Source organism: Crinia signifera, chromosome 6 (assembly GCF_055691185.1).
Source record: "Crinia signifera chromosome 6, ASM5569118v1, whole genome shotgun sequence".
Lineage (NCBI taxonomy): Eukaryota > Metazoa > Chordata > Amphibia > Anura > Myobatrachidae > Crinia > Crinia signifera.
The window spans coordinates 168,632,583-168,736,741 of record NC_139222.1 but is presented as its reverse complement, the minus strand read 5'-3'; the positions used below and the strand labels follow the sequence as shown (position 1 = coordinate 168,736,741).

The following is a 104,159-nucleotide window of genomic DNA, read 5'->3' as shown; positions in this document are numbered from 1 at the left end:
AACATTCCAAAACGCTATTTTCATGTCGCAGTTGCAATATCTTCTGACCTTGGTAACATCTCTTGAAATCACCTCAAACTTTTCCATCTTATGCTGAAATAAAAATCGGTACTTGTGTATTTTGGCGGCGCCCATCGCATCGCATACCATAACACATACGATGGTATGCGATGCGACGCGATATCGTACGATAGTGCACGATGGCATACAATTTTGAAATTGTATGCCATTGTACATGGCATACGATGCCATACGATGCGATGCGATGCGATTAAACATTGTATAAGCACCCTAATGGGTGCTTATACAATGTTAAGCACCCAAATGGGTGCTTACAATGTTAAATGCACCCCCACGCCACCCCCCACTATAAACGTGAACCCGAAGCGTGGCGAGCGCAGCGAGCCCGCGAGGGGCGGCGGTACGCGTCCTACGACCTTTTCATACCCCCACTATCCACGTCGGCGTGGAGTTGAGAATAGAATAGTGTGGCGAGCGCAGCGAGCCACCGAGCCCGAAGCGTGGCGAGCGCAGCGAGCCCCGCGAGGGGACGCGGATACCTTCACAGGTAAACGCGTCCCCTCGCGGGCTTCACAGGTGTCCGTGGATAGTGGGGGTATGAAAAGGTCGTAGGAAGCGTACCGCCGCCCCTCGCGGGCTCGCTGCGCTCACCACGCTTCGGGTTCACGTTTATAGTGGGGGGTGGCGTGGGGGTGCATTTAACATTGTAAGCACCCATTTGGGTGCTCAAAAGCACCCTTTAGGGTGCTTATACGATTTTTGGTCGTATAGGGGGTCAAAATCGCATCGCATCGCATGCCATCGGGTGCATGGCATGCGATGCGATGCGATCTGTTCGTCGTACGACGGACATCGGGGGCGCCGCCAAAATACACAAGTACCTAAAAATCTGTTCTGCTAGAAGCATTTTAAGGAAAAGACATCTTAAAGGGACAGTGATAGTTCTGAATAACATATATAAAACTTAAACCTTATATGTATATAAAAGGTGAGAATCATATCTATACTCTATCAAATGCTATTCACTGTTGGTTTACTCCCACATAGAGGCGTTTCTAGCTAATTGAATGATTATCTTTTAATTATCAATTTCAGCTGTGCTGTTAGATTGGCCAGATTTGGACCATATAGTTGTATATATTCCAACAATAATAGTTTGATTAATAATGTTCATTATCACAAATAGGGATTTCAATATCGTAGTGTTGCATGAGATTTAGGAAGATCAAAAGGAAAAGGAACCTTCATAATGTTCACCATTACTACATAATGATAGATTAGTTTGACTTGTTAATTGATATCATCACAGGAACATTTGGAACAAATCAATGATATAGTACAATTAGGGATATTCCAAAGTAACTTTTTCTACATGTTGCATAGCAATAGTATTAAATTGAGCAAACTGCATATATATTTGCACAGAAAAAAAGTTATGCGAAAGTAGCTGCGCCAAACCTGGCTGCTGCACCTTGTACCACCCTGGGTTACCACCCCAGATCCAAACAAGCACAGAAAATACAGATGGTGGACAATAGTGCGCTGTCAGGGAACAACTTAGTACTCAGTTTCCTCGCCCCTTTTGGTCCAGGCCTCAATCCAATATTTGATACCGAAAACAATAGGGACAAAAACACAGGTTTTAAACACTTCAAATGAACAGTTCTGTCTTCAAGGTAACACGTGGCTGTCCTCTACTGACCTGAATGACAGGCCCTATGTTCATATAAAGGTTTCTTTCCTTTCAATAAACATCAGACATTCCCATGGAGTACAAGCTCACCTTGGCACTGGGCCCTATTTTCATATAAAGGTTTCTTTTTATCTCCCAGGGGTTTCTGGATAGCCAAAATGGAATTCCACACCAGCAATACAGGTGAAAAAACAGGGTTCTTTTATTCCAAAGTCCAATGAATACAGGTTAAAAAATTAAAAAATGGAGGTTTCCACGTGCCACTTTTCCCCTACTCCTTCACCAAACCAATCTCTCCCGGGTATGGGGTAGGTACTTGCCCAATGATGGTATGAGGCTCTAGGTTCAGAAGATAGGGTTGGCAGCACTGGAACCATCCACAAACTCCACAGCACCGACGCGTTTCGGACCTACAAGGTCCTTTTTCAAGGTGTGGAGTGACATAGTGACTGCACAGGTATTTATACCTCTGCAGGCTGACTTAATTGAATTTAACAATTAAAAAACATGGAACCGGATCACACCGGCAAACACACTGCATTTTAACACAATGATAAAAAACACAATAATAATGCTGCAAACAAAATATATATAAATATAATGTTACATGGTGATTACTAACAAATGAGAAATCTATATGTCAATAAGAGGAAAACAATAGGAAAACAATATACAAGATTCAGTCCGGAGCCACAAATTAGTATAAGCCGGTTCATACGGCGCCAAACATCCTGTAGTGCGATCTTCCGCATTCCTGCCGGAAGTGACGTCCGTATCCGGTCTTTGGAACGCATCGTCTATGACGTTTGCGGTTCAGCGCCGTCTCCAATAGATCTATGTTGGACGGAAAGCGGGCATCTGGTCTTTGACACGCAAATACTGCTTCCTGTGGTTACCATGATGTTTTTTCATCACATGCAGCTTTGTGAATCACATCTTTGGAACGCAAATCAGGAAGTAGATAGTAACTCTCTGTATTCGCTCGCGTGACATGTAAGAAAAATACCAAATATTAACAGTGGGAATAATTAAAACATACACCGGCTAAAATACATTTTAAAACATATCATAAAAAACATTTAAGCTCGAAATCCAAATTGAGCCCCAAGGGTGATAACGTTTTTAAAGTATAGATAGTCTCCATCTCAGTGCGTGCTAATTTTACATCACCGTCATTTACCCTCCAGTGTGATTTTATCACCTTGATTCCACAAAATGATACAAGATGTTTTATGTCACATTGGTGTGTTTTTTTGAAATGCTCGGCTACATTATTCGAATCTACGCCTTTTTTTGATATTGCGGACATGCTCCGCCCATCTAATTTTGAGAGCTCTGGAGGTTCTCCCAACATACTGCTTCTTACAAATACATTCAAGTACATATATGCAGTTTTTCGTATCACACGTTATGAAGTCATCAATTGCAAAAACTTTCCCAGTATGAGCAGATTTGTACTCCTGTACACATTTTACAGAGCCTTTGCAGGAGCGGCACATACTGCACATCCCGCACCTGTAAAACCCTTTAGATTTTATTCGTAACAAAGGTGATGGTACATTTATAGCACTGTTGACAACAGTGTCTTTGATGTTCCGGGCTCTTCTGTACACAAACTTGGGGTCAGAACTGATATGGCCCGTCAATAACGGGTCATTTGTCAGGACCCCCCAATGCTTTTTAATAATTTGCTCTAATTGTTTGTGCTGACTGGTGTATTTAGTAACAAACATTACCTCAGGCATTATGGATTTCGGCTTAACAATCATATTCAGATCATTAGTACCCCTGTTCAAAATAATTTTTCTACCTTTTTCTTTGGCATCCTCTAGAGTATTTTTTTGATAACCCTTACTAAGAAATTGTTTCTCCAAATTTATTGCCTGTGTTTCGTATGTATCCAGGTCTGAACAATTCCTGCCAACCCGTTGGAATTGGCTGCCTGGTACGCCTCTCAACCAACACCGATGGTGATTACTCTCTGCACCGATGAAGGAATTGCAATCAGTTTTTTTATATAATTTCTGGTTTTTAACGAACCATTCTCGATATATATAGTTAAGTCGAGGAAATTAACTGATTCAACACTTTTATCAAACGTTAGCTTTATGTTTAGGCTGTTAGAATTCAAATGTTCACAGAAAGAAGTAAGGTCTCTCTCTTCTCCCTTCCAAATACACACAATATCATCGATATATCGACGCCATAGCACCAGGCTGGCACCAAAGGGATGGCCCCCCCAAACAGCTTGGGCCTCCCACCACGCCATGAACAAATTGGCGTAGCTTGGTGCCAGCCTAGTGCCCATTGCCGTACCAGTCAGTTGTAGGTAGTATTCCCCTTTAAACCAAAAATAATTATTGGTAAGTATGAGGAGAACACCTTCCAAAATAAAGTTCTTTCTATCCTCATCCATTACTTCTTGATCAAGAAAGAATTTTATGGCCTGTAAACCTTTATTATGCTCAATGATTGTGTAGAGGGATGTCACATCTGATGTTATTAGTGTGCATCCCTCCTCCCATGTGATAGTTTCCAGGATGTTTAAAGTGGCAATAGTGTCTTTTAAATAGGACCTACTTTTTTGTACAAGAGGCTGCAGCAAACTATCTAGGAAATGAGATAGATTAGAGAGAATAGAATTTGTCCCCGCCACTATAGGGCGTCCGGGCGGTTTACTTTCATTCTTATGAATTTTAGGCAGTATATATACTACCGGAATGGAGGGTCTCTCTATCATAATATATTCACTTTCTGAGGATGAAATGACGCCTTTTTTGGTGTACAGTTTAAGAAAAGTGGACAGTTTGTTACTTATATTTTCAGTTGGATTACTCCTAAGTTTTTTATATGTGGTGGAATCAGACAACTGTCTGATAATCTCACCATTGTAGTCTTCCACATCTAAGATAACAATACTACCGCCTTTGTCCGCGGGTTTTATAACGATCTGATCGTTATCTCGCAGGCTCTTTATTGCCTCGCGTTCTTTTTTAGTAATGTTAACATTTTTGTCTGGTTTGAACTTGAACCTATCTAGGTCATTACATACTAAATGTTCGAAACTTTCAATGAAGCAACCCTTCTTGTGTTTAGGGTAAAAACTAGATTTTTTCTTAAATACAGAGAAACTTGCGGACTCCGTTTCCACATTGGCACTAGTATTGCTTTTATTCTCTTCAAAGAAGCGTTTTAACGTGAGCTTCCTAATAAACTTTTGAAAGTCTATATAGGTTTCAAACTCATTTGTTTTATTCGACGGAGCGAATTTGAGGCCTCGTTCTAAAACTTTTATTTCATCCTCATTAGGTAAGTATTTGCTTAAATTAAAATTTTTATTTTTGCCTATCTCTTTTAATTCCTCATTGACCTTCTCAATAGGGGCCACAGTGCTTCTTTTTTTAAGTTTTTTCGATTTTTGGTTTAGTTTTGCCCCTTCAGACTTCCCCAAACCTCTTTTACCTCTTTTCCTTTTAATGGGCTCGTTTAAGAGTACTAATGAATTGTTCTTTGATGTCGTTCCTGTCCCAAAAAATGATGTTGATTATCCTCCCTCTCCCTTAAGGGTTCAAATCTGTTTTGGGGCCTCCAATTTCTATTGGGTACTTCTAGTGTATTTTGTGCCCTTCTCTTAGGAGTGGAGAATTTTTCTTTACGACTAGATTCATTATAAGTGTTTTTAAAATGGGTACTTTTATATGTAGGTTTTTTGTACCTCCCATATTGTCCGACAGTCTCCCTATTTTGAGAGTATGGGACCTGATCGTAACTTTGTTTACTCTCCTGGTTCTCTCTCCATTGGGGTCTCAGGTTAATTTTAGGTTTCCTACTAAACCGGGGTGTTTGTCTAGGTGTTCCTAAAATTTGTTCTTTTAATGGTACTTTAGATTTATCTTTATAATTATATTGGGAGCCTGACTTATAGTCTTCTTTATCTCTGAAGTATTTCTTCTTCTTTTTTAATCTTAATTCTTTCTCATTCTTTTCTATTTTATGAGTGATGATCTCCTCATGTTCTTTAAATTCTTTAGTGGTAGAATGAGGATCTACCAGTGTTTTATATACAGTTACCACTTCACTGTTTTTCTTAAGTTCTTCCTTTTTATGCTCAATAATCAATTCCATTAATTTAAAGGAACACTGGTCAAGGATTTTAAACCAATCATTTTTGAAATCTTCAGATTCACTGTTGAAAGAGGGGTTTTTTTCTATCCTCAGACCCCTAGGGATGATTTTTTCTGAGTTATATTTTTCTAGTGAGAAAATTTCCCACCATAAACGTCCCTCCTTCAACAGTGCTTTTTCCAATTTGAACATTGCTTCATCAAGATTCTCATCTATTACTTCGCAATGTTCATCACTACCAAAAATATCTTTGGCCAATACATCTCTACGGCCCCTATGGGCAAACATTTCGGCTGCACGTAACTTTCACAAATGGTAAGACACAAATGCACAGAAAAAAAGTTATGCGAAAGTAGCTGCGCCAAACCTGGCTGCTGCACCTTGTACCACCCTGGGTTACCACCCCAGATCCAAACAAGCACAGAAAATACAGATGGTGGACAATAGTGCGCTGTCAGGGAACAACTTAGTACTCAGTTTCCTCGCCCCTTTTGGTCCAGGCCTCAATCCAATATTTGATACCGAAAACAATAGGGACAAAAACACAGGTTTTAAACACTTCAAATGAACAGTTCTGTCTTCAAGGTAACACGTGGCTGTCCTCTACTGACCTGAATGACAGGCCCTATGTTCATATAAAGGTTTCTTTCCTTTCAATAAACATCAGACATTCCCATGGAGTACAAGCTCACCTTGGCACTGAGCCCTATTTTCATATAAAGGTTTCTTTTTATCTCCCAGGGGTTTCTGGATAGCCAAAATGGAATTCCACACCAGCAATACAGGTGAAAAAACAGGGTTCTTTTATTCCAAAGTCCAATGAATACAGGTTAAAAAATTAAAAAAATGGAGGTTTCCACGTGCCACTTTTCCCCTACTCCTTCACCAAACCAATCTCTCCCGGGTATGAGGTAGGTACTTGCCCAATGATGGTATGAGGCTCTAGGTTCAGAAGATAGGGTTGGCAGCACTGGAACCATCCACAAACTCCACAGCACCGACGCGTTTCGGACCTACAAGGTCCTTTTTCAAGGTGTGGAGTGACATAGTGACTGCACAGGTATTTATACCTCTGCAGGCTGACTTAATTGAATTTAACAATTAAAAAACATGGAACCGGATCACACCGGCAAACACACTGCATTTTAACACAATGATAAAAAACACAATAATAATGCTGCAAACAAAATATATATAAATATAATGTTACATGGTGATTACTAACAAATGAGAAATCTATATGTCAATAAGAGGAAAACAATAGGAAAACAATATACAAGATTCAGTCCGGAGCCACAAATTAGTATAAGCCGGTTCATACGGCGCCAAACATCCTGTAGTGCGATCTTCCGCATTCCTGCCGGAAGTGACGTCCGTATCCGGTCTTTGGAACGCATCGTCTATGACGTTTGCGGTTCAGCGCCGTCTCCAATAGATCTATGTTGGACGGAAAGCGGGCATCCGGTCTTTGACACGCAAATACTGCTTCCTGTGGTTACCATGATGTTTTTTCATCACATGCAGCTTTGTGAATCACATCTTTGGAACGCAAATCAGGAAGTAGATAGTAACTCTCTGTATTCGCTCGCGTGACATGTAAGAAAAATACCAAATATTAACAGTGGGAATAATTAAAACATACACCGGCTAAAATACATTTTAAAACATATCATAAAAAACATTTAAGCTCGAAATCCAAATTGAGCCCCAAGGGTGATAACGTTTTTAAAGTATAGATAGTCTCCATCTCAGTGCGTGCTAATTTTACATCACCGTCATTTACCCTCCAGTGTGATTTTATCACCTTGATTCCACAAAATGATACAAGATGTTTTATGTCACATTGGTGTGTTTTTTTGAAATGCTCGGCTACATTATTCGAATCTACGCCTTTTTTGATATTGCGGACATGCTCCTCTAGAGTATTTTTTTGATAACCCTTACTAAGAAATTGTTTCTCCAAATTTATTGCCTGTGTTTCGTATGTATCCAGGTCTGAACAATTCCTGCCAACCCGTTGGAATTGGCTGCCTGGTACGCCTCTCAACCAACACCGATGGTGATTACTCTCTGCACCGATGAAGGAATTGCAATCAGTTTTTTTGATATAATTTCTGGTTTTTAACGAACCATTCTCGATATATATAGTTAAGTCGAGGAAATTAACTGATTCAACACTTTTATCAAACGTTAGCTTTATGTTTAGGCTGTTAGAATTCAAATGTTCACAGAAAGAAGTAAGGTCTCTCTCTTCTCCCTTCCAAATACACACAATATCGTCGATATATCGACGCCATAGCACCAGGCTGGCACCAAAGGGATGGCCCCCCCAAACAGCTTGGGCCTCCCACCACGCCATGAACAAATTGGCGTAGCTTGGTGCCAGCCTAGTGCCCATTGCCGTACCAGTCAGTTGTAGGTAGTATTCCCCTTTAAACCAAAAATAATTATTGGTAAGTATGAGGAGAACACCTTCCAAAATAAAGTTCTTTCTATCCTCATCCATTACTTCTTGATCAAGAAAGAATTTTATGGCCTGTAAACCTTTATTATGCTCAATGATTGTGTAGAGGGATGTCACATCTGATGTTATAAGTGTGCATCCCTCCTCCCATGTGATAGTTTCCAGGATGTTTAAAGTGGCAATAGTGTCTTTTAAATAGGACCTACTTTTTTGTACAAGAGGCTGCAGCAAACTATCTAGGAAATGAGATAGATTAGAGAGAATAGATGCGTTCCAAAGATGTGATTCACAAAGCTGCATGTGATGAAAAAACATCATGGTAACCACAGGAAGCAGTATTTGCGTGTCAAAGACCGGATGCCCGCTTTCCGTCCAACATAGATCTATTGGAGACGGCGCTGAACCGCAAACGTCATAGACGATGCGTTCCAAAGACCGGATACGGACGTCACTTCCGGCAGGAATGCGGAAGATCGCACTACAGGATGTTTGGCGCCGTATGAACCGGCTTATACTAATTTGTGGCTCCGGACTGAATCTTGTATATTGTTTTCCTATTGTTTTCCTCTTATTGACATATATATTTCTCATTTGTTAGTAATCACCATGTAACATTATATTTATATATATTTTGTTTGCAGCATTATTATTGTGTTTTTTATCATTGTGTTAAAATGCAGTGTGTTTGCCGGTGTGATCCGGTTCCATGTTTTTTAATTGTTAAATTCAATTAAGTCAGCCTGCAGAGGTATAAATACCTGTGCAGTCACTATGTCACTCCACACCTTGAAAAAGGACCTTGTAGGTCCGAAACGCGTCGGTGCTGTGGAGTTTGTGGATGGTTCCAGTGCTGCCAACCCTATCTTCTGAACCTAGAGCCTCATACCATCATTGGGCAAGTACCTACCTCATACCCGGGAGAGATTGGTTTGGTGAAGGAGTAGGGGAAAAGTGGCACGTGGAAACCTTCATTTTTTTAATTTTTTAACCTGTATTCATTGGACTTTGGAATAAAAGAACCCTGTTTTTTCACCTGTATTGCTGGTGTGGAATTCCATTTTGGCTATCCAGAAACCCCTGGGAGATAAAAAGAAACCTTTATATGAAAATAGGGCCCAGTGCCAAGGTGAGCTTGTACTCCATGGGAATGTCTGATGTTTATTGAAAGGAAAGAAACCTTTATATGAACATAGGGCCTGTCATTCAGGTCAGTAGAGGACAGCCACGTGTTACCTTGAAGACAGAACTGTTCATTTGAAGTGTTTAAAACCTGTGTTTTTGTCCCTATTGTTTTCGGTATCAAATATTGGATTGAGGCCTGGACCAAAAGGGGCGAGGAAACTGAGTACTAAGTTGTTCCCTGACAGCGCACTATTGTCCACCATCTGTATTTTCTGTGCATATATATTTGATCTTTCTCTATATGCAAAGGTATAGTTACAAGCATTAAGTTACCATATAGATTACTGCTGTAAAGTGTAAGCTTAGAGAAAAAGGAGAGGAAGTAAAAAGATGATCTAAACTGGGATTTAAATATCTCAGTATCGCAAGGGTGATAATTACACATTTTGGCAACCTTTTTGTTGGTTGCTGATTTTAATGATTGCCCATCATGCGTTCTAAGTTTTGGCTTGCTGGACAGGAAAAAGGGGGAGGTTTTTTGTTTTGAATTAACTAGATTGTAACAGATATTGCATGGTTGTATTGGAGATTGTTAAGCAACCATGGTTAGTATGTATACTATGAATAGTATATATTTCTCAATGAAATTGCAGGATATTGAGATATAATAGCGATACTTGGTGTTAGGTGTGAAGTACGGTATTAAATTCATGGCGCAAAGCCACTGGTGATACAGAATAAAAATATTGGGGTGAAAGGGAAAAGATTATATCTATTATTTTAGTTTGAATAGAATGTTTAGTGTTAATGGTGTATAAATTGTGATTGAAGAAGTAATAACTAGATTATTTGTGTTAATAGATGATAGTGTATTAATCGTGGTATGTGTTAAAGGGGATTTTAACTGGTTATCCAGGTTTTGAGGGGAAGACAAACAAATGGTAGGTAGGAGAGTGCAAGATAGGAGAGTGCAAGAGTGAGGGTCCAAGAAATTGTTTTGGAAAGATGGGTGAGGTGTACTTATTATTGAAGTGGACTATTATGGAATTTATGAATTCTGGTTCATGACAAAAATGGGCTGTAGTTAATGTTTTCATTCAATCCATTGGGATTGGTGGAGTTCAGCTGGAAGATCCAATGGCATTCTCTTTGGAGTAATTCACGTGTAAGGTCTCCTCCTCTAATGCCCAATCTGACTTGCTCCAAACCATAGGCTTTAAGGTCAGTGGGTGTCCCTTGATGATGTGTTAGGAAATGTCTGGCCACTGAGGTTAATTTTTTGAACTTGGATATGTCTGATTGGGCATTCCTGATGTTTCCTGTATGTTCGAGGATTCTTGTTTTCAATGCCCCTGTAGTCAGTCATCTTAACAGCATTACGGGCCCCTGGGCAACGCATTGCAGGGGGGCCCATACCTAATAAATACATACACACACATATCTATATATATATATAGTATGCACCTGTCCCCTCCGGTACATATAACACTATGCACCTGCCCCCTGCAGTACATATAACACTATACACCTGTTCCCCTCCCCCATACATATAACACTATGCACCTGTCCCCTGGCTCTCCCCTGCTTTTACCAATGTCGGCGAGTTTGAGGCTCAACTGCAGCACACAGGCTGGCACATAGCCCTTTCCCTCCATTTGTACTAGCAGCCAGCTGGGGTCAACCAGGGTGGTGCAGGAGCTCACCACAGCCAGGGTCTGGGTGAAGGCGGCCTTTAGACATCGCTGGGAGGGAGCAAGCCCCCACCCATAGCAACACATCCTTCAGGTAGTGCTGTTCTGTACCCTGTACCCCCCAGCCCACTCCTTCGCTGAAAACCCAATTATGTGAATAGCCAGTGGGCTAGGTAAAATCTTGGCACTCAGGATGCTGGCAGGGACATGGAGGCAGCAGGATACCCACCTCACGGAACTTAATGGTGAAAGGATAAAGATTGGACTGGAGCGGGTAAAGGGAAGAGATTGGACTTGTGCAGGTAAAGGGAAAAAATTGGACTTGTGCGGGTAAAGGGAAAAGATTGGACTTGTGCGGGTAAAGGAAAGGGATTGGACTTGTGTAGGGAAAGGGAAGCAATTGAAGGAAGTTATAGCCCATTGCTGCTGCCTGTGACACTAAGCACCCAGCCACCATGGATCTTTGCTGTTCTGCTAGTAACTACTACCATAATCTTTAATGTCCCTTACATTTTGTATAAAAAGGCCACATTTGGGGAAGAAGCGATTACTGCTGCTGCCCCAACTGCTTCTGCCACTGAAACTGAGAAAGAGGCTCTGTTGTGAATCCTAACCCAGCGTGCTAGTGCTAATGTACTGTGCTTGGTCACTGCTACCCACATCTCCGTGGTGTCGGTGGCTGGCCTTTCAGCAACATGACGTCCCCTTCCCCATTAATTCTGGAGTCGTGCATGCACAGTCGGGATTCCCACCAGGGTGGGGGAAGCTCTGTGGGAATCTGGGAACTGTTTAGTGTAATTTCTGGGGCAGAGGGGGATCTTGCTGGATGCCAGAGGGTCATCTATGGTTTTGGGTTGCAGTCTGGATCCCTATTTTAGAACTCTATATTGAATACACACGGATGACCGACAGACTAATACCATCGGTCAGAATACCAATGCTGGTACCTTGATAGAGGGAATCACGACAGCCCCCACCCAACCCGCAGCCTAACCCTCCCCTTATTAGCGCCTAACCCTAGTCCTTCTTCCCGCTATCTAATTGACATCCTGATCGATGGAAATCTAGTGCCTGTCCTTTGTCGGGATGCCGCGTCGGTATTATGACTGCCGACATACCAGCTGCTGGCATGCTAACCACATTCCCTCTATATGGTGTATTTGCCAAATGATCTATGGAGGAGCTTACATTCTAGTGCCTGTAATTTATTAAAGATTAATATTTTTTCACCTACTCTATAATAAGGAGGAACCTAGGGGGGTATTCTGGTAAATTTGCCAGGCTGCGAGTCCACCAAACCCCGCCTTGCGAATGGTGGTACACCGGCCCACCATTCGCAAGGACGATTCGCTCGCAGGGACATCCATTTGCAACCTTGTGGGATCTGCTCACATTATTCGATGGTCGGCGACCATCGAATGATGGCGAAGGTGCACGCATATAAAAGTGACTCTGAAGTCACTTATATATGCGTGGACGCTCAGGGGAAGTGGGCGGGCAGCTGACATCCGGTGATGTGAGCTGCCCGCCCCAGGCACACGTGTCTTCTGCCCATTAGCATGAGAACGCCCAGTGTTCTCATGGGAATGTCCCTAAAACGCTGGGCGTTCCCATATGTTGATGGACTGCCCCACGCCCTCCGCCTGCAAGGATGGGTGCGTGCACCCAACTAACAGTTTTTTCACAGTGGGCGCACGCACTCAGCGTCTGCACATACACAGAAATACCCTACGCATGTGCAGATGCAAAACATCGGACCCCTTGTGAACAAAGGGGTCCATACGCATGGACCTGAATAAGGTCCCTATAGTCATCATGTCCACAGCCAGGTGCAGCAGGTATTAAGTGTCTGTCTCTGCAGATTTGTATTTTACAGAAATTCAAACAGCACAACCCCTACTGCAGCTGCACTAAATCTAAATGACACCCGTAAACAGGGTCCATACACAGGGTCCATACGCAGGGTCCATTTTCAGTGAGTGAAAATTAAAGGGAGCAGAGGAGGGTATGTGAGACGGAGCTTACATACTTGAAATGCAGGTCCTGGAAGTTGTGAATGGGAGTCACGGGCGGCTGCGAGCTGGCTGCGTGTGGGCTGTTTCAGTCATGTGTCCGGCAGTGTGACTAGGGCTCCTCCGACTCCTGTGCTTCTCTCCCTCTCCGCTGCAAGCGGCAGACAGATGAGTCTTGTGTGCCTGTGGCAGATCCTTAGTTCCCGGCTGACGGCTGCTGTCACCCAGCCACCTTTCGTCTGTCGTCAATATCTTTCGTCAACATATTTCATCTAGGACACGTTCAAGGTAAATGTCTTTCAACTAAATTGGCCCAAAAAATTGTACAGTGTGTATGCACCTTAACAAATGCTCTCTTGCTCCTCTTTCTCTCCCTAACACTATCTCTTTCCCTCTCCCTCCCTCTCTATCTCACTCCTCACTTTCTCTCTGCAACACCCACCCACTTTCTCTCTCACTCCCCTCTCTCTCCTGCCCTTAAAGGGCATTGTAGTGACAAAAGATGGAGGGACCCCTTCAAGATTTTTTATGGGGCCCACAATATTCTAGTTATGCCCCTTTTTGTGAGATAAGTCCTGCAATAGAACAGATTAACCTTCATTGGCTAGCTCTTGCGTCGGTGCACATACAAGTGGGAGGAGGAGGAGGTACCAATTAGATTTGATAATGCTCAGAGGTGAGTGACTGTTTACAAAAGGATAGCTTGCTGACTTGTGTGAGCTTACACAGAAAGTATTATCCCAAAATAGATGTACAAATAACATTAACTGTAGCAACAATAATATTATCCTCTTTTGCCTGAATTTGCAATGCTGTAATCAGAGGGAATGCGTGGCAATGTTTAACAGCTGGGCCAAGTGCTGGTTTTGGCCCACAATCAGCAATCAAATCAGCATCAGGATGGCTCCAAGTTGTAGAAGGTGCACTGTATACTGTACTTTAGTGCAAGGGTCAGGGAACTTTTTAGCTTTTACCCAAAATATATTTAGATACGCCAACGTTACCCCCTTTATTTGAAAGGAAGAAAATCCTATAATGGTAATACACACTGTACCCCCAGAAATGGATGATATATAATGCTAGTACGGTACACAGCCTGGCAGCCATTGATGATGATGATTGTACAATTTGGACCACACACAGCCATACATGGTAATCATCATCAATGGCTGCCAGGCTGTGTGTGGTATAGTGTGATGACTTATGGGTTTGTATAGGAGGAAGTAGGGTTGTTCAGGCAGATACTTTCTTCTTTACAGGTTCACAGTTTTAAAACAATTAATTGAAGTGATAACAAGTATATAGATTCACAAACACAATATCATTAGCATAAATACATAAACAACTACAATTCAGATTTTATTAAACTGGAACTGCAGGCGGTGTCTCCTATTCAATCTCTCAGTTCCAGAAGGGTCCTCCTGAGACCTAAAACAATTATGCAACCCAATCTTTTGACTCTAAAATCAATAAGTATGTTATTAACTTTCATAAAACAATTACATGCCAATACACAGTGAATGCCTTCAGTAATAACTAATATGCTATTATTGTGCAATAATATGAATACCCATACAAGTGCACTAGTCTCTGTCTATAATGCAAAGGGAATTAAACGCTTTATTTACTTTCTTCTAGTTGTTGCAGAGTTAATCAGTACTTGAGCTAGCTGAATCCTTTACAAGATTAAAGTCTCCACTGAATATCAAATGTAAGTTTGGCTCCTCTGAAGTAAAATTTAGAAACAATGTATTTGTAATCCAGAAGGGTAAAGTCACTCTATGCTGACACAGTAACTTGTGTATTTATAACTTTTGTATCCACTCAACAGGTTATTTTGTGGTTAACTCTGCCTCTCTGCCGGATGACTCACATTCTTATATATATATTCTGCTAATATAAACTCCTTCCTTACTGTCAAAGTCGAACTGTAGTGTATCTTTTCTAATGAACAAACGCTGTCCACACCAATATCAATTGTAATCCTATATAGAAATGAGTTAATAGTTGCACAGCCTGTAAAATTGAGGAGTTCTAGCTTAATCACGGGATTTCTGAGGGAAGAACAGCTGCATATAGACTCACATCAGCCAACTCTTTGGTTAAAGTGTTCCCAGAATATTCTGAGCTTACTGAAGATTCAGTCTGTAAAATTATTTTACTGTGCACAGACTTGCTTTGTCTCAATGGGTAGACTACAGAGTTTGTATTTTCCACAGGATTGCTGTATATGTGTACTGTCATTTCTCTGCAGGCTGTAATAAAGTCCACTCCACTAATCTTTTAACAGTGTGGGATCTGCTGGGCAGAATTTGATTTACCTCTGCCTGTATAAACTTTATTTCTTTTACAGCTTCTTAATATTGGTGATAAGTTAGCTCTCTCTGAACTCCTATGTGAATCCCTGGGCGTGCTAGAGCTTTTATGTAGCCTGTACTGCGGATGTGCTAACTTCTTTGGGGGTAGGACCAACACTCACCACCTCCCACTTCACTGTCAGACAGTCCCCACCTGCGATGCTTTCAGAGAGCCGCCCAGCCAGGACACACCTCTAAGATGACGGGACCAGCACGCCCCACCGGACACAGTCACTGCCGACAGCAGGATTCTCGCCTCACTCTCGGCAGCCCCGGTAAGTATAATTTCTTCTCAGCTCTGCTGTGAGATTGTGCCGCTCTACCTCACTTCCCCGACCTCTGGTAACCAGCAATACAGCGCCGTGCTGACAGTCACCTCAGCACGCACCCTTCTGCACGCTCTGTCCTCTCAGAGATCTCCTCAGGGAACCAACGCTCTGCTTCCTCTGCCCCCTTATAACCCCTCTGGTTGAGCGGGCAAACAGAGTCTCATGCTGGTCGCGAGCCCCTAAACTTTATTAGTCATTGCCTGGCTATTCACCAAGTCTGGAAAAAGCTTCTCCCTCCAGTGCAGGGAGAATGGTATAGTCTATAAGTTTCTGCCACTGAACAGACTGTCAAAACTAGTCTACTTTCCTTGCTTTGAGGGGTGCTTGCTTATCCATATTTCTCCCCTTTTCTAGGAGAAGTGTCCTGTTATTACTTTTACCGTAGATTATATTAACCCATTCTTGTATTTCCTCTGTGAGGACAGCTAGCGTATAGGCAGTCTCTTCCAAAGGAATGAATATACAATAACCAATGTTTGGTAATGAAGTCTAAGATATTAATTTAATAAATAAATACATTTTCCTGATGTTTTTAGTAACTAGTTACAGAGATATATATATTTCCATTATAAGGTCAGAGGATGTCACACATACCCCCTCTGAACATTTGTGTGTCATCACACATATTAAAATATTTCAATGTATTCTTTTATATAAATAAACAAGTACCATTACGTAAGTATTTATAGTTATTAGGTGAAGCTTTACATTTCTTTAATTGACTTCTGTTAACAATCCAGAATCCACCTGTTTTCTCACCCATTTTGATGATTTTAAAAGTGTTGACATTGGGTTGTGGTACAATTTGATACGGTGTACGTTCCCAGAAAGAGTCAAGTTTGCTAAGACGATGGTTTATTTTTCTCCATACCATATCGCCAACTCTTAATGGGTCAGTTTAGCCGATTCATTGAAATACTTTGACTGTTTTGGTTGAACATGTTCCTGGTTCTCACGTACTAGCTGATAAGCCGTTTCAAGTCTCTTTTTGTGTTCCTGAACCCAAGTGCTTTGAAAAGGATCTTCTTCCATTATGTCAGATGGGATTCCCAGTTGCAAGTCAGCTGGAAGTTTTCCTTTTTGTCTAAACAATAAGTAAAAAGGGGTATACCCTGTCAAGCTATGTTGAGAGTGGTTGTAAAGAAACGTAATCTCAGGTAACAATGTTGGCCATTGATTTCTCTCCAGCAGAGGGATAGCATGAAAGCTTGCCATACTATTTCAGTGGTCACCTTAGCAGGAACTTCTTTCACAGGCAGAGCTACCACAAATTTGGAGATGTGGTCGACCATAGTGATAGCATACTGATATCCAGAATTACAAGTCTCAAGTTTGAGATGGTCAATGGTTAATAATTCTAAAGGTTTCGTTGTCACAATAGAATGCAATGGAGCCTTTTGCTGATTATTGGGTTGATTCCTTATAGCACAATTTGGACAATGGGCACACCAACTTTCAACATCAGCTTTCATGCCAATTCAGTAAAAATGCCGTCGCAGTAGGACTTCGGTTCTTTGGACACCAAAATGTCCTGAGCAATCATGGTACATATGCAGAAGTTCATCTTGCCTTCCCCGGGGAATAGCGATCTGTGTCATAGGGCAATGAGTTTGGGTTTTTATTTCACATCGTATCAAAAGCCCTTTCTGAATTCTCAACTTTTGCCATTGCCTGAACAACTTAATGAGTTCTGGTTCCTCTAGATCACGTTGTTCCTTATTGAGATTCTTATCTTTCCACAGAAGATCTTTTAGTCTTGATAGCAACGGAATTTTTATTTGAATTTGTTTCCACTTACTGGAAAAGTCTTGATCGTCGTATGATGAATCCTTGAAATTCGTTTGTTGCTGCGATTTAACCACGACAGTCTTTTTGGTAAAGGCGGAATGGAAAAGAGGCATCTCCACTTCCTCCCACTCATCTCCTTCTCACTTTCAGACTCTGAGGGGCAAGGTAATCTAGATAAAGCGTCGGCGTTCACATTTTTTTCCACTCCAATATTTGATAGTGAAGTCAAAGTTCGTCAATCTTGAAGCCCATCTCTGTTCTATGGCGCCTAATTGAGCAGTGGACAAATGCGCCAAGGGATTATTGTCCGTATATGCAATGAAGGAGTGACCCATCAAATAATTTTTTAATCTTTCAGTGACGGCCCACACCAATGAAAGGAATTCCAATTTGAAGGCGCTATAATTGGCGTCATTACGCTCGGTTTTCTTCAAACTTCTGATAAGCCAACGAAACCCAGAAATCTGCGGACGTCGGTCAGAGTTTTTGGCACTGGCCATTCCTGAATGGCAACTGTTTTCTCAGGGTCAGGCAATACCCCCTCCGTTCCTCCGACATGTCCTAAGTACTTGACTTGTGTCTTTAGAAGATAACATTTCAACGGTTTTACTTTAAGGCCGTATTCAGCCAGGCGAGTGAAGACTTCATCTAAATGCTCCAAATGTTCATGGTAAGTTGGTGAAAACACTATTATATCATCCAGATATAAAAGCACAATGTCAAAATTCTTGTCTCTGAGACAATGCTCCATGACTCTCTGGAATGTTGCTGGCGCATTTGTCAATCCAAACGGCATCCGATCCCATTCATACAGCCCCATTGATACAATTCAAATAAAAGAGGTGTCCTTGGGCCCTCCCGCCCACCCTTACGTTGTATAAACAGGACATGCACACTTTAACAAACCAATAATTTCAGCCTCAGGGACTGCCACATGACTGTGGCTGAAATTATTGCTTTGTTTGGGCCCCCACAAAACAAGCTGGCGATGATCTCTCTGCACAAACTGGCTCTGGCAATGATCTTTCCCTGCACAAACTGGCTCTACAGTGGAAAGATGTCATCCTCATCCTCCGATTCCTCTCCCCCATCTGAGTGTACATCCTCTTCACACAATATTAATTTGTCCCCGCTGGAATCCATCATTACAGACGCCTCTGTATTTTGTGGACGTAATTGCAGACAAAGATCTTCCTGGAGGAATTTGTAGTTCATTTTTAGGAACATCATCTTCTCCACATTTTGTGGTAATAGCCTTCTATGGCGATCGCTGACAAGGTTCCCGGCTGTGCTGAAAATTCTTTCAGAGTACACACTGGAGGGTGGACAACCTAAGTAAAGTAAAGCCAGTTTGAGCAAGGGCCTCCAAATTTTTTTTTTTTCTGCCAGTAGGCAAAAGAACTATCTGACATGCCTACTTGGGTGGTATCACTAAAATGATCATCCACCATTCTTTCAATGTGACCGTATCAGATGGAGTCACTATAGGCAGTTATTTTAGGCCTGACCAGATGTCATATACATTGCCAGAAAGATCTGCATCACCAGCAGTGGCTCCCTTAGGAAATAAAACTTTTTTGCTAGCAGTAGAAACTGAAGGAGGAGATTTTGCAGTGTCACGTGCCGTTTGAGCTGACAATATGTTTAGCAACAGCTCTTTGCATGTCTTTAGATTTCCGTCTGTCAGAAAAAAAGATACAATGTAGGACTTAAACCTAGGGTCAAGTATGGTCTCCAACTTCTAGTGATTTGATTTCAAGAGATTGACGACCCTTGGATCGTGGCGAAGAGAACTAAGGGCTTGATCCACAAGTCCGACATGCCTAACGGATTCCTTCTGCTTCAGCTCCTCCTTCAGTTTCTGCAGCTGCTGTTCCAAGAGTCTAATAAGGGGAATGACCTGGCTCAAGCTGGCAGTGTCTGAACTGACTTCACGTGTGGCAACTTCAAAAGGTTTAAGAACCTTACACAGCACTGAAATCATTCTCCACTGCGCTTGACTCAGGTGCATTGATGGCCTTTTGCTGTTCCTCCATCCACTGAAGCATATAAAGGGTAAAGTTCCATCTGGTTACTACCTCTTGCTTCAGCTGATGGCAGGGCAAATTCAACATCACTTGCAGTTGCTGCAATCTACGACACGTACTTGCTGAATGTCGAAAATGCCCTGAAATTTTTCTGGCTACAGAGAGCATCTCCTGCAGTCCCCTGTCGCTCTTTAAAATATTATGGACCACTAGGTTTATTGTGTGAGCAAAACAGGGAATGTGTTGGAATTCACCCAACTGCAATGCTCTCACAATATTGCTGGCATTGTCCGCAATCACAAATCCTGAGGAGAGTTCAAGCGGAGTAAGCCATTTTGCAATAATCTCCCTGAGCTTCCCTAAGAGGTTGTCAGTGGTATGCCTCTTAGTGAAACCAGTAATACACAGAGTATCCTGTCTCTGAATGAGCTGCAATTTTTGGCATGACAATGCTGCTGCTGCTGCTGCTGTAGGCAATAAAAACCCAGTGGACTGTCACAGTCATGTAGTCTTTCATTTGTCCTGTATCGCTTGTCTACATATCTGTGGTTAAGTGGACAGTTGGCACAACAGCATTTTGGAGGACACTATTTAGGTTTTTTGTAATGTCCTTGTACAAATCAGGAATTGCTTTTCTAGTAAAGTGGAACCTAGATGGTATTTGGTAGCGGGGACACAGCTCCTCAACTAAATGTTTAAAACCCAGTGCATGAACAGTTGATACTGGACGCACATCTACTACCAACATAGCTGTTATTTTGTTCCTTTGAGCAATAGGGTGACTGCTGTGATATTTGGTCCCCCTTTCAAAGACTGTTTAACAGTCAATTGCTTTGTTACATTAGTACAAGATTTACTCCTGGTCCCCTTCCGAGATGCAGATCCACTTACAACAGCAGCCGTAGCAGTAGCAGAAGGTGTATCACTCAAGGATGCTTCTGAGGAAGCATGGATAAGAGAGAGGTCAGTCACGCCAGTTAATTCGGATGCAGGACTACTTCCGAAAATGATTGAGGATGCTGATGATAAGGGTGTTGATGGTGTAGATTGCAGGCGCTTGGTGGTTCTAACAAAGGAAACATTTTCTCAAAAGCTTTTGATGATTACACTGCAAGGGACGAAACAGGGAGGAGGTTCCCTGATGGCGAAGGTCCCTACCTCTACTTACTACAGCTTTACAAATGGTACATATAGCTTGACAGTTGTTGTCCGGATCCAGGTACAAATAATTCCACACACAAGAGGTGGATTTCTTGGTCTTTTGACCAGGCATGACAATGTGCTTTTTAATTTCATGGGCAACAACTGTTTCCACTGGTGTCTGAGTGATACAAACAATATCCTCACCAACACCCTCATCACCAACACCTTCATCACCAACACCCTCATCACCAACATCCTCATCGCTAACATCCTGATCAGTGGCAGCTACACAAATATACTCCTCTTCTTGGTACACTTCCACAGAAGCATCCTCAATGTCTACATCAGCATGCTGACTTGTGCTGCTCATCCCCACATTTCCAGTACACTATTGGAAGAATCAGGCTCATACATGACACCAGCAGACCCACTTGGACTCTCCTCAGGGATTTGTGATGACTCTGAGCACATAGTTGGTTCATGTGCCTCCACGAGTTTCATTCTTTTGACACCTCTACAGGGAGGGCTTACTTGAGAGGTAGAATCATCATCTATAACTGACGGTGGTCAAGGCCTTAACCTTTCCTTGCCACTTCGAGTCATGAATGGCATATTGCCAATTTTTTGTTTGTCTGTAGCTAAATGTACTTTAGATTTTTTTGCCCTTCCCCACAAAAAAGTACTTTGCTTCACTTTGACATGGCTTGACTTCAGACCTCTATGCCCTTTGGCCTCGGCCTTACTAATCAACCTTGATGGACTATGACTGCTGGAAGCAGTTGCAGTACTGGTATGTGCTTCCTTTTCTCCTCTCAGATGTTCATCCCCCATATCTACCACAGCACAAACCAGTCAACAGTCACAGTACCGTATGCACAATTGGGGTAAGAACAGCAGTAACAGTTCCTTATATACCAATGGGGATACGGAGCTACATATAGCAGTCACGGTACCGTATTAACAGATGGGGTACGGACAGCAGTCAGTACTGTATAAAAAGATGGATTACGGACAGCAGTCACACTACCGTATAAAAAGGAGTACGGCCAGCAGTCCCACTACCGTATAAACAGATGGGGTACCAGCAGTCACAGTACCGTATAAATAGATAAGATACGGACAGCAGTCACAGTGCCGTATAAAAAGATGGGGTACGGACAGCAGTCACACTACCGTATAAAAAGATGGAGTACAGACAGCAGCCACAGTACCATATAAAAATATGGGATACAGAAAGCAGCCACAGTACCTTATAAACAGATGGGGTACGGAGCTACAGAGAGCAGTCACAGTACGTGGGATAGAGAATTTTTTTCTACTTTTAATAATTTTATTAATTTTAAATAAACATTGGGGTACAGCCTGCGGTCACAGCAGTGCCTTATAAACTGGTACAGAGCTGCGGACAGCAGTCACACTACCGTATAAACAGATGGGGTATGGACAGCAGTCACAGTACCTTTATAAACAGATGGGGTATGGAGCTACGGAGAGCAATCACAGTACGTGGGACAGAGAATTTTTTTTTATTTTTTTTACTTTTAATAATTTTATTAATTTTAAATAAACAGTGGGGTACTGCCTGCGGTCACAGCAGTGCCTTATAAACTGGTACGGAGCTGCGGACAGCAGTCACAGTACCGTATAAACAGATAGGGTACCAGCAGTCACAGTAAACAGATGAAGTACGTAGCTATAGACAGCAGTCACAGTATCGGCATATATACTACACAGAGTGGGTGTACAGTATGCAGTGCACTGCACACACTGGGTTATGTGGAGTTATACACTATAAAAGTTAAACAATACTGCTGGTGGTGCTACTAAACTTAAATAAAATAATAACTTGTGGCCACTGCCTAAACTGTCTATGAAACAAAGCTGGTGCCCACTGCCTATAAAACAACAAAGCTGGTGCCTCTGCCCACTGCCTATGAAACAAAGCTACCCACTGTCTTTGAAACAAAGCTGGTGCCTCTGCCCACTGCCTTTGAAACAAAGCTGGTGCCTCTGCCCACTGCCTATAAAACAAAGTTGCCCACTGCCTTTGAAAGTGAAACAAAGATGGTGCCTCTGTCCACTGCCAGTGCCTTAAACAAAGCTGCCCACTGATCAGTGGTGTAAGTTCTTCCCAGTTGCCCGGAGGCAAAATAAATATATGTGCCCCCCACACACAGAACCTTATATACTGTAAATATATGTATGTATGTGTGTATGTTATGTATATTATGTTTAAAATAAAGAGAGTGTGACGTCTATAGAGGGAGAGTCAGCCACAACAGTGATATCTACGGCTTTCAATTAACTGATTTAAACTGGCAGGGGAGGAGAGGTGCCCCCTTGGGAGCAGGAGCCTGGCGGCAGATGACTCCATTGCCTCCCAAAGTTCTGCCACTGATGAACTAAAACTGTCCACTCTACAAGTTTTTAATTAAACTACTTTGCAGAGCATGCCAGTGGAGCGTGCTGTTTCCTCCCACTTGGATCCGCGGGCTCGGCGCCTTATATGGAATCCAGGTCTTGCGAGAATCCGACAGCGTGAAGGTGAGTCAGACTTTGGGATCCGAGTCTGGCAGGAATTGCAAAACCGTGGCTTGGCAATAATCAGATCTCAGCGTTCGGGGGGGGTTCCGATTCTCATGAATCCGGACCGCACATCTCTAGTACCGGGACTTTCTTTCCTTCTTTCTAGAACTACCCCACACAATCTCTCTCTACACTCTTCCCCATCCGATCTACTTATCCTAACGTAATGTAGGACAGTTGTATAATAAGCATTTCACTACATATTGTACTATGTATGACTTTGTATATGACAAATAAAATTTGATTTGATTTAAGAATTTACAATTGCACTCAGTCTTTGTATCCAAGTATGGTATGGTTTCCAAGTATGCAGGAGAGAGGGGAATAGTGGCGTGTGATACCCCCTCTCTACTGGACCTCAGTGGCGTACAGAGAGAGCTGCCGGACCTGCCGCAACTCCATCGGCTCTCTGTGTACCGGTCGGGAAATGGGGCCTCCACCTTGCAAGAAGAAATTGGCCCACCTGGCCATCGGCCCCTCTGGCATTTGCCAGAAGTGCCAGATGGCCAGTCCAGTCCTGATCTAGTGCACAGCTTGAACCAAGTTGCAAAGCCTTTTCTGAGTATAGTGCACAGCAGGATACAGTTAAAAGTCCTTGCAGAGAAAAATACACAGCCAGAGACAGATGAAAAGTCCTTGCTGAGCACATGCATAGGCAAACTGAACCATGAGCCAGGAAATAGGACTCACAAAGAGAAGTTGCTTTGCACAATGCAAACCTGGATTTAAATAGGGTGCTCGCATCAGTAAAATGATGAGTGGGCTCTTGAACACAATAGCTGGAATCTGAGTTAATTTACAGTCATGTGAGCAGAATCAATGTGGCGCACCCATGTCTCAAAAACACGTGAATCGCGCTAAGAACACAACCATATGAGCAGGAAAGCAGACATCTTCAAGAATGCTACTGTACATGCAGCCAGGTGGGAGTCAGATAGCTGTGAAATGCAGCAGGACCTGGTATTGAGGATTATGACAGTAGTTTGTAATATGATAATAGATAAGCAGTGGTTCTATTTAGTAGTTAGATTACTTTATCCTCAGTGCTACAGCATCTGTTTAGCTATTTCGGTACTTGTGTATTTTGGCGGCGCCCCCGATGTCCGTCGTACGACGAACAGATCGCATCGCATGCCATGCACCCGATGGCATACGATGCGATGCGACGCGATTTTGACCCCCTATACGACCAAAAATCGTATAAGCACCCTAAAGGGTGCTTTTGAGCACCCTAATGGTAGCTTACAATGTTAAATGCACCCCCACGCCACCCCCCCACTATAAACGTGAACCCGAATCGTGGCGAGCGCAGCGAGCCCGCGAGGGGTGGCGGTACGCGTCCTACAACCTTTTCATACCCCCACTATCCACGTCGGCGTGGAGTTGAGAATAGAATAGTGTGGCGAGCGCAGCGAGCCACCGAGCCCGAAGCGTGGCGAGCGGACGCGGATACCTTCACAGGTAAACGCGTCCCTTCGCGGGCTTCACAGGTATCTGCGTCCGCTCGCCACGCTTCGGGCTCGGTGGCTCGCTGCGCTCGCCACACTATTCTTTTCTCAACTCCACACCGACGTGGATAGTGGGGGTATGAAAAGGTCGTAGGATGCGTACCGCCGCCCCTCGCGGGCTCGCTGCGCTCGCCACGCTTCGGGTTCACGTTTATAGTGGGGGGGGGGTGGCATGGGGGTGCATTTAACATTGTAAGCACCCATTTGGGTGCTTAACATTGTATAAGCACCCATTAGGGTGCTTATACAATGTTTAATCGCATTGCATCGCATCGTATGGCATTGTATGCCATGTACAATGGCATACAATTTCAAAATTGTATGCCATCGTGCACTATCGTACGATATCGCGTCGCATCGCATACCATCGTATGCGTTATGGTATGCGATGCGATGGGCGCCGCCAAAATACACAAGTACCGCTATTTCCATATAAATACAAATGACCAATTACTGCATACACTATATTCTCAATAACCTTACCCTACATTTGTGAAAGTATAAAACGGATAATGTGGCACTGTTTTCATCCTTGAGACAGGCCCCACACGGGCAGAAACACGTTGGTCATCCTCAACATCCTTTGCAATTATCAATGAACACATCACAAGTCTCCTCTTCTACGGAGAGTCCAGCACACACTGCTCCGCCAGCCCCCCTTTCCCACTACACCATCCAGCAGAACCCGGAAGTGACAGCGGCTGGCATGGTAGCGGCATGTATCAGCAGCCGGCGTCTTTCACCTCCAGGCAGGCGCCGGTGAAGTTACCCGACTGTGGACTACGTGGGACAACTGGATGCCCAGGAGCCTTCAGGGAGTCAGGTAAGTGCACAGTGCACCATCGGGGGTGCTTGGGACACCAGCCTCCGGTGACACTTCTGCACCTCCCTTGACCCACGGACTGTTTCCAGCTATCCAGCGCATTCCTGTGTCTGGCAGACACATCCATCCCCGTCCAGGCCACTTCTGTGCATTTTGCGCTGCTGACAATATGTACTTAAAAAGACATCACTCCAAATGCAGAACGGTTATGCAGAGAAATGAATTGAGGACACACTGCTTGAACAATATAAATTTTATAGTTTATTTTTTAAATATATCATAAAAACATAATATGCAATACACAAAAAAACACGTCTTGAGAAAGTCTCCACGTAACCTAGGAGACGAAAGGCGTTGACGTCATCACGAAGGGACGTTTGGGCTACCCGCTGCCATCCACGAGCCTGCTGCAATCCCAACTTCGGGCGTCTCACCAGGGCTCACGCCCAGACACTACTCTTGCCGTCTGTTATACCAGAACGCTCCTGACGTTTGGGGAGAAAGTGCTGGCGTCCGGCGCACAAAAGCGCCCTTCACAGGATAAATTCCAGCTGCCCCCTCTGACCGGAGCAACCAGCAGACCGTGCTGAGCCACAGACTGACATTGAAAAGGGGTGAGATAAATTTAGAGCCCCACTCTGCACCATTGCAATTAACGCTTATGCTTATTCTTGCTGCTTGGCCAAAATTCTTGGTTGCGTGTGACTTACATGCTAATTGACTGCCAGTTCAGTTCTACATTTGTTCATACATCTAACAATACCTGTTTATGGACCCTTAATCCACTAACAAACTACTAACAGTATATGGACATTAGCAGCTGCCACTTTAACATCAATTACAAAATCTTTTTGGTGTACACCATCAGCGGAGCTCCCCAATATACGTCCAGCCCAAACCCTATATATTTTTTTGAACTTCTTATTTTAAGATATATATACGCATATATATTCTAATATTTTTTATTTTCTTCATTTTTGCTTATTTTCATATTTTCATATTTGTGTTTTTTTGTGTATTGCATATTATGTTTTTATGATATATTTAAAAAAACAAACTATAAAATTTATATTGTTCAAGTAGTGTGTCCTCAATTCATTTCTCTGCATAACCGTTCTGCATTTGGAGTGATGTCTTTTTAATTACATATTGTCAGCAGCGTAAAATACACCATCTCTCCTGGTTTTTTCTTGCAAATCTTTTGGCGGGTAGAGGCAATCCCACAGGGGTTATCTGCAGCAGCTGACACATATTATACATCTTTTAAATTACCATTATGTGGTTTTGATTATTTCTAATTGTGATTTATTGCGCCGGGGATCTTGCGAGCTGTGATCTGGCTGTTAGACATTTTCCAGCGAGCAAGGAACTTTTTTTTTATCACTTCTGCGCATTGCCCAACCACAGAGTGACCGGACCGGGCACGGTACCTCCACCCATCCCCCACCACCCTATACCTCTCCCCACCTACTCACAGTGGAGCCTCCAGGACTGGTTTCACTCTGAGTTCTCTCCCCACCCTCAAAACGTCTCCCAGCTGGGAACGTTCCCCTCCACACTGCACCCCCCGCTCCTCACAGCATCAGAGGTGCGATATTATTCCAAATAAAACGTTGCATTTTCACCTATATTGTGTACAGATTATCATTGAACAGGTAGTGCCTGAGCGCTGCTCACATATCATTACTGGTTATAAAATGATGCAACTTCACCCATATTGTGTATAGACTATCATTGCATAAGTATCTACATATCTTCACTGATACCCCATTGTGGGGGACAAGCATGTAGTGCCTGAGCGCTGGTCACATACTATTACTGTTTAGTTAGCCTGCTAACTTGCTGGTAGGATCTAGCTGTGTTTGAAAAGGGCATCATCATACGCTGTTCAATAAGAGATAGTATGAGAAGCATTCGGGATGTTAGGAAGGTTCCTAAGTCCATTGTGTCTTTTGTCATTAATGTCATTGCAGGCATCCACCTTGCCTCCAAGGAGAATGCTAGCCAGGGAGTGGCAAAAGAACGGATCGGATACAAGTGCCAAATGGGCACTAATGGTTATGAGTTCTATAGAGTTCTAATGGACCTTGAAAAAGCTGCTTATGCAGCGAAACGCGTTGGAGGACACAAAGTGTGACTTTTACAGTGCCATTTATTACTATCCCCACTCTCTATGTCAAGTGACCGGACCAGCCTCTGAAAAGGACCCCACCAACAGCTTGGTATTAAAACAGCATCAAAGTGGACTCCATACATCCCCCCACAGGCTATATTTCCAGTAGGATTGCTTTCCTCATCACACCTTGGCAAAGGGTCTACATTATTCAAGTAGCAATTCATCCAGGACCACATCATAGTGAGGCACCAACAGGAATAGACAAAGACTAAAGGCCCCCATACACTAGCCGATTTTGGTCAGATTTCAGCCAGATCAGTCGGATCTGGCCGAAATCGGACCAAAATCGGCTAGTTTTGATGTCCCCTCAGATCCGATGCGCGGTCCCGTGCGCATCGGATCTGCGTCGGGTGGTCGGACCTGCTGCACGTCCGACCACCCGACTTGGGACCTAGTGGGGCGGCGCGGCGGTGGAGGGAGCAGGGGGGGCTGGGGACGCTGCGGGGGACACAGGCGGCATAGAGCCAGGCAGGGGGAGCCGGCGGGAGCTGTCAGTACTGAATAAAAAAAAACCCCATACAATGAATGGGCGGCCTGTGATTGGCTGAGCGCTCTTTCAGCCAGTCAGCAATTGGCTGAGAGAGCGCTCAGCCAATCACAGGCTGCCCATTCATTGTATAGGCTTTTTTTTTCTAACACTGACAGCTCCCGACTCTATGCCGCCTGTGTCCCCCGCAGCATCCCCAGCCCCCCCTGCTCCCACCAGCAGCCCTGCTCTGTAGCCCCCCCCCCCTGCTCCCCGGGTTTTTTACATGTGATAAATCGAGACGATTTATCACATGTAAAAAATGGCACATCAAGTGCCAATCTAATCAAGCAGCCGGGGAAGCTCAGGGGGAAGTCGGGGGCGACTTGTCCTAAGGACAAGTCGCCCTAGTGTATGGGGGCCTTAACATCATATCCAATTGGACTAGTGGGTGATTATACTATGCTTCAATGGAATGTTATTTATTTTACCACAATTCTTAATTTAATTTCCTTTAATATTTGTGATTTTAGTAATATTAAGTTGTGTATTGAATACATTTAATGTTGCAGCACCTGATTTTTAGAGCAGTTACCATTTCTTCAAAGGAAACAAGAAAAAAGTTTGGTACCGTGTTAGCCAGTTGATAAGAAAAGTTTTATTGTTCCTCAGTGAGAAAAACAAAATAGCAATCTAGCAAATATGATACCTTTTAATGGCTAACAAAAATGAATGTTGTTAAAATGCAAGCTTTCGAGACTTCTTAGGTCTCTTCCTCAGGCATGGTATAACAAGGTGTGTGAAGAACCACATATATATATACACAGCAGAGTAGGAACAAGATGTGATAGATGGACATTCTTAAGATCAAAACAAAACAAAATAACAGAATGAGCTTGTAAATTGAGTCCTTAATTAGTTTGTAGATAAGTAGTGTGAAAGTTTTATTGTCTCTAAGTTGATGACAGACCAGAGTTAGAGCTCCGATGCCCTCACTCTCTCTGGGCCAGATTCCTCAGATGTTGTAGTGGGCCATAAATCCCTCGGATAGATTCAGTCCTGTGTTAAGGGTGTCAAATGTTGTCATTAATTTGTATTCCCAGACCCTCCTGTCTCTTTGTGATTTGAAATTTCCTTTTAGTATAATCACTTTCATATGATCCTGATTGTGTCCTGGGCTGCAAAAATGTTTGGCCACAGGAAAGTGTGTCTTTTTTTCCTTTATAGTGTGGCGATGGGACCTCATCCTTGCCTTAAGTTTTTGTCCTGTTTCTCCAACATACAGACCCCCAATAGGACATTTGGTGCACAGAATCAGGTACACTACATTGGCAGTAGAACATGTGAATGTCCCTGGGATCTTATAGTCCTGTTGTGTGTTGGGGATCCGTACACTGTCTGTAGTGAGGATATGGGCACAGGTTTTGCAGCTCCTTACATTGCAGGGATAGGTTCCTCTTTGTGTAATGGATGGCAGTGAACTTCGGATTATAATATTTTTCAGGTTTGCAGGTTGTCGGTAACATAGTAGTGGAGGGTCTGGGAATATTGTTTTCAGGCGGTCATCTTTGTGTATGATGTGATGTAGTTTTTTTGCAGTTTTTCTTAGCACCTCAAGCTGTGGGTTGTAGGTGACTACCAGGGGTACACGGTTGTTTCTTTCTCTTTCTTTATATTGGAGAAGTTGATTTCTGGGTATCCTGATGGCTCTGAGGAAAGGAAAGGAAAGGAAAGACATGTCACCCCTGTTTTGAAGGCATGATCTAAGTTAGTATGCAGACTTCTTGGACCCGGGTGTCTGGATCCTACAGTCAGCCTGTATAAGCTTCAGCTTATGCAGGCTAGCTGATTCCTAAATCCACCTTGAATCACAATCAATGTTCATGATAGTGATACCAGGCTGTGTCCTCAGATGTTAAAATAAGATGGCCGGAGCAACTTTAAACGGAGCTTAAGGATGTTTTAATTTTTTTCACCATCCACCAATCGTTAGAGTGAAAGAGCCGCGATATCTACGGCCCCATTTCACTTCCACTTTCCAGGTATTGGTAAGCCCATGACACGCACGGCCATCTTATTTCTGGTCACAGAAACACGGATATCCATGCTGCTAACAGAGCGGATCATGCACAGGTGTGCATTGTATTTGTGGGACTATAAAATAGGGATTGGATTCCCTCATTTCCTAAAGAAGAAGTATTCGAAACGCTTTGAGTGTCAATTCGAATGGCTTCACTGGAGGCAAGTACCTGCAGGTCGGCGCGGTATCCCTGTTCTTCTAATCCCCTGTTCCGGACGGGTTGTTGGACTTACAAGTGGATCTGCACCCCGTACATCTGACCTTGCTGTTTGCCATTGTGGAACCTCTAATGCTGTTTTACATGTCTACATATTGTAAGTGTGGACTTTTATTAAAAACTGACTTGTTTTAAGGACAATTTGCACTATTTCTATTTTCTTGTCATACCTTGTCACATATCTTGTGAAAGGGTGGTTATTGTTACAGTTGGAACCAGTGCTTTTATATGGTGATATAAAAACCTTTTTTAACTTGGTTGTACACTGAGCGCTTTCTGCTTATCCCACCACTTTTTGTGTGTTTCTATGTATGATAAGGTATCTTGCTGGATGTTTACCTTCTTGGTTGGATTGAATTTAGCTGCACAGTGTCTTTAATTGCGCACCCCTATTGTAAACTACACCTGCTGTACAGCATTCGGATCTTGCAAATGCAAATAGGAGGCGTCTATCTCCTACAGAAGGCACGGTCTTTTCCTGGTTCACCTCATACCTCTCCGATCGCTCCTTCTCCGTCTCCACTCCGAGCTCCTCCTCTCCTACTACCCCGCAGCCAGTCGGTGTTCCCCAAGGGTCAGTCCTTGGCCCTCTCCTCTTCTCCCTCTACACCACCTCTCTGGGCACCCTCATCAGCTCCTATGGTTTTCATTACCACCTTTATGCTGATGATACCCTAATCTATCTCTCCTCCCCCGACTTATCCCCATCACTCCTGTCCAAGGTCTCCGAATGCCTCACGGCCATCTCAGCCTGGATGACCCAACGCTTCCTGAAACTAAACATGGCTAAAACTGAACTTCTAATCTTCCATCCCCCGAACATCCCCTCTTCTCCCACTATCTCCATCAGCATTGGTGAAACCGAGATCACCTCCACCGACCAAACGCGCTGCCTCGGTGTCATCATTGACTCCTCCCTCTCTTTCACCCCCCACATTCATGCTCTCTCACAGTCTTGCCGCTTTCACCTACGCAACATCTCACGCATAAGACCATTCCTCTCCACTGACGCGACCAAAATTCTCATTCACTCTCTTGTCATCTCCCGCCTTGACTACTGCAACATCCTTCTTTCTGGGCTACCTCTCACCCACCTCGCACCTCTCCAATCCATTCTTAACGCTGCTGCTAGGCTCATCTTCCTCTCCCGCCGCTCTACCTCCGCCTCCCCCCTCTGTCTATCTCTTCACTGGCTCCCCATTCCTTTCCGAGTTCTCTTTAAACTCCTCACCACCACCTACAAGGCTCTCTCCTCCTCCACAGCTCCCTACCTCTCTTCACTGATCTCTATCCACACTCCCTCCCGTCCTCTTCGCTCCATCGCTGACCGCCTACTGACCTCTCACCTAATCACCTCCTCCCACTCCCGTGTCCAAGACTTCTCTCGCGCTGCCCCCCTGCACTGGAACAACCTCCCGCCACCCATCAGGCTATCTGATTCCCTTACCTCCTTCAAGCGCTCCCTCAAAACCCACTTTTTTCGACTAGCCTATCCCTCCTCCTAACCTCTTTTTGATCCTCCTATCCTGCCTCCATTCCCCTCCGTTCCTACTTATCCTATTGTATTTCGTTCGTCCACCCACCTATTTTTAGTATGTTAACTCTTATAAGTAGGGTCCTCCTTCCTCACGTACTCACCCTACCTCATTACCTCACCTGTGCTCCGGTCCTGTTCTTCCCTCCCTCTACTTCATCTTCAGTCTCCTCGACAATTTCCACACCTACTCCTGAACTGATGCTGACGCAGCGCCGTACATAGCAAACAAAAAAAACAAATTACAAGGTAACGTACAGGGTGTGTTGAAAAATACAGTATAAATAGGGGTATTTATACTGTATTTTTCAACACACCCTGTACGTTACCTTGTCATTTGTTTTTTTTGTTTGCTATGTACGGCGCTGCGGACACTTTGCGGCGCCTTATAAATAAACGTACTACTACTACTACAGAAGCCTCCTGTAACACTTCCTTGAAGCAGTGCAATTCATTCCAAACACAAATCAGAACCATGCTCTAATGATGCCCACTGGACCGTCTTACCCATTGGGCACAATGGGCACTTGCCCAGGGGCCCTAAGACCTAGGGGCCCACCCCAATGGTAAAGACGGTGGGGATCGGGGGAGGCCCGGAAGGCTGTAGGATCGTGATGACTGCTCAGTACGGTGGCCAATAGGACCTCCCATCTCCCATCCACCGGGGTCTGCGGGCACCGGAGGTTAATCTGTTCTGTCTGCAGCTGCTTGTGCCTGCCTGCTGCGCAATGAACCACCCGCTGGTGCACACAGAGCCAGCGGCTGCTGCAAGATGCCTAAGCATCCCCCCCACACACACACGCTCCCAAGCACCAAGCCGCCAGGCTGTCGGGCTGGCCCAACAGCCGTGACCCTGTTCCATTCTCGGTCTGCTCGACCAAGAATTTGCAGATGGGATTCAATGTCCCCCCTGCCGCGGGACGAGAAGGGGGCATGGGCGCCAGCTGGGGCCAGGAATCGCCAAGCTTCTGCCGGAAGCTCATCCATTCCTGACCGTTCTCAGCAGAATGAGCCCGACTGCTTGTGAAGCAAACAGTGGAGAATGGAAAGGTGACCCAAATCACACTAGGTGACTATGGGTCAGGTGCGCCTGATCTGAGTTGTAGTTCCCAGCTGCTGCTCTATGACAGGATAGTTAGTCCTGTGCTGATGTACAAAAAGGGAAAACAGGGGGTGTTTGAGCAGCGCTAAGTGCAATAAAAATATGGTAATGTTATAGTAAAAAAATAAGTGAAGATTGGTTAGATCTAGTACAAAAATGTATTACTCTAAAATAGGAAATGACATGTAGCCAGAATACATGATTATTTTAAAACAACATGGGTAAAATATGTTCGTATCTCACCAACCAACCAAGTAGTATGAAAAACCTGGATGTTCCCACAAGTCCAAACGGATCTGAGGTGGTGTCCCCAATTGGGCAATAGGGAGGGAGTACCAGATGTATTGTCCAGGAGCGGCCCAAGTTGGCTCGAATTACAGACTCCCTCCGCTAGATGGAGTATAGCGGGCTGGTATCCTCTACATCTACCTTTTTGCTGGGTATTTGTATCCAAATTGGACGGGGGTCCGGATGGAAAACGAGCGGGTTGATATTCCCAGGATCTCCTGTTGGTGTAGACGTAGTAGCTGGAAAGGTTGGTGAGAAATCCTAACCGGTTTCGCTGCTCCAGGCCAATACATCTGGTCCTTCCTCCCTATTGCCCAATTGGGGACACCACCTCAGATCCTTTTGAACTTGTGGGAACATCCAGGTTATTCATACTCCTTGGTTGGTTGGTGAGATACGAACATATTTTACCCATGTTGTTTTAAAATAATCATGTATTCTGGCTACATGTCATTTCCTATTTTAGAGTAATACATTTTTGTACTAGATCTAACCAATCTTCACTTATTTTTTTACTATAACATTACCATATTTTTATTGCACTTAGCGCTGCTCAAACACCCCCTGTTTTCCCTTTGTGAAGCAAACAGTTCAATGTTCGATAATCGGTCAATTTTCAAATTTTCAAATTAGTGATCAACTCTTAATCAGGCCTAAAATGTAACACAAATGTTTGACCTAATAGTCTGATTTTTGTCTGCACGTGTATACTCTAAGATCGCAAACGACAAGCTGCATCCTGGTCACAACCTGTTTGACATCCTACCATCCAGAAGACGGTTCAGGTTCATCCCCGTCAAAACGTCCAGATCCGCAAGAAGCTTCTTTCCGTTAGCCATCCATCACCTGAACAATCCAATCAAAGCGAATGCAATCCCAATATCAACAGCCAAACAACGTGTCCCTACTTGGCAACCTGACCTCCATAGTCGTAGCTAGAAATTAAATGCTTGTAATGTCTTTATGTAATATATGTAATGTCTCCCTCCCCCCTTTTCATCCCTGCTTGATGCTGCACTGTAATCCACAAAAAATTCTATTCTATTCTATATTAACTTCATATAGCAGTAAGCGGTTTTATTTATGGTCGGCTCACTTTTTAAGTGGCGATTGATTAGTCTCATCCTTTGTCACAAGCAGTGATGAAATGTCTGAACAAATGTCATAATAAGGACTTTGTGACAAATTATGGTTGACATTATGCAACTACCAAAAGTCCATCCAAAAACAAAAATAATGAGGGAATTAATGTCAACAGCCTTCAGGTCTAGTCCACAATAGTTACCACTAAATTGTGAACATGTTGAAACATTAATGTGCCGCACCTCTGCCTACAGCACTGACATCTGACAACTACTGTATACCAGTTTACTTCCAAATATTCAGCAACTGCTTATACAATAATCTTCTTTTTATTTGTTTAATTTTGTAAAGGTTTATCTTCATATTGACTTGCGTCACAGTAACTATAAAGATTGTCACAGCTGACAACTCCTCCCATAAGCCAATGCTTTGTCCTGCTATTGAAATGCATATAAGTCTTTGGTTTACTTATACAAAGCAAGCAATTAGAAGAAAGTATCTGCTGGATGAAATGCAGAGAACAAGTTTTTCCACAAAGTGAACTCATGGAGTTAGAAAAAGAACAACTCACAGGGAAGCATAGCAGAGAAGATAATGACCAATTCATACAAAGGACATATTCATAGTCTGTGCACTGCTGTTTGACAGATCATATCTGCACAGGACCCGTGAACAAGTCATCATGGATACTTCTCCAGACTTGGACACCTCCAATGACCAAGTGCCAGAGACCAAAATTGCTATGCAAGGGAAACCTCCTGAGTCTGAGGCCTGGAAGAAAGGGGGACGGCTGCTATCTGGGCTTATAGGCTCCAACGTGCTACTTGTAAGCTGTGCTTTACTAACCTGTGTGTACACTGAGGATGTTGCCGTCTATGAGATTGACTTTCTAATAATCCTGTCTGTCATGATGGTCGTCTGTATTTTGTGGATGTTCTTTCAAATGTTCTTCACATGGAAGTACAAAAATGCCATTCTGTATAAGGATTGTCAAGCAGGACCAATATGGATGAGAGGTCAGTCAGCTGATTTCACTTTTTGCTATAACTATTATTATTATTATTATTATTATTATTATTATTATTATTATTGTTATTATGTATATATCTTTTTATTTTTGTACAGGTAATGTTTTTATTTTGCGTCTGTTAATATGTATGTCCTAAAATAGCATTATATATGCTGCATGATCTTACTGATCTAAATATGTTGTAGGTTATTATATCAGCAAATCTAAGGTATCCATAATATAACTAATATCAAGTGGCATTTTATGCACATGACTTCATAAATGCCACAGAATAAACCTGTATGTGTCACTTGTTTGTTTGAAGCAAAAACACTGTTTATCAATGTGATTGAAAAATTAAACAAATTAAATGAATTAGCTTACATAAAAGTAAGTAGGAAAAAACTAACTATAATAATATAGAAGTCTCAAAAGCATAGAGATAGTGGGGGAAATTGACTAAGAATACGAATACAATTTTTTTTGTATTCGTATTCTTAATACGAATACGAATGAATACGGCTGTTTTATTGTATGAAAATTTATGTTCCGGGGGATCATTTACAAATATGACTGCTTTGTAATCCCCAATGTCGTATTGATTCATATTAGTGGCCGTATATACGAATTCGTATAGGCAGTCTGCACGGATCAGTCAGATCCATGCAAGCTGCAGTATGTAAAAAAAAAACAAGAAAAATAAGTAAATACATTTTTAAAATGGCGTGGGTCCCCCCCCCCCCCCCCCTTCCCCCCACCGACTGTAACCAGCACCAGGCTCAAAAAAGCCAGGGCTGATTTTAAAAAAGCAGGAAACCAATGAAATAGGGCTCCGCTGACTTTTAAAAACCAGCCCCAGGCTCCAGGTTCCCAAAATACGGTGGACAGAATGAATACGGGAACCCCGTATTTAAAGAACCAGCCCCAGGCCCAACCAGCCAGCAGGGTAATGCCACAGCCAGGGGGAGACTTTTTATACAAGTCCCCCCAGCCAAAGCATTCATCTCTACCAACCAGTCAGCCTGGGCAGGGGTCCTGGGGGAGTGGGGACCCCAACAAAGGCCCCCCCCCTCCAGAACTTACCTGCCCAGGCTGAAGCCTGGTGCTGTCCCCGGTATCCCTGGGCGTTGGGTACTGGGCTGATTAAAGTGGTTAAAAATAGAATGAAAAACTATTGTCTAATACTGTGGAACTATGAGTCCCAGGAAGCCTCCCCCGCATGCTGGGACTTGGAGAACCACAAGTTCTCCGCTGGAAGTTCCACAGTAATAGAAATAGTTAAATAAATACACTGACACACAGGAAAAATAAAACTTTAAATACATCCAAAGCCCACACATACTGATAATGTCCGTAGCCGGAAGGACATCCCCGGCTGGCTGTGACATGCTGCTGGGGGAGGAGGAGCAGCACGGAGGATGGGGAAGGGAGGTTAGGGAAGCTGCGATGGATGGCGGGTGGCGATAGAAGCCACCCAAAGGTGGTGATACCCTGCCCTGCGGTGACGCGGCAGCTGGCTTTTAGTACATATGAAAATGCGGCAACATCCTGCCCTAAGAGAGGTCTATGATCTTTAATACATGCAGACAGAGCCTAGACCAATCTTTTGAAATGTGGTCCAATCGTTTCATGTGTATGCATGATGAACGATTTGGTAAAGCTGGTGTCACTCCCCTCCACCTTCGTTAGAGATCAATTGTTCATGTGAAATCGTTTGTACAATCGTTCAGTATTTCACACCAAATCGTTTGTCCAGGAGCTCTGAGAAAATCGCTAACGAGATTGGATCGTTTGCTAAATCTTTCCGTGTGCACCTTAGAAATAATCAAAATATCACGTACTGAACCACCAGACAATTTATACAGCCATGGATCAATTTTTTATCATCAATATTCAAGTTCAACATTAAATGATAGCAGGGACGTGCAGTCAGGGGAGGCAGGGGAGGCAGTGCCTCCCCTGTCGTTAATGACAAACATAATAAAATAATATAAAGAAAATACTTATGACACATATTATGTGTCATAAGTATATGCTTTATATCATCCTATTCATTTTTACACCATCCTTTTCTTTTTTAAATTGATTTCGGAGGCACTGGGAGCAGTGCCGCCGGCTATCAATGTTCAGGTTCCAGAGGAGGAGGCGGGCAGAGGGCGGGGCCAAGGAGCAGGCTGAAAAATCCCATTAAAAAAACCTGTATAGGCGGCACCTATAGCGGTGCCTCAGTGACAGGGGGTGCTTTCTGCCTATATTAGAGCACGCCCCTGTCACTAAGGCACCACTATGATTGGTGTCACTCTGCTGCCTGTCAGCGCAGCAGAAGAAATCCAGCTGCACGCTCCGCACCGCACCCTCCCCCGCCTTCCCCACACTTCGGGACCAAGAAACTCTGCACCCTACCGACCCCACCCCACCCCTCTCCTTCCCTACCCGGCTGCTGCACCCTACCGACCCCACCGCCCCCGCCCCCCCTCTCCTTCCCTACCCGGCGGGTGCGTGATAGAACTTTGCAAGCACCTTCTTCTTCTGCCGAATCTCTGCACCCCAGCTCCATCCACGCTCTCAACCCCGTAGGCGCCATGCCCGGAGCCTGAGGGTAAGTGGTAGCCCCAGGGCAGGGACAAGGCATACGGGAGACTCAGAGGCGGGAGGGCAGTAGCTGAGGGGAATGCAGGTGCCGGGCGCCACATGTCTGCAAGTTTGATCCCCGCTGCTGCTGAGTGAGAGCCGGGGAGCAGTCAGTGTGGATATATGTAAGGTACATTATGTGTATATGGGCATTTAATCATGTGGGGCATAAGTGTACTGTGCATTATGTGTGGGCATTAATCATGTGGGGCATGAGTGTACTGTGCATTATGTGTGGGCATTAATCATGTGGGACATAAGTGTACTGTGCATTATGTGTGGGCATTAATCATGTGGGGCATAAGTGTACTGTGCATTATGTGTGGGCATTAATCATGTGGGGCATGAGTGTACTGTGCATTATGTGTGGGCATTAATCATGTGGGGCATAAGTGTACTGTGCATTATGTGTGGGCATTAATCATGTGGGGCATAAGTGTACTGTCCATTATGTATGGGCATTAATCATGTGTGGGCATAAGTGTACGGTGCATTATGTGTGGGCATTAATTATGTGGGGCATATGTGTACGGTGCATTATGTGTGGGCATTAATCATGTGGGGCATAAGTGTACTGTGCATTATGTGTGGGCATTAATCATGTCGGGCATATGTGTACGGTGCATTATGTGTGGGCATTAATCATGTGGGGCATAAGTGTACTGTGCATTATGTGTGGGCATTAATCATGTGGGGCATATGTGTACGGTGCATTATGTGTATATGGGCATTAATCATGTGGGGCATAAGTGTACGGTGCATTATGTGTGGGCATTAATCATGTGGGGCATAAGTGTACGGTGCATTATGTGTGGGCATTAATCATGTGGGGCATATGTGTACTGTGCATTATGTGTGGGCATTAATCATGTGGGGCATATGTGTACTGTGCATTATGTGTGGGCATTAATTATGTGGGGCATATGTGTACAGTGCATTATGTGTGGGCATTAATCATGTGGGGCATAAGTGTACTGTGCAATATGTGTGGGCATTAATCATGTCGGGCATATGTGTACGGTGCATTATGTGTGGGCATTAATCATGTGGGGCATAAGTGTACTGTGCATTATGTGTGGGCATTAATCATGTGGGGCATAAGTGTATGGTGCATTATGTGTATATGGGCATTAATCATGTGGGGCATAAGTGTACGGTGCATTATGTGTGGGCATTAATCATGTGGGGCATAAGTGTACTGTGCATTATGTGTGGGCATTAATCATGTGGGGCATAAGTGTACTGTGCATTATGTGTGGGCATTAATCATGTGGGGCATAAGTGTACGGTGCATTATGTGTGGGCATTAATCATGTGGGGCATAAGTGTACGGTGCATTATGTGTGGGCATTAATCATGTGGGGCATATGTGTACGGTGCATTATGTGTATATGGGCATTAATCCTGGTTGGCATAAGTGTACGGTGCATTATGTGTGGGCATTAATCATGTGGGGCATAAGTGTACGGTGCATTATGTGTGGGCATTAATCATGTGGGGCATATGTGTACGGTGCATTATGTGTATATGGGCATTAATCCTGTGGGGCATAAGTGTACGGTGCATTATGTGTGGGCATTAATCATGTGGGGCATAAGCGTACGGTGCATTATGTGTGGGCATTAATCATGTGGGGCATAAGCGTACGGTGCATTATGTGTGGGCATTAATCATGTCGGGCATATGTGTACGGTGCATTATGTGTATATGGGCATTAATCCTGTGGGGCATAAGTGTACGGTGCATTATGTGTGGGCATTAATCATGTGGGGCATAAGTGTACTGTGCATTATGTGTGGGCATTAATCATGTGGGGCATAAGTGTACTGTCCATTATGTATGGGCATTAATCATGTGTGGGCATAAGTGTACGGTGCATTATGTGTGGGCATTAATTATGTGGGGCATATGTGTACGGTGCATTATGTGTGGGCATTAATCATGTGGGGCATAAGTGTACTGTGCATTATGTGTGGGCATTAATCATGTCGGGCATACAGTATGTGTACGGTGCATTATGTGTGGGCATTAATCATGTGGGGCATAAATGTACTGTGCATTATGTGTGGGCATTAATCATGTGGGGCATATGTGTACGGTGCATTATGTGTATATGGGCATTAATCATGTGGGGCATAAGTGTACGGTGCATTATGTGTGGGCATTAATCATGTGGGGCATAAGTGTACGGTGCATTATGTGTGGGCATTAATCATGTGGGGCATATGTGTACTGTGCATTATGTGTGGGCATTAATCATGTGGGGCATATGTGTACTGTGCATTATGTGTGGGCATTAATTATGTGGGGCATATGTGTATGGTGCATTATGTGTGGGCATTAATCATGTGGGGCATAAGTGTACTGTGCATTATGTGTGTGCATTAATTATGTGGGGCATATGTGTACGGTGCATTATGTGTGGGCATTAATCATGTGGGGCATAAGTGTACTGTGCATTATGTGTGGGCATTAATCATGTGGGGCATAAGTGTACGGTGCATTATGTGTATATGGGCATTAATCATGTGGGGCATAAGTGTACGGTGCATTATGTGTGGGCATTAATCATGTGGGGCATAAGTGTACGGTGCATTATGTGTGGGCATTAATCATGTGGGGCATATGTACGGTGCATTATGTGTATATGGGCATTAATCCTGTGGGGCATAAGTGTACGGTGCATTATGTGTGGGCATTAATCATGTGGGGCATAAGTGTACGGTGCATTATGTGTGGGCATTAATCATGTGGGGCATATGTGTACGGTGCATTATGTGTACATGGGCATTAATCCTGTGGGGCATAAGTGTACGGTGCATTATGTGTGGGCATTAATCATGTGGGGCATAAGCGTACGGTGCATTATGTGTGGGCATTAATCATGTGGGGCATAAGCGTACGGTGTATTATGTGTGGGCATTAATCATGTCGGGCATATGTGTACGGTGCATTATGTGTATATGGGCATTAATCCTGTGGGGCATAAGTGTACGGTGCATTATGTGTGGGCATTAATCATGTGGGGCATAAGTGTACGGTGCATTATGTGTGGGCATTAATCATGTGGGGCATAAGTGTACAGTGCATTATGTGTGGGCATTAATCATGTGGGGCATATGTGTACGGTGCATTATGTGTATATGGGCATTAATCCTGTGGGGCATAAGTGTACGGTGCATTATGTGTGGGCATTAATCATGTGGGGCATATGTGTACGGTGCATTATGTGTATATGGGCATTAATCCTGTGGGGCATAAGTGTACGGAGCATTATGTGTATATGGAGGTTGAGCGCAGTGGCAGGTGCAGGATATGCAGCTGCTATGGCACCCTTGATATTTGTAGGACCTGCCGCTCCCCTGCACCAAGCCATTCTGCTGCCAGTGCCTCACCAACCGCTGTCCTCACCGCACGTCACTGAATGATAGCTCTTGATGCTTATATTAACTATTGCACAGCCGCAGTGTTTTGGTTAATAGTTATTAATTATGTTACTTCTGTCTGTTAGATTTCATTTTTGTCACGATGGCTATTCTTCTCACTTGCTGATGAATATGGGATACGGTCACTAGGTCGACAAGAGGAAGGTCGACATGCATTGTGTTGAAATCTGAAGGTCGAAATGCATGAAGGTTAACATGTCTGCATATCAACATGGGGTTAGGTTGACAGGGTCATTAGGTCGAGACATGCATTCCGTCGACATGGGATAAATCTACAGTCTAAAGGTTGACATGGATTTTTTCACTTTTTTTGAGCCGACAGGTGGTATTTCATGCCCTACCATCCGCTAGAGTGGGGTGGGAGAATAAAATAGTGCTCAAAGCATGGCGAGAGCAGCAAGCCATGCAAAGGGATGCAGTGCACTTTTTAGTGTCCATGTCGAATGTGTCGACATTCAGTATAAACAAATTAAAAACCCGTTACAAGGAGGGCAGGGTTAATCGCACAGGAAAGTGTATTAAGTAATAGATATTATGTGACCCCTTAAATAATCATGGTATGTGAATATATTATTGAGATGAGGGTGTGCTATCACTGGACACAGAATTTAAAGCAAAATTTCTTGGGGAGAAAGGAGGAGAATGTCACTTTGGGGGGTATTCTAGTCCATTCTTTTTGACAAAATCCTTCTTAGATGGACAAAACCATGTGCACTGCGGGTGGGGCAGATGTAACTTGTGCAGAGAGAATTAGATTTGGGTGGGGTTTTTCTTCAAAGTGAGATCTATATTGAAGTGTAAAATCATGCAGTCAGTATTTTCCCTGCACAGAAACTAAATAACTCACCCAAATCTAATTCTCTCTGCCCATGTTACATCTGCCCCCCTGCAGTGCACATGGTTTTGTCCATCTAAGAAGGATTTTGTCAGAAAGAATGAACTAGAATAAACCCCTTTGTGATGCACCAAAGGGTATAATAAAATTATAACCTTTTTTATTTTTTTTCCTAAAATCTATAGCGAAAATAAAAAACACAGTACAGACATATAACATAGACATGTAAAAAAATGATAAAGATATCCTTATAGCCGTGGGGTCCCACTCCCCAAAATGTATATAAATGTATATAAATGTTGTTTTTATTTGAGCTGCAATAAAATATCTATTTTAAAGCTGGGAGGTGAAAAGTACCTCTGGGTACCCAATTGGTGCATTTAGCAGGCCCGTATATTTCACCACTCTGATTAAGAGATTATCGCATGGTGTGTGACCATATATTTGTGGGTACTTTTCACCTCCCAGCTTTAAAATAGATATTTTATTGTGATGTGCACAGCCCATACCGCTAGTAACTGCAAAAAGTTCTAAGAGTAAAAAAATCAGCAATACTTGCCACTAAGTTACAGAACAATACATGATTGCAGCTCAAATAAAAACAACATTTATATACATTTTGGGGAGTGGGACCCCACGGCTATAAGGATATCTTTATCCTTTTTTTACATGTCTATGTTATATGTCTGTACTGTGTTTTTTATTTTCGCTATAGATTTTAGGAAATAAAATAATAAAGGTTATGTTTTATTATACCCTTTGGTGCATCACAAAGGGCCTTATTCTGGTCGGTGCGGTCGGATGCGTATATGCGGACAGGACCGAGCGTCCTGAGCCCCGCCTTCCTCACTGCGTCCGAATACGGTAAGCCGCTGACCGCACAGAGCACAAATGGATTTCTCGTGTGTATACCTCCTCCATCTCTGGGAACCTCCCCCATCATTCGATGGTCGCAGACCATCGAATGCAGGACCGAGTGGTCAGGCAGCACCGAGTGCTCCAAAGCTCCTGCCTGTTTTTTCCAAACACAACCTGTAACATGGCAGTTAAGAGCTTATTGGTTGGTGGTTTATCACTCTCCATTTTATCACTTTTCAAGGCTTAGTACATCTTGTGCATAAAGCCTGATTCAGCTTTGATGGCATCTAAAAGTAACATTTAACAAAATGGTTTTAACAAAAAGGACTCATTCATGTAAAATAAAATAGCTAAAAAATATAAGGTGATTATTACAAGTGTGGGGGATGTTCAGTATTCTTAAGAATAAATAAGTTAGATTTGATATATTTGACTGTAATAAATGTTTACGTACACAATGTACGTACAAAAGCAGTGGTTGTACCCCTGTAAGCCAAGTAAAGATTTGACCCAGGGAGGCCATTTTCGCTCCCAAAACCACTAACAGCTGTTAGCACACTAGTATTTATCTCTCAGGAAGGGTCGTGCACATACGGCACAATATGTAATAACCTACCAGGTGTAAGCAGCTCTGAAATTCCATACTCTTTCCGATTGTACCACTTTGGCTGATACAAAACAGTTTTTTTAACAGTCTGTACCAGCAAGCAGAGTGATACCGATTTGTACTGGATCGCTAGCAGTGCTGCGGGAACAGACTCCCATAGGGCTGGTGAACATTAGGCAGCTCCATCTTCTGCTGTGCTAGAGAACAGTGTTGTAGGGACAGACTACCACAATGTTGGTGTACTGCCAGGCAACTCCAGCCTCTGCATGAGCAGCGACAGTGTGGACATAGCAGAGGGCCAGTCCCCATTAACCCATGGCCATGGCTCCTTTAAGCATACCATTTTTTAAAGGTAAAATGTTGGAGAGTATGGCATTCTGGCAAGTCTGTCCCTATTTTGAAAGCGGTAGTCATTTATAAGTCAAAGCAGGCCACTAGAGGGAGGTGTTTTTTTTATTTTCTCACAAAGAGTGAGGTGCGCCAAACAAAAAATTACGTAAAAACCCAGTTTTCAGGGTTTTTACTGCATGCAAAGCCCTACCACCGGGGCTTCGCTGCAGTGGGTTAAGCCAGTTCTAGATGGCATAACCCTATGGAAGCCTATGGGCTTCCTTTCGCGTACCATGCCACCCCGCGCGCCCCCCGCCGATCCGCTCCGCCCCCCCTCACCTATGTCGGGCCAGCTTCCTGCTGTGCTGCCTGGACCAGTGACCTCCTCCCCCCTGCACCACTTCTGGGTGCAGGGAGGAGGAAGCGGAGCCCTTACAGCCGGGTAAGGGTTCAGGGAAGGAGGGTCATCTCCTTTGCGTTAATAACCACATATGTTACTGCATATGCGATTATTAACAATGCGAATGCCGCCAATGTGCGGCCGGCGTTATTAGAGAATCCCACCCATAAGCTGCTTCTCCACCTTAAGAGATGAGGAGCAGCCATACCATGACTGCCCAACCAGGGGGGTGTATGGCACACAAAGGAGTCGGCTCTGGGACCCTTATGAAGCAGAGCTGCAGTGGATGAGAAAACAAGTGACCGGCTCCCGGGTCTCTTCTGTAACAACTGCAGTAGTGGCTGGCAGAAGTTACACAACAATTATCCATTTGTCTCCTAATCTACTGAAGTGCTCCGCTTGTCCTGTCACTGCCAGGTCTCTGCTGGGTGTCCACGTGTGGTGCATGCAGCTCTTCTCCCTTCTGCCTCCAGATCCCCGCTGGGCATCTACGCATGATGCGCCCTGCTCTCCTTAGTGCCGATACCGGATCTGCCAGGCATCCAGCGTCCATATGTGGCAGGCCTGGCTCTATTTCCTGCAGCTTCCAGATCCCCAATGCCTGTGCATCCATATCAGGTAACTCAGCACTTCGCCCACTACTGCTGGATCCCCACTACACACTACCCTTTGACCCCTACGCCTATCAAAGTAGCATATATATATTTTGCATGCTGTTACTCTCTATGTTCGCTTCCCAGCTGTCACTCTCACTGTCAGCATCCCTGCTGTCACTCTCCCAGCAGCTTCCCTGCTGTCACTCTCCCCACCTACATCCCTGCTGTTACACTCCCCACCCGCGTCCCCGCTGTCACCATCCGCGTACCTGCTGTCCCCTTCCCACCTGCATCCTCACTGTCACTATCTGCATCCCTGCTGTCATTCTCCCCACCCACATCCCTGCTGTTACTCTTCCCGCCTGCGTCCCCGCTGTCACCATTCGCATACCTGCTGTCCCCCTTCCCGCCTGCGTCCCCACTGTCACTATGCATCTCTGCTGTCACTCTCCCTGCCAGCGTCCCTGCTGTCACTCTCCCCACCCACATCCCTGCTGTTACTCTCCCCACCTGCATCCCCGCTGTCACCATCTGCATACCTGCTGTCCCCCTTCTCGCCTGCGTCCTCACTGTCACTATCTGCATCCCTTCTGTCACTTTCCCCACAAGCGTCCCTGCTGTCACTCTGCCCACATCCCTGCTGTCAATATAGGGGGGGGGGGGGCATTTGGCAAAGTTTTGCCTAAGGTGCCAAGAAACCTTGCACCGGCCCTGACGCAAAGCCATATAAAAAAAACGGCAGACTTGCCGAAATTCCATATCAACCTGCTATGCAAGCTATGAGTGCCATGTCTTATCATAGTGAGGTTATTTGTAGCATATTTTTTATTGTTTTACATTGGTTTTAGTAAAAATATATAAATATATAATTTGTTGCATACTGTACTGTTCATACTTACTTAACACATAAATACTATTTTACATTTGGTTACAATCTTATTACAATCATAAAAACACATTATAAATGATAGCGCACATTACATAATACTAGCTGAGGTACCCAGTGTTGCTCGGGTTTAGATGTGCAGTTAGCATTACTTTAACCTTATCCTTCTCTTGTTTTAAGCTTGACAACTCTTCCAATAGACCAAGGAGGTGGCTGTCTAGTGTCATCTGGAGTTCCCATCCAAATTCATGCAGCAGAAGTCCCTGCACATGCTCCTCATGCCCATGGTGTGCCCTGCATACACCTCTCTGTGGTCAGCTCCCAGATCTGACCATATTTTTTTTCTTAACCTCATGTCCTCTACCCCCTCTATGTTATGCATCTTTGCCATATCTTGCTTCCGTGACCTACTCTGTGTAGTAGCCAGACCCATTTTTGGACCCCCGAAACCCCCCACGGGGTCGGGTTTGGCCGTGAACCTAATCTGAACCCAATCAAGCCACCTCACATTGGTTTCATACAAATAGGTCCAACAGTGTCTGAATACATACCGGGCCCATGCCTGAATACATACCGGGCCCATACACCTCTCTGCAGTCGGATCCCAGATCTCAGCACATTTTTTTCTCTTAATCCCCATGTCTGCTACTCCCTCTATGTTATGCAACTTATCCATATCTTGTTTCCCTGACCCACTTTGTGTAAAGGGCCCCTGGGAACACCACAGGTGGAGACCCAGTTAAGCCACCTTGCATTGGTTCATTGAAATCAGTCCAACAGTGTCCAAATGCATAGCGGATCCATGTACATGGTATGCCCAGCATACACCTCTCTGTGGTCGGCTCCCGGATCGCACCACATTTTTTTTTTTAAACCACATGTCCTTTACCCCCCCCCCCCATGTTATGCAAATTTCTTGCTTCCATATTTTGCTTCCCTGACCCACTTTGTGTAGTAGCCGGACCAATTTTGGGTCCCTGGGACCCCTACAGAGTCAGAATTTGAGGTCTTAGTTATTATATAATTCCAAACATTAAATATGAATGCGGTCAAAGAATGTAGGGGGTGATTCTAGTTTAATCAGACAGGGCAGAATTCCTCACAGTTTACCAAGCCAACCAGAATCACCCCCATAGTTTCTATATCTAAAGTAAACCAATATACTGTACGGTAGGTGGTCTACTCAACTCTTCTATGAGCAACACATACGGTTTACACAAATTGTGGCTGATGAGATGTTTACCTCAAGCAGTCCATTCATCTCACTTGACTCCAAGCAACACGTATCAAAACATGTACAAATTGTATAGGGCAAATTAAATAGCCCTTGACCTGCAGGTATCAGTTGTATTGAACATGAATCTTTTATCTTGTGAGCACCTCCTCAGTGGTGTCCATGGCTGAGTTGCACATATTGCACATCAAACCATTAGGGAATCAGCAAAGGATGCATTTTGCAAAGTCCCCAAAGCCAGAATGGGAACAATACTGCCACCGAGAGCTAAAGGAATTATAGCTCATTCTTGAAAGGATCCCAGAGGGTTGAAATGAACAATATAGCAGCAGTGTATGTCCATCCGATCCTCCTTGAGCTGCCCGGGACCTTCCCATCATCAGAATCGCATGCAGTCTTTTCACATGTGATGTATTACATGCGGCCCCGATCACCCGTGCCGAATCCGGAGATCATATGTGCAGCACATACAATCTCTGGATCCGATCCGATGTGCACGGGGCCGTGCATCAGATTGGATGTCAAAACACATTAGATTTGGCCAGTTTTCATCTGATCTGTTGGCCGGATCCATCAGAATCTTACGAAAACAGGCCAAATCAGACCAGTATATGGGGGCCTTAACAACTGAGTGATAGATGCTATTCACAGTAGACTGAGAGACTAGACTGGGGCAGTCTTGCATCTCACTCAGAGTACTAGTCATGCCCTCGAAGTGATACGACTGGGGGTAACGTGAGGCTCTTCCCCTTTTAGAACACGTGGAGGGGAGGTAAGCCTACAGCAGGTGCAGTCTCACAACAACGTCCTATGCTTGCAACTGTGCACACACTTTTTGTGTGCACTACTTTCACTTTTGCTGATACTGTGTGTCCTTATCACAGTAGCACCTTTGTGGTACACTGAATTGAGTAAGATGTAATAATACTTGCAACAATCACTGTACACAAAGAATCGTTTGTCAAAATTCTGTAAACATTTTCTAATCAACATGGTAACATATTTTGGGAATTCCACAGCATTTTGCAGTACCCTATGGCCTATAGGGTAACTTACTTTACTTGGGTAATGTTTCATCCTACAGAATACCGATACTGATCAAAAACTTACTTTCTGGTTATGGGCCTACAGTACTTCACATTTATATGCATTGAAGCAACTATTGGCAGACTGGGCATGTGCTATGATCGCACTGCCCACACGCCAAGGTTCCTATGTAATCACACTGAGATTTCATACTCACAGTGATTGACAGAAAGGGACAATGTGTGAGAGGTACCTAGGAGTGGTGGTAAACAGGCAGACATATCATGGACATTTGTGTATATGCTTTCAGCTGCGATCACGCACATAACGAAACATGTTGCCAACATTGCTACTGTCGCGGCCAGTCTGCATAGCCATACACAGTGCCGGACTGGCCATCCAGGGCCGATTTCTTTTTAGAGTGGCAGCACTACATCCCCTTCGGCACACAGAGAGAACCACTGGAGTCGTGGCGAGTCCGGTGGCTCTCTGTGCGCCGATCGGGTCCAGGAGATATGGGGGCATAACACGTGGCCATGCCCCCCACTCCTGCATGCCAGAACAGCAGCGCATGCATGCCAGGCCCAAATCAGAGGCCCAGTCCGTTCCTGGCCATACACATTGTCTTGCTAGAGGTTCCTCATTGCTATGTCAGTGCTGCATATGCATACGCAGTTGCTGATGACATCGGTGGGTGTCTGTATTCTTTTCTAGATGTAAGCTTCACTTGCAATGTATAAAAGTTCCATATCCTGAAAATCTGCATCTTAGTAGACATCAGCATTGAAACATAAGTTAGGCCCGATGTCAGAACCACCTTGAGAAAAATAATAAACCATGGCACCAAATCATGGAATGGCCATCACATACTGTATATATGTGTCTATATGGCTGTAGGGTTTACGTCACACTCATTTGAGGTTTTTAACCCCCTAATTTATTGTATTTGCAGCGGGAATCATTATTTTTGGCATTGGCACCCTTGTTATGGCTTCAATGAAGATTGCAAATTCAGTTAAGCACCTGGAATGTATAACACCGATGAAAATCATCCAGCCCGTCATACAGGCCTTTTTTGTCATCGTGCAGGTGATTTCAAACTTCTCTTCTTTACTTTTTATATGTAATATATTTTTGTGTATTATTTTATCCTTTGTCATTTTAAATATGTAAATAACCTGTAAAGGTAGGACCAGCACTAACTAGGGAAGTTTCAAATGTTCCTAGCAATGTAATATAAAAAATAAAAAAATCATGTTTCCAACTAATGACACAAATATAAAAAAACATTTCATGAACACCATACAATACAGAGAGCATACAAGAGACTATGGGCCTTATTCTAGCTCACTCTTTCTGACAAAATCCTTCTTAGATGGACAAAACCATGTGCATTGCAGGTGGGGCAGATGTTACTTGTGCAGAGATAATTAGATTTGGGTGGGGTTTTACTTCAAAGTGAGATCTATATTGCAGTGTAAAAATAAAGCAGCCAGTATTTACCCTGCACAGAAATAAAATAACTCACCCAAATATAATTCTATCTGCACATTTTATATCTACCCCCCTGCAGTGCACACAGTTTTGTCCATCTAAGAAGGATTTTGTCAGAAAGAGTGAACAAGAATAAGGCCCTATAATACAATACAACACATAAAATATTCTAAGGCCATCCATAGAGAGATCATAAATGTGTAGGGCAGGTATTGGCAGGTATTCAATACAGAGAACATTCTAGTTGTCACCATACAATACAGTGAGCATCCTAGTGACTGACATACAATTCAGAGAGCATCCCAGTGACTACTATATAATACAAGTATCAACACAGTGATCATCATGAAAAGAGCATCCCAGTGACTACTATATAATACAGATATCAACCCAGTGATCATCATCAAAAGATCATCCTAGTAACTACCATATAAAATAGCGAGTGTCCTGTGACTACCATACAATACATAGTGCATCCTAGTGAGTGACAAATTAAACACAGGCAACATCCTAGAAACATATTCATACCTTGCCAAATGTCACTCTTAATTCTTCCCTCCACTACAAAGGACCTGCCTGCATGCTTCACCATGTGACTTACGCCACTGATGTGCATTATAGACTGCACTTACTAAAGTTTAGTTATTACGTGGGAACCAAGAGCAGAACTATCTTTCTCCTTCATCCATGTTATTTGCCTTCTCATTATACCTACAATTATTATTCCTCCAACTTTTTCATACTCTTCGTTCTTCATCTTAGTACTTCCACTCTATTATTTCTCCTCTACTGTACAATAGATATAGCATCCTGCTGACTGCTATACATCACAGAGAGCATTCCACTTGCTGCTTTACAATACAGAGGTCATCCTAGTAAACTCCATACATATTTAATATAATTCTAGCTTTCACAATACAATACAGAAACAATTATTATTTTATTTATTTATTAACAGTTTCTTATATAGTGCACACATATTCTGCAGCGCTTTACATAGAATATTTGAAAATCAGTCCCTGCCCCAGTAGAGCTTAAAATCTATATTCCCTACCATATGTACACGCACACACAGACATTCTAGGGGTCATTTTGTTGGGAGTCAATTTTACCTACCAGTTAATTTTTGGAATTTGGGAATAAACCGGAGCACCCGGAGGAAACCCACACATGCACGGGGAGAATACACAAACTCCGCACAGTTAGAGCCATGGTGGGGATTGAACCCATGACCTCAGTGCTGTGAGGCAGTAATGCTAACCATTACACCATCCGTGCTGCATAATGCATGAGAATTCTGATGAGGAACACACAGAATACAGAAAACAACCTAGTTACTGTACACATTTACTTAGCTACTGAAGCTACTGAATATCTCTCTTATTTCTTCCATCTCTTTATTCTCTTCTTTTTATATTTTTATTCTTATATGCTATTATATCATACCATGACACTATACTGTGAAAAGGAATTACAAATTCACAAAACATTCATGGTTGATTCTGTAATTGTTTATTCATCATATGTGCTACATTGTTCTTTGTTTTACTGTGTCCACTAAAATGGATATTGGATTAAAATTAAATTATCTCCCAGAATTCTCTGCAGCTGCTCAAATCTGTTATTCTTCTCCTTTATATAATGGGACTCTAACACATTAGAAACCGCCAGTTTTTTATCTTCTGGACTCCAGCTTATATGCTGTAAAATCAATCATTGAGGTCGCTATAAAATTCACTGTTTAAAAACAAAAAAAATGAATATCACCATATTTTCTCTCCACATTCTTCACTCCACTATAATAGATGTGTCCGCAGACTACACTAAGCATTGATTATAAAGTGGGAACTGAGAGCAAGGGGTCTTTCTTCCTCATTTTTCTTTCTCATTGTTCCTCCCATAATATTTCTCCTGTTTCAACTCTTTACCACACTTTCAGGTTCTTCCATCTTCATCATTTTGATACCCCTCCTCCTTCCTTCTTTACTCTCTTCCTTCTTATTATATCACTTTCTCTCACTTCCTTGACTTAGCCTCAGTCATGTAGTCACGAAGGTGCCAGGGAATAAAGGGTTTGTGTTGTCCTGGCTGCCAAAGGAAGGGGCTGTGGTCCAACACCTGTAATGCACACACTGCTGGTGGCACGTATTAGAAGGGAGCTTGTCCCTATAGGGGTCATCCATCAGCAAGGAGAGAAATGTCAGGGCAGATCCAGTGACTCATTGGATCTGCCGTGACATTTCTCTCCTTGCTGATGGATGACCACATTGCAAGATAATACTGGTGTACTCCACTGTGCTTTATTACTTGAAATGTTAGCATTTTCTAATGGAAAAGAATCATTCTGCAGCTTTATCATACCCTAATTATGACATACCTCTCACTGGGGCAGATGTATTAAGCCTTAAGGGGGCAGATGTATGAAGTGTTGTTATGGGGGAGAAGGGGTATCAGCGCACCTTATGTGCCCTGATACTGCTTCTCCCCCATGTACGACGGAGCCAGTGTGATGGTTTTGGCCCTATCTAAACAGCAGCGACAGCGCTGTCCCTGCTGTTAGCTCTGAGCTGCGCTGGGGATCTCGCGTGAGTAGCGAGATCCCGCGCATGTCAAGTCGAACCGGCTGGGGGACAGGAGACAGCGCATCAGTTTAAGCTGATGCGCTATCTCCTGGAGGGGACATCGTCGGAGGGGGGAGTTAGCGCTCCCCCGCTTCAGCAGACAAGATGTAAATAGATCTTGGCGATGTCCCTTCCTGCTTCGCCTTGCTTATGAGGTGAAGCAGGAAGTATTATAGCGACTCAATAAGCGCCGCTATAATACATCTTCCCCAACAAGAGATAAATGCAAGGGTAATAAAGAGAGATAAACGTCCAGCCAATCACCTGCTAACTGCCATGTTACAGGCTGTGTTTTGAAAAAAGTCAGTAAGGAGCTGATTGGCTGGACGTTTATCTCTCTTTATCACCCTTGCATTTATCTCTTGTTAAGGCTTAATACATCTGCCCCACTGTTTTAAGTAGTGGCAACAGTAATATGTACACTGTTGTTTCGCTCCATGTACAATTTGAACCAGTATACTGGTTCTGGTCACATCAAGTAAGGTTAAGCATGCTCCTCCCCTGCAGTACATTTGGCCTTCCTCAATTCTGTGGAAACAAACATATCTCCTCTTAAGTAAACTCACCATCTCCTGTGTAACACATCCTCCCTCCGACCTGCCATATAGCATGGGGGGGTCATTCGATTCATTCAGTTCCCTACGCGTTCCCACGAGGACCAATGTTTTTTTACTGCACATAATGATTTATGTGCATGTGCAGGGTCCCTGGGCAAATTGACTCAGCAACTTGCATAGTAGCCGAGTCATTTGCACGGAGGGATACGGGCTGGGGGCATGGGATGGCAGAGTCAGGTGTCGCCCATGGGAACACCCAGCGTTTCATGGGTGTCCCCAATAAAACGCTGGCCGTTCCCATGGGATTGTGGGCGGGACGAGGTGTGACGGGGGCGGGCAGCTTATATTTGCAAGCCCGATGGTCGCCGATCATCAAATTATATTTTGGCTGCGGACACATGCAACATGTGTCTTCACATTCCCTACACTACTGGGCTCTTACAGAAACCATCATTGTCGTGGGGGGTTCTTGTACGGTGTACCAGTGCTGCACTTCATGTTTATAAGAAAGTGCCTGCAAATGCAAGATTATAGTATCTCTGTGTCCTACTCCTAATACATATAAATATATTTACATATACATTTGTAATGTTTTTCTTTTAGACATTTTTCCTTTGTTTGTCCTGCAAACATTGTGTTCAAATCTATATAAATCCAACTAGGTAAGTAATCGCAATGCTGGCTTGTGATACTCTCCAAAGCATACCTGTATTATTGCCTATTTCTTTGCTAATGATTTTATTCATCATGATTTTAAATCTTTTGTTTACCCATTACTTTAACAACTTTTCCGCAGACTTCTTAAAGGTGACCTTGAAATATAACCAAAGTAACACTAAATTTCCTGTTTTGGTGGGTTCTGCTTTATGGCTTACAGTTACTAAGAAATAGATAGTAAAGCGCTCACCTGGTGTATATATAAGTTATTAAATATATATGATGCAGAGACAGTATGTGTGGAAAACAATATTGTTTTCCACACATACTGTCTCTGCATCATATATATTTAATAACTTATATATACACCAGGTGAGCGCTTTACTATCTATTTCTTGCATTGAACCTTACGAGCCTAGACCACTCGAGTTTAGCAGCTCCCTCACCCAGAGTGATTATAGCGCCTTATCCCAAAAACCCATTTTCCATTACAGTTACTAAGATTGAATGGGTACAAATGCATCCATTCGATCTAAAATACGACCAAAAAAACATGTACGGCCAATTTACTATCAGACAAATTCAGCTGATTTGCCATTTTTACAGGGGACATAAAAATAGGGATCCTCTGTATTTTTATAACCAGCATCGGGTTACAACAGCCTGCGTTGTCATGCCACAGCCGGGGTACACTTTTTATATAAGTTCTCCCAGCCAAAACATGACACCCTGGCTAATCAGCCCTGGACGGGTCTCTGGGGGAAGGGGGAACCCCATTTTATTACACACTTCATACATACATACATACTTACCTATCTTTATCCCATAACTTTGGTCCCTTTGTCCAGTAGAAAATCCACATGGGAACCTGTAAAAAAAAATTAAACTTACCATCCCTCTGGAATAGATCAGTCATCTTTGTTCCATGTAGGCATTCAGGGGGTTAAAAAAATGGCAAAACTCGATACCAAGTGAACTGAGGAGCCGCAAGTGTGTTGACACTTGCGCCTCCTCCCTGAGAATGAGGGAATCCCCATCGACGTCAGTCACTGGGATTCCCACAGCCTATCAGGAGCAGTCTCCAGGGGATCTCATCAGCAGCTCCATTGATGCACATGTTATGAATTAACATGTACGTCTGTGGCCGGGTCCCTCAACAGGTGCCTATGTAAAAACGTAGACCTTTTGCATATTGCCTTTTTAAATGTTGACCTTTTGCATGTAAACTTTTTTCATGTGTCGACCTATTGACTGCCCACCTAGACACTGTAGACCTTTCCATCCACACCTGTCAAGTATCTTGATCCCTGGGGTGAAATGTAATAGGATGAGAGATTCAGAAAGTGAGAGATTTGGTAAGAAATCTCCAGTTTTTTTAAAGCAGCAACCATTTACAATTCAACATCAAACTGGCTTTGCAGTGTAAATGATTGCCGCTTTAAAAAAACTGGAGATTTCTTACCAAATCTCTCACTTTCCAAATCTCTCATCCTATTACATTTCACCCCAGGTGTTCAATGTACGCTTGCAATGTAGTTTTGATGACTGTTGCCATTTTTAGTAGTGGGAATAAAATGTAATTTTTGAATAAACTTGTAGCATTAATCTAAATGTTTCCAAGTTGTTGTTTTTTTATTGTCAAGTTTATTTTTTATTGTTCATTTTCATGTAAACTTTGGCAAAGTGTGTTTCCTTCCAAATTTGCTAATTACAGTACATAATTTGTTGGCAGATTTAGATCATTTTTGCATTTTAAAACAGACAATTAGAAGTGAAATTGTATTTCATTTTATTAAAAGCTCCAGAATTACAATAGGTCATATGAAACTAATTTAAATAAAGCATTATTGGTATTAGCAAAAAATAATTGACACTACTACTACTACTACTACTACTACTAATAATAATAATAATTATAATACATTTTGAAAAGTTAATAAAATGAAACTTACTAAAGCATAAATAAAAATAGTATTTCACTGACTATGAAAAATTCCTGGTGAGAATAATATTTTTAAATGGGTGCCGGATGAAGGAGCGACAGTCGGGATTCCGATGGTCAGTACACCGACATCGGAATCCTGACTGTTAAATGCCTAACAGTCGGGATCCCGACTGCAGATTCTGCAGTAACTTTCTGGGGTTCTGTAATAATCTTTATTGTCTGTCGGGGTCCCAGAGCAAAATAGTTTTAGAACCCCTGACCTAGAGTATCAGCATTTTTATATATAGATTCATAAAAATATTAAAATAAGTAAATTGTTCCAACCTAAAATTTTACCTAAAGGTAATTGTCAACTATACTGTAGTTTATTTAAAAAAAAAAATTAGACTAAAATGGAATAAAAGAAAAACTGACTTCCACTACATCTTGACTAAAACAAAGGAAAAATAAAAAGGGTAACAAGGATTTAAACTACATTTAAAATCCTTGTCAAAATCAACACAAGAAATCTGATTTTACCGTTTTAAAGAACAATTACAGGTTGAGTATCATTTATTCAGAAATCTGTTATCCAAATTATTCTGAAAACCATTGATTCCGGGACAACATAAAACATTTGTAACTGGCACTACTGGGGACATAATATGTAACTGGCACTATGTATTTGCAAAATATCCTTAGCATTCAAATTCAGTGCCTAAAAAAGTAGACACACTTTATTTAATGTTTTGAAACCTTGTTTCATGCACAAATAAAATATATCTGTGTGTATTTCATGTTTGTTTACAACATAAATTCATTTTGTAATCACACATAAATCCCTTCTGAAATAGGTAATAATCTGTTACACAAAATTCAATTATACAGTTAAAATAAATTTTTAAAATGTGCCACTGTTTAATTTACAGTTACAGTATATTGAGTAATGAATAATTTATAATGTCATCATGAAATGTATCTTTTTTGAATCACGGCACCCTAGAGTATCAGAATCTTTTCACGGCACCCCTAAGCCAAAAATAAAATAATTAGACTGGGTTTATATGCAATTCTTAAGGTCAGTTATGTTGTAAAGGGCAGTCTTTGCTTCTCTTTGTACACATTTTATGATTGGCAGGCACCAGCACTGGTTTTGTTCATAAATAATGAACTATTATTAATTTGAGTTGGTCCTGGACCACCAACCCAGGGCACCCCTGCATGTGTGCCGAGGCACCCCAGGGAGCCACGGCACACAGTTTGGGAACCACTGCAGTAGACCCATGTGGTTCCGTAAAAAATAGGTTCATTTATGTTGGTAACTATAGACTTGGATTTGTATTAGATCTTTCATTTAGGTCTAGCTGTAGTTTAACATATCAGTGCTAATCTTGTATTCCTTCCATCTACAAATAGAAACAATATATGAACAAGTTCAATTTCTCTAAACAAAGGGAATGCTTCTGCAGGGAATCGCCAGCTTTTGCTGGAATCGCCCGCTTTTGCTGGCAGTTACTAAAGGCAACCATTGGTGGTGTGGATAGTGAAGGAACAAGCCCTCCGTGGCGGAAGAGTGGCGAGCGAAGCCAGCGAATGAGGGTCTGCTTGGGTCCCTTGTTCCGACCTTGCTCTTCCACTCCCCGCCCCCTCTCCTCCCCAGGTAATTGCGGCGAAGGGGAACTAGCCATGACCCTAGGCTGAGGTGCTCTGCAAGCTGACATGGATCACAGGAGGGGGAGCTTTCACTCCAGCACATAAGATGATAATAAATGAATATTGCGTCATGCTGCACCTCAATATAGAGACAAAGCAGGAAGAGAAATATTGGCAGGATTAGTGCCCTTTTAATACATCCACCCCTCAATTCTTAAATAGGTGGTGGTCTGTAATCAGCAGTCATATAGGATATGATCTATTTCCCACACCTCCATTTCACCCCCAACAAGCACAAGCCAGCTGATCAGTGAGTAATTCATTTTGCCATGAATCCATGCTTTTCTTAGACTGTCTATTTCCTCTAGCGGGAGGTAGACAGTCTGTCTGAGAAATGTATAGGTTCTATTAAGCACACTGGAGCTCTGTAGAAAGGCTCTTCTATTGCTTATAGATCTATGGCTATTACTGCTGGCGGAATTCTAAAATAAACGTTGTGTTTTGACACAGAAAGCTAGATTCAAGCATAGGTGTTGCCAGAGAATATTTTATCCTTGAATATCACAAACCAACTTCCTGACAGACAATGTACCTGTGTCTAAATTTTACAATAAGGTATTCTACCAGCGTGGGATTTTTCTGTTACCAATATAAGAATAAAGCTTTTCTTTATGTCAAAGGGCCTAATTCAGACCTGATCACACTGCTGTCAATTCTCAGTCTGGGCAAATACTGATAGACTTCGCATGCATACAGCTAGTAGTACGGATGTGCGAGGCCATCCTGTGATGAAATCTTGCTACTTTCTTATCGCTGTCCATACACAAGATGATTGACAGGAAGCCGATGTGTTTGGCGTGTCAGGAAAAATGCAGGCATGCCCAGGTGTTTCAGGGGAAGTCAAGTGACATCAGCTACAGCCCTGATTAGTATCATTATCCTTTATTTATATGACGCCACACTGTTCCACAGCGCCCAATTACAGAATACATAAGTGTATAAGCAAAACAGTGACTAAAGGTGCCCACACATGGAGCGATTGTCCATGCAATTTGAACCTTTTAGTTCAAATCACACTGTGTTTATAGTATGTGCACGCAGGTATTTTTGTACTACATCGCATCTACTTCAAATTGCACCCTGTGTAATGAATTGTGTGCGATATGTACTTTACATATTTAAATCAAATATTGTAGTCTAGTTCAGATAACATAGGGGATTATTTTGGTTCACTCCTTCTGGCAAATTCCTTCTTAGATGGACAAAACCATGTGCACTGCAGGGGCAGATTTAATATGTGCAGCGAGAATTAGATTTGGGTGAGTTATTTTGTTTATGTGCAGGGAAAATACTGACTGCTTTATTTTTATATTGCAATATAGATCTCACTTTGAAGTAGAACCCCACCCAAATTTAATTCTATCTGCACATGTTATATCTGCCCCATCTGCAGTGCATGTGGTTTTGTCCAGCTAAGAAGGAATTTGCCAGAAGGAGTGAACCAAAATAACCCCCAAAGTGTATAAAGTTCAAATCTTAGAGCTCTGAAGTCCAAATTGCATAGCACACATTGTATAGCTCAAATCATACCCATTGTAGCACACACCTCATTGTGTGTACGCACCATTAGAGTCGAATAAAGTACAAGGTACATACACATACTGTAGCTGCATCAGCAGAGGACACTAGTATAAGTATCAGCATGGCAGAATACCATAGGATTTGCTGTTGTCAAAGATGGTTTATGTAAGAGAAGGAAAAGCACATTGGGGAAGAGGGCCCTGCTCTTGAGACCTTACAATCTAAAGGAGATCATTCTGTTTCTATTGCAGCCATCGGGTAAGTCCTGTGCTACGCACATACTGCACACACTGTCAAAATCATTTGATGGTGAGCGGCTTGCGAATGGATTTTCAGCTGATCGTCGATCCAGCTAATTCCCAGACTTACACGAGGCAGGATTTCACTCTTGCGGGGCAGCGATTACCTGATCACAGGGCTCCAAAAATTAGCAGCCCTTCTATCAGGTCTGAATTAGGATTAAAATGCCTCAACAAAATACAAAATGTCTAGTTTCCTGTTACATGAGCAATGTTTTATCCAGGTAAGTATATACTGTAGTGCAATTTATAGTTGTTAGTGATTGTGCTAATGTCACTGTATAATTACCTTCTAGTGTGTCTCTACTTTAAGGTGCCTTCTGATGGTTATTTTGACCCTTAATCTGATCGTCTGGGTCACTGCAGTTACTGAAGAATCCAGAAATCACACTTTAGAATTACAGAAGTATCTAGAGAGAAATTTTTCAGATGGAAATAAAAGCAACATCACTGCACATGAAGGTACGAGTCTAAAAGTCAAGTAGTTGCATAAGCTCCAAAAGTTCATACTAATATTGCTAAATCAAGTGGAAGGGTTTTGTTTCGTTTGATCATATTACTGCTCAGTTACTGTGTCTTAAAGGTTGAGCAACAACAATATTGACTCTTTCAGGGTGTCCTTTGCTCTTCTATAAAAGACGTGCTCATACTCTGCATTGTTTTTTAGTAATGGATCTGTACATTATAGGGCTGATTCTGAAGACACTTCGTACATCGGTTTTCCATCTACAGTCCCAAATATCGTCACCTTTTCCAGCTACTATAGGGGCAAGAGATCCATGTGAAACAGGCTTCCCCTCTCTGTATGCACAAATGAGTAGAGCACAATCTCTAGCTATATTCCCATGCAAAGGGACATCCAGCAACGATCTGTCTAACTCAGAAGCGAATGGAGACATGCAGAAACACTTCTATTGACTCCTGCATATGTGCTGTATTCTAAAACTCCCTATTTTTAAACACAAAAAGACGTGTCCGACTCACAATCTGATTTTTTTCTGCTTCTTTTATTATTGATAATTTAAATAAGTGAAGAAAAGCTATTATATATATAAAAAAATAAACATTTTACTAACTATGTTTATTCCTCAAGAGGGAACTTATAATTGAGATGATTGTTACCAAATTTGTAAAAAAAAAAAAAAAAACCTAATATTTCCATCCAACTCGTGTAATCTCCCAAAAATTGTCATAGTTTTGGTATTATTAGAACTTACTTCTCCACCTATACAATGCCAACCTTGCTCCTTTCATATTGTATAGTACTGCATTTGATATGTTTGTAGACTGCAGGTAATGAGCTGTATAGCAAACCTCATGAACACACTGTAATTTGCTACACATCTCCTTATTGTCGTGTGAAAGTATATGAGAGTCAAGAGACCAGCATAAAAACATGGCTGTTATGCCTCCCCCTAATCATTACCAAACAAGTTGGGAGCAGCAATATTAGCAATCGCCAGTCTTACATATAATGTTTGCAGGTCCTAGGTAGTTTGGAATGTATATAGATATATAACGCCAGTGTTTGAATAATTTGTGTGCGTGGACTTATATTGATATAGATAAAAAAGCATTTCATCTAGTTAGATAGCTTGAAATGTGAATAGATCAAATCAATTATCATTAAGTAAGAAATTAGTATGAAAGATTTTGAGTTAACTAAAAATAGGGGTGGGCCTGACTAATTGGTGCCCTAGGCAAGGTTCTGGGTTGTTCCCACCATGTGGGACTCCTTGTGTGTTCCAAAGGCAGGCATACACCTAAGAAGCCTCGGGCCTCCCATAAAGGGTTTGTCCTCTCTTTGCTCCCCTTCCCCAATTGTTCTCCTATCCTATGCAGCATCATCCCTTCCTTATGTCTCTCCAGCCACAGCCCACACAGTTCTCTTTCCAGCCTCAGTCCATATGATGTCTCTCTAACCTCAGTTCAAATAATGGGGTATATGTATTAAGCCTTAACAAGAGATAAATGCAAGGGTGATAAGGAGAGATAAACATCCAGCCAATCAGCTCCTTACTGACTTTTTTCAAATACAGCCTGTAACATGGCAGTAAGCAGGTGATTGGCTGGACGTTTAGCTCTCTTTATCACCCTTGCATTATACATTAATACATCTGCCCCAATGTTTCTCTATCCTCAGTGCACAGTGTCTCTCTGCAGCCACAACCCATAAAGTGTCTTTCTCCAGCCAGAATCCATGCAGTGTCACTGCAGCCTCAGCCCACAGTGTCTCTCTTTAGCCCACACAGTGTCTCCTCCCAGCCCAGTGTGTCTCTCCATCCACATTCCTCACAGTGTCTCTCCAGCCCCAGTTCACACAGTGTCTTTCTTCAGTCCACAGCCCAGCCCACAGTGTCACTATGCAGCCCCAGTCCATGCAGTGTCTCTCTATCCCCAGCCCACAGTTTCTTTCTCCAGCCCACTCATTGTCTTTCCCCAGCCCCAATACTGATATGTGTAGATGTTGGTACGTCATAGTCCTTTGCTCAGTACCTCAAAGACAGAACAGGACAAACGCACTTCTCATAGTGTCGAATGTTCTATACAACTGGTGTGTAAAAAGACCAGTGGCGGAACTCCGGGAGACAACGGAGGCTCCAGCCCTGAAGGGGCACATCGCTCTGTCACCGGGCACATCCCTTGATCACCGTGTTCCCCCCATCCTTGACAGCCCCCTGACAGCATCTAGATCTGCAGTGGCTGTCTATCACCGCCTATAGACAGCCGCCGGCGCTGCAGAGGTAGTGTCTGTCCAGTGAAACTTCAAACCTGCAGCCCCGGGCTCCATGATGGGACAGTGGGCAGGGCAGGAGGCCTGGAAGGTAGCAGAGGCACGGCTGGTCCTGCGGCTCCCAGCACCTTGGCTCCAGCGGTGTCGCTAAGGTCAGCGGGCTGCTGGTTGCCGAGAGCTATACATGCGCGCTACCTAACTGACCCCTCTCTCTCACCCCTCTTTGCCTGACCCCCCCCCTCATTCTCTGCCTCACCCCCTCTCTATATGCCTGACCCCTCATCCCTCTCTCTCCACCTTAGCCCCCTCTATAACTGTATGTCTCTCTGCCTGACTCCCCTCTTTCTACCTTACCCCCCTCTGTCTCTGCCTTAGCCCCTTCTCTGTCTCTCTCTCTCCCTCTCTCTCTCTCTCTCTCTCTCTCTCTCTTTGCCTGACACCCCTCTCTCTACCTCACCCCCTATCTCTCTCTGCCTGAACCCCCTCTCTCACCTCTCTCTCTTTCTGCCTGGACCCCTTCATTCTTTGCCTCAACCTCCTGTCTATATGCCTGGCCCCTCATTCCTCTCTCTCGCTCTCTCTCTGCCTGACTCCCCTTTCTCTACCTTACCCCCCTCTGTCTCTGCCTGAACCCTCTCTGCCTGACACCCCTCTCACCCATCTCTGATACTTGTTTCTCACTTTCTCCATGATTCCCTATCATTCTCCTCTCTTTCTCTCCATTGCTCCCCCTATCTCATTCTCCCTCTCTATAGCTATATATCTATGGTGGTGGTGGGGGGCACAGCTTATATCTTGCCTCCAGGCGTCATGGATGAACTTACGCCACTGATAAAGACCAAATAACACTGTGTTCCATATACTCCGTACCATAAAAGGGCCTTAGCTTAGGCCACAAGATGTATCATATAGTATCCACAAAATATTCCATCCTGGGGCCTAAGCTAAGGCTCTTTTTCGGTACGAAGTATATGGATCACATGCTTATATGGTCTTTATACACACCCGTGTATAGAACATTCTACACTATGAGAAGTGCATTTGTCGTGTTTTGTCTTTGAGATACTGAGCATACGACTAAGACGTACCATCATCTACACTGAGAAGATTGAATATCCCAAGTAGGAGCGCCTCATCTATCATTTTTCAAATAATTGGTGACTATTCTTTGAGAGGGCAGCACCCTTTGTTTGGAGGGGTGTGGTATAGGGTTCCGACAGTCATTAGCCTGGCATCGGGATCCCCACTGGCCAGACTCAGACAGCATGGCGAGCGCTGTGGGGACGGTGGCTCGCTACGTTCGTTCCCCTATTCTATTCTCCCTCTATGGGGGTCGTGGACCCCCACGAGGGAGAATAGCCGGTGGCCGCCGGGAACCCGTCTGTCGGTGTTTTAACAAGTTTTTATAAGCATCAAAATAAAAACAAAATAAACACCTTTCCTGTCCAGCACTACTTAACAGAAAATGTTCCTGCCAACTACAAAACATATAACAGGTTCAGCAAGTACAGCTGACTTGTACTCTGCAGTCTCTTTTACCAGGCAGTGAGAGAATGAATACCCATCCTGACAGCCATTTATCATACTCACACAGATGAAAATACTGGTTAGCTCAATCTTATCCCAATCTTAGTACCCTGTAGACTTGAAATGGGCCTAATGTATGGAGCCTACCCTCACTCTCCATCCATAACATGTGGGACTCTTACTCTCTTTTATCAAAGCTCAAAACCTCTTAGCAAGACAACTCAGACTTTTTCCTGAAAACATGTAGATCAGAAACCTGGGACAAATGCACATGCCCTCAAACACTATACCGGTGTTCTTGTCACATATACTGTACAATGATAAATACTTCGCCAAGCAGTAGGCCAACTAATCTGCAAAAATTGCATTTGAGCAAAAACTTTAAGCTATTCAAACCAATGAACTTTTCAATAACTTGCAAAATAATACAGATGAAAGATTATTGATAATTAGTTGTCACAGTTCATAGATATTTTATTTAACAAAGTGCAGAAAATGTTTAGTATTGTTTGGCTCCTAATAAGGCAAAAGTGACTTTTTTTCATAAGAACACATTTTTTTTTTTTTTTCTCTAGAGGAAAATAAAGATGAGGACACATGTGAGTGCCCGAATCCATGTATAACCGACAAAGATATGTATACTTACTTGTATCCCTTCAACATTGAGTACAATCTCTTTGCTGCAGCAATGATTTATATCATGTGGAAGAATGTAGGACGTCAGATTGATGAAAATGCTTCTGAGCACCATGGATTAGGACCAGGAGTCCACCAACATATCCCCCTTCTGGGTCTTATATGTGGACTCTCTGTTCTGATTATTGGCCTTGTTATGTTTATCCTGTATGAAATTGGTAGAGAAGATGAACGCAAGCACTGGCTCTCACTAACAGCCTTTTACTTCTTTCACGTAGTCAGCCTTGTGCTCATGAGTCTTGCCAATATAGTTGGGATTGTCATCTTCAGACTGGACAAGAGGAATATGGACAATCAGAAGAACCCAAGTCGTTCACTAGATGTAGCTTTACTACTTCTAGCAACATTAGGCCAATATGGAATTTCCTATTACTCTATTATTGCCATGATATCTAGCCAACCCTTCAGCCTACTGTGTGGTTTAACACTTTTATACTCTATTTTCATGATTATACAGCACTCTCTTCAAAATGTTTTTATCATTGAAGGTCTACACCGTCTTCCACCCAATCACTTACTCACTCCACATAACAGTGACATTTCCCCAAAGCCTATAAGACAGCATGAAGCAAAGAAGCAAGTCATTGTGCAAGAGAGGGACAGTGTGCGTTCCCTTACAGGTCCTCCAAAGAATGCAAATCGTAGAATGTCAAGGAGAGAAACCGTGACTATGCACATCAAAAGTCATCTCAAGAAAAGAAAAACAATGAAAGATGTGTATTTGTTTCTTTTCCTCTGCAACATTATTGTAAGTATTACATGTAAAAGTACAGTTCATATTGTATATACAACTAAAACATAGGCCTTGATTTGTGCTATTTAATGCCAGCCAAAGCATGGTAACAGGTATGGGGCAGTAATATATGGGTTTCATACACACTTATGCATGCATTAGTGGTCAGGATCAGCAGCAAATCAGTAGCTTCTTTTAGATGCTGCATGCGCAATTTACTCATGTTAACTAAAGTATCTTACATTGACCACCCTGACAACCACTTAGTCACATATATATAATCATTAGTTGCCCACAGCATAAGGGTGCTGGATGACTACCCGACAGTCGGAATCCCGACAGTTTAAATGCCTGACAGTCTGGATGCCGACAGACAGGGGCTATTCTCCCTAGTGGAGGTCCACCGAGCCCACAGCATGGCGAGCGCAGCGAGCCCACAATGGGGCTTCTTTGCTCTCGTCCCCTGTCAGAGCATTGGCAGTCGGGATTCTGATCTCAGGATACTGACCGTCGTGATCCCGATTGCCGGACCACCATACCATACCCCAGCATAAAACGTGGGATCAGTGAATTGTTTTAAGGGAACTAGACAACAAATTTGAAGACATTTTAAAACGAAACATAGTAGAATCCTAAATGGTAGAGGAGATAGCAACACTTGGTTCAACACAACACAAAAGTACATTTTAATAAACAATGATATGAATACACATTTCAATTAGTAGATCTTAACCCTTTGAGTGCCGTTGCTGTGAGAAATATCAACTAGATATGCCAGCCTCACTTACAGCGACTGTTTTTGTGAGGGCACAATATTTAACTAAACTTCAATTAATTGACTTCAGATGATTTGCCAACAATAACTAAAGCGATTCATATTCCTCCACTACGGCTCTGGCATTATTAGCAGTTAATGAATCTTATATTTGTATAATGGAAAATGCCATTTATATTCATTATACTATATAGTAAATTTGTCATACCTAGGGATGCCAATCCCAGGATCGAGTTCGACAGAATCCCGGGATATAGTGCATTTGTGACCAGGATTTGAATCCCGGGATTGGCGTCTCCAATCCCGGGAATTTCAGGATTGAAATGCGCATTTTATCTTTTTCACCTGAGCAGTGCTGAGCACCAGGCACTGTTGTTAGAGGTCTTGCTGCGCAGCCATTAACTGTCCTGACCCCAAAATCACCTGGCTTCCTCCCCCGCCAGTGCATCTTAGAGTACATGTCGCGCGTCCTCCCCCGTCTGCTGCTTTGCTTAAATTTCCACTGACACTTGTTACGGGAGTGCCTGCGCCTCCTTCCCTACTCGCTGCTGTGTACAGGGCCCCAGCCCTTAACACATTTCATCAAATATCAAGTGGCCAATCCCGAGAATCTCGGGATTGACAGTTTTTCAATACTGAATCCCGGTATTGTAAAAATGGCCCGGGATTGGCCTCCTTAGTCTTACCCCAGCTTCCTTTTTTCCTAATTGGACAGTTTTTGAGATTTTAGTTGTGTATTCTTTGTTCTATTGTATGACAGGCATTCAGAAATACCCATGAATAGTAGTTTAATATCACTGTGATATTCCACTTAATTATTTGTCCACACTAGAGATGGACAGCTACTGTATGTTCGATACTTAAGCTCCTAATCTTAGTAATGCATTAGAAGAATAAACTGAATTAATGAAAGAGACACCTATCAGTAATAACACATAAACATATTATGCAAGGATTACAAGCTACTGCAGTGGTTCCCAAACTTTTTTGCATCACAGCACCCTAGAATATCAGTATATTTGTCAAGGCACCCCTAGGTGCAAAGTTTACTACCAAGAATTTCAGAAAACAATATTAAACTAAATTAAATTAAATAAATAAGTTGTGCTTATACTATTTCATTCTTAGGTCCAGTTATGTGGTGAGGGACCGGATTCACTTCTGTTTATCCACATATTTTAAAATTGGAAGCCACAAGCTCTGGTTTTGCCTTGTACATTAACCATAAATAATTTTAATAGGTTCTGGACCACCAAACTGAGGCACCCCTGCAAGTGCTCTGAGGCACCCCAGGGAGCCTAGGCGCATAGTTTGGGAACCACTGAGCTACTGTATTTATTTACACCTAAACAGTAAACATTTAAACAGAGTTTTCACATTTGGTCTTCGCTTTATCTCTTAATTTGAATGTTTTTAAAATGCATTTACTCCTATGCACTAGAGTACTGTTGTTTTTATTCAAAAAGTGCATAAATTAGAATATTTATGTATATATGCTCAGTGGGTTACATATACCCCAAATGTCAGGCGGTCAGAAATGGCAGTGTAAATGTATGCTGCCAGTGTTAGGGATCACAGGATTGGCTGCTTGAGATCTAATTTTACAATTAGTGTAGAGTTGTATAGCAATATAGTGAGGGCCATAGGTGCCGATTCTGTGGGTGCTCAAGGGCCCGAGCAGCCACGGAAATTGATGAGCACCCATGGGTCCGACTCCCGCTGCTGAGTCGCCGTATTAACTTGCTAATTTGCGGCTGCAGCAATCGCAAAGCCGGACCCGCCACCTGGCAAATAGTATACCAGGATGGCGGGAAGAGTGTATTCACGGACATGGGCCAGCTAGCATGTGCGTACTCTGGGCATGCTGTGTGGCTGAGTAGGGAGTGCTGTGCGACTGAGTAAGGTTTGCTGCGCTACTGAGTAGCATTTATGTACCTACACTGTGGGAGCATTTATGTATTTGGCACTGTGGGAGCATTTATGTACTTGGCATTGTGGGGGCATTTATGTACTTGGCACTGTGGGAGCATTTATGTATTTGGCCGTAATGTGTAAAAAGGGGGACTCTGCTGCTGTAATGTGTAAAAAGGGGAACTCTGCTGCCATAATTTGAATATTGGAGATAATTGTGCTGTGTAATACAAATTGGTATTATTTTGAGGCCACGCCCCTTCCCCATGAAGCCGCTCCCCTATATTTTTGGCTTGAGCACCCACCAGCAAAAACATAAATCGGCACCTATGGTGAGGGCATAATAATCTAGAAGTGAGGTTCGACCCTTGTAATGAGAATTAACTTGTACAGGTTATTTGCTTCACAAACAAAAAAACTATCCCATTTCTAATCTCCCAAATAATGTAGCTAGCTGGCTTTTGACAAAAGATTCCACAAAATGAAATTACTATGTGGCTAAATATTTCTCAGCTTTTTGCGATGGGAGTACCGCCAGTAACAGAAAGTGAAACCAAATTTTAATGTTTCAAATTTCATGGATATAGACAGAGGGAGCTTCAAAGGGGTGTGGTATGACTGATGGTCGGGATCCAGGCGGTCAGTATACCTACATCGGAATCCCGGCGTCCGGTACTCCAAGAGGGGGCAAGTGCAAAAAAGCCCATTGTGGCCTGCTGACCTCACCATGCTAGGTGGTTCACGCAGGTTCTATTTTTTCTCTATGGGAGTTGTGGACCCCCACGAGGGAGAGTAATAGCCCCTGTTGGTCAGGATCCTGACTGTCCAGTAGTCAAACAGTTGAGATTTTGCCGTCGATATACCGACCAACGGGATCCCGACCGTCGGTGAGTCATCTGGCACCCGCTGTGAAGACAGAAATTGGAGGTAGGAGCAGATATGGACTAAACTAACTAGTAATTCATAATGGACATGAATAGCTGCACAGTCAGATCAGATAATAGATTCTCACATATATCAGTTAGCAGCACTAACTTGTTTTATATGTGACCTCCATGCAGTGCTGCAATACAAGACTATATTCTTTTCCAAATGAAACATATTCTGCTGGAGTACATAAGCAATGTCCATGTTTTATAAGCCAAGCAATATCACATTCACTTTAACTTAACACATTAGGTTGTACGCTCTGATTAATAATTCCTTTTCTTCAGGGATGTCCATCTTTAACTGGTCTTATTTAAAAAAGAGTTGGCCAACCAGAATACATGTTATAAGGAAACAATCCAAATTAAAAAAATTGTTTAACTGTTAAACAGGTAAAACTCATATCAATTAGCTAGCTGAGACCAATAATAAGAATTGCTACTCTTAGCTTATACAAAACATTGTACAATATAATTAGTGTAAACAAAAGGTACATTCCCTATGATTGGTTCTGCAATGCTAATTTAAATACAGATTTAAAAAAGGCTTAAGTATCCAGAACCTAGACCTTTATAACTATATAAATGTTTCAATGTAATAATAACAAAGGAATTTAAATTGCATTTTGGTTGAATCTCTGACCAATCCTGGAAAAAAACAGAATACATAAGACATACTTAAATGACTAGCCTCTGAAACCCATAACAATAAATCTTTGCTTCCTTAGCCTAATCCGAACAATATGCATGTATGTAATATTGTATTGGAGGAGTTAAACTTATTTAAAGTATATAGGTACCTTCTATTGCCTGCATATATGAGTGTAATAATGAAGTAATGACACTACTGACAGGCATCTCTGTGCAGGCTTGCTAATTACACTAACATGCCCTACTGTACTTCTAAGCCATGACTTTGCATTTGGTATGGACTTGTTCAGACATGGCAACATCCTTTAAGCAAACAATAAGTATTTAATGAGGAAAGAGAGCTGTTATTAAAGTAGCACAGTGTACAGGTGGAGCCCTCCCCAGCCAGCCTTCTCTGGATAGCCATGGTGAGCCATGGTGGACCAAGGCATATTGGGGCAGATGTATTAAGCCTTAACAAGAGATAAATGCAAGGGTGATAAAGAGAGATAAACGTCCAGCCAATCACCTGCCAACTGCCATGTTACAGGCTGTGTTTGAAAAAAAGTCAGTAAGGAGCTGAATGGCTGGACGTTTATCTCTCCTTATCACCCTTGCATTTATCTCTTGTTAAGGCTTAATTCATCTGCCCCATTGTTCTCAGCTGCAATACAATACATAGAACAATACAGTAGGTTATTAGCATAGGATTAAGTCTGACAGCTCTGGCACATTTAGGGGAGTATTCAATCTCCCGCAGCCATCTCCCAATGGGGAGATGGCTGCGGGGCCCTATTCAATGCTGTCTTCCATGACAGCATTGAACAGGGGTGCTTGGCTTCACACACATGGGTACATCACATGTTGCCACAACATATTATATAAATTATGCTATTAGTTTTATGGGGCATACACACAGGGTTTAAAACATGGGTGGTTTGCAGTCTCTTGCTAAGAGATATGACTAGATACTATATATACTGCATGCTTGAATGATCTAGACCGGCAATTGTAACACAAGGGGGTGCATATCGCCATCGATATGGGGCATACATAATGAGCGATTTGTGCTTAATTTCTAAGTGATTTAACCAAATCACTTAGAAATTAAACAGAAATCTTCCTATGTGTATGGTATAATCCTCTCTGCACAAGAGCTGCATCACTCTTCTGCACGGATCACTAGCTCCCATTCACTATAACAGGACTTTCAATGGGCTGCCCCAACCCTATGGAATGCCTTCCACGCACAATAAGACTCTCCACTAGCCTCCAAACTTTCAAGCGTTCCCTGAAAACTCACCTCTTCAGGCAAGCCTATTATATTCAAGTACCACACGCATAACCCTCTGAGGCACCTATGTATTATATAGCTCCCCTTCTTTACTTGCAACTTGGTGGGACTGCTATGCTATTACTTGTACTAGAAAGAGAAAGAATTGCACGGTGGATGCACACCAAGGGAAGAGGATATTTTGGAAAGAGGGAATAATCCCAAAATGTTTAAAATTTAACTTTTATTGATATCAGGAACTAAAAAGAAGAGATTAAACTATCCTGTGCAGATTTTTTAACATATAGGATCTCACAGGGTGATCTCCTTCTGTGGCTTGTGAAAATTTCAAGTGTTAAAAGACTTTGACATACCTACACACAACATATATTTGTGACGTGCAAATGGGTTTTACCCATTTGAGATAAAGGAAGGCACAGAGAAGAGATTATTTAAAACACAGGCAGAGACCAACTAATCACACCTGTGCAATATCAAAACATGTAATCCTGTAAACAAATACCTACCATATAAAAATGATGATTTAAAATGCTGACACATTAGACACACCCAAAAAGTCCAATCAGAGTGGAAAACAAAACCCCTAAGAAGGGACATCAAATAAAACCATCTCGATTGGAGATTTAATCCACAAGCAGTACCAACAAATAAATTCACAGTGTTACGTGTAGCCGGCCTAAGGGAAACTCTTTTTAATCCCTATAAGCACTACTTTCTTTCTTTTGTGCATTTGCACGTCACAAATATATGTTGTGTGTACGTATGTCAAAGTCTTTTAACTCTTGAAATTTTCACAAGCCACAGAAGGAGATCACCCTGTGAGATTCTGTATGTTAAAAAATCTGCACAGGATAGTTTTCTCTCTTCTTTTAAGTTCCTGATATCAATAAAAGTTAAATTTTAAACATTTTGGGATTATTCCCTCTTTCCAAAATATCCTCTTCCCTTGGTGTGCATCCACCGTGCAATTCTTTCTCTTTCTAGTTCTTGTCTTGATCATATTGCCCGGATAGCACCCATCGCCAAATTATACAAAATAAAGGCGTTGGAAGACCAACTCCCATTATTACACTAGGGATACATCTTCCAAAACAGATGTGTGCGGACCCTCGACTCTCCCCTCACCCCTATTCCTCCTCATCAAATGCTATTACTTGTGCCTGTCTTTGTGTTGGTACTTGTTTCCTAGCACGGCGCCCATCGGGTCCCATTGCATACCTTAACATAAGGCGTAATACGTCTGAAGTAATGCGCGTCCTCTCGCCATGCTTCGGGCTCGGTGGCTCGCTGCGCTCGCCACACTATATAAAATCAACTCCACGCCGACGTGGATAGTGGGGGTATGAAAAGGTCAGAGGACGCATACCGCCGCCCCTCGCGGGCTCGCTGCGATCGCCACGCTTCGGGTTCACGTTGATCATGGCGTGGCATTAACAATGGGGGGCATACAATGAAAAATGGGGTCTGGGGGGGCATTTAACATTGGGGCCAATGTAAAATCGGGTCTCAGGGATCATTTAACATTGGTTCCAATGTAAAAAATCGGGTCGGTCGGGTCAATCGCATCGCATGCAATTTGGTTGCATGCAATGCGATTGACCCGATTTTTGCAACCCGCTGCCACCAGTATTGGCGTTGGCGGGATCGCTGTAATATATATGACCCTTTAGGCTTTCACTGCATTAGAAAAGATCTGCCTGAGTTTTCCAATAACAGCCAAATAAACAAGTTTGAAACAGTCTGACATCTTTTGTATACCTGGTAAATGTCTCAAGGTCATTTCAAGTTTCCTTGCTCTCCAGCATGGAAAAGTTTCATGTTATAGCATGCAAAGAGCTATTTAAATAACAAATTCAATAAAGACTTTCAAATCTTTGTTGATGTGAGGAACAAAACTTTAACAAGGCTGGTGGTGCACCAGCCGCATGAAAACACCAGAGAATAAAAAAGGCGGGAAAATGTGGAATAAAAATGACCCTTCTAGGTGCCCAAATGTTATTTTCCTTTACTTTCTTATAACATGTAGAGATCACTGTTGGGGAGTTTTAATTTATAACCAAATTAAAATCACTACAAAATGTATCTATGCCACAAAAAGTTCTAATTTTGTAATTATATTTTACTTAATTTACTGCCAGTTAGTCACATACAATATGTTGACATATTGGACCAATATGAAATGAAATGTTATCACTATGTATTTTGCAGCAATCATTGTCCATATTCATGTGCTATATCATTGTTAAGGTATATATTCTTTTTCCCCACAGTTCTGGATTATGCCAGCCTTTGGAGCTCGGATTCGGTTTGACAATGGCTTAGAAGTTAATTTTTTTGGCTTCCAGATATGGGCCATCATTACCAACATCTGTCTTCCTTTTGGCATTTTTTATCGAATGCATGCAGCTGCAAGCTTGCTTGAACTTTATAGCATGGCATAAAAGACTTGTTGCACGCTTTCTCACTTGGATACTGTACAAAAAGCTTGTGGACTACCATCAACAGATAAAAAAGGTTTACAAACAAGCAAGCTACAACCCTGGACCCTTTTTTTTAACTAGAAATAGTTTTTATATTATTTGCTCAGTAATGGAAGTTTTCAGGTTTTCTATGATTGCTCTAGAGCAGATTTTCTCCGCAATCATTTTTTTTAAATGAATTCTTCTATTCGGTCTATTGAATAAATTCCAGTTACGTTTGCTAAGTTATGAACATTTTCTACATATTATTTTAAGAGTAAGTGATAGAAGATTATGCACTTACAGTAAGTATGGTAGCATGGTAGTGCCTTACAGGACCATCAACACCAAGGAATCATTGTACAGTTGGATGCATGCGCATTGTGCCATCATCAAATTTTTGTTCTACTATGCCAGATTTTGAGCTAAAGGATCTGAGGCAGAGCTGTATATAAATAATGTGTATCGTGCTCCCAGACTGCATGAATGCAAAATATCTGTATACCCAACTTTTTGTGCAGAGTTGAACACATGTTATGTCTGCCCCCTATGTCAGGGGCGGATGGCGGTAGTCATGGGCAAAGCAATTCATAGAAATGAGTTGAGACACAAGGCTCAGCTAAGTGAAGTGTGTTGAGTCAGTGTCTCGGCTCACGAGTCACAACTCATTTGGGATTGCAGACAGAGAGAGACAGTGCAGGGCTCACAGCACACTCAGGGAGTTGCAGAGTCTCAGCCCCTCAGTGTGCTGGCAGACAGGAAGTAAGACAGTGGCTGGGCTCATGACACATATGGAATTGCACAGTCACAGTGAGACAGTGCAGGGGCAGGGCTCACAGTACAGACTTGACTTGGACTCCACTGTTACTGCACTCTCCTTCCTCCTGCTGAGCCTGCTATGCTATAATGCTGCTGCTGTCTCGACTCTTGCAACAGTGAGTGACTCAAATCATGCATTCAGCTTAATGGTTCGAGTCACTGAGTCGAGACAGCGATTCACTAGCCCTCTCTAATCGGTGGTGCAGCTGGGGCAGAGCACCAGAGTCCAAGGAGATCTTGGGGCCCGCAGCCGCTGCTCACCTGCACCACATGCCGCCACTGTTATTTGACCTTGATACAGCGCAGCGGCTGTCTGCTCACAGTTCCACTGACTGGAAGAATGCGGACCACCTTACAGGTGCCGCAGCAGGGGTAAAGCAATGTCTCACAGGCATGGATGCAGCCCCGGCGTCTGTATCCATGCCAGAGGATGGTGGACAGTCCTGACTCATGTCAGTCAGCAGCTGCATCATAGCCAATTGTGAGGCTGCCTGATGCTGGATGAGGCGGCCCAGAACTGCAATCAGAGTCTTCACCGCAATACTAGATGCAACAGACATGCTTAGGAACAGGTACATTTAAGGTTGGTACACACTATATATCATCCGATCTGGCAGAGCAGACTGAAATATCGGGCACATCGTCTAGTGTGTACCCACTACCAGGGTCGCCAGATCATCCCTTTTTATAAGCCCAACATATAAATTAGACAGGTTCTTGACTACTTTTCAAACTTTTCAAATGTAATGACAGTTGGTATGAACTCTGGAACTCTCCTAACCATACAAACTGTCATTACATTTGAAAAGTAGTCAAGAACCTGTGTAATTCAAATGTGCGCTTATTAAAGGGGATGATCTGGCAACTGTGCCCACTGCTACACTCTCATGTGGGTCATTACCATTGGGCATACACCTAAAATGGGACAGCCAAGCTAACAATGGCATGCATTGGAATGTGGCTGTGCAATATATCATTAATTTTGTACTGGACGACCAATGTATCGTTACTTCAGTCTTCCCATCAGCTGGGAACACACATTGTTAAGTGTGCACAGAGCTTTAGGTTTATGCCCAAATTTACATAGCCTGCAGCTGAGTGGGCGTGCCCTCACAGAACTTGTCAGACATCAGATTGCTACAGTATAGACCATTTATGCCTTTTATGACATACATGTAAAAACATTAAAAAATATATACTGACAAAGCTTTGACCTTAATGTTAAGTGGATGTACATGTGGTGACAGTGGCGTAAGTTCATCCAAGTTGCCCGGAGGCAAGATAAGTATTGGTGCCCCCCCCCCCCCCACCCCCCCACCCCAAATAGCTCAATCAGTAAGGTGTCTGTCTCCGGTAAGGTCACGGGATCTAATGCAGGGTATGATACTTGCAAAAATGATGTTAGAAGGGGGAGTAAGCCACATTAGCAATATCAACTGCTTTCAATTAACTGATTCAAACTTAATGGGGAAGAGAGGTGCCCCCTTGGGGGCAAGAGCCCGGCGGCAGATGACTCCATTGCCTCCCAGAGTTCTGCCTCTGTGTGGTGAGGAATAAAAGTGGAGATGTATCAAACCTTGTAAAGAGGACTGTTGGGAATGGTGCCTTTCTGGGAAATTATACCTAGAAGCTTATATGTTGCTGTGGTAACTTCTATTTGGCAAGTTTTATACATCTCCCCTATAGATAGTAAGCTTCACTGGGGCAAGGACTGATGTGAATGACTAAATATTCTTTGTAATGGGCAGTACGGATGGTGTAATGTTAGCATTACTCCCTCACATCACTGAGGTCATGAGTTCAATCCCCACCAGGGCTCTAACCCTGGAGTTTGTATATTCTCCCCGTACTTGCGTGGGTTTCCACTGGGTACTCCGGTTTCCTCCAACAATCCAAAAATATACTGGTAGGCTAATTGGCTCCCAACAAAAATTAACCCTAGAATGTCTGTGTGCGTGTACATGTGGTAGGGAATATAGATTGTAAGCTCCTATGGGGCAGGGACTGATGTGAATGTTCAACTATACTCTGTAAAGCGCTGCTGAATATGTATGCGCTATATAAGAAACTTAATAAATAAATAAATGTCTGTTAATAAATGAATGAGATTGACACAAATACGACTCTACATTGCTCCTACTTGTGACAGCGCTCAGTCACAGTGCGGAAACACGCAGGATAAGCTCTGCAAACAGGCATACGGTACGTTCCAACTTTGTACCAGCCCCTAAAGTATCTAACGCCTTGTTACAAAAAAAAAGAGGCACAAAGACCGATGCTGGTGCTGAGTATTGTTGAAATACTGCCACATCAAAGGCACTGGTGCTAATAGAAAAGTAAATGTATAACAACAATTATCGTGTATACTCTTAATTACGAGGGAATATTACAAGATATTACAAGCTGCACGTTTTCTGCTATATTAAAATCTGTTAAGTAAAATAGGATATTACAATACAGATATTATAGGAAACATTTTTCTATGAACCTTACAACCTAATGCTTATATACATCTGCAATTTCATATGTATCACCCTAATGATGTATATACAGTGGTAGGGGTCCACATGAGGTCAGAAACTGCTGTCAGTTATTATCATTATCAGACCAAATTTTGAAGCAGAGGTCGAGCATCTGCAAGAAATATGCTTCCTAGCAGGCATATAACAATAATAATAATAATAATAATAATAATAATAATAATAATATAAATAATCATTTATTTAATTTATTTAGCACTGGAATATTTCATTGCACTTTATAAGTCTGTGTCCTTATCTACATGAACCTCACCTTTCTGCAGTGGTTACAAACTCTGTCCATACAGCACCCTAACAGACCATGTATTAAGGATATCTAAGCTGAAGCTCAGGTAACTTACAGTAGGACCTTATTCATGTTTGTAAGTAAACCAAAAACTCAAGTAACTTTGGGTTAGATGTATGCAGCAGTGATAAGGGAGGAGAAGTGATAAAGTGCCTGGTACGTTATCACCAGCCAATCAGCTCCTGACTGTTACGTTACAGACTGGATTTAAAAATGGTCAGTTAGGAGCTGATTGGCCGGTGATAACGTACCAGGCATTTTATCACTTCTCCTCCCTTATCACTGCTTCATACATCTACCAACCCCTCTATATCTGGATCAAAAAAACATGTTGTCATAAAAAAGGAGCAAATACATTTATATTTTTGCAGGGTAAATACTGGCTGCTTTTGCATGTAATCCAATTTTAAACAGCAATTTAGGAAAATCGGGGGTGTGGTCTAATTCTGGGGGCGTGGTCTATACGCGCAGCTCTCCCGTGAGGCCACGCCCCATTTTGCCGCTATGGGGGCATGACCCAGAGGCTCTGTGAGCCTCTAGCCATGCCCCCAGCCCCCTGGCTGCGGGAATAGACGCTGTAATCGGGACTGTCCCGCTAAAATAGGGACTGTTGGGAGGTATGATTTAGGTTTAAGTTTGGGCACTGTGCGGCAGATGTTTTAAGCCTTAAAAACCTCCATATAGGGGTATCCAATTATCCATGGAAATTTGCTGCAGGTAATTGTATCACTGAGGACTATCCTATTGTCCCTAAAAAGCCATCATTAGCCGCGGCCTATGATGGATTCATAATAAGCAACCCAACATCAATTTGGTAAAATCATAACGTCATTTCAAGAAGGCAGTTTTACTTTGAAACAATACTTGTTGGAGGAGCAAAGCAAAGAAGAACAATTTCCTGCTTCTTCTCCTGCAGTGTACAGTGGCCGTGTAGCGTGCATTATCTAATTAATAACATCAAAATCCATAGGCGCGTGATTTGGGAGGTAACTTTTGGAAAGGGTGGTGAAGGAATTTCGCTGCACACATATATGTTTATAACGGTGAGGGTGCAAGGAGAAACTACTGTCATTGCTCAATTAAATCTCTCATGCAAAGCAGTGGTGGCATCGGGGTCTAATAGCCTCATGGAAGTCCCTGTTTGCATAACTTTGAAGGCGTGCCCTGAATTTGAAAATATACCGGGATACCCCTGGACACTCTGCTATCACTGCCGACTCCTCCTAAGTGACAGAATCTAGGTGCTGCACGATAAGTTTACAATGCAGATCCCGGTTCCTGTAGAGTAGCCATCATTTCGTTTGTCACTCCTTGGACGGGTGACGGCTGGGTTCGGTGGCATCCCCTCTTGTGACAGATGAAGGTCGGGTGCGGTGGCATCTCTTTTTTGGAGACAAAAAAAGTCCATATGATCTCTTCCCTCTGCTGGCTGAAACAGAAATTAAATTGGGTGCAATCACTTAACTTGTACAGATTGCATATATATATAAGCTCCTATCATGAATGCTATGATATGATCCGAAATATGTTTGGCATGCCTTGCCACTTCTGTTCTGCTACACCTTGGGACTTCAGGCTATTGTGTCACCTTGGACGGCGCCACCAGTTCCGGAGCTGGACTGCCATTCCATTGGACTACTTTGTATTCTGCTGTGCCCGAGTCTTTTTATATATGCTTGATTCTTCACACACACTGTAAGTGTACATCTTTAATAAAATCATTTAAAATATAAAATGGTACTTATATGTTAGTTGGGCGCCCACATACAAGTACCTATAAAAGTTATCCACTATTTGCATTCTCTTTTTATTACATTTGAACATTGAATGAGGATTACACCATTGTGAGACCTGAAGGTACTTATATGTTAGTTGGGCGCCCACTATAGTTACTACGCTCATACACCCACTATCCATGTCGGTATGGAGATGATTTTATATAGTATGGCGAGCACAGCCAGCCACCGAGCCGGGAGCCGGATAGCGGAAATCTAAGCAAATAGCTTAGTGGGCACCCAATTAACATATAAGTACCGACCTGAATAATGGGATGCACCTCATTGGTGACTTTTTATCAATTATATGAACAATCACCATTCATTTTGGGGACCTTTTATTTTATTTATTTTATTTACAGTTTCTTATATAGGGCAGCAGATTCCGTTGGGCTTTACAATAGTAGACAGTGATAAAACAAACTGGGTAACAACAGACAGATTTGGAGGTAGGAGAGCCCTGCTGCAAGCTTACAATCTATAGGAACCTAGGGAGGAAACACAAGGACAGGCACCAGTAGTTGCAAGTTCCTTAGAGGGTTATGCGTGTAGAACTTAAATATGATAGGATATGCCTGAAGAGGTGCGTTTTCAGGGAACACTTGAAAGTTTGGAGACTAGTGGAGAGTCTTATTGGGCATTCCATAGGATGGGAGCAGCCCGATGAAAATCCTGTAATAGTGAATGGGAGCTAGTGACCCGTGCAGAAGAGAGACGCAGATCTTGCTGGTGCAGTATGGTTAATAGCTTTATATGCTAGTAGAAATGTTTTATATTGAATACGGTAAGATACAGGTAACCAATTGGAGGGACTGGCAGAGCGGATCAGCAGACAATGAGCGTCTTGTAAGGAAGATCAGCCTAGCAGCAGCATTTAAAATGGATTGTAGTGGTGAGAGTCTGTTCTTGGGAAGACCAGTTAGGAGACTATTGCAATAATTAATGCGGGGTATAATGAGTGCATGGATAAGAGATTTAGTAGTGTCTTGTGTGAGATACGGTTGTATTTTGGATATGTTTTTTAGATGCATGTACTGTAACATGATTTGGAGACAGATTGAATGTGGGGAAGAAAGGACAGGTCAGAGTCGAGGATGACCCCTAAGCAACGAGCTGTAGAGTTGTCAATAGTAATGGAGATATCAGGATTTTAACTGTTCTTAGTTGGCGGGAATATAAGTAATTCTGTTTTGGAAATATTGAGTTTGAGTTAGAATGATTCATAGGTTAGTTTTTTTTTTCCACCACAACATTGCACCAGCTCCCTCGTCCGGAATTGTTGTGGCCAAATTGCAGGAATTGCGCTATGATTTTTTTTTCTTGTTCCCGTGAGCCACAGTTGATTAGTTTGCCAAGCGAGGAAGTATAGATGGAGAAAAGCAGAGGACCTAAGACTGAGCCTTGCGGAACACCAACTGACAAAGGTAGTGAAGAGGAGGTAGAGTCAGATAAGCAAACACTGAAAGAGCGATCAGATACTGTAGGTAAGATGTGAACCAGGAAAGGGCTGTATCATTAAGACCTAGGGAGTGTAGTGTTTGTAAGAGAAGAATGTGATCCACAGTGTCAAATGCAGCAGAAAGATCTAGAAGAATATGCAGTGAGTAATGGCTTTTAGACTTAGCAGTTACCAAATCATTCACCACTTGAGTCAGTGCTGTCTCAGTGGAGAGTTGAGAACGAAAGCCTGACTGAAGCGGGTCTAATAGTGTGTGAGAGTTAAGAAAGTTTTTGAGGCGAGAGTAGACAAGTCTCTTGAGTAGCTTGGAGAGGCATGGGAGCTGAGAGATAGGACGATAGTTAGAGTTAGGATCAGAATTGTGTTTTTTCAGAATGTGAGTAATCACTGTATGTTTGAGCAGAGACGAAAAAGTACCGGTAGAAAGAGAGATTGCAGATTTTAGTTAAGGTTGGAATAAGCACAGGAGATAGATTTTTAATGACTATTGCAGGTATAGGATCAAGAGGAGAGGTAGTAGAGTAGGAGGATAAGAAGAGTGTGGATACTTCCTTTTCATTTGTGGGCTCAAATGAAGAGATAGTGGGTTCAGGTGGGGAAGAGAGGGGGTTTGAGGTAGTGGAAGAGCATACCATTTCATCTCGGATGTTATCAATCTTGTCCTTAAAGTAGAAGGCAAGTTGTTGTGCACTGATGGTAGCCGGTGGGGGAGGGTACAGAAGAGACTTAAAGGTGTTAAAAAGTCGCTTAGGGTTGGTGGCATGAGAAGAGATGAGAGATTGGTAGTATGTTTGTTTGGCAGTGTCCAAATCATTGCAGTAGGAGTGGTAGCTGGTGTTATATGTGAGGAAATCAGTCATATTACGAGATTTATGCAATTGGCATTCTACTTTATGTGACTGATTTCGTAGTTGTCTTGTTGTTTTGGAGTGCCACGGTTGGTATCTAAGCTTACGTGGGGTATAATGGGTAGCTGGAGCCACTTCATCAAGGGCTGTTTCAAGAGTCTGGTAGAGGTGGGAAACAGCAGAGTAGGAGAGGTAACTGTAGAAATTAGTGAGCGCTGTTGTTGCAGGGAGGTGGAAAGTTGTGGAAAATTAATAGCATTAGTATTTCTGCAGGTTAGAGTAGGCATGCATGATTTCTGTGTCAGTGAGCTTGGGGTAATGGAGGAGAGCGAGAGGGTAATGCGATTGTGATCAGAGAGAGGGAAGGGAGTGTTAGTAAAATCAGAGACTGAGCACAGTCTGGTGAAAACAAGGTCAAGGCAGTGGTCTTCCTCATGAGTAGAGGCGTCGGACCACTGGGAGAGGCCGAGAGAGGAGGTTAGAGAGAGGAGTTTGGAAGCATGCAGAGATGGTGGAGTATCAATAGCAATGTTGAAGTCACCCAGGATGATAGTGGAGATGTCAGAGGATAAGAAATGGGGGAGCCAGGCAGAGAAATCTTCCAGAAATTGAGATTTGGGAAGCCCAGGTGGGCGATAGATAGCAGCAACACGCAGAGAGAAAGGGGAAAAAACCCTAATGGAGTGTACTTCAAATGATGTAAATGTGAGTGAAGGAACTGGTGGTAGAACTGAGTATGTGAAGGCTTGTGACAGTAATATACCAACTCCACCTCCTTTACAGTTACAAGGCCTGGAGGTGTGAGTGAAGTGGAAACCACCATGTCACAGTGCTGCAGGCGAGGCCGTGTCTGATTGTGTGAGATAGGTTTCTGTAATGGCCAGCTGGTTGAAGTTGTGAGAGATGAAGAGGTCATGGATGGATGTTAATTTATTGCAAACAGAGCGTGCATTGAATAGGGCACATTTAAGTTGTTTGGTATTTGGTGGGAGGCATGTGATATTTATGAGGTTAGCTGAATTTCTAGGCTTAGAACCAATTAGATCTGAGTGGGACAGGTGGTTGGGGCCTGGGTTTGGTGATATGTCACCAGCTGAAAGATAAGAAAGGAGAGATAGATATAGGTGGATGTTTTTTTTTTTTGTATTTGTGATGGAATGTGGATGTGAAATTACAAGTAGAGAAGTAAGTAAAGAGCTCATGAGTGTTTAGAAGAGGGGAGTGAATAATGGAAGAGGCAATGTGTACTAAGTGGTGAGTGTCAGGGAGATTATAGGATGGTTGAAGTTTGGTGAGTATGCCATGTAATGAAATGAGAAATAGCATTTTGGTGAGCATGGTGTGATTGTATGTTTGAGACCGGGTTAAGTAATCTTTTAGCACTTGAAATCTCTTATTTCCATTGTTCTTTCCTAACATGAACCAGTGACTAAGTAATAATATATTTAGGCAAAAAAAGGATTCCTTATTGCCACAAATTATGGTAAGGAATCCGTATCATGGGGGAGCAGGACACATATTTTAATAAATATGCCCAATAAGATTTATATATAGGCACAAACCATTTAACACACACACAAATTAAGTGAACGCCTTTAAGATGTATCTTATGATTTACATTTATTACCCCTTTTCCACTAGCAGAAATAACATGGTAATCTCCGCAGTGGAAATGCTCCCTGTCAAATAACCCGGTTTGGATTACCTGGCAATCCTACCCAGGTAATGACCAGGGTAGCACCCAGTTTGCACCTGGGTTCAGGGTTAGTGGAAATGCTCCCAACCCGGTATATTTGATAAACAGAGCTGATTGGAGCTTCTGGGGTATTTTCATGTGCATTTTGTACATGTTTATGTGCACTTGCTACATGTCTAGGTAAACCAATGGCTCAGGTATACTGCAAACAACAGTTTTCACAATAGTTATATGTGTCATGTGTAGAGACGCTTTTGAAAAGGTTTCATATTGAATATTGAGACTAAAATAAAAACTTTTTCAAATAAGTATTTCTGGTCTATTCTTTAATCAGAAAATGTTTTGTTCAAATGTGGCCCTTTTGGGTAATGGTGGCCCTGTTTTATGACCTCCCCTTTGGTAAAGCCCTTTAAAAAGGCCTTTTCTTATGTAATCTATAGGAAAAAAACAGGCCTTTCCTGGGTTAAGTGTAAATGGGGCTGATCCAGCAATTTACCGGGTAGCACTGTAGTGGAAATGTGTCTTAAACCCAGGTCCAACCCGGTATCTGGTACAAATTACCAGGTCTGACCCAGGTTGCTAGTGGAAAAGGGGTATTATTCATTACATACACACAATGGTTACATTTATCAAGTTGAGGATGATGACAATTGTTGTATATATTTGTTTCAGATACATGTATCCCTAGTTCTAAAGTTTAAATTATCTTGAGATGCATGTGACTCAGAATATAGCTAAGCAGGACCATATTTGTGCTAAAAGATCCACTTTAAATTCAACTATTTTTCATCCTCAATAAAATGATCACTACTACAAAGGAAAACAATGTTCTAGTTCTCAGATTTCAATTCTGAAGAAAGTATCGGTGTACAAAGATAATTCAATTACATTGTCTAATACTTTCAATCTGTATTTTCTGCTACAGAACAATTAATGACTTTTAAGCTTGGTACACAGCAGCCCACATTGTAAAGGATGCAATGTTGTTAATGATTTTCCTGGAATTCATGGACAAATGATATAATACATACACACTGAGGGATATTACAATCTATAACATCAGTAGCCACATTACAGTGGTATGCTGTCATTGATGATATCCTCAGATTGAGCTGCGAAAATTTAGTTCTGACTGGTTGTTATCCTTCATATAGTTGAAAATCTCAGTTAGTGCATAACTTTAGATCGATTTGTTGATCTTCCGTCATGCCATGAGGCTGAGATCACTAGTGGGACAAGCAATATTATTAACCCCATTGTATCGTGTCAATCCAATCTCTGTTGTCTTTTTTCGTCCTGTCCAATCTTATGCAAATCTATGAGGGTGGATCTATAAGTACCTGTGTTTGAAGACAGGTGGCGTTGCTGAGAAAAGTTGCTATTACTATCGTGTACTGCCATCTTTCAAACAAGGCCATACCAAATGATTCATACAGATGCACCGGGTCTCGTCTTTGCTGGCGATCCACCAGCAGCATGCTGCTGGCGGATCGCCAGCAACACGGCGCCGCTATCTGACTGAGACGCGCATGCGTCCCCCACGCACGTGCGTCTCAGTATCCGGGCGGCGAGGCGGACGCATTACTGTCCGCCTCCCGCTCGAGGGGGCAGGGGGGACCCGAGGAGGCTGCGGGGGGTGCGGTTGCCCTGGTGTGGGCACCGGGCGACCGAGGGCAGAACCGTGGTGGCGGCGGGGCAGGGGATGGCGATGGCGATGCCATCCCCTGCAAAGATGAGAACCGTTACATCTGTAGGTTCTTTTTTTTTTTTTCACCACAACATTGCACCAGCTCCCTCGTCCGGAATTGTTGTGGCCAAATTGCATGAATTGCGCTATGATGTTTTTTTCTTGTTCCCGCGAGCCACAGTGACCATAATCATGCTGCAAGAAAGATCAGAAGATTTAACAAAATATAGAAATGCACATAGAAATATTTGGTAAAGATGTGCGCTTGCCTGAAATCGCTTTTTTGCAGAACAGATAAAAGATTTCAAGGATAATTTATGCTCACATTTTAATCCCTTGAGTGGTATGCCTGGAAATTTTCCGGGCTCAGCTGAGCTGTCGCAGCGGGCTGTGCCGGATAATTTCTGGGCATACCACTAAGATAAAGGCGCCGCAATTAGTTCTAGTAAGCACTGAGCAGGTGGCAGGCTCAGAGATGTTCGGCGCTGCTCAGGGGACTCTGGAATTCTACTGTCACCTGTTATGAACGGCAGCTTGGGCAGCGGCAGGGCCCAGGAGCTCCGGCATATGATCGCCAGAGCACAGATGACAGGAAGGGGGAAAGACAGGAGGGGGGGTTTCTACCAAGTTTGTTTAATCATTGTTGTTTCCAATTGTAAAGTGTAACAGAATATGCTGCACTATATAAGAAACTGTAAATAAATAAATAAAAAACACTTTTTATTTTACAAACATTTTTCAGATATATTGCACAGTTTTTGTATGTATGTTATGTATGTCTTCGGTTTTATAATATGCAAATAAAGGTTTTTAGATAGTTATAATTAAGTTGTGCCCCAGCAAAAAATAATTCATTTTTTTCTTTGCTAATAGCTAGACTTTTCCATTACCAGCTGACTGAATTGGAATCCATCGTAAATAGAATAGAATCAACTTTATTGGCCATGTATGCTTGCGCACACTAGGAATTTTTTGTGGATTACAGTGCAGCATCAACCAGGGATGGAGGGGAGGGGGAGAGACATTACATAGATTACATTAAGACATTACATGCGGGGAACATGTGCCCACCGAGCTGCACAGCGCCTAGGCAGCCATCAGTGGCGCCACTGGTCATTGCAGCAGCCAGGTAGGTAACAATATAAGCAGGGACAGTATGGTTATCATACAGGGGACACATACCCGCCGAGCTGCACAGCACCTAGGCTGCCATCAGCGGCACCATTGGTCATTGCAACAGCCAGGTAGGTAACAAATATGCAGTGACAGTACAGTTATAGGTTGCTATGCAGTGAACGAAACAGGGGAGACACAGGGCGGTATTCAATGAGCCAGAATCGCTGGTCACAGTGATCCAGATTTAACATTCGCCTGCCAATCGCCGGTTTTTAGCTGTGAATCGCCATGCATGGGGATTCGTGGGGAGTCGCCAAGTAACCCTATTCAACGTGGCTGAGAATCGCCGGCCCTAACGGCGATTCTCAGCCATACCGGCGTTTCCCTATACAGCCGCATTAATGTAGTCAGTTGTTTAAAAAAATGCAGAGAAATGCCAGAAAAAAGCAAATTACCCTGTACAAACGCTTCCCATACAGCATACGGCAAACGCTGGGTATTCTGCTCTACGGGCAAACGAAGGAGTGAGGTGGGGAGGAGAATCATGGGTAAGTGAGGTGCACCATGGGTAAGAACAGTGCTTTGTGGGAGAAAAAAAAAATGCCGGAAAAAATTAAATATATATTTGTATAGCACTTCTACGACCATGACATCACACAAGGGCAGCAAATAATAATACATTAGACTTGCATAGTTAAATAGAACACTTCAAACCAATTATTTCACATGTTCCTATAAAAGTTCACCAGAAAAAAATGACGAGGGACACTCGGTGAGGAACGGCGATATGAAAGAAGAAAAAGGAATCGCCAACTTCTCATTGAATACACTTTTGGCGATTCCCCTCAACTACCGTCGATTCCCCATGTAAAATCCTATAGACCAAAAACGGCGATTTGGAGAGAATAACATTTGGCGATTGCTGCTTCATTCACCGGTAGTCATCGGCGATTTCAGCTCATTGAATACGGTGATTCGCATTTGGGGCTCCAAAAATCACCGTCAGACACGATAAAAACACAGAATCGCCATAAAACTTGGCGATTCTGGCTCATTGAATACCGCCCACAGAGTTACATATGGCTGAGTGGCATAGTTCCTAGGCAGCCAAATTGTGGCGCCATCTTGGTCATGCTGGAGCTGCAGCTGGGAGGGGGGGGGAGCCAGCATGCAGGGAGAAAAGGGGGGATAGTCAGTAAGAGGCTGTGAGGCCAGGGGCCATGAATTGGAGCTTGGGCCCTCCCTGGGCTGAGGTTACACCGATGCTGCCTTGGGGTCCTGTTGTCCTTGATGACCGTGTGTTTTCCTCCAGGCCAACTGGGTGGGGGTGCTGCAGAATGCCGCTGGAGGGTTGCAGCCCACACTGGGAGGGTCATCCGTTCCCTGCTCGTCCATCCCCGCCCTCTCGGGAGTCCTCCAGGCCGAAGGGGAGGGGGCAGCAGCAGCATCCACCACTGGGGGCTGTGGCCTGTGCCGTGGGACAATCCTGAGCAGAAAGCTGCCAGAGTGGTGTAGCGTACTCGGTCCTGGTCAGCTTGTTGCACTGAAGGAGCAGTGGGCTGGTCACGGACAGCAGCCAGACTTTAGTGACACGAGGTGCAGCATGCTCCTGCTCTCCACTCTCCCTGCTGGGGGGACATGGTGCTGTGTGGCCACCAGTGGAAAGATACGAAAGATACCTTTACGCGCACATAGGGCACTAGTGGAAGGTCAGTCAACTGTGTCCTATTACATACTACCAGACGGAAGAGCTACCGTTATTAAAAAGTTGGTGTACCAAATAACAAATTGGTTTATATTAAAGGGGATACAGCGCCTGTGTTCATCCTTTTTGTATTGTATTGTATTTAGGATTCAAGGAGTCAAGGATCAAGGGCTGCAGTATTAAGGCGCAGTCATTATTCATTTATTTTTTGTTGCTGTTATAAAACGTCTCGCCTGGTAATCCGCACTTCTGGAACTCCATACTCTGCCTGACCAGACACTCCAATATTCAATATTTCAAGCAGTCCCTTAATATTCACCAATTCACCTGAGCCTATCTTCCCTCCACCTGATACCTCACTGTCTCAACAGCCTCACATTTGCGCATTTCAGTTCACTTAGTCGCGTAACTTTAAATTTTGTTACCCTAAGCCAAAAAAGTCTCTGGCGCCCAAAAATTAACATATACATTTTGTTCCCTACATTCTTGTTACCAGGGTTGACATGTGGTGTACCCACTGGACTTCCCTGTCAGTGGCAGTTACAGGGGTTGGACTCTAGCACAATCCAAAATTCAAAGAGGGCGGGGGGGGGGGGTCACATCAACTGCCAGTGAGCCCAGGAGAGTGATGTTTGGAGTGGCTTCCCTATTTGGATATTGGACTGTGCTGCAGCCCCACCTCTGCAACTGCCACTGGCAGGGATGTCCAGAAACAGAGCATTTTGTACCTAATGGATTGGGCCATGTTGGAGGGAATGCACTCATACCCCAGCCCTGTACCCTCCCTCAAACACACACCCCAGCCCTGCACCTTGCCTCACATACCATACCCCAGCTCTGCACAAAGCCTCACACACCCAAAGCCCTGCGCTACCCCAGTCACCTGTTTTCTCTCTGTTCTGGTACTGAAGCAGCAGTGGGGTGAGGTTTGTCTGGGCACAGCAGTGTTGAGTAGGAGCAGGAGGTGTGTGTCTGTGCTGACAGGGGGTGGGCTGCAGGCCAGGAGTGCAGAGCACTGAGCAGCAGCAGCAGATATGATGAGGCGCTGTGATTAGACAGAGGAAGTCTGGAGGCTGACCCTGCACCTGGAGGAGAGGCTGTCACTAGTGGAGAATGTCTGTATGCTGATTGTAACTTTGTGTAGGCTGGGTCAGCTTCTGCCCACTCCTCTCCCTGCCAGCTGCTATTCCCCATCCCTGCGGAAGTGTAGCAACTATGACAAACATGCGCTTAGGAGCGCAGCAGCTGCGGCCCCCGCACCTCACTAGTGACATCACTGGGTGTAGCGGAGGGAAAGGATGGGGGTGAATGGGTCTCCGCAAATGAAGCTGGGCTCTCTCCCACTTTCGGCAGACCCCGCTCCACTTCCCTGCACTGCAGTTTATGTAGCGTGTCCTTAAGAGGTCACTGGTGGAGCTCCCCAAGGCACCGCGGGGTCTATGGCGCGATAGTTACACTGAGCTCACCACAAAATCAATTGAATACCAACCTTTCTAAGCTCCCATGAGCAGGGCTTTCTGATTTTTATTTTTACATATTTCAACCCATGCATTTTTACATTGTCTATTCTTTGTGATATCTTATATTGTAGGTTTGTTACATGACTTGCATGATTTGCATGCACTGTGAATTCTATGATTATACCTGCTAGCAGACTTTACACATGTCCTGTCATGGCACAACTATCCCTACAGGACATGTATATTCATGTCACTATTGTTTAATACTGGTTATTTGCTTTCTTGTCTTTCAGGCTCTGTAGAACTTAAATAAACTTTATAATTATACTTTGATTATATAATGGAGGGTAGGTGGAGCTGGTCTTGACACCCCTTTTTTCTTTAACGTAATTTAAGCAGGCACCGATTGAAAGGGCAGTGGTAAGCCTAATTTTGTGGCAGAGTTTTTCTGCAGTCTTTATTTCTTAGTTAATAAATAACTAAGTCAATAACAATACTGTCACTGTGTTATATACAGTAGCTGTCACTTTGCTATATAATCTGTAATCTAATCAGGCATTGCACTGAGAAACAGATAAACCAGACGTTTGTCAAAATGTCACATTCCTTTTCTATTGGTAACCTTTGTTCTGTACTCTAACAGAGAAACCTTGTGGGACATTTGAAGCTATCTTAAACAAGACGTCTTAATCATTTAAAAATATATATTTTTATTGAACCATTGCAAGATACATTCAGCAACAGAAACACAACAATGTATTGTACATAAAATAGACATTTCCACAGGCCCCAATCAGTCCAAGCAGAGCATTCCAAAGCAGAGAAAGGTACAGAGAATATTCAAGCGACAAGTTGAGGAAACTTATGAAACATTCTAGGAGGGAGATGAATTAAGTATACAATCAGACATGTATTTTAAAAAACACATGCTCAAATGACTCTGGAAGCTTGTCAGGTACGTAAACACAAATGCAATAAACAATAAGGAATCATCAAACCTGCACACCCCTCGCTCCCCAATATCACACAGTAATAGGTGGATCACACTCCACCATGCCATAGCTGCCTACCCTCCTGCATTCTGCAGGAGACTCCCTGAAATAGCAGCAATCTCCCTCTCTCCCTCATTAGTCTAGCAATCTCCCTCATGTCACCTAGCCCACATTACACTGTTACATCATAGTTACCTCCAGAGCTATTTTTCAGTAGGCTCCAGCAGGAACTGAGGCCCTTATTCTAGTTCACTCTTTCTGACAAAATATTTCTTAGATGGACAAAACCATGTGCACTGCAGGTGAGGCAGGTGTAAAACCCCACCCAAATCTAATTATCTCTGCACAAGTAACACCTGCCTCACCTGCAGTGCACATGGGTTTGTCCATCTAAGAAATATTTTGTCAGAAAGAGTGAACTAGAATAAGGGCCTCAGTTCCTGCTGGAGCCTACTGAAAAATAGCCCTGGTTACCTCCCCTCCTGCATTCTGCAGGAGACTCCCTTAAATAAAAGCAATCTCCCTCTCTTCCTCTTTAGTCTAGCATTCTCCCTCATTTCACTTAGCCCACATTACACTGTTACATTTTTTTGGGGAAAAGGAATGAGAGACAGATACATTTACATTGATTCATCAGCACCATTTCCCAGCACTTTACCAAGTATAGTATCTCTTACTAAATGCTTTGGGGCTCATCTACATTTGGATATAAGTAATTTTACAAGATTCCACTCAGATGTAGCAGTACACACCCACGCTTCTAGGTGCCACGTTCACAATCTCTTTTCACAATCTCTCCATATATGGAACTTAAGTGGAGCATGACACGCCCCCTCAATGGGGTCCTGTGTAAAATTCTACTACCAACTGTAATCTCCCTGAAACTCATTTTCAAAGTAGGCAAGTATGCACCATGCACTGAAGATGTCAGGAGGTATTGCACAGGGAATTATTTATCTGAGAATTTATGGCTGGTGACAAGGTCACTATGAAGCTTTCCCACAGCAAAAACCTCTTAGTTCTGGTTTTCTTCTCTAGCTTAACCACCGCCCGAAAAGATAAAAAATATTGTTTTGAAAGCAGACATAGTTGGGGGTTAAGAAAGTATCCATTTGCGAGCCGAGACTTCATAATGATTTATAAAACTAGAGTTAACTTAATCATACATTATATTCAACAAATATAAAATGGAAAATGTTAGATCTCTGATTAATATAAGGAGTCTATATCTCTCCACTTTTACAGATTTTCCTGAAAATTTTTAGGATGCATTTTTTTTATAATGCATAGAACCGCAATAAATGCAAGTCCCCATATTAAAACATTTTACGTTTCTATTTACAGCTTTTGTTTTTGATACACAAAATCAAATACACAAAATCTTATAGGCAGGTCATAGATCACACTATTAGAGGCAGAGAGAGAAAAAAAATCACAAATACTGTATAGCTACACGAAAATATAAAGGCAATATGAAGAGTAGAAGGAAGCAAATGATCCATGCAGTGGTGTAGCTAGGTGCCATGGTGCCCGGAGAAAGGGCATGTCTCATTGCCAAGGTGGACCCCTTCCCACTCCCTGCTCTACCCGGCTGAGCTGCCCCTGTCCGCAGCTATTTTCAATTAAGTCTTCCTATTGGCTAGCGGTCCAGTGGGAGACTTAATAGCAGCTGAGCTCAGCAGAAAAGAGCAGGGAGCGGGTGGGGAAGCAGGCGGAGGAGGGAGCAGGCTGCATGTTAATCGCATTAAGTATGCGATTTGGGGAAAGTGCAAAAACTGACTTTTTGGTGAAAATATCGCCAAAAATCACATTCCATTTAATGTCACCCCATTTCTCTATGATTCTATGTATATAAAAAATTGCAGGTTCAACAGTTAACTTGCAGAGAACAGTTCTTCTGAGCCAGATCATAGTATGACAACAAAAATGAGTACATTTAGAAATTACATCAGTTCTAAGGATATTCAAGTCTTAAAACCACAATTTTCCAATGATATTTCACTACTGACAGACAAAGGGATACAATAAAGAAAGCGGAAGTTTGCGAATATATGAGCAACTCTGAATTGAGCATAGTTTAGGCTATGACTTCTAAGTACAAGTAATGAGGTAATGGAGATACCTTTATTACATGCAACTAAAACCCCATACACACTAGGCGATATTGTTCACAATATCACTCAGGAAGGGCTTTCTGAATGATATTGTTTACAATACCGCCTAGTGTTAACAATCCGCGCTCCTGCACGTCATTAACGACCCCCTCCCTTATTTGAATATGTTGGAATAAGGGAGTCCTTATTAACAACGGTCAAGTTGCGACTGCCACCGCCATCGCTCCCTTTCCCCCCGGCATTGACACGTTTATATGCACTTGCCATTTTTTTTTAAAGAGAACTCCCAGCTATAAACTTTTGTGCCTGAAAAAACCTCCTTACCTCTCTGGTGAAATTGGAGGAAAAAGTAAACACTGAAATACACCTGTTGACATGTTACTGGGTGATTGGAGAAAGGTGGGCAGTGGGTGTAAGTGGCAGAAGTAGCTGCAAGGTTATATAAAAACTCCCCTCTTCAGGCAAGCCTATCTTAGTGTTAATATTGAATTAATATCAAACCGATGGATAATAAGTGACGTGCGCAGTTTACGTACTGTAGGCGGGATGTTCTAACATCCGCAGCTCTATATCGCCTCCCTTCGCCGGCCACCGCATTCTTAATGATCGCATATGCTCTAACATATGTGATTTGCGATCATTTACGCAAGGGACAGCACTTGCAATAAGAGTTGTCCCTTGCGATGCGGCGTCGGTGCTGGACTTCTGGGTCTCTGACCCGGGAGTCCATCTGTGCATATGCAGAGCACGGCACCAGCAACAGGGCATGCTGGGAGGGATCCGTGACAGATCCCTCACACAGTGCTGCGGTAAGAAGCCCATAAGCTTCTGCAGGGAATAGCCAGCTGTTGCTGGCGATTCCCTCTGCAGCGGTGAATCGCCAGCAAAAGCTGTGTCCGTAAACTTACAACCTTTTTAATCCTAACTACGGGCGAACTAACGCATAGCAAAAGACTGAATCTAATATTCTGCGCTAATTCAAAGTGGTGCCTGATGGTCTGAATTAATGCTGTACACAGTTATATCAAATGATTTTTATTTATATAAAAATAAATGCATATATATAGCAAAAAAAATGTAAATAAAAAACACAATACTAATTAAAAATAAATATGCATTGAGAATGTAATGCTCATATATTTCTTAAGGTGGCCACCTATCATTTACAATTAAATCTGATTAATTGTCTACTAATATGATCACATAAGCATCTGTGCAGAAATAACATGAATATAAAAAATCTGTATAAAATTAACCCCGTATTTCAATAGATATTAATCTCCCCTATATATATGGGAGAGAGATGTCCCAATCAATGAGCCAGATCTGAATAGGATAAACAGTCCAGTGTTTGTAAATAACCAGTCTGTATATGTTATACCCCTTTCACATCGCACTTTTAAAACGGTATATTGCCGTTTTTTTTCCCATTTTAAAACGTTTAAGGCTGCAATGTGAAAGTGCCAGAGTTGATTTACCGGTTAAAGTTAACCGGTATTTCAACACGGTTAAAAAGCAGTCCTACACGTTTTAAAGCCGTTTTTTTGGCAGTTTGAACAGCTCTATTTCAATGGCTTGAAACGTGTCCCTTGGGGGTTAAACAGGTTGAATGTTTGAATGGTATTAAATGATTTTTAAAACGGTTTTCACCTGCAATGTGAAAGGTCTCAAGGCTCAGACCCGTTTTAAAGTCCCATTTAAGAATACCGTGTCATTACCCATTTCTGCAATGTGAAAGCAGTATAAAAGTCTCCACTAATTAGCGCAATACTCACAGGTACCAATATCAATAGCTTGGATATTATTTAGTGCAGGGAGGCGGGAGGGCTATTCCGTGTACAATCCACTGCCCTCCTTTGCGAAGAAAGGGTTGGATATATAACAAGCGTTTATATTGCAGCTGGTATCTTCCCCCAGAGACCATCCACACTCTGGAATATAGACAAGTACTGAACACAAAAGATGGAAGTAACCAGCGCTGTTTAGGGATTTTGCTTGTAGTCTTGGAGAACAGGTGGTCTGATTAACCAACGGGTAATTGGAACCCCACTTACTTTTTAGTTCTTCCACGAGTACATATAGCAGTTTCTTTAAAGCCTCACATAGGGCACCTCACAGGGGACATAATGATCAAACACTTACTTAAAAATTCTCACTCGAATGCACCAAAAGGTATCTTTCAATATCCTTTTCAAATAAAGCGGTAATCAGCCAACACAATTGCGGATAAAAGGTGACTTACTTTATTGTTCTTACTCGCATGCATGTAAAGGTATCCTGCATCACACGTCCGTAAAAAAAGCCAGGTTTATTTAGATCCACATACAAACGAATAACAAGTGCCGCTCACTTCCACGTCCAAGCCAGATGGAAACAGTCTCTCTCCCCGTATAACGCGCTGCAGCACAAAGGGATAAGCCGGGCGGCTGGGAGCTTCAGCGGGCGGCTGTACACAAGCAGTCCTGACTCTGATTTGTCAGTGTAGAGTCAGGCAGCAATCAACGCGTTTCGGACTTAGTCCTTTTTCAAGATATGCTGCTTTATCTTCTTAGGTGGTATTTTATAGCGTCATCTTCTCATCACGTGATTTCTTCTTTCCAATACGTGATAAACCTAGACCCGGCTCATATTCATTACAGCAATTTATCAATAAATGCATAGGTATTCTTTACAGCAATTTATCAATAGATATACAAAATTTATTTATACATGTGTCCACAAATATTTATTGTGCTCTCGCACAAGTAATGATTTTTTAGAGCCGGGTGGAGACATAAAAAACACATATTAATACAATAATTATTGTGTAACCTAGATATAAAAAAATATCGGGTTAAAATCAGATATAATATCACTAAAACTTGTCTGATAAAAAACATAAAATTCATTTATATAAACCACTTATATTCAAAATCAACATTTAAGCCTTGCCGCACTAAAGTTTTCAATTCAAAAATGGTTTTCATTTCAAGCCTAGCCAGGTCCTGATCTGTATTCTTGGTTCTCCAGTTACCTTTACATAATTACATCATGTAGGTCATAACCCTTTTTAATGTTACATGTATGTTCAGTAAGGCGCTCTTTTAACATATACGTCCAGTGCGACCTATATATTGGGAACCGCACACACATTCCAGCAGGTATATTACATTTTTTGTTCCACATGTAATAAAATCCTTAATAAGATATTTTCGACCTGTAATATTGGATTTGTAAGTAGTAATTTTATTAATGGTTTTGCATCCTCTACACATTGCACATTGCCCACATCGATAAAAACCTTTTGAGGTAATTCTTGATGGTCTCTTTTCTACAGGTATTGCACTTTTTACCAAGAGACTCCGCAGGTTGTCCGCTCTTTTATAGACAAACTTGGGATGTGGTCCTAGATGGACTTTTAACACAGGGTCTTGGATTAAAACATTCAAGTGTTTTTTTATGATTTTTTCCACCATTTTATGTTGAGATGTGTATTTGGTTATGAATAGCACTTCTTCATTCCTAGATTTCCTTTTTTGTAACCCCCACAAGGGAAGGACAATATCCTTTTTGTAGGAAATTCTCCTTCATATTTTGTGCTTGAGAGTTAAATACGTCCACCTCACTGCAATTTCGTCTCAGTCGTTGAAATTGACTTTTAGGAATGCTTTGTATCCAATTCTTGTGATGGTTGCTATTACAATCTATATAGGAATTACAATCAGTTGGCTTAATAATGTTTTTTGTTTTAACAGAATTGTCCTCAATACATATAGTGAGGTCCAAAAAATTATTTTCAGATGCACTGATAGTGAAGGATATTTCAATCCCCAGTGTGTTGTAATTTAAGTAGTCACAAAAGTTTTTCAATGATGATTCATCACCACGCCATATTATTAAAATATCATCTATGTAGCGGGTCCAGAGTGCCAAGCTGGAACTCCAGGGATGCTCAGACCACACGCATAGATCCTCCCAGTGGGCCATGAACAAATTTGCATACCCCGGAGCCAGCTTGGCACCCATTGCTGAACCCGCCACCTGGAGATAAAAATCCCCATCATACCAAAAAAAATTGTTATTGAGCACCAGCTCTATACCTTCACAGATAAAGTTCTTTGTTACTTCATCATATCCGCTAAGATGATGCAAAACAGCTTCTATCCCTTCAGTATGTTGTATAATGGTGTAAAGGGATTTTACATTAGCAGTCACTAACAGGTAATTAGATTCTCACTTCACAGTGTTCAATTTGTTTATCACAGAGATGGTATCCTTCGCATACGATTTAGTATCCTTCACCAGTGGCTGTAATTTGTTGTCTAGAAAGCAGGAAAGGTTCGATGTAATCGAACCTATACTAGCCACAATGGGTCTACCTGGTGGGTTGGTAATAAATTTATGTATCTTTGGTAAAACGTATATTACCGGGATTGAAGGATTTTCGACATGAAGGTATTCAGCCTCTGTTGCAGTGATTGCATTTAAAGTGAGATACATATGGCTAAAAACATCCATTTTTTTCTGGATTTTTAGCGAGGGATCACCGGCTAATTTCTGGTATGTACTAGCGTCTTTTAGTTGTCTCATAATTTCTGCATGGTAATCATCTCTATTAAGAATGACGATGCCCCCGCCTTTATCCGCCGGCTTAATAACAATTTGGGTATTATTCTTTAATGATTGAATCACTAATTTTTGTGCCCTACTTAGGTTGGGGTCAGGTATCTTTTTAAAAGATGTTTTTTCAAGATCATATTTCACTAATTTTTCAAAAACGTCAATGAAACTCCCCTTCTCGAATCTGGGGTAAAACATGGATTTTTTCTTAAACACTTTAATGTTTTCACCCATAGTGGTCTCCTCTGAGGGATTTTCACCTGTATCTGCGAAAAACTTTTTTAAGGTTTAATTTTCTAATGAATTTTTGAAGGTCTGTGAAAACCTCAAATTCATTAGCACGATTGGACGGGGAAAATTTTAGTCCTTTTTCTAATACATTTTGTTTATCTGGTGTAAGTACATAGTCACTTAGATTAAAAATTATGGTTTGTACCTCTTTTTGTTTATCGTTGGCATTGGAAACATCGATGTGTTCGATATTATCTCCTTCCCCTTCATTTATCTGTTCTTTTGATTTCTTCAGTTTTTCTCTTTTTCTTTTACTGAAATTAAGGAGTGTACCTGCTCTCTTCCCTCTTTTATTTGAGCTATTTATTTTTGGAGGAATTTTTTTCATTGGACAAAGTATTTATTTGTACTCGTCTCTCCTCCCCGTTCTCTCTAAAAAATGGTCCTGATTTTGAACTCTCCAGTTTTCCTCCTCACGAGGAATTCTCTGGGAAAATGGTTTTTGATCATTGGGTCGATTATATCGATCTCGATATTGGTTGAATGATTTTTGTTCTTTAAATCGGTTAAAAGAGTCCATGTGTCGATTATTCTGATTGTAACCACAATCAAAATCATCGCTACTCTGGACATGGCGAGTACCCAGGTAATTTCGATAGTTCCGGTTGCGGTAACTATAATTTTTAGAGTAATATTCCTTTCTTTGAATATATCCATTTTGGGGTCCTCTACTCTGATCCTTATTAGTACTATTATGATTATATGATACAAATCTTTTTCTCGGTTTATATGGAGTTCTGGGGTTCTTTTTATTGTTGTTATGCTGATTGATTTGTTCTACCGTATTTAATTTCATTTTATTTTCAGGAACACTAGTCATATTCCATTTATATTGATTACCTTCTTTGTAATCATTAAGGTCTCTTTGATACTTTTTACATTTTTTATTCTTTAATTCCCTCTCATTTTTTTCAATTTTTTGTGTCATATTGTTTTCCATTTCCTTAAATTCCTCCGATTTTATATAGGGTTTTACGAGGGTATGAAGTTCTTCTATTTCTTTGCCTGTATTTTTTAACAGTTTGTTTTTCTCCTTTATGATGAGACCCATTAGGTTGTTTGCACATTCATCCAAAAGGCACAACCAATCCTTTTTAAAACTCTCTGTCTCTGTTGTAAATTATAGGAGTTTTTCCACCCTTAAACCTCTCGGTATTATTTTGTCCTGCAGATATCGTTCCAAGGTGGAAATCTCCCACCACAATTTCCTTCTTTAATTAGTAATCTCTCTATCTTTGACATAAGACTTTCCAGGTTTTCATCTATGCATGTAATGCCTTTCTCACAGTTAGAAAATATGTTTTGTATATCATCTACTCTCATTTTCCTATGTTTAAACATGTTTAAAGCAGCTAATTAACAATCCAGATGGACTATAACACGTATTTGCAAAGAAAGGGTTGGATATATAACAAGTGCTTATATTGCAGCGGGTATCTTCCCCCAGAGACCATCCACACTCTGGAATATAGACAAGTACTGAACACAAAAGATGGTAGTAACCAGCGCTGTTTAGGGATTTTGCTTGTAGTCTTGGAGAACAGGTGGTCTGATTAACCAACGGGTAATTGGAACCCCACTTACTTTTTAGTTCTTCCACGAGTACATATAGCAGTTTCTTTAAAGCCTCACATAGGGCACCTCACAGGGGACATAATGATCAAACACTTACTTAAAAATTCTCACTTGAATGCACCAAAAGGTATCTTTCAATATCCTTTTCAAATAAAGCGGTAATCAGCCAACACAACTGCGGATAAAAGGTGACTTACTTTATTGTTCTTACTCGCATGCATGTAAAGGTATCCTGCATCACACGTCCGTAAAAAAAGCCAGGTTTATTTAGATCCACATACAAACGAATAACAAGTGCCGCTCACTTCCACGTCCAAGCCAGATGGAAACAGTCTCTATCCCCTTATAACGCGCTGCAGCACAAAGGGGTAAGCATATCCCTTTGATTGCACTCTGTCTAAAAAAAACTCATTTCTGGAACTCTGAGCTTCAGTGTTACTCAGAGCTTGAAAGGATTAGTTCCGAAACGATTGCGCCAAGAGACTGCTGCACTGTAGCCACCCAAGGATTACCACTCCTCATAGAAACAATGTAGCCAGAAAATGATGTCTACAGTTGCGCTGCCTTGGCTTGTAGGGATTCTTTCAAAACCTTGTGGACCCCTAGCTTCGATGGGGGGATGTGTAAAAGAAGACAAAGGGAAGCTGGTCAGTCAGATGTCAATGGATATTCATTCACACCAGGGGTACTCCGTAACTGACCTTTTCACTTTGCCCTATTTTCACATAAAGGTATCTTTGTTTCCCGTCTGGTCACCCGCTCATAGGTAGAAAGTGCTCACCTTGTGTCTATGCCCTATGTGCATGTAAGGGTTTCTTTTGGTCACAATCTCCACCAAGGGACAAGGAGTGCTCACAGGAAACCAATGGATAAATTCCAAAAAATTTATTCACCACAGGACAACAATGAGGAACGTCACACTTCCAGAAAAAGATACAATAAAAAGCTCCAAAAAGTGTAATAAAACAGTCTATATCCAGTTAGAACCAGAGAACCACTGGGTCCAATGCAACAAACTTGATCTCACCCGGGAAGAGAGCCAAGATGGATACCACACTGATGAAAAAAGTGGTCAGGGACTTCAGGGTTCTTCTGGTAGCTATCCTCCTTCTCACCAACGCGTTTCGGGTCGTTATAATTGACCCTTTTTCAAGGTATGAAGGAGCTTGATGTTGAAGGGTATTTATACCCTTTCCAATTATTCCCTTGAGTTGTAAAAGATAAAACATGGAGCGGGACATTTTTTCTTTCTTTAAAAAACTTACATAAAACATAATTCCATAAAATTGCATACATACTTATACATTACATATAATACATATATAAAACGTTTCCACAAAACAGATCATAAATCGTATATACATGCTGTGCGGCATATGTACATAAATATCGTAGAAAGTCCGGTCCGGGTTTGTAGTAGCTGAACATAGCAATCAGCTACTTCCTCCTTCCGGCGTGTTCTGGAACGCAACGCCGGAAGCGTAACTGACGTTTACGTCCAGACGTCTGAACCGCAGCTCCGTGCTGTGTGCGGAAACGGAAGTGACGTTTGGAGATTCTGCTGGAACGCAAACTGACCGGATTCCCAGGTTACCATGAGCCGCACTGTTGTATATCACGTGGTTCTTAGCAGCCAATCACCCCCTTCGAGGGTTGTTTATGGATATTCCCCACGCAATTTCATATAAATACAACGAGAGAAGAGTGACAAGTATTAGATCAATGAAAATCGGCACCAAGATATAAAAACATATAGCAAAGTACAGCATAAAAGATTATTTATAAAAAGCATTTTATAAAAAGCATTTAAGCTCGAAATCAACATTGAGCCCCTTGGGCTCCAATGTTTTTAATTCATAAATAGATTTCATCTCTGTACGGGAAAGTCGTAAATCTATATCATTAACCCTCCAGAGTGGTCTCCTCTGAGGGATTTTCACCTGTATCTGCGAAAAACTTTTTTAAGGTTTAATTTTCTAATGAATTTTTGAAGGTCTGTGAAAACCTCAAATTCATTAGCACGATTGGACGGGGAACATTTTAGTCCTTTTTCTAATACATTTTGTTTATCTGGTGTAAGTACATAGTCACTTAGATTAAAAATTATGGTTTGTACCTCTTTTTGTTTATCGTTGGCATTGGAAACATCGATGTGTTCGATATTATCTCCTTCCCCTTCATTTATCTGTTCTTTTGATTTCTTCAGTTTTTCTCTTTTTCTTTTACTGAAATTAAGGAGTGTACCTGCTCTCTTCCCTCTTTTATTTGAGCTATTTATTTTTGGAGGAATTTTTTTCATTGGACAAAGTATTTATTTGTACTCGTCTCTCCTCCCCGTTCTCTCTAAAAAATGGTCCTGATTTTGAACTCTCCAGTTTTCCTCCTCACGAGGAATTCTCTGGGAAAATGGTTTTTGATCATTGGGTCGATTATATCGATCTCGATATTGGTTGAATGATTTTTGTTCTTTAAATCGGTTAAAAGAGTCCATGTGTCGATTATTCTGATTGTAACCACAATCAAAATCATCGCTACTCTGGACATGGCGAGTACCCAGGTAATTTCAATAGTTCCGGTTGCGGTAACTATAATTTTTAGAGTAATATTCCTTTCTTTGAATATATCCATTTTGGGGTCCTCTACTTTGATCCTTATTAGTACTATTATGATTATATGATACAAATCTTTTTCTCGGTTTATATGGAGTTCTGGGGTTCTTTTTATTGTTGTTATGCTGATTGATTTGTTTTACCGTATTTAATTCCATTTTATTTTCAGGAACACTAGTCATATTCCATTTATATTGATTACCTTCTTTGTAATCATTAAGGTCTCTTTGATACTTTTTACATTTTTTATTCTTTAATTCCCTCTCATTTTTTTCAATTTTTTGTGTCATATTCTTTTCCATTTCCTTAAATTCCTCCTATTTTATATAGGGCTTTACGAGGGTATGAAGTTCTTCTATTTCTTTGCCTGTATTTTTTAACAGTTTGTTTTTCTCCTTTATTATGAGACCCATTAGGTTGTTTGCACATTCATCCAAAATGCACAACCAATCCTTTTTAAAACTCTCTGTCTCTGTTGTAAAGGATAGGAGTTTTTCCACCCTTAAACCTCTCGGTATTATTTTGTCCTGCAGATATCGTTCCAAGGTGGAAATCTTCCACCACAATTTCCTTCTTTAATTAGTAGTCTCTCTATCTTTGACATAAGACTTTCCAGGTTTTCATCTATGCATGTAATGCCTTTCTCACAGTTAGAAAATATGTTTTGTATATCATCTACTCTCGTTTTCCTATGTTTAAACATGTTTAAAGCAGCTAATTAACAATCCAGATGGACTATAACACGTATTTGCAAAGAAAGGGTTGGACATATAACAAGTGCTTATATTGCAGCTGGTATCTCCCCCCAGAGACCATCCACACTCTGGAATATAGACAAGTACTGAACACAAAAGATGGAAGTAACCAGCGCTGTTTAGGGATTTTGCTTGTAGTCTTGGAGAACAGGTGGTCTGATTAACCAACGGGTAATTGGAACCCCACTTACTTTTTAGTTCTTCCACGAGTACATATAGCAGTTTCTTTAAAGCCTCACATAGGGCACCTCACAGGGGACATAATGATCAAACACTTACTTAAAAATTCTCACTCGAATGCACCAAAAGGTATCTTTCAATATCCTTTTCAAATAAAGCGGGAATCAGCCAACACAACTGCAGATAAAAGGTGACTTACTTTATTGTTCTTACTCGCATGCATGTAAAGGTATCTTGCATCACACGTCTGTAAAAAAAGCCAGGTTTATTTAGATCCTCATACAAACGAATAACAAGTGCCGCTCACTTCCACGTCCAAGCCAGATGGAAACAGTCTCTATCCCCGTATAACCCGCTGCAGCACGAAGGGGTAAGCATATCCCTTTGATTGCACTATGTCTAAAAAAAACTCATTTCTGGAACTCTGAGCTTCAGTGTTACTCAGAGCTTGATATCTATTACTTAAAGGAATATCAAATCTGTCATTCCTCATATTATTTCTGTATTTATTTCTATATTTAGGTTGTTGCCAGTCTGAATCACGTCGTTAGCGCCATCCTTCATTACGTTGTCCCTGCCATTTATTTCTATTATTATAATTCTCATCTCTATTCTGTCTTACTTGAGGCCAATTTCGAACATTATCATTACGGTAATCAAGTAGGTCTCTTTTGAATTTTTTTACCTTTGTTTCAATGACCTCATCCTCAATTTTATAAATTTTAAGATCACTTGCTCTTTTTAATACCAAAAACTCCTTCAATTCTTTAATAGGTTCTGATTTTTTCTCTAGAACTGAAATCTCTAAATCTACATCATTTAGTCTCCTTTTTCCTTTCACTAACAATTAATTTCATCAATTCAAATGAACATGAATCCTACATTTTAAACCATGCATCTAAAAATTCTTTACGCTCATTACCAAATGTAGGATTTTTTAGAATTCTTAAACCTCTTGGTATACGTTTAGATGCTGAGTCATTTTCAAGTGTAGTTATCTACCAACTAAGCTTCATTTCTTTTAAAGCTATTTTTTCTAGTTGGGCACAGATGGAATCTAAATCACTGCACTCATCAGAGGCTGGATTGACATTCTGCTGTCCCACATCTAGGGCCTCATTAAATCTTTTATGGCAGTCCTCAAACCTTTTGGTATTAAAAAGAGCAAGTGATCATAAAAATTAATAAAATTGAGGATGAGGTCATTGAAACAAAGGTAAAAAAAATTCAAAAGAGACCTACTTGATTACCGTAATGATAATGTTCGTAATTGGCTTCAAGTAAGACAGAATAGAGATGAGAATTATAATAATAGAAATAAATGGCAAGGACAACGTAATGAAGGATGGCGCCAACGACGTGATTCAGACTGGCAACAACCTAAATATAGAAATAAATACAGAAATAATATGAGGAATGACAGATTTGATATTCCTTTAAGTAATAAATATCAAGCTCTGAGTAACACTGAAGCTCAGAGTTCCAGACAGTGTACCACACTTTTTAACCACGTGGATAAGTGATGCATTTATCTGCTCGTTCTTCAATTTGCATGAGTTCATTGTTTACACACCTATGTATACTTTATTATTGCACAATATTCTAATTTGGGAATTATAGAAACGTGATGTTGAAATATTTGACGTATAAGTAATTTAACATTGTGTGATATAGGCCATTCTTAATTTAGCAAGAGAACACAATCACTGTACTGTAATCAGTGGCGTAACAAAAATATTTGCTCGCCCCCCTCCTTGTGGGTCCTAGGGGGGAGTGGGCAGGGGGGTCCGTGCAGCGAGGGGTTACCTGCGGTCAGGGTCCGGGAGAGGTCCCTGCAGCGCTGAGTATGACGTTGCCGGGGTCCCTGCAGTGACCTGGAAACAACGCGCAGTGAAAACAGCCAATATGAGATTCAGCCAATCAGCGTGTGGCCAGTGTTTTCAAAGTTAGAAGCGCTTCCCGCACCGGCAGGGACCACGGCAACGTCATACTCAGCGCTGCAGGGACCTCCAGGCTCTCTCTGACCACAGGTACCCCCGTGCCGCACGGACCCCCCTGCCCGCTCCCCGCTCCAAGGAGGGGGGAGCTGGGGGAGTTACAATAGCGCCCACAGAGCCCCCGGCGCCTCCCCGCCATCACGGGGGCTGTGGCACTATAGTTACGCCACTGACTGTAATGTAAACTCTGCATGGGTTGTACTGTCGATAAACCTGTGTTGGGATGTGAGCACTCTTACATTTATAGATGTAGACAATGGAAGACTGGGAAACAAATAAATGGCATAACCAGAACACTATATGATTCACGTAACAGTAACATGTGATATGATTCACGTAACAGTAACATGTGTCATTTACTGTACTACCAGGCTGCAACATCCTTATGATAATTGTAATGCAACACATATTTTACATTTCTATATTCTAGATGAGTCCATTTATAAAACAAGTTACTCAGGCTACAATAGCCTTACGATAATTGTAATGCAACTATTTTTTTTTTACATTTCTATATTCTAGATGAGTCAGACTGTCATGGAAATATTGGAGATATAGCGACACCATTTATAAAATAATTTACTCAGATGCAGGGACATCTGAGGGTCTTGTACTGAGGGCATTGTTCCCCTCAGAAGATGGCCCCAGCTCCAACAGGCCTGACTATAAGCCATCAGTTGGCAAATGATAAT

At 42.4% G+C, this 104,159-nt stretch overlaps 1 protein-coding gene across 2 annotated transcripts; it reads left to right on the top strand.

Annotated features, from left to right (window-relative positions):
* The first annotated feature begins 15,636 nt into the window (after positions 1–15,636).
* On the top strand, positions 15,637–76,093 carry LOC146008595 (proton channel OTOP2-like). 2 transcript variants are annotated; one of them, XM_083148053.1, is made up of 6 exons: positions 15,637–15,760; positions 49,446–49,582; positions 53,769–53,827; positions 59,593–59,741; positions 64,116–64,984; positions 72,776–76,093. In XM_083148053.1, the coding sequence occupies exons 1-6, from the start codon at positions 15,685–15,687 to the stop codon at positions 72,944–72,946; spliced, it is 1,461 nt and encodes a 486-aa protein (XP_083004179.1). In that variant the 5' UTR covers positions 15,637–15,684; the 3' UTR covers positions 72,947–76,093. The 2 variants fall into 2 exon arrangements, with proteins under 2 accessions (XP_083004179.1, XP_083004178.1); XM_083148052.1 differs by lacking the exon at positions 15,637–15,760 and adding an exon at positions 34,856–35,651.
* Positions 76,094–104,159: the final 28,066 nt, after the last annotated feature.

What these genes read in the sequence shown, in the direction of transcription:
- LOC146008595 (XM_083148052.1), top strand. Translation starts at nt 35,318, where the DNA reads ATGGATACTTCTCCAGACTTGGACACCTCCAATGACCAAGTGCCAGAG. An exon ending in CCTTTTTTGTCATCGTGCAG is followed by an intron (nt 49,583 to 53,768) that starts GTGATTTCAAAC and finishes TTTTTCTTTTAG; the next exon opens with ACATTTTTCCTTTGTTTGTC. An exon ending in ATCTATATAAATCCAACTAG is followed by an intron (nt 53,828 to 59,592) that starts GTAAGTAATCGC and finishes CTCTACTTTAAG; the next exon opens with GTGCCTTCTGATGGTTATTT.